General features: G+C 43.5%; 1 protein-coding gene across 7 annotated transcripts; it reads right to left on the bottom strand.

The window, feature by feature from the left end:
- Window positions 1-7,662: 7,662 nt before the first annotated feature.
- On the bottom strand, window positions 7,663-100,857 carry Arhgap17 (Rho GTPase activating protein 17). Of its 7 annotated transcripts, none has more exons than XM_074059739.1 (21): window positions 100,681-100,857; window positions 58,416-58,455; window positions 54,597-54,701; window positions 49,505-49,578; window positions 47,120-47,231; window positions 46,814-46,890; window positions 43,717-43,828; window positions 41,254-41,322; window positions 41,017-41,098; window positions 36,020-36,147; window positions 33,835-33,946; window positions 33,195-33,276; window positions 30,950-31,030; window positions 27,947-28,060; window positions 25,358-25,449; window positions 22,702-22,858; window positions 20,825-21,058; window positions 18,177-18,346; window positions 15,873-16,409; window positions 14,989-15,036; window positions 8,363-8,500 (listed from the first exon to the last, which is right to left on the bottom strand). In XM_074059739.1, exons 1-20 carry the CDS (start codon window positions 100,731-100,733, stop codon window positions 14,990-14,992), a joined length of 2,478 nt encoding a protein of 825 aa, XP_073915840.1. In that variant the 5' UTR covers window positions 100,734-100,857; the 3' UTR covers window positions 8,363-8,500; window position 14,989. The 7 variants fall into 7 exon arrangements, 6 of the variants coding, with proteins under 6 accessions (XP_073915841.1, XP_073915839.1, XP_073915843.1 ...); XR_012443213.1 differs by having other exon boundaries at window positions 8,366-8,500; window positions 14,785-15,036; XM_074059741.1 differs by lacking the exon at window positions 14,989-15,036 and adding an exon at window positions 12,921-12,969 and having other exon boundaries at window positions 8,411-8,500.
- Between the last annotated feature and the right edge of the window lie 2,247 nt (window positions 100,858-103,104).

Raw genomic sequence — 103,104 nt, 5'->3', positions numbered from 1 at the left:
GTAGAGTCAGCTACCTCTCAGTTCCTTTTTTTGGGTCCCTGATGGGGTCTGATGGAATGACCCACTGTGGTTGTGTTTGCCATGTGCACAGCTAAGGCAATCTTTGGGTAGCCCAGGGACATACGTCCATCAGTCCTGAGATAAAGGGGTGGCAAGTGAAGCTATTTATTGACCCAGCAGAGCTGGAAAATGGAGTAGTCTCTCAAGGGACTCCAATTTCCAGGAAATTCAAAGGGAAATAGACAAGAAACCCCAGGGCCAAGGAGCCACCTACTTATCCCATGATCTCTTTTGAGGCTCTAGTTGAGGCTCTCTGCACCTGGCACCAGGTGTTCACAGGTGGCTGTATTAGTTCAGTGCCTCCCTGCCCCTTAGTGCAAGGCCTGGCTTTTCCACACTAGTGCAAGTGATTGCCAAGGCCTGGACAAAAGGCACGCTCAGCCCTCCCTGGACGGGACATGTGGGGAGCTGGTTGCTAAAACTCCTATCCAGACCTACATATCTGGCTCCTGGAAAGAGCCTGAGATGGTTTTGCAGGCAGAGGGCTGAAGGACCAATTCAGGGGGAGGCTGGGCTCTCTTCTCCAAAGGTCAAAAGACCAGAGTGGGAGACACAGAACCTGAATTCCCACCAACTCTTCCCCAAACCCCAAGACCTCTGCTGCATGTGTTGGGGTGAGAAGTGCATTTCTGTGGAAGTCGTCATGATAGTCACTCAGGCCACTGCCATCTCTCCCCTGAATTGCTAGCCATTCTCTAGCCACAGGAAGAGCATAAATGTGACCAAGCCAATTCTGTCTGGAACCCTTCAGTGACTTTTCAGAACTCTCAGGTTGAAGTCCACATTCCTTGTAGGAACGGTAGAGCTAGTGACCAGGCCTCTCTTACTTTAGTTTTGACTATTCTCCCTTGGCAGTCTCAGGCCACACCATACCCACACCCAGGTGGGAAGTCAGGCCATCGATGACTGGCCCAATGTTGTTAAATATTGAATAAACAGGTCTTTGTCAGTGCCCTTCCCTCTTCCTGAACTGTCCCTCCCCTGTCTTCTGGCTAAATCCTATCCTAGACTCTGCTCAGACACCACTTCTTCAAGGAAGCTGTCCTTGATCATCCCACCCCACTGTGCACACACCTTCAAACAAATCTGGCACTTGAGTGAAAGTTCCATGAAAGCACAGTGTGCCGATGCCCAGCTCAGTGTGGGATGGATAAATGGGTGGGCAATCTTCAGAACACAAATGTCCTGAGACTCTTTGACTCACAGTCACCAGCCACACCCCATTCCCAGTCTGGCTGATACCCCTGCCCAGGTCCCTAAGTTCAAGAACACCAAGTATTTCTGTACCAACTTAGCAAACTGAGGTCAGAGCTCTCAGGAGCGAACAAGCATGGCTGATTGAGTCACTTGGCTGACAATGGTCCTGAGGATTGCTCTCAAAATCACCTCTCAAGTTTGGGAAGGGCCCATACTTGATCAACAAATCATGCTGTTCTATCCCCTAAGGTGCTCACCTGCCCATTTCAGTCCCTTACTGCCTCACCTTAATTCAAGCCAGCACCAGCTCTTTTCTATGGGGCCACTAAGCTTCTAGACTCACCTCTGTCCCAGTCCAGTCTTGGCATGGCAGTCACAGGGATCTAACATACAAATCATACTGGCACTCCCTTCTCTCCCCAGATCCCCACTGACTTTGGGAAAGCTTCCAAACACAGGCTATAAGGTCCTTCATCCTCAGCTCCTCTGGATACCAGGAGCCTCCTCCCTTGCCTTTTGCTAGCTACTGTTCTAGCCCAGCCTCCCACTCCATTTCAGTGCTGCCTCCACCCACAGTCTTGGCTCCAGACATCCCTTCTTTTTGGACTTTCCACTTGCACTTGGACTTTCCTTAGCTCTCTACCTAAGGCATAGTCACCCCCCCTTACCGCCCTATGTTTTCACAGCTCCCCCGCAGCAGTCTTTGTTTCTGTGGCTCATGCTGATTCCCCAGGGCCTATGCCAGTGTATATGTAAGAGTAAGACCTCAATATTTACCTGGAGGACCCATGAATTATAAGAGGCAGGCTTCAGTTCTAAGGGTCCAGGTGTGAAAAATGTTGTTCTTACATGAAATGACAATTTTTTTGGTCATTCAGGTATAATCTGTTGATGTGCATAAAAACTGAACTTTATTACAAATAGTAAGGATAAAAGCAGAACCTTGGTGAGGTGTTCTTTCTTGTCCTAAATATACCCTCACAAGCCAGGTGCTGTGGCTCATGCCTATAATCCTAGCTACTCAGGAGACAGAGAGCAGAAGGATCACAGTTCGAAACCAGCCCCAAGTGTAGCAGGGAGGAGGATCAGAAGAAAACAGACTAGGCCTGGGTCCTGAGAAAGTAGCAGGGAAGTAGAGATGACATAGCAGAGAGATAAAACCTGAGAAATCTGAACAGGAGGAAGGTCACATAGCACTGAGGAGGGGAAAGTCACATAGCACAAGGGTAAAGTAGCCAATAAAATTATATATAACCATATATGGATTAGACCTTGCATTTTGCTTCTGTAACCTGCTTGCAAGGGTATACAAGGTGAGACCCCTTTGCTCTCAGGGCTCAGCTGGTGGACATGAGTCTGCTGAGTCTGTGCTGGCACAATAAAATGTTACTTCCTGCTAATTGCCTCAAGAGTCCCGTATCTCAGCTAGCAACCTCCTGCAACATTTCTTGGGGGCTCATTGCCGGGATTGCAGAGATAGTAAGTTATCACTGCCCTTGTCACCAGGGTGCATCCCTCCAGACTGCCAGAAGGAGATCCCACCAGGCACCAATGGACAGCTTGATCCAGAGGAGGATTCATCTTCCTGGTGAGTCAGGGTGAGGGCCTCAGATGCACAACAAAACCCAGTGAGGTGCAGGAACCAGCAAGGGGAGGAGAGCACCACTCATCAGACTGGTAAGAACCCAGCTTCAAATTCAGGCCTGCCCCAGGAGGCAGAAGGCGAGACTGATCACCTCCCAATGAGACACCCTAGTAACCACCTTTTTTTGGGTGAAACCATGTCTCGCAGGTTCAGGGAGCAGTATGAAAATACAGTGCTGTATGAGAGTATGAAAATACAGTGCTGTATGAGAGTATGAAAATGTGAGCCAACACGCAGACCAGCTGTGAAGTGAGTGAGGAGTTCCCTCCTGCTCTGTGTCTGTCTGGCAGTCTGGCAACAGTAGGAGATGTGTGGAAATCAGAGTAAAAACACTCCCTTGGAGTGTATGATTAATAACTTTAAAAAGGGATTTAATGGAGACTATGGAGTTAAATTAACTCCTTATAAGCTAAACATCCTTTGTGAAGTAGATTGGCCTGCTTTTGGTGTAGGATGGCCTCCGGAAGGGTCACTAGATAAAACTGTGATTAATGAAGTTTACAGAGTAATTATAAAAAAAAACCCTAACACCCAAGAGAATGGAAAAGCCAAGAAGCTAAAACTGGTCTTCAAAAACCAGATTTTGTTGTTTAAGTTCATGTAGCAATTTATTGGGCAGACAGAGGCGAAATCGGAGTCTTCCAGTCTTGATGGGTAGCTTTTGTGCCCCAGTTTGTACATCTTCACCCAAAATGGGCATCCTGAAGGAGGACTGAGGCTCAGCACTAACTGATCTCTTACAAAAATTAACACATGAAGGATGGACTTGCACTGATACATAAGATATGGTCTGACTTGAAAGAAAAGGAATGTTGTAGAAGTGTTGTGAATGTAGAGAGAGAGAAATGAAGAAATGGAATCAGAACTGGGATGAGGTCTTCATGGATAAAGTGAAGAGAGAGAGAGAGAAAGGAGGGAGAGAAACAGGAAAAGAGAGAGAAAAAGTAAAATGCCATGAAATGTTTGGAGACAGAAAAGGATAAAAGGTTTAATACACGCCTTCAGTTGAGTTTTTATGTCTTAGAAATAAAAAGTAAATAGAAAACAATTTAGGATTACTAAAATATGCCAGAAATACTGAACTTGCTGGCATCTTTACTTCTAGGGAGTATAAACTGGAAGAACCTACCTTAAAAGGTGAGAAAAAAAAGGAGCAACTTTGACTGTTGCTGGTAAAAAAAAACTGTTCCAAAAGATTGGTGCAGTTAGCTTGGTCTCTTATTGAGACAGTCGTGAGATACTTATATTTCCCTTGCTAATGGCTGGTCAGATTATGCATCCATCTAATGGTATGCTCACAGCGTGTGTGTGTAAGCATCTTCAGAATGGTTCTTAAATTGCTGCTATAAGGTTAAAATGATACTTAAGGTGACAAAAAAACAAGGCATTTATTTTAAAGATCTCTGTTATAAACTGCTTAGGCTTTTTACACATAAATATGTAAACATCTTGAGAAGAGTTCTTATTATAGAGCCAATGTAAAAAAATTATTTCTCTGTTATGCTGCTACTTTTTAAGAAAAACAGGTTTTCAAACTTATTTCAATCAGGTCTCGTTAGGATGCAGGCATTCAGCTCAGACCAGAGGAGAAAAAAGATAAAAGGGGGGCAGGCCACAGCCTGCAGCAGAAATCTTAAAATTTGGGTAAAGAAATGACTTTCACATGTTTCATTCTGTCATAAATACAATCTAAAATTTAATTCTCTCTTATAATATGTGGGTCTATAAACAAATGGACTTTCTATAAATTGCTTTTATACAAAAATAATTTCAAAGTTGCTTTCTTGTTTTTTCATACAAATGTAAGGCTCCAAGTTAAAAGATTTTATGAGTTAACAAGTAACAAAAATATATAAAAGGTATTAAAGATATGGTTTTTTAAGATAAAAAATACTTAAAAAGAAAGGATAAAGACAAGCTCTACCAGGGGATACAAAATAAGTTGTCATAAAAGTACAGATTAGACCGCCCGCGTCCCAGCTCGCCTAGCATCTGCCAAGCCTCTGGGCCAAGGTTTCAACAGACCTCACATGCCTGTGACAGAAAATGTGACTTTTATAGGGGATGCATCAAGTAGGAGGTATTTGGTTGGCAGTAACAGAAACAAGCCCAGGAAAGTTTATGCGAAAAAAAAAATCCCCTTAAAACAAAACAAAACAAAAAAGCAATTTATTGAGAATACAAGATCAAGAAATGCAAAATGGCCCCAAGAATGTGGATGAGAACTAGGAGACTTTTGGAAAACAAATGTACACTCTCTCATCTCGCTTCTGACTCTGCATTTTTAAACTTCTTTCTTCAAAGACTGTTTTTCTCTGCCACACATGGTCACAGCCGATGGTCACCCAGAGCTCCTAAGTGCTGTGCTGGAAGAGGCGGGAGCTGCTTGCTGGGGGAAAGACTCATGTGCCAACTCCTGTACAAATTAACACTGGCCAGGGAGGCAGAGTCACTGGGCTGAGGTCACCTTGCTACCTGACTGCCCCAGGGTCAGTGGCTTCACCTCTGGCATATCTTTCCTCCTCCCCAGTTCCACCAATGTCCTATATAAAAAAGGAGGAGCCACTGGGATAGACACACCTGCTAACAAGGAGCTGCACATGATGTGATAACCTGAGACTGAGTCTCAGAGGCTACGTGACACCCTGGAGTGAAGAGATGGTGAAGCAGGGTTGGGGAGAAGAGGGTGGATGGAAGCTTTGGAATATGGTGGGGAGTGACGGGAGCAGACCACAGAGAAAAAACTAGAAGGGGTTTTGACTTAAGATATTCAAATATGATGCAGACAGCAGAGGCCCAAGTGAGGAAGGGGATTGGAGCCCAGGGAAGCAGAGCTATCAAGACAATCTGAGGACGGGGTCACCCTGCCACCTCTGAACTCTTGGAGTGGAAGCAGGGTGGAAGTCAGTACAAGCAGCACCACTCAGGGGCCTGCCTGCTGGAGCTCTGCAGCCTCTCACGTGCTGATCAAGAACAGGCTTCTTCCAGGATACTGGATGGGCCTGACCCACAGGGGTGGACAGAGGACAGGCCCCTGCCCCCGGTGCTATGGTGCAGACAGTAGGAGCAAGGTCAGAAGTTCTAAGCACATGGGCTTGGAATTTTCTGAGAAATTATGGAGAAGGGAAGGAAGCAAGCTGAAAGGCACATTCCAGTAGCATCTTCCTAGAGACCAGCACCTTCCTGGGTGGCCAGGGAGGCCACTGTGAATTCAGATGCAGATTTATTCACCTCTGACACTGGGCGGGGTGAAGGGCTCTAGTATGTGCAGTGTCACAGAAGGGCACTGTGGCAACTACCCTTGCTGGAGGAATCAGGTTGTGAAGAATAACAAAGAAAGAGAACTTGGTGCCTTTTCCCGTACTGCCTCTGGACCAGCCTCAGACATGATTACAGTGCCAAATGACATTGAGCCACAGGTCCCACACATGACTCACCCCTCAAAGATGATGGACAGCTGCTTCAGTTTGGTATTTACCTCTGACACACAGAGGTAATCAAATAGTTTTCATTTTTTTCTGCAGTTTGGAGCAGTTAGGGTAGGGACAGATGTTCTTAAAACTGATGCTACACTCAGGGGGAGTGTCAGTGGTCTCTTCACACTCAGGTACCAACGTGGACTCCTCGACAAGCATGTGTCCCCATGTCCTCCTGAGTACAAGCTCCAGCGTCATGATGAAGCATCTCCAAGGCACTGCAGAGACTTGGACAGTGGACAGCCACATTCCCTAGGGAAGGGCTTATCACTGAGCAGCAACCTGTCTGAAGCTCTGCCTTGTTCTGTAGCAAAAGGCAGAGATTGAAAAATAGAGAAGAGGGAGTCTTTAAGCAGACATCAATGTGAGATGTGGGGAAAACAGGTTATAGGTTCATATTCTCAGTGTCATTAAGTGTAGGGAGGGCTTTGGAGGAACAGGGACTTCGAGAAGAAAGAAAAATGTGAAATGTGGTCATCCTTGTCATTAGGTTTATGTCAGTTCATAGTAAAAAGGAGTCCCAACGTGTTTTTTTTTGTTTTTTATGAGACAGCATTTTGCCATATAGCCCAGGATGGCCTCAAACTCTCCATCCTCCTGGTATAGCTCCACCTAGTCCCAATGTCTTCTAAGCTGACTGGACAGGTCCTGGACACAGCCAGAAAACTCTAATGGATGGCTCCAGACACTCAACTGTGGCAGCATGCACTGTCTATGTTCCCAAGAGAAAACTGCTGTATGTGGGCCAGAGAGGGGCACCATTAGGACAGTTGTTCAAACCAACACCCTCACTTGGCTTTAGGTCCCCTCCTTTCTCACTCCTGGGAAAGCAGTGCCTTAGACAGGGCTTGAAAGCATTCCTGTGATGGGTAAAGGGAATTTCTGTGGAAGTCACAGCTCCTGGTGTGCACACCAGCCCTAGGGGCCTGGGTCACAGGGAATCAACCTCTCTGAGCCTAAGACTATAGATGGAAAAGAAATGGGTCTCCAGATTGGTGAGATGACAGGAGCAGCCTTAACCATGGAACACTGGCAGAGGGTCAGCCAATCTAGGAGGTCTCTGGGGCACCCGGTGGTATTTTCCAATACTGTGACTTTTCTCTCTAGTCTTTCAAACTTCAACAGTTATAGTGGGACTTCCAAGATGTCCCATCCACAGTTCTATTTGGTTAAGTGACAATATGTGCACACATACACACACACACACACACACACACACACACACACACACACACAGATACACACACACACACCCTTCACAGTTTGCCTCCAAGAATCATCAAGTTTTCATATAAACCACAGAATATATTTAATTCAAATTAAACATGAAACTAGAATAATGTTCGGTCCTTATCAAGGCAATTACGTTGTTTTAAAAATGCACAGTACATTTTTCTCTACATTCTGGCGATTCACAAGGCACAAGTCACATCCAGTTTGATGAGGCAACAGATCCAGCCGTTGCCCTCAATGCTCATGGTTGTGAGGGGCAGGGAAGACACAGACCATATTTAGTACAAAATGATTCTGCAGCAAATCTGAAGAGAGGAAGCTCTCTCCTAATATATGAGAATGAAAGTCCAGGCGGCAGGAAGTGGGTGACTTGCACAATTAATGTGTTTTATTAAATAGACAGTTAACGCGTTGCTTACTCGGTCCAAGCTGCTGTTGTTGCCACCTGAGTTAACAGCATGGAAAAAAGCTTCCTATACACTTCCCAGCAGTAACACTCTGCTCTAGGTATTCTGGTTTGATTTTTTTTGGCATGATTTCTGTCTTGGGTGAAGAAAGCCAATTTCTTCCAGACACAGGTCATTCAGCTTCAAGTGTAGGCCTCCACGCTCTCCTTGGGCCGGGTGGGGCCCAGTCTTACATGGCCAGGCCTTCCTCTTGCACTGAAAGCTTTTCACTGCTTGGTCTGCAAAGACAGAGGCTCACCTGCCCCGGTTCCATTCCCAGGGCGGAGGGCAAGAGCTGGGAGGCGGCTTTCTTCACAAGGCGGTGCTTTCTGAGTCATTGTCTATATCCAACAGGATGCGGCCAGGCATGTCTCTGCTTGCCGACTCTGAGTGCATTTCAGGAAAGATGCTGCGAAGCGGTTCTGAAACCCTAGAGTTGTTGTCTGGACAAAAACATGAAGAGACACAGTGTAAGTGAGGGCAATGCCCAAGAGGCCACCGAGGGTGCTCTGAGAAGAGTGGAAGGTCGAGTCAGCCCATGCACACACAGTCCCTTGCTAGAGGCCTCAGCAGTCCTGAGAATCAAGCCCGAGACCACAGATAGCAGCTGCATGGCACAGTGTGACTCTGCTTTGCAGTTTCTTTCTGTGAGCCTAGGCAGCCCTCAGAGATGTGGCCCTGGAAGGATTCACTTGCTTTGAGTGAAGGAAACTTTATTCTCACCAAAGCCTCTAATGCACTGGCTGAAGCCTCCTAACAATGTCTGGGCTGAGGAGAGAGCTGCGCTGGAAACAGCTCACTCCCAAGGCTGATGGGGACAAACCATTCTTCCTGGTATGAATGCTGTGACCTCAGTCTTGGTATTAACAAAAGTTTGGGTTGAATCATTCTGGGTTGTGGGGGACTGTGCTATGCACTGCAGGAGGCTGGGCAGAATTCCTGTCTTTCTCCACCAGATGCCAGTGCCATACAGCCCTTCTCCCCCAGGGTGACACCTGGCACCACAGTGCTGTTGACATAACCACAGTAGATTGCCAAATCTCCTGCAAATATTAATTTTCTCATCTCTTTCCAATTCCTTGTACTTATAAATCTCTTTCCCTTTTCATGTCTTACTATGTTGGCTGAGATGGCAAATATATGATCCTCAAGTCACTGTCCCCCATTTACATACTCATAAGACACCTTTATTCATTATAGCTCTCTTCCCAAAGAGACGAGCAGATCTTAATTTGTTCATAAACAAATATTTTCTTAGCACCAACTACATGCCAGGCTCTGTTCTGCCTGCTGAGGATACAACAGTGAACAAGACAGACCTATGGTCAAGTGGGAAGCCCAGCCTTAATCAAGACAGAAGGTTTGGCTTCCCTGGTGGATATGAGTTCTCAAAAATTACAAGAGCTTTGTTAGATATTTAGGGCTGTCATATGAGAGAAATGTTTAGGTCTGCTGTAGTTTTACTTTGTCAATCAGAGCTAATCATGGAAGGGAGCAGAGAGGAAACCAGTGGAAGGAATCTGTTTGGGGGCTCCCCAGCTATGCTAAACAGCTGCCTTTCTTATATACTGGGGAGCATGATTACACCACATCTGCCCTTGGTGGGAGCTGGTTTTGAGGTCCTCCAGCACCTCACCAAGGCAGGCACAGCTGGCAATGCTGGTGCACTTCTAAGAGGCCCGATGCTTGGAGATTGCTTCCTGCCCATGTTCCTTTCCACACTTCTGTCCCCAATGCTCTGAGTTGTGAGATCTACTTTCTCCCTGGGAGTTCCCTTTTCTCACAGTGATGGCTGTGTTGGCAGAGCTGTACCTCAAGGTTTCCTATGCACCACAGAACAGGAAATTCTCAGATTTAAGGAGGTGCAAAGGTATCAAAGAGTTTAGGTCATTTCACTCAGGTAAGACCTGAAGGTCATTTGAGGTCTTATGATAACTAGAAAACCTAATGAATGGGGCTAGACTGCACCGTTCAGTGGTGCACTCAAAGGTGGTCTGTGTGCATAGAACTGAGAATGTCTTAGATTTGTCCTCAGCAGAATGGAGGGTTTTGGGGGCCAGGGCACATCTGTCTTGTTCACAGCACATCCCAGTGTCTAGAACAGTGACTGGCAAACAGTAGAAGTTCCATAAACTTTGTGGATGGATGGATGGATGGACAGATGAAGAGTTATCTTGTGTAATCGTCTTCCCAATCCTCCCTTCTTATGTCTTTAGGAAAGAAGCAGCTGTGACTCAAAAGCAACACTGGAACAAGAAAATTGTGAATCCCATTTTTCCCTATCCCAACCCCACAAAACAGGTGGTGCCACTAGCCAGTGTCTCTTCTCAGCCCAAGGAGTTTACAAGAGACCATGGGACAGATGTGATGTGGGAGGCATACATGCTGCAAAGTCCTGAGTTTCTACTTGTTAATGTCTGTATGTACATGCAAGTAAGAACCACTAGCCACCAACCCTTCCACAGGACAATCTGGTTCTCTTTTTCTTCATAAGGTTCATATAATTAATTTCTCAATTTTTTATTGTTCCTCTGCTTATGATAACACAATTACATATTCAGGAAAAATGTGTGGTAGGGCGGAAGGGAACTTCCTTCCTTCTGCCTGCCATCTGGCTTCCACAGCCCCTCTCTCATTCTTACAGGAATCATTTCATGAAAGAAAACAATCTGTTTGCACACAAGTAGTATGAAATGCAGAGCCCATTTTCAGAAGGGGAAGCTGACATAACTGAGCAATGTCTATGGACCACAGATTCACTGAGTGCTCCACATGTCATCATGTCATCTCAGTAAGTCCTCATGAGATGACAATGCAGCACCAGCTCTGCTACAGAGGCAACAGTTCAGAGGCCACTCCCCATCCAAGGTGACAAGCCAGTCCTCAGAAGAGGAACCCAGCCAGCAATTGGACTCTGGTTCTTAATCTGCACAACTCACTGTGTAAATCTTTAGGAGGATCCTAAAGGAGATAAAGGTTTGAGTCTTAAACACTGTGATTCATGTGGTAGAAAAGGGGTGGAGGGAAACACCTATAAGAACTCTTTTTTTGGTCTGGTGGAGTGGCTCAAGAGATAAGAACACCTACTTAGCAAGCATGAGGTCCTCAATTCTGAAAAAAAAAACACCCTCTTTTTTTCTTTTAATGCCTCTAAGCCTCTCCAGCTTTGCATTTATATACTATGTGCATTCCAAAAATAGCTGGTCTTTGAGTATACTGCTTAGAGTTAAGTTTAAATGACAGATACTAAAAAATAAAGGCCCAAATCCAAAAAAAGAAACCTGGTAACCAGCCTCAGCTGGAAGGTGGACATGGATTGGGGCTCTGATCACTGTTACCCAGATTGCTTCCTGAACTGACATTACCCAGGAAGCAGCCCTCCAAGGGCCAGGACTGGCATTCTACAGTTTAAGGTATGGTTTTAGAAGAACTATACCTCAACAATTTTGAGAATGTGTTTTAGGTTGTAAACCTATCTTCAAAAAGGCTAAGATTATTCTGATAGAAACCTGGACAAGTAACAGATCCAGTCACACCCCTGAAATTAAATGCTTAAGCACAACTGTAGAATGAGCAACCCCCCCACACCTACTCCCCAGTAGCAGCCGAGGTTCCTTCTCTCTAACCTAGGATCTTGAGGGCCTGGCAGTGTTCTCACCTATGAGAGATTGAGTTAACTTTTTATTATTCTAGCCAAAGGAGAAATTCTGTTCAGGGTGTTTAACTTGACTTGATTCTGTTGCCTACTTGTTAAAATAAACTGCAAGCTGAAGGCATTAAGATCCAACTATAAGTACATCTGCTGATGAAATATTATGAAGTCACTGAAAAAGGTGGCTACAAAATACACATTCCCACATGAGAAAAAGCATGGGATGTAAAGCAAAAAAATGCAGGCTCAAAATCGATACAGGCCAAATAATTATGTTATGCACCTCCTGGCTGTCACAAAAATAAACTTAGTTTTTTTGTTTTTTGTTTTTTTTGAAAGCAGATTATAAATAGACTTCTGCAACTGTAGAAGGTTGGTTGATTTGTGATTATTTGTATTTCTCAAATTTTCTTTAATATCCATGCTTATTTTTAAAAACCGTATTACTCTCATTATATAAAAAAAAGAGTCTGATTTAAGAAAGAGAACGGGAGAGCCAGCAAACGGTCCTGTTTCATGAGTACTCTAATAGCAAGTATTCTAAGTTAAGAAATAGCTCTTCCTCTACAGCACCGTCTTCTTGACCCATGGGAAAGTAAGGGGTGCATCCAAATTAAGAAAGACACACCAAGACTTCACCCCCCTCACCTCTCAGTCCTAGGAGGCTGGGACTGGGCATGTGGGTTTTGTAAATGTTGACATAGGAATCTCATATATAACAAATTAAAATATTTTACTCTGGATAAACATAATAACTGTCCATTTAGAGTCACTGGATATTATAAACTGTAGCTGCTGCTTTTCTTGCTTGATCTAATTTAACCATTCCCCATTTCTGCCAGATATCGCCATTCTGCAGATGACCACCATTTGGCCTGTTGTTACAGAGCTGAAATTATAACCTGGGTTACTCCACCTCTATGGTATGTCCTTTCTACCCCACCTCAAGACTGCACGATAGAGAAAAGAATGGAAACTGAAGAAGTAACAAGGCCAGCCCCTGGCCCACCTGTTCCCCGCCCGTGAACACACTTAGTATTCAGAACAGTTGACAGCAAGCATGAACAAAGCCAGTCTTCCTTTAGTGCATGCACTATTAGTACGGATGCAAGCGGGCACGGTTAGAATGACGGGTTAGTGACAGGCATTAATGCACGGATATGATCATACAATAGCAAAAACGCTTGGCCAATCAGGTGCCTTTTCCTTACCATTAAATATTCCAATTTCAGTTCTTACTGAATATGGCAGGTCATACATCTAAATTATTTAATAAAATGTTTAAATTAGAACACTTTTTGCTAAAACCTATGACTTTAAAAGCAGAAAGATGTAGACTCTTACTTGGGACATTAAAACTCTTCTGCCTTCTGGAATTGTGAAGAGCTAGACAATGACAGAATCCTGCTTCACAGGGTTCAGTTCTGGCAGAGTGCAGGGAGGTGGCTACCAAACCTGCTTGACAAAAGTGATCTCCTCAAGGGTTTACCTTAATCCAGCTCTCCAAAATGAACTGCTTCAGTGAATAGCCTGTGTTCAGGAGTTTGCCCGTCTGAAGTTCTAAGTGAAAACATGATGGCATAAAAAGGGGCCACCATGTCCAAGGGAGTTAATTCTCTTCTTCTCGAAACCCCAGGGCTATATCCAAGAATAGTTAACAGCAGCACAATCAACACTAACAGATTCCTATGTTCTAAATGCTGGCTTTTTGTGCACTTGAAAGGCAGTGCAGGGGGTTTTGAGGTATTACAGGTTAGTTCTTTAATACGGAGGTAAGAATGGTGACCTGGAATTTCTCATGTTAGAATTCATAGCACAGACTGGCTTTTAAATATTTAGCTAATATCTTAAGGGAAAATATTTTTAAATGTTAAAAAAAGTTCACCTATCTAATAGTTATTGGTGCTGATCAATAAAACAACTTTCTGAAGCCAGGTGCTGATGGCTCACGCCTATAATTCTAGTTACTTGAGAGGCTGAGATCAGGAGAATCAGTGTTCAGGGCCAGCCCAGAAAAAATAAATAAATAAAATAAAATTCATGAGAACCCATCTCAATGGGAAAAAAAGATAGGCATGGGAAATGTAAAACAGGAAGACCAAGGTCCAGGCAGGCTTGGGCAAAAAGCATGATCCTATATCCAAAATAACCAAAATAAAAGGGGCTGGAGGCATGGCTCAAGCAGTAGAGAATCTGCCTCCACACACGAAGTCCTGAGTTCAAATCCCAGTACCATCAAGGTGTAAATAATAACAAAAACCATTTTTGGCATAAAGACACCTAGATCATGATGATATTATAGAACAGGCATAATTTTGGTTTACAGTCTTCCATCTAAGTAAAAGGAAAGCTCTAGGAATAAATTCTGGTGTGTCACAAGCATTAAAATGTTAAAAGGCTCAGCCTCAATTAGGATTTAATCACTTGACTGTATAAATGATCTCTATGCCTCACTGGGCACTGCCAGCCTAAGGAAGGAGGAAGGTTGAAACATGTCTGTGCCTTCTCAACATTTTCTAAGTTACACTCTGCTTTTCCTTCTGGTGTCTACATGAAGTCTTACTGAGCTGCGAGCACTCGCTATGTGCTCCACAAACGGCTGAATGCCCAGCTGAAAGCAATGGTACAGTAAGGAGAGCATTCTGCTGTGTAGCATGAGCATCAAGGCAGATTTGGAGAAGCCTCACAGCGCCTTTTAAAAAGCTCATACAGTTTAAGAAAGCAAAACTTACAATTAAGCATGCTAGACTACAAAGGGGTTTAAAGGAATTCAGGGAAGGATCATTGGGGGGGGGGGGAACCTTTTTTTGTTTTTGGTCCTGAGAATTTCACATCAATTAAAAAGCTCCATGCAGTTAACTTGCACTTAAGATACAAAAAATTAAAAATTAAAGCTCAAGACAGAAAGGACACAATTTTCTGCACTGATGACACTGAGGCCTTTCTTGTTGGATGGTGATGAGCCAATCAATGACAGGTAAATGGCACTGAGAAGAGCAGAATGCTTGTGAAAGGCTTACCAAAAAAGAAAGAAAATATCTTTCGTATCTGAGCTCTCACTCTACTGACATCTACCTCTTGGATTCGGACATTGCAGCTCAAAGTGCTTCTGACAGAAACAAAGGAACTTCCACATGCTACAGAACAGATGGCCTGCCACTGCGAGGGCATGGGGTCAGCGGCCACTCTGGAGCAGAGTCAAAAGCACGCACACGGGATGCGGCTAAGCAGGAGCAGTTGGAGCTGCGGTTCAAGCTGCTTGGGGGGGCGGTTACAGACCTTAGTCCTGGAAACCTTCCCCACCTGTGAGGGCACTAGGAAGGACATCTATTGGGAAACAAACAAGCAAACAAACCAATGTGGCTTTATGGTTTTCAAAATAAACACTCTGATGTCATAAGAAAAGTTATTAACATTTATAATGTGCAAACTGTGCATTATATTCCTGAAAAAAAAAGTTAGTGAAAGACATTGTTTATATCTAGTTAACCCTTATTACCAGGGGTACCAGCTCTGGGTGCAGTTCAGGGCCTTTCTCAAATATGCTTTCTCTCAATCTGCAGCTAGGCTGCTGTAACTAAGAGGAGGCTGTGGGGAGGAAGGATGTGGAGCTCCGAGTTCCCATTTTTAAAACACACTAACAATAGCTATTCATCTTTCAGTTAAGTAGTAATTCTGAGGATGTGGGATGGAAGTATTTATCGTAATTAAATAAAACGGTCATATTTTGGGCTGCTTATAAAAAAACATCCATTAGGGTACCACCTCCAAAATAAGCCTCCACTAGGTCACAAGAAATTCTTGACTTCTCTTCTCTCACAAACTACTTGAGCTAACCTCTGACATGCTGAGATTCTGAGATCTGCCTTCCTCAAACAGCCAACTTCGCATAAGCCAGGCTGAAGTTCTTCACTTACTCTTGGGAGGAAAATGAGCATTTCGTTTAGGCTTCACTAAGAACCGAACCTTCATGCTCATGAGGTAAGGTGTTTTCCACCTGGATAAAAAGTCCTCGTACTTTGAAATCCCTAACTGTAGATCTGTCTTAAACAGCAATGCTGAAGACCCGGGAGTAGGTACACGAGGCAACTCAGCCTCTGTGATTTTGGCGCACCCGTGCTGACGTGGGCCAGTGACGCCTGCCCGGTCCCCTCCCCACTCACCAGTGACTCTGGAGGCGGTGGGCGCTGCACTGACGCTGGCGCTGGCGAGGCCATCACCCGGGTGCCCGGGAGGGTGCGGGGGCGGGGGCACGCTGGGCCGGTTCCTGGGCTTGGGCACTGGCCTGGGCCTCGGCAGGGTCCCCGCGTGCGGCTGCAGGGACTCGGCCTGGGCCTGGGCGAGCGCAGGGCTCTGCTTTCCGAGGGGCGGAGTGCTGGGCGGTGTGGGCGTCCGCGGCGGCGAGTGCGGCGGCTGCTCTGGTCCCGGTGCCTGCGGCAGTGAGGCCTGTGTGGGGGGCTGCGGTGGCGGGTGGCTGGGTGCTTGGATGGGGTTCAGGCTCCCCGAACACCGCCGGGGCGCAGAGAGCAGCGGGGCGCCCGCCGGCTGTGCAGGCGGCGGCGATGGACTGCGGGGGCCCGGCTTCGGGGACAGGCTGGGTGTCGGCTGGGTCGCTCCAGCTCCGGGGGAGCTCTGGCCCCCGGGGTACCCAGGGGGCGGGTTTCCTGGTTTTGGGGGTGCTGGAGCGGGTTTTTTAACAGCTGCACATAGGGGGAAAAAAACCAAAAACACTGTTCAGTGAGAGCAGCAAGGTGCTAGCAGCACTACTTCAGCCAGGGTTGCAAGGCTCAGCTGAGTGGAATAAGCCATGCCGTGTCACTTGTACCCCACCACTAGGAGGAGGGGTCAGGAGGGTACCCATGGTGTCAGCCCCACCTGTCCATCTGGAAGGACCAGTGCTCCAACTGTGAAAGCCAAGTGTGAAAACCAGGGGAAGACCGAATCTGCCTTAGTGGAGTGTGGACTCCTGGGCAGGACCCCAGGAAAACACTAGGGAAATCCCAGCCCAGCGTGGAGCCTAAATGGGTGGTTATGCACCAACAGTGGTCTCTGGCTGTGGTGTGTACCATGGTGGTACCAGAGTAAAATTAACAACAGGGGAAACTGGATGGAGGGGATATGGGAGCAACTTTTCTGTAAGTCTCAGTTATTCCAAAATAGAAAGTTTATTTAAACAATCAAGTGCAAAGGGCTGGGGTGACTCAGTGTACAGCACCTGCCTCGCAAGCACCAGGCCCTGGGTCAGTACTGCCACAAAAAAAGAAAAAAAAAAGTCAAGTGCATTTGAACACCTTTGAGCCTGTCATTTGGCTGCCTCACTCATAGGAAAGCTGTCCCAGTCTCCTCGGCAGCCTCAGCCAATGATCTCTCGCAGGACCCCAGAGCATGAAACAGAGGGGACGGCATAGCACCCTTGGCCTACCTTAGCTCACAATGGCCCTCCCAAGCCATCTTCTCCTAAGGGTTTGATTTACACACACATACACACACACAAAGAAAGAAAGAAAAAAAACCCAGAAATTCTACCAATTCTAGTCCAGACTCATTTGAGTGAATAGATCTATTCTGGAAGAGTTGCCTTAGAATTATTTCTGAAAAGAATACTAAATCAGCATCCCTGTCCTCAGGCACCAGCTGAGATCCGGGGTGGGAATTTGGCATGGAGGACAGTAGGATGGAAAAGAACAGAAGGAGCAGAAAGCAGAGCACTGTTAGATTTCTGCTGAGACCCACTGATCCTCCAGAAAGGGAGAAGGAAATGAAGAAAGAAATGAGCATGTGCCACTCAACCCAGCAATCACGTGCATGCCAGGCCCACTTCAGAAAAGAGCTCATGTTCCTCTCACTAACTCACTGCATCCCTGGCCCTGTGATACGCATTTCACAGCAGAAAAAACTGAGGCTTAGAGAGGGCAAGTGTTTTGTAAGAGATTACACAGCTAGGAAATGGCAGAACAGAGATCACACCCATGTCATGTACTCTTTTTCCTCTTCCTCCTTCCCACATCACCTGGCTCCCTGTTCACAGTGCCTAGAATTCAATATTGATAAGGGTGAATGAAGTCTCTTCTGCTATGTTGGCTTAGAACTTTCGACTCCAGGAACTCAGAAGACCTTTTCCACAGAAATACCCAACTAGCTTACAAAGTAAGAGACCTTTCAGATATCACCCATACTCTGGTTGCCATAAACACCTTTTAAAAAAAAAAAAGTATTTTTGCTATGCTAAGCAATACTAACTGAAAATTCATATTGACTAAAAGATCACCCCTAACACCTCAGTGCAGAGGGAACTAGGAAAGGAAGCACAGGAGTAGCTGCACAGGCGATGGGGCCTGTGTCCCCTGCTGGGGCAAAGCTGGGAGAAAATGTAGAAAAATCTGTTCCCAGGCTTCATGACCTGGCTCCCTGCACTAACCCCAGGAGGCCTGCATACCCTCCCCAAGGGCAGGAACAGAGGTACTTACCCCGGCGCAGAGTGTGGGGGCTGGGGCCAGCAGCATTATGAGCAGGGCCTGCCGCAAGCTGGTGGGAGCCACCGCCTGCCTGGGCCTGGTTTTGGCCAGTGGTCATCTGACTGCTGTTTCTCCCAGGTGCAGCGACAGCTACAGATACAGAGTCCTTGGGTTTTGGAGGACTAAGGGGAGTATAAGGCAAGTTAGATGTCAGACATTCTCAGCTAGCAAAGCTAAACATACTACAAAATATAGCTGTCCTTTGTTATCCCAGGAGGCTTGATATGAGGACTTTCCACAGATACCAAAATGCAAGGATCCTCAAAACCCCTTATATAAAATGAGGTCATATTTGAATGACTATCAACATCCTCCTGTGTACTTTAAATCATCTCTGGATTATTTATCATACCAAATACATTGTACATGCTATGGAAATGCTGTATTGTATTTATATGGTTATACTGTATTGTTTAGGGAATAATGACAAGAACAAAGTCTGTATTCAGTAAAGACAGGATTTTAAAATATATGCACTTCTAACCAGCGGTTGGTTGAATCTGTGGATACAGGAACCCAGAGACACAGAAAGCCAACTTGAAACAGTTCACATTGGCCCATAAAGCTAGCGACTACTTAAAGACTGCATTTCTTTTTGAGATTCCCTGCATCAGACTGACTACTCTGCCACTCAAACGTCATGTTAAAGGCTATTTCAAAGGAGTCCACAATAAACCTCAAGTTCTACTTTGCTTGTACTTAAAATGGGCAATATCTTAAAAAATGAAGAGTGGTTTTATATATAGTACAAAACTAAGTAAAAAACAATTATTTGGTCTTTAGGAAAGAGAAACTCCAAGAAGCTAAGTGGTGACTCCTGGCCAGAGCTGACAGTAGCAGGGAAGGGGCCAGAACTCAAGCTTCCTACTTCCTGGACCAGAACTTTCTATGCCAAACATTACAGTGATACTCTGTTAAGGTCACCAAGGAGTGAATACCATCAGTGAAATGTACATGAAAATACTACAGAGTATTAAAAAAAAGGAACAAATTGATGACTGACATTCCATTTGTCCTCCTGCAGTGACTAAATATTTATTTTTTTAGTTAAGCTGTGGTTTAAAATATTTAGTCTTGATTAAACAAACTGAATGTCACGAGGAAAGGAAAATTTATAAATCTGCTTAAATATCTTTTTCTCAAATATCAAAAATCTAAACCCAAACAAATACATGTATGGAGCAGCAGTTATGGAGAAGCCCATGTGGAGCCAGTATGAAACCCTGTAAGTTTGGAGCCTTAATTTTTCTTAACTGGAAAATGAACTTTCCAAGATTATGTGAGTTAAAAAGGATTCAGGAATGCACAAAGCATCCAGAGTCCAGCTATGATGTCTGAACAGAGTGCTTATCTTATAAGCAACATCACATACTACAAGACTCTCTATCAACAACCAAAGAAGATAAATGAAACAGTTCTCCCAATGTGAAATCATCTCTGTGTGGGGAAAAGCAATGCATGAACAAACAGGCCATCCTCATTTTATTCACATTTACTTCACTCCATGTATGACCACTGAGTGCTTGGTAGATGGCCAACATATAGCAAGTGACAAGAATTTTAGTGCACACTGTGTGGCAGGGCTCATCTTTTATAGCAGCTGCCAGTTCTGAGCCACAAGAGAAGCCACCATGTGGCCTCTGCCAGGATCAGTGTGCAGAACTGAATCAACACAAATTAAATAAAACCCTCACATTCAGAGGTACTTTCTCTCTCTTTCTCTCTCTCTCTTTTATGGTACTAGGTTTTTAACTCAGGGCTTCATGATTACAAAGCAGGTGCTCTACCTCTTGAGCCCCATCTCCAGTCTATTTGGCTCTGGTTATTTTGGAGATGGAGTCTAGAGCTATTTGCCAGGGTTGGCCTTTAACTGCAATCCTGATCTCAGCTTCCCAAGTAGCTAGGATTATAGGTGTGAGCCATTAGCGCCCAGCAAAAGGCACCTTCTCTTAAAGTTGCTGCTATACTGTGCTATCGCCCACTCTCGATGGCTTATAAAAAGGTTACACAATCAAAAGAGCGTTTTAAGAAAAAAATGTCATCTTATTTTCAACCTTGTACCCATGTGCCAGATCCCCTACAAAACTAACAGCCCCAAAGGGAGGGGGCCTTAGGCACCTGGTGCGCCTAGTAGAGTGCCTGGCCCGTACCAGTTACTCAGTGAGTCTGTGTGACTGAGAAAGTTAGAAGGCGTGTGAATGAGTCACATGGCAGGAATTCTAGTGCTGAACTAACCTGCTACATTCAAATGCTTCCTGGCTAGCACGGTGAATGACAACAAGCACATGGCACATGGACACTGATGGCTACACAAGACAGGTACAGAGGTCGGTCACACTGTTAGACACCTCTTAGCCTCTGGTTTCAAGCACCAAAGCAGTATAGTAAAGAATGCAAACAAAAGTTGCTTTTCTGTGAAAAGAGAAAAGGAAGCAAGCGACTTGCAGTCTTTTTCTCTACTCTTTGTTAACCAGAAGAGTGAAGGCAAGTTCAATTCACTCTTCATCAGGCTGGTTCCTTGGACCTGAACGGCATACCCAAAGGCACCACCTGTGAGAAGATTCTGTGGCGTCCGCTGCCAGCAGAAGTGGGCTCCTTACCTGCTATCACCCAGGCTTGGCCCCTGCTCCAGTATGCCTGCAGTGGAGGTGACAGTCCCACCCCCTGAGCTGCTTTCAGCCCTAGAGCTCTGGGAAGGGGGCTCTGGGCTTGCTGGAGCCAAGGTGCTGCCATCCGTGGGTGGGAGTGGCGGCTGGAAAGCGGGGGATATATGCTTTCTATTTAAAGTGCCACTGCGCCGGTGGGCCTGGAAGTCCATAAGCTTCACACCAAAGCTACACAGAGAGAAGAAACAGTCAGCACACCAAGCAAGCCGACTACAGAGACAGAAGCCCGATGGTTTTCATGTGTTAAAAACATACACAAGGACAGCCACCCAAGCTGCCCAGCATGCAGAAAAGTAACAAGGACCACACTAATGGTCATACCCATTACCAAAGCAAGCACTCATCTTGGCTTCCAACCTGAGCAAAGCCAACAACCTGGTACTGATTAATATCATTGATCAGTTTGAAGTGAGCAGCTGAGAGCAAACAAGCAGGTCTTATCTTGAGTGACATCACAGTAATGTGCTTATTTCCTCATTACTTAATTCCTGCCTCCAATCCATGTCTGGGAAATGAGGTGGAAGCTGAGTCCAGAAGGCCTACTGATGGCAAGGTAAAGTCACCATGCCACATGCCTCATAAATGGACATTGAAGCATGCATGTGTACATAGGAAAAGATATATCTGAAAGATATGACAGATTGGAAAAATAGTTGTTTTGGGGAAGAACGGTGGCTGGGCATTAGGATGGAAGGAAGAAGCACTTCACTTAAGCCCATCAATGTATGAACTTGAAAACTTTCTTTTTTTCCTTCAGTTCAAAAACTAAAAAGATACACACTTCCCTGGGCTGTGTTTACTAGGTCAGTTGGCAGGGAGAATCCACTGAGGCAGATAACTGAGCATTGTGTATCATGTGCTAACCAGACTTGTAACACCAGATTTTATAGCTTAAAATACATACATGAAGTTAATTTTGTTATGGATAGAGTAATATTCAAGAGGAATGCAGCTCCTGTGTAGGTGAAACTTCTACACAGAATAAGTTTTAGAGAGAGAATAGGAAGGCAAAGCATTTTTCTTTTCTGTGAGTACCTCCCCTGCCCACCCCCCAACAAAAAAACTCCCAAACAAAAAAAAACCCATGCCTCACTATAAGATTGGGCAATTAAAATAAGAACTTGTGTAGCTTTAATGTAAACCATTCCCACTAATATTACATATATGAAGGAAAGCACATTACTTCAAACAGGCCTCTTAACTCTTAGCATTACTGGTGAACATTACAGTGGCACTTCATTACCCATACTGGATAGGCGGCATTTGAAGGCAAAAATCAAAATAGCCAATTACCCTTGAAAATCTCAGAAACTGCCCACAGAGAACAGTAAAGAGATAGACTGCCTCTTACAAAGTTCAATACAGTCATTTTTTCCTCCTGAATTAGCTAATACCGAGGTTTCTCTGGCTGAACTTCATTACAAGGACAAATAATGCTAAAAATAGACTCTTTAAATAGCAAATGACACATCTCAACTGAGATGTGAGCTGTTCTCACACACAATCCTGGAAAAATGTCCATACTAGCTGGTTCTTCTTTGCTTGTTTCCTACCAACCAAATACATTTAGGCAAGTGTGCAGTGTGTGTGATGCCCTTCCACCACTGGTGTTACGTAAAGCTTGATGCAGTTAACTGATAAGCTACAGACCTACTTCAAGGTCAGATTAATACTTGCAGTGACCTATAGCAAGCTTCCTCAATTATCTACACTCTATCAGTCAGGGGTGCATAGGGACCCACTGAGCCAGTACCAGATAGCACGGATCTAAATGTTCTACGTGATTTACAAGTGAACAGCTCTAAACACACCTCTCCTTCTTTACCAAGTCCCCTTCCATCACTGCCATGCTGGCTGGCCGCTTCCTCTCCAAGGTCCCAGAGTCAGAGTCATTTCCAGTGTGGGATGAGTGATTGGAATTCGGGGTGGTGAGAGGAACAAATGCTTCTGATACATTAAATTCCACCTCTGCAAGAAAGGACATTAACAAGTGCATGACACATGGAGCACAGGGGTACAGTCCTGGAACAGGACCCTCATTTTGTTTTTCTCTTTAAATGTGTAGTTTATTATATATCAATTATGCCTAATAAGATGCTTAGATGAATTAATCCTAGCGAAGCTAGATCTATGAATCACTCTTGTAGGAGCCTGTGGTAGAGGAGAGTCTTCGTGAATGTGGAGTCAAGATGAAGACCATTGGTCAGGGAACCCCAAAGAATGGCACAGCACGACCTCCACTGAGATTCATCCAGGGTCCCTTCTGAGTCTTCTTGTGTATAGAAGATGAGGAGAGTTGAAGGTTGCTGGCTGAACCCTCCAACAGCAAACTAAACTTGTTATTTAACTTTCCACTAATGCTCTATGAAGGTAAGAGCACATATGCTGTCTGTGAGTGTGCCATGGCACAGTCAGGGGGAGTGCAGGTGACTGTCACTGCCTTGTGAGAATATCCAGTGAGAGTAAACACTAAGAAATTATGTAGTAATTTCAAAAGGTGATTCTATATCTATTCCTTCTAATAACAAATGGAAAAAGATTGGGTTGGGGCTTTGTGTACCTTTATTTCACTTTTCTATGAAAATTTAGTATTTTATTGAAAAGGTTTCTATTATATCATTTTTCTTATACTTCTCAAAAAGAAAATGTTTCTATTCTATAATTTTTCTTATTTTATACATCTCAAAAATATCAGTCAATAATAGATGGGAAATTTTCAGAGCCGGTCTTAACTTGAGAAACTGTGGCCTCAAGTGTTCTCCTTGGGCCAGCTCTAGACACCATCAGAACACAAAATATACTTGTGTAGAGTGGAAAAAATGGTTACAATACTTATGCTGATATTATGAGAATTATTTAATGTCATGAGAAAATTATAGGGAGGGGGTGGGGGCAGGGGGGAGAAATGACCCAAGCCTTGTATGCACATATGAATTATAAATAAAAAAAAAAAGAAAATTATCATGATATATGGGGAAACAAAGCAGATTACCGAAAGCAATGTCCAGAACAAGCCTGAGTTTGACCAAATTCACCCCATCTACATTAGTCTTTTTTAACCACCCTCCCCTCTTCCCACCTCCTTTTTAACAGTTTTTGGTAGGCTTCATTGTGCTGTTTCATACAATTTATATAATGTACTTCCATAATAATCACCCCCACCACCCTCCCTCTCCTTTCCCCCTCCTCCCACCCACTAACCCCCTAACAGTCCCCCTTTTACAACCATATCATGTATTACTATTTCAGGTCTAGATTCACATATGAGTGAAAGCATGCAGTATTTCTTTCTGAGCTTGGCTTCCCTCACTTAACATGAAGATCTCCAAGTTCAGTCTGCAAGCCTCCCTATTTCACAAGGGCAGCACTGGGAATGCTCATAAGAAGAGTGGGTTATCAACCCAGTGGGATGTGAAGAGAAAGTAAGAGACAGGAGGGGGATATTATGAATGTTAGTAAGTCACACAGCAATTCTGCCTTCTCTTTTGTGAAAACCATACAAACAGAAGACCACAATGAGTGTGGATTACTTATTCGAATCATTAACAAATTGACAGTTTTGATAGAAACTGGTAATAAAAGACAATGATAATAAAAGCAATAAAAGGCATAATGCAAGAACCATTTCCTTGAAGGATACCTTAGGCAGGATGCTAATATCCACCCATTAATCCATCACATTTTTACTAGGTAGCCTATATGAAGGAGGTGCAATTCTTGAGAAAGGAAGTAGAGAACAACAGATGAGCCCAGGGTGCTCACTCTGCAGCTGGGCTGCTCTGGGGAAAGCGGGGGCGGGAGAATGTGGGCTCAATACATGCCCAACTTGGACCGTCCCCAAAGGAGCTCATGCGAACCTCTGTGGATCCAAGAACTGCAATGAATATACTTTAAAACTTGACCACTTACAGAATGAAATCCTAATTCTCTGACACAGCAACCCAGATCTTCCCAAACTGGCCCAATCAACCTCTCCTTCATTTTCCACCTTTGTGTGAACCTGACAACTACCTAGGTAGAGAAACAAAAAACCCTCTTGCACGTGGAAGCCCTGCATAATCAAATGTATATTGCTTCTGAAAAACAATCTCTGGCTTCTTTTTCCCAACACTTGAGTCTGTCAAATGTCTATATACCTAATATATAGCTATTTATATCTCTATATAAATCTTTATATCTCTAATCTGTCATGAGTAAGAATCTATTTGTTTAGGCCTTACACAGGGGCCTGAGTTCCTCCACATACTAGCAAACATATAGCACCTATTGGAGTATTCAGTATATACTTGTTGAGTATGTTTTCATGAAGCAAGTGAAATAATATGAACACAAATGAACAAAGTCTAGAAAGAAGTATGAAAAAGTGAAGGCAATTATGTAATCATGCTGTATTTTTTCTTCTTTAAAAGGCTTGCTATACTGTTACCACATTGCTTTAGCAGTCAACAAACTTGAAACAACACCTACCTCCAGGGAAGAACCAGTCTGCATGCTGGATTATGGGCTCAATCACTGCAACCACGTGGACAGATGTGGCAGCAGCCATCTCAGCCAGAGTTCTGCAAAGCAAGTTTACAAGTTAAAATGCTTCCCTGTGGCAGCCTTTAGTTTCTGCAAGTTGTGCCAGGAAAATTCAATTATTTTTAAAGGTAAATATTTAAATACAGATGTAAAACTTAACCCCATAAGTTTCTAGCCTATGAGTTTGGCAGTGATAGGCCAGGAGGAACAATTACCCTCCTGGCTCTCACTCCTTCCTCTGCAGGCACCAAACAGGTGATGTCAGAAAACTAGGGCATGTCAAAAGCTGGCTTTAAGCTAGTTAGGAATAAGGGTTGCATTTTCCTTCTGGTATAGCCTCATACCTGGAAGCTAGTGCTATAACCCAAGATCACCAAAACCACATTTGCCTACAATGACAGCACGAGTGTGCATTGTTACAGAAAACCTGAGCCCCCACACTCACACTGAAGATTGTCACATATATGCTCCGGTCCCCAGATGAGGGTCCGTAAGTTGAAAGTGTCAGGGTTCAGAAGGAAGAGAATAAATGAAAACCATTATTCCTGCCATCAAGCTCATCACCACCAAAGCAGACAACTAAGAAAACACGTTTTTCAGGATCTACCAAGCTTTAGGTTCTCACAGTAACCTTCAATGAGGCCTATTTAATGAATGGGGACACTTGACTCCCAGGACCCTGGATCTCAGGTCTGACAGCCTCAAACCCACCTTTCACCTACTATTATCATTCTGCTCCTCCACACCAGAACTTCACCTCATGTGCCAGCCAAACAAAAGGTCTAGCTTAAACTCCAGCTTGCAAACGCAAGCTCTGTGCAAATCCATCCTTCTCAACCTTCCTCCTATCTGAATTCTGATCAGCCTTCCTGTCTCAGAACCCTACTGGACTGTCTTCATGCCTAGAAAATTAACATATATTTACCTGCCATATTTATGAAATCATTTTTTAATGCTCAAGTTTTTAGTCTGTTTGGAATTTATTTGTTATATGATCTGTGTAATTAACTTTGTATATCTACTTATCTTTAACTTTACTTTATGATATTGGATCTTATAAATATTTTCCTGAAATAAGATTGGGCATACATGAATGAATGAGTTAATGAAACACCTTGATTTAAAAAGTCACACCATTTTTAATGGAAACTTGAGTAGTGCACAATCCTACAAAGTCAACCAGCAGTAATGGGAGGGAAGGAAAGGTGACAGTTAAGGACACAGGCCCTGGGATCTATCACTTCCCTGCCATGCAACCATAGCAAATTTACTGCTCCTCTCTCAAACTCAGAGTCCTCATCTGCAAAAATGAGGGTAAGTACTGCTTCAAAAGGTAACCTGTGAAGACTGAGATCATTACCATGCCAGTGACAGAGGCGATGGGCCTGGAAGCTTTCCAGTAGACCCTCCCACACACACACACTCCCCAGCCCCTCTTCTCCAAATCTACACTTCTGAATGCCAACAAAACCTTGATGGCTCCCAAAGGACCTGGAAAAATAAGTTTCAAATACGTCAGCAGCATGCATGAGTCCTTCTTATGTGTCTCTGACCTACCAAGGCACAGCTTCAGATCCCACCTTCACATTGTTCACAGCTCTCAATGCTGGAAACAAGGATCTTTCATGCCTGTGATGCCCTGGCTCACACAGGTCCACCTGCAGGAAACTACTTCACCAAGATAAAGCCAAGTGCTGCTCCTAACCAGCTTTCCCTGACCGCCCCAGCTTGCACCATGCGCCATCACCATAATACCAGTGTGTGGGAGGGTGTTAGAGCTGTTAAGAGAGTATGACACCCCAAAATATGTCCACTTTGGTATAAGGGTTACTTCAAGGTAAAGACACTTGAAAAATGGCAGATGCAAAAAGGGTGCTCCGACCTTTCTTTTTCTTCGAGAAAACTCCTATGTGAAAGGAGCCTGCTCCACAACAGAAGGGAAAGAAACATTTTTATCACCAGTGACAAGACATTGAGGCTGAAGGAAATCTATACAAACCTGTTACACTAATTCTTATCTTCCGTGTCCTGTCTCTACAGGTCACTGCCCTACCCCAACCCCTCTGTCTTGTCATACTTCTACAACTTGCTTGTTTTTTGTCTAACTTAGTGCAAACATTCGGCTGTAACTGCTCCTTTGGGGCTTTCTTTTCCTATGGGGACACCTAGGGCACACGTGAAAACCTGCATACTTTCCTCCTGTTAATCTGCTTTATGTCAAGTTCATTCTCAGGCCCAGTCAAGAACACTCAGGAAGGAAAGTTCACACACATACACACAGAAACGTGTGTCTATCTTATCACTGGTACAATGGCCATTGAGCTGCCCCAAAGCAGAGCTCCTTGAGGATGGGGACAACGTCTCATACATCTTTATGTCAACAGCATCAGGGACAGCACCCAGTTCACAGCTGTGTCCTGATTGTCAGCTGAAGTGTTTTTTAAGTTAGAATGGGTATCATGAGTTTTCTCATCCACCATTCCACTGAGTGGAAAGAAGGAATTAAAAAACATGACATGGGGACGGTTCACTTACCCTTCATTTTTGGCCCAAAGCAAGTTAGGGCCTAACACAATCGCTATGTTGCTGGGAGTCATTTTATTAACGTCACTGGTCTGAGCAAGCTTTGCAAGAAACTTGATTAAATACCTATGGAACAAAAGAGAAGGGGCAAGAGATGTCCTCTGGAATGTCTACAGGAACCAGAGTCTGGCTCAGGTGCAGCATTTTACACATTTTTTTGGTTTTTTTGGTGGGACTGGGGTTTGAATTTGGGGCTTCATGCTTGCAAAGCACACTCTACTGCTTGAGTCACACCTCAAGTTCATTTTGCTCTGGTTATTCTGGAGATGGGTCTGGAAAACTATCTGCCTGGGCTGGCCTCAAACCACTATCCTCCCTACCTCAGCCTCCCAAGTAGCTAGGATTACAGGTGTGAGCCACTGGAGCCCAGCTTACTCATTTCTTATGTACTTTCTTTCAGGAAACACATTAATGAGGATTTGGAAAGAGAAATTTCACCTTTACTTGCTGTATATAGCTAATCTACTTCCTCTTTATAGCCTATATATTTTACACATAAATTACATTGTGATTAATAGTGGCTCAATATATTTTTAACATAAATGTAGCAAAAATAAATAAAATATAAAAATAAAGGATTGGCAGAGTGCTCAAGTGAGAGGCCCTGAGTTAAGCCCCAGTACCAATAAATAAATACATATAAACAAACAAATAGGTAAATAAATAAATAAAAATAAAGAAGCCAGATTCAGTGACTCCTACCTTGTAATCCTAGCTACTTGGGAGGTGGAAATTAGGAGGATCACAGTTCAAGGCCATCCACGGAAAAACTTATGACCCCATTTCAACCAACAGCTGGGCAAGGTGGCACATACCTGTCATCCTAAGCTACAAGGGAGGCTGTGACTGGGAGGATCACAGTTCCAGGCCAGCCAGGGCAAAAAAGTTTTTGAGACCCCATCTCAATGGATTGCTGGGTTTGGTGGCACGTCTATCATCCCAGCTGTGGTAGAAGCTTAAAATAGAGGAATCTTGATCCAGGCTGACCTGGGCCAAAAGCAAGACCCTATATCCAAAATAACCAGGGCAGAAAGGGCTGGAAATGTGGCTCAAGTGATAGAGTGCCTGCCTACCAAGTAAGAAGCCCTGAGTTTAAATCTCAGTACTGCCAGAAGAAGAAGAAAGAAAGAAGGGAGAAGAAGGAAGAAAAAGAAGAAACTGTAAACATTATGTCTTAAGAGAGGAATTAGGTAGAACTAGGTGGCTGGGGGATGGAAACTGGAAAGAGATTTTTCAATGTATATCTTTTGAATTTTGAACCCTGAGAATGCATTTCATATTTTCAAAAAAGCAATTAGTAAAAATTACAGAGTAAAAAAATAAAAAACAAGAACATACTAAAAGGTCAAATCCCAGCATGCTAAGAACTATAGGTGAGTTCCCACCAGAATACACTGAACAGATTAAGTAAATTTGTAACTCCAGTAAGATATTATACACAAGTGTCAATCCACTCATAAGGCAAGGCTGATACGGTATTAAAAGGGAGTATTTAGTTATCATTCGCTGGTAAATGGATGGAATTGGAGAACATCATTCTGAGTGAGGTTAGCCTGGCCCAAAAGACCAAAAATCGTATGTTCTCCCTCATATGTGGACATTAGATCAAGGGCAAACACAACAAGGGGATTGGACTTTGAGCACGTGATAAAAGCGAGAGCACACAAGGAAGGGGTGAGGATAGGTAAGACACCTAAAAAACTAGCCAGCATTTGTGGCCCTTAACGCAGAGAAACTAAAGAAGATACCTTAAAAGCAACTGAGGCCAATAGAAAAAGGGGACCAGGAACTAGAGAAAAGGTTAGATCAAAAAGAATTAACCTAGAAGGTAACACACACGCACAGGAAATTAATGTGAGTCAACTCCCTGTATAGCTATCCTTATCTCAACCAGCAAAAACCCTTGTTCATTCCTATTATTGCTTATACTCTCTCTACAACAAAATTAGAAATAAGGGCAAAATAGTTTCTGCTGGGTATTGAGGGGGGGGAGCGGGAGGGGGTGGAGTGGGTGGTAAGGGAGGGGGTGGGGGCAGGGTGGAGAAATGAACCAAGCCTTGTATGCACATATGAATAATAAAAGGAAAAAAAAAAAAAGAGAGCATTTAGTTCAACTCATGATAAAGACCAATACTGAACTGAAGATCAGGTAACATTGCAGACACATCTATAAAGTTTGGTTTTTTTTTTTTGGTGGGACTGGAGGCTTAGTGCTTGCAAAGCAGGTGTTCTCCAGTGAGCCACACTTCAGTCCATTCACTCCATTTTGCTGTGGTTATTTTGGAGATGGGGTTTCACAGACTATTTCCCTGGATTGGCCTCAAACCTCTATCCTCTCTATCTCAGCCTCCAAAGCAGCTAGGATTACAGGTGTGAACCACTGGCTTGGCTGTAAAGTAATTTCTAAATATATCCTCTTAGAAAAGTGTCTTTGTTCGGTTTTAAATGACTTCACTTTCTGGGGCCACTTGTCCCCTTTTCTCTATGCCTCTTCAAAGTTACACATGAAGTCAAAGGGAAAACAGAACTAAATTCCAGAAGTTTGTCTCATGGCAACTTTCCTTAGAAATGTAATTATTTAGTAAAGTAATATATAATGTCCATAGTAGAATGATTCATGCTCTATTTTATATGAGGGATATTACAGGAAGCATGGCTATTGATTAATTTAGCATTTTACATACTGGACAATTTAGACTACAACCACACAAACTTTTCACAAGAATTTGCTAACAGTTGCAGTAGAAAATGATCAGATAACTTCACATGAACGCAGACATGACAATGATGCTTCAATGCATCACAACAATGTGTGTTAATCCCAATCCCAGCAGCTCCATGCTTCTCACCAAAGCTTTTCAAACATGCCAAGGACAGAGTTAATGAGCTGTGGGCTGGGATTAAACCAATCTTCACTCTACAAACACTTATTTATAGAATGCCAACTATACATACCTAAAGTTAACAAAATTTTGTGGTGGCAACTTCTGACATGTTCTCCATAAATCTTGAAGTTTTTTGTCTTGATCCTGCTCACTGAGAAAAAAATGGTATGCATTCAACTTATTAAAACACCTATTACTGACACCTGTATGAATATGCTACTAGTTTGGATCTGAAATGTCTCCCAAAGACCCACGTGTTAAAGACATGGTTCCTAGTCTGTGGTGTATTAGGAGGTGGTTAGATCATTGGGGACCCCAACACTTCCCACCTCTCTGCTTCCCAGCTGCTATGAGGTGAACAGTCCTCCTCTGCCACCATAGGCCTGAAGCAACAGGGCCAAGGGACCAAGGACTATAAACCTCTGAGTCAAAATAAACCTTTCTTCCTTTAAATTGGTTATTTCAGGTAGTCTGTCACAGCAGTGGAAAGCTGACAAAAATATACACTATATTAACAGTGATGCCTCGATCACCATTTTCCACAGTTTAAAGACAGCACAGGTTTGAGGGACTAAATAGGTTTGGAGTCAAATGCCAACTAACTCATTATATAACTAAGAGCAGGTAGTTGACTTCACTCAGACTCAATCTTCTGGCTTTGTAAAACCAGGTAAAAGTATTGATTCTCCTGAACAATTCTACTCAGAAGTAGAGCCAGATAAAACCATCCAGATCAACACTTGGCATAAGGAGACAGAATGCCACCAAACATGTGAATGTTCTAGACTGATCTAGAAAAATGTGCATCTAATGGGTGGCTTTATGGAGTCTTGGTTTCCTTATCCCAAGGGCAGTCTGGCACTCAGACCTCTGGGTTTTTCTTGCTCTTAAGCCTGCTTGAAGGCCCTAGGCCTAGAAGCCCCGTTCTGCTGTGGAGCAGTTGTTAAGAGCCCCAACACACCAATATTAGACATGACAAAGGGACAGAGCAGAGCAGGGTCAACTCTGCCACTAGGAAAGAGAATACTTAGAGGGCTTTCTGGTGTTCTAGGACAGAGGTTAAATACAATTACACTTTAGAGGACAGCCAATGTGTCACCAGGCTGGAGGACCATGCTGACAATTCTCGACTACAGAATTAATACACTAACAAATAGACACCTTCTTTACAAGGTTATTTCCCTCCTGGAAGTTGCGGTGTCTCAGGAAAGAGATGAGTTGAGGTGAGGAGGAAACAAAGAGGCTACCCAATCAAAGAAATCCCATGACTCCTACTTGACACTGACTGTTGGGTTCATTTAACTCAGTCACAGGCTAGACCCAGGCTGGGTCCTAGGATACAACAGTAACTAAGAAATTTTCTCTGAACTTAGAAATCTCTCCACCTAACAGGGACAAAAGCTCTTGTTCCACAATTACAGAGAAAAACTCCATTGAAAATATCTGGGAGAAGCAAATGGGAGGAAGTATAAATGATCAGAACAAATGGCTCAGAGATCATCATGGCCTGTGTGATGGGAGCGCAGGCAGATGGAGTTGGGGAGTGGAGGTAAGATTTATCCCCCTTCCCTTGGGGTGAATAATCAGGCACCTAGAAGAGGAAGCAGATCAGAACCATGAGGGAAGAGCAACAAGGAGGGAGGCTGGCTGGCCAAGGAGAAGATCCTACAACTTCTCAAGTAATACTGTCCTGCTTAAAACCAACTCTTCCTAGACAGGTTGAAGTTGGGGGTGGAGGAAAAGGGAAAGGGACACAGCCTTCGGGGTGGAGAGGCCTGCATCCCCCAGTGCTCATCACTGTTGTGGCCCCACTCCTTCCTAAGCCCCAGTTTCCTTGTATCTGTGAGGACAACAAGAACACCTGCCTCTTATGATGTTAAGGATTACAGGCGGCAACAGGTGCCAAGAATAGTACAGCACTAAGCAAACAGCAAATAATTAAGAAATATAGCACTGCTAATAATGTCCCCATTATATTTTTACCCAACTGAGTCTGCAAGCAGCTTAACAAGCCTGGTGCCAGTCATATAACACTTGGCCCAGTTACAGAGCTTTCTCTAATAGAAAGGGGATTTGAGATTGACCAATCGAGTCACGTGAGTGCTATTATATGTCAGCCACATAAATCTCACAAACTTAAACCAATGTATAACTCCTGCACTAATGACAACAATATTTTCACATTAAATGTAAACAGAACTGGAACACATATTATTTAATGTTAATTATGAAGCCTGGGAATAAAATGACTTATACATGGGGCACAGAATTTCATCATTTCTTTTACCTTTTAAAACTGTGTTCTTTAAACCTACCTTGCAACTTGTGTCCATTCCTCATACAGATTAAAAGTCATCAACGGTTCAGGCAATTCCCGCAAATAGGACTTCAAAGCACCTGAAACCATGAGCACTCTCTGAGTATGAGATGGGCTGAGGCCGGAAATCTTGGGGCATATTGTTTTGCAACTGCAGTTATCTCAGTTACAACCTTCCAAGGTGCAGAGAACAAATTCATAATGTAGCAATGCTGGTTAGAGGTGACATGCTCACAAAAGATATGCAGTCTTCAAAATGTATTGAAAGAGCAATAGAAAATAAAACTGGCTTTTTAAAGCCACCCTTGTAACAGAAATCATTTCTCCAGACAGATCTGGGATGTGGGAGTGAAAGGAGGGAAGAAGCACAGTGTGTCTCCAAAATATTTGCATTGTAAGATGTGTTTGCCTTTATTTAATAATGGGGAAGGGGGAGAGAAAACAAAGTAAGACAGAAGGAATAGATAGGGGTGTGTGTGTGTGTGTGTGTGTGTGTGTGTCCCTCCCGTACACATTGGGGGCTTTATCAGGAGAGCATTCTGCTTGAGTTACAATGGGGCTTTGAACTGATGAGCTCTCTGAGTAAGGGCTTGCCCACGGCGTGAGGAGTTCGATTCGCAGACGCTTCTGCAGCTCACCTGCTACAGCATGGGGGTCCGAGCAGAACTCATCCAGGTGAGAAGCAGAGCAGTCTAAAGCAGCTTTCAGCTTCTTCAACTTGGAGGCCCCAGCCCCTATTCGGAAAAGGCCCTAAAGGCAATGAAAAGCCATTACTACCAAGTGCAAGTTTTGAGTCTAGTACTGCATGGCTGAGAGGTCTGATGAAACTTTAGCACACCTCCATTTTATGACAGATGTCATACTGCCCACCTTGCAGGGCTGTTTCAAGGAATGGAGAGGCCCATGCATGTACCGAGAGCACAATGTAGTCTCTATGTTTTTGTGGTTTGGTTTTTTTTTTTTTTGAAACAAGGGTCTCACTATGTAGCCCAGGCTGACCTTGAACTCATAATCCTCTTGCCTCATCCTCTTGAGTACTGGGATTTCAGACATGTGTCACCATGCTCAGCTAGCAGTCCATTCTTAATCAATGCAAACTCCTGCCCAGACTTGTGCCCATCAGAATTCTATTTAAAGGCTGGCAGAGTGGCTCAAGTGGTATAGGGCCTACCTAGTGAGTGTGAGACCCTGAGTTCAAATCCCAGTATGATCCAAAAATAAAAAAATTTAATAGGACCCTATTTCTCTTAGGCAGCAGGGAGTGGGGGAATGACTTGGTCCATTTAAATCTTTTTTTTTACTTCCACAAGGTTTATAGTTCCAAATCATTGATTGCTATAGATTTTCTAAATTTAGGAACTTTTTTTTTTTTTTTGATTGATGTCTCAGGGTCAGGTGTGGTGGTATATGCCTGCAATCCCATCACTCTGGAGGCTGAGGTGGGAAGATCACGAGTTTCAGGTCAGCCTTGGCTACATATTGGCACTTTGACTCAAAACAAACAAAATTAAAAAACTGACATCTCAAGAAAATTGTTAGACTAGGCTGCTAATCATTTTCTCTGACCTAACTTTGACTTAGAAAATGGAGAAAAAGATAAATGAATAGTCAACCAAGAGAGGCAGCAGTATGAAGGATACTGGACCAGGAATTAGAAGATGGGTTTCAAACAAAACAAATCCAGACAGGGACCTCGACACTCCTGATTCTTCCCTATGGGGGCTGTCCTGTACATTGTGGGACGTTGAATAGCATCCCGATCTCAATCTCCAGATGCTAGTGGCAACACTTCACTCCCAGTTGTGAGGACCAAAAATATCTCCATAACCTTATCAAACAACTGCCAGTGAGCAAAACTGGCCCCAGATGAAAAGCATCATACCAGGCTATCAGAAGTAGAATCATAGTGCTGGAAACTAATGTGAAGAGGCTTCCAGGTGGCCTCCTAGGTGCACTTCATCTGTGAATATCCATTAAGCTGTTCACCTAAGATATGTACTTTTTTGTATGTATGTTATGTATCAATAAACTTTTTTAAAGGGCAGGGGGGACAGGGAAGTCTTGCATTTTGATTCTGGCTCTGTCCTGGCATGCACTCTCTGAGTGCCGACTTTCTTATCTGTACAAAAAGGAATGAGAACTGTCCTGCTTGGTTCATGAGGATTGTTTTGGTAAGGATCCCATAAAATAAAATACATAAATGCACTCCAAAATAATTTGCACAAAGCTGGGAGCTGGTGGCTCACGCCTGTAATCCTTGCTACGAAGAAGGCAAAGATCAGGAGGATCACAACTTAAAGCTGGCACTGGGCAGACAGTTCTCAAGACCCTATCATGAAGAAGCCCATCATGAAAAGGGCTGGCAGAGTGGCTCAAGCCGTAAAAGCACCTGCCTAGCAAATGTGAGGCCCTGAGTTCAAACCCCAGTGCTGCAAAAAAAATTGTGCAGCCCTACACTGATGTAAAATTCTTCCTATCAATGATTACAATTAAAAATCACAACTCATGAAAGCTCTGATCCATTAGCACAACATGAATAAAAATCATAAACAGGTCTTAAAATGAAACAGATAAGACAAAAAAATGGTCGGCACATACTTCAAGCAGGTCAAGTGCATACTGTTCTGTGAGACTCAGTTCATTTATACACAGAAAGGTATGATGCACAGGGTCCCAATTTAAAAATATGAAAGACATGGGTCCAGGGATACCCACAAGGAGAGTGTAATAAAGGTGGGGGAAGTAGGTAGGGAGAGGCTGGTGCTCTGGGCAGAGGAAAAGGGCATGAAATCCTGGCATGCGGGACCCCGAAGCACTCCTTACCTCCTCCTTCATGCCCGTCTCCAGGAGCAGCATGACACAGGCTTCAATGGGGAGTGCAATCTCACGCCCGCTGCGTTTCAGGTGTTCTTCCAGAGGTGTCCCGAATGCTGGCTTCTCCGCCCACTTATCTAGAGCAGGAAACAGTCAGTAAGACACCTGACAACCTCATATGGTCCATGCTACTTTTTCCCCCAACCACCAAAGGGTTTTCTAGCAGGCTGGTAGCTGAGGCTCTGGATAAGGGGAAACACCTGTAGAGTGTGCTGTTGTAATTTACCATTTACAGAGCACAAGCTATGTACCAGCTGAGGCAGTCACTGTGGGACAGAAATCTGAGCATGCCCAGCAGCATCCCATGTGAGCTGCCCAGTACAGGTGGCAATGGTAGCCTTGGACCTGCACCATGCACCCTCAATATTGGTCAGGCCAGCGGCCTTGTGTTAAAACGCAGGATGTGTCTGAGCATACTGTCTTCATGGAAAAGAAATTTTTCTAGCCATGCAAAGTGGCACTGACCTCTTAGCTAGAGAATGAGAAAGACTCCTTCAATCTGAAAATGGAAATAATCCCAACATTTCAAACATTTGTCATACAGGACTAGAGATGGTCAAGGGGAATGCAAGTGAGGTACATCTCCCAGATATGCAGTGCTACATCCCCAACGGAACCCAAAACCCAAGTGTGAAAAAATGCAGCATCTGCAGCTCCCAAGCAGCTCAGGCTGAAGGCTATGATGATGGCAGAAAAGCAGTGTTTTATACAACTTTTGGGTCATAGGCCCTGCTTCCTACTACCACAGGTCTGAGGCAGCTCAGCACAAACACATGTAAGGAGGCAGTCAAACAGAAAGAAGAATTGAGAACACAGGTCTGCTGAATTAGAACGATAAGTCCTTGGCTGGATTTGGCCTGCCTGTGGGAATGGCAGAGATCTAGTGTTGTCTGGGAAGCACAGAGAAGCCAAAGAAGGAAACCACTAGTGAAAATGCTCCAGGAGAGATGTGACCGTGTCCCTCTTCAGGATAGGTGCACATCCTTCTCAGGTCCTTTAGAGCCACTTGTTCCTTAGCCACTCTGCTACTAGAAGACTGGATCTACAGTAGGTGATATTGTTGACTGTAGTATATTCTCTGAACCTCTTCACTACCTCCCTGTGGGTGGGCAGGGCCCATTACAACCTGCACATAGGGGAAGGAAGAAAAACAAAATCCCACAAATCCATAGGCCTGAGAACTTGTGAAAAGTTAAAATCTGATGGGAAGGCAAGTTGGGGAAGACTGAAGAAAGGACTGAGGGAAAGGAAGGCAGGGGACAAAAATGAAGAGCACACCACCTGCCATTCTCAGAATTGCAGGGGCCTCCTTGCGTCTCATCTGGTCCCAGCCCTGGCCCAGTGGAATTTCTAACAGAAAAAGTACCCAGAGGGCCTGGTGCTTCCCAGAGGAAGGGTCTCTGTGCCAGTCTTCTTAAAGGCCAGATCTTACCTGGGATACTTTGTCCCTTTTATTCAAAGCAATGATTCTCAACACAGGCTGAAAATGGCCACATGACCTTCCCCTAGGAGATATACCAGAATTGCCCAGGGGGATTCTGCACATGACACCTGCTGTTGCCTCACTGCAGCCCTGACCCTGAAGTGCTGACAGGTGGGTATACACCAATCCTTTATTCAAACTTTTTAGTAGTAAATACACCTTGCCTTGGTGTACTGTTGGCAGAAGGTACAAATGAGAACCTGTGACCTAGAGACAATTCCAAGGGCAAACTCCACTTCAAGTGCTGTTCTTTCAAACAACAAGCCTACTATGTGCCAAGCTCTGCAATAGGCACACTCTCCACCCTCAGGATAAGAGCAACTGAATTGTGAAGAAAATACAAGACATACACATAAACACACAATAGCCACTAACAACGCAAGACATGACATGTTTGCTAAGTCATGGCAGATCAATGGTATAGACAAGGGTCGCAAACACAGTTGTCTACTGAGTCAGAGGTGGCACAGGTGCCTGGGCAGATTGGGAGCCCTTGGCAGTGGCCACACTGTGGGGCCAGATCAGTGTTCCATGGGGAAAGCGCATCAAGTGTTAACAGATCTTCTAAACTTTTAAGAGAAGACAGAAATAATGATTGTAACATGAAAGCATCTTATTTTTAAATGATGGGAACTAATTAAAAAAAATTTTAGTCAACATGGCTGTTTGCGACTTCTGGTATAGACCATCAATGCAAGAGCAATTCAGGAGATAAAACGTCACTGCTGGCTCCAGTGATCAGAGAAGACTTCTCAGAGGAAGTGAGCATGGAGGGGGTCTCAGATGGACAGGAATTAATAGGTCAAAAGCAGGCAAGCACATCTTGTGGAGAGCAACAGACTGAGAAAATACCAGGAATTGTGAGTATGAATGTTTTAAATGTCTTATCCCAGAGTTCAGGCACAAGAAGATGAGAGCACAGAGCAGAGAGGCCAGTGGGGACTGGGAAGAAGGCAAAGCACAGGGCAGAATTAACAGAACCCATCAAAGGGGTGAAAGAGCAAGGAGAACTGGCTCCAGGGTTTCAAAGCTGGTGGTTTGGAGAAAGGAGGGATCAAGGAGACAAGGAAAAGGAGGACAGCTGGAGTGTGGAGACTTGGTTTGCTGTCTGAGACTCATGGAGTGGAAGGCAAAGACCACATCTAAGGGAACTAATGCTTAAGATGTAGGTAAGAGGTAAAGCCATTGGGATGAGGGCATGTCCAGGAAGATAGAGGAGGGAGGAAGAGAGAGAACACAGGAGCGAGGATGAACCTCAGAAAAGGCTGGCTTCTAGGGTGGGGACAGAACTGGAGAAATGTGGAAAGAGAAGCCCATCATGTATAATGGGGAAGAGATGACCCAGACTGTGTCAACACTAAGATCTGGCTGGTGTTTTGAAAACTGTAATCTTTTTAAATTGAGCAGAATGGAGGCAAAAGCCAGAGAGCAAAGGGTTAAGAAGAGGAACAGTGGAAAGGAGTCATTCAAAGAGCCTACAGAAAAACGAAGGAGACAGAGATTAAACAGGCACTGAGTTCAAGCAGGTAGGGACTGAACAAACATCAACTGACTGACTGTCAATATTGGGCTCCCCCAAGAAGTATGAGGGGAGGGGCAGAAGGATAAAGTTAAACTTTTTTTTCCTATAGTAAGGACAAGCCGAACCGTTCTAAAAGCAGAGAACACAGGAGAAGTGGGAGGTATGAGGACAGGCAGAAGGAGGTAAGGGAGTGGCCTCAGAGAAAGACAGACCACCCTCCTTCCCAGCTATGCTTCCCACACACCAGCTCTCCTTGTTCCATCCCATACTACTCTCTGTTCCCCAGCATTTCCTGCTGGATTTCATTAGGGAAAATTATAGAAAGGGGCTGCCCAAGAAACCCAAACTTCTCTTGTTTGGGCTGGTTACTCAGGTCATCCCAATCAGAATTCCACTACTCCAAGGCTACAATGATGGTGTCTATTATCCTGTCCCAGGCAAGACCCAACCCACAGTGGGTATCTCATAAATACATGTGCTTGGTGTGAACTTGCCCAAGAGTCTGTCTCTTGGAAGGCTGAACACTTGCTACTGTGACCCAACATCATGGCTCGTGAACTGGGAAATCAGATCATTTAGGAAACAAGGGCAGCTTGTCCTATGAAGTAATGACACACTGCACCTGAGATTGCTCAAGACCTGGCTATGTGGTCAGTCAAGATAGACAATCTCCCTATTCCATAATCCAAACACTTTTTGAGGCACAGAGCCAGAGCCTGCTAGTACCTTTTGAAATTTAGAGGAAAAACAGCATTCTTGAGGGGGCCAGTATGTGTGCACATCCACAGAACACCACACATTTGCTCACCCTGCACAATCACATGGTCGTCATACTCAGCACCAGGCCTGATCCCCTTTTAGCTCAAGACCAATGAATCTGCAGGGTGAACCTGAGCTCCAAGTGTCAAGTCTATACCACAAACAAAATGCAGCTAACCCTCCATATCTGCAGGGTTTGTATCTGCAGATTCAATAACTACGGATAAAAAACACAAAACTGCTCTGTACTGAACATGTACACACTTCATTTTCTTGTCATTATTCCCTAAACCATGTCGTATAGCTACTATTTACACAGTACTTACATTGTACTATGTATTATAAGTAATGTAGAGATAACCTAAAGTATAGGGGGCTATGGGCAGGTTATATGTAAATCCTTCATTGATTTACATAAGGGTCTTGAGTACCCTGGGATTCTGGTGTCTTGCAGAGTCTTGGAGCTAATTCCCCCTGGACACTGAGGGGCAAATGTAGTAATCAGTAGGTATGAAGATGAAAGAACAATTTCTGCCCTGTTTGGCAAATCGGACAGAGGTGAGATGAACAGTTTAAATACACAACTTACAATTAAATGTCAAAGGAAAATTCAGTCCACTTGTGGAATAAAATCTGCCATGTGCAAAATATTAGTGCTGGTAAGAAGAGGAGCCTTGTGCAAAGGCAGAGGGTCTGAAGAGAGGCTTGTGGTCTTGAGCTCCAGCCACACTTATAAAGTGACTGATGATGTGCATCAAGGGTGGGCTTAAAGTTCTCTTTTGTAAAGTCTGAAATACTTCCTCTAGAATGGATGGATTCTCTGGGAGGCTCAAGGTCAGACTGAAGCCTAAGGAACAAATAACTGATTTGGAGAAAGATAATTAGATGCTAGACTATTTCAAGCCTTTAGAAGACAGAAAAATACACACACACTCCCTGAAGGAGTCAGTTTTCTGTTTGAGAGAAAGCTCAGAAGAACTGCCAATGTCCATTAGTGTGTTAATTTGGGTTTGGAAGAAATTAGAGAACATAGCAAGGAAGATGAGATTATACTAGGAAATAGCACCCTCCTTGGCAGAGGGGCTTCATCCAAAGGAAACGCATGCACAGGAGTCAGGGCAAAGAGCAGAGGCAGAGGGGCAGCGACAAGAAGGACATCAGCCAGCACGCACGGTACGTTACCTTGATGGGCTCGCATTTCGGGAAGGGCCTTTTCTAAGACTGCTAATGCTTTTCTATGGTAATCTGCTTGGGCTTCTAATAACTGAGAACAGACCCACATTCAAAAACAAAAGTAACGTTAGCATTGGATGGACACACACACAATGACTAAGCAAAACTAAAAATGAACTCTTGCAAATAAGTAAAAAGACTCAGTTTTTACAATGTCTTAACATTCTCTCAAGGGCAGGCACTTACCGTAACAAAGAACTTGCCGTACTCCCCTTCTTTGGCCATGAAGTTGTACATGTCTGCTGCAAGCTGGTCCTGGTACAGAAGAGAAGACACGGCATTGAAAAGATGAAAGAGAACATCCTGTGAGAATAATCCTCTGGGTCCTTAGATCAAAAAGCGACAAAACAGCCAGAGATTAACTGTCCATTTAACCGACTGGCACAACCACACACCAGACGACAGAAAGAACAGGGAGCTTATTACAGACTGACATAGGAAGATCTCCAAGGTACATTCTTAATCAACCTTGCTAGGAAGCAAAAGTATACAGCACTACAGATGATGTATTAAAAATACCCTCTCCTTTATGATAAATCTGGAAATGCTAGTTATGACTGTATTATAGGATAGCTGTGAAAGCAAGAAAATAAATTTTCTGAGTCCCTCGCATGCTTCTCCTCAAAAAAAAAAGAAAGAGAAAAGGAAGGAATGGAAACAAAAAGCCAGAACGCTAAGTGTAAGTATAAGCTGTAATGACCTGGAGCAAATCTGTGCCAATGTGGTGATCGAGGTGTTTGAGCCTGACATTCATGTGGGGTCAAGCCAGAAAATGAAGCCTTAGGCCAATGAGGCACACACGGGGTACAGATGCATCATGCATAAAGACAAAATTCCTAGAGAACTACACTCTCAATTAAAAGGCAGATTAAAATAAATTCAATGTCAGCACACGGAAACAGTAGGGAAGTATATGTGTTTTGTGTAGGGTTCTGAGTCTGGAAAAGAAAAACAATATTATGAGATTTTTAGAACCTACTTTTATGAGAGCTTCAAGTTTGAGTTTACTGTATTTATGGCCCAGGAAATGCCAGAATGAGAACGTTTAATTAAAAATGGACCTGAACTATTAACTCTCTCTGGTGACACTAACTCCTAACTGCCAGGGTTCTCACAGATAAAATCCCTCTTAAAATGAGCTCAACACAAAATTACAAAATAAAATAATCCAGCCAGACAAGCTCCCACCACTCTCAAGGAGAACTTCAGGAAATACAATTGTCAGAGACTGTCAAAATATGTATATTTAAAATGATTAAAGGCTTTAAAAAGAAACAATAGGAAGAGAATACACTATCGAAAGCAGTTTTGAAGAATTAGGACTTCAGAAATGAAAAACACAGTAAAATTCAAAACTTAATCAGATCAGATATATCTAAAGAGTGAATAACTAAAAGAGAACCTAGATGTGAGGAAATTACCAAAAAGGTAATAAAAAAAGAAAACATTTTCATAAGTTTTCATCATTTGAAATACTGGCAAGTCATGATGTGAAAGCTGAAAAGAGACATCAGCCACCATGTACCAGAATTCTCATACCGCCAGCCAAATATGTGTGCATTAGACATTCAATAGGCAAGATGCAGGTCAGGGCAGACAGGAAGAAGACTGCTGGGTGAATGACAGATATTCTGAACACAAACAGCCAGTATGACACTATTTTATTAGAAGCATTTATTTGAATATGATCTTTTTAAACACAAAGACTATGGCATGACTTTGTGAGTTCAGTCTTAATATCTACTTTTTAAAATTATTTCAAACAGTTAACCACAAGAAGGAACTATAGCATGACCTGAGTAACTAAAAAAATAACTATTTACTAGAATAAAGGGACCAGTTTGGGATTCATGGTCGCAGGCTCACTAAGAGCAGGGGAAGTCTAAGTCAATCCTAAGACTCAACAAAGATCCATTTTTTTTTTTTTTTGGTGGGACTGGGGTTTGACTCAGGGCTTTATACTGCACTGTGAAATATGACAAAGTAGCATGGAGAGTTCATGTTACTCTTGTTATTTTGGAGATGGGGGCTTTGCCCAGGCTGTCCTTGAACAATGATCATCCCTAACTCAGACTCCAAAGTAGTTAGGATTATAGGCATGATCCACCAGCACCAGGCCAGACACATTTCTTTACCACTAAAAAATAACATTCAGAATACATAGATGCATCAAGAATGAGATCACTTCACCATCTAATTAATCTGGAATTTAATTTATGAGATAAAAAGTTATATTTCAAGTTACAAACTGTTATAGCAACATTTTGAGAACAATCCTTCCTTTCCCAATGGATACATGATGACCAATTTGCTATATATTAAGTCTTACAACATTTGTTCTACAAAATCTATATTTTATACTGATCTGTTTTTATACTTACTATCATTTCAGATGCTGTAACTTTATGGTATATTTCCTCTCTCTCTTTCTCTCCTACTCTTTATTATAAATAAAGCCTAGTCAGGTTTTGATTACAAAATAATGTATAGTATTGGAAAATAAAGAAAACAAAGCTGCTTTTAATATCACCTAGAGTATTCTGAAAGGAATGATATAAAACATTAAATAATTTACAATATTTGACCTTTCATGCATCACATACAAAAAAAGATTGACGAAAGTACACATTGATTATGGAACTCCCATACCTTGCACTGTTCTACTTTATTTCCAGCTTCATCCATCTCTTCCTTTAGGGTATCTATTTTTGATGGAAGGCCCTGAAAGTTGGTACCTGAAGATTTGTGAGCCTGGTTCCACCTGCAAAGCAAAGCGATAGCCACTGTGAGAACTGGCTGCACACTCAACCTTAAAGAGTCAGGACCTAGTGAGACAGATACTTTCCCAAAAACTGACTCTACTTGGGATAGGTATCAATACCCAGGATGGATGCGTCACTTTTCTGAGTTTATCCTCTATGAACAAAAACAGACAAAAGCAGACATTAGTGTCCTGCCACAACAGGACTCGCCTACTGTTGGGGGTGACTATGCTCTGAGCATAACCAACAGGTCTTATCCCACACAAATCCCACTGCTGAAAAGCAGCCACAGAACCCTTTCCTGCAGTGCCCCGTCATAGAATCCTTGCCAAGAAGCACTCCTTTGCTCTTCTGCTCTGATCTAGAATTTTCCCTATGCTCCAAGGAACCTGCTCCTGCTCAAGGACTCCCTCATGATGTATCCTCTTGCCATCAGTGAGCTGTGATTATTTTTAGCAGTATAAGTCAGAACTTCAATAGTGTAGTGATGAAAACATTAAAAATACACATAGGGGACAGGCAGGGAATAATAATCTACAACAACTTTTATGTATTACAAATGTGCTTTGACCTTGTTTGTATACAGATGTGTATGGAAGTGTGGAAAGTTGTGACACTTTAAACTTAAACATAGATATCATACACATGCAGAAGGAAAACCCATGAGAGCACCTTATTAAACTTCCCAGACTGGCACTGCTCCCAAAATGTCATGTGCTGCCCACATCATATTCCTGAAGCACAGAAATGCTCCACCAAGTCTGCCCAAGCAAAGCTGGAAGTGCTGTTTTAGAAGAGCATGGACATCAGAGTCTGACATGCTTAAGTGCACCTAGCTTAACTAGCTGTATGACCTTATTAATGACAATCTCTCTGAGGCTCAGCTGCCCCATGTGCAAAACTAAGATGATAAGCACTGTCTGTCTTATAGAATTGTCACAAGGAGTAACAGAGAGAACAAATATGAAGAACGTGTATGTGTGCATATGATGAATTCCCACTCAACATTAGCTCTTAACCATTTTCCTACAGGGAAAAGCCAAAGAAAGAAGTAAGAAGAAAGAAGAAATAGTCAACTGTTTCAGCTTCTCCAATACCTACAATAAATAAGTCTATGAACACAAGAGCAAGATTCAGTGTTGAAATCTTCTATGGGACACACGCACTTAAAATGTAAAATTCCTGGCAGATAAACCTTTATTAGCATTGCTCAATGTGGACTGGGGTGTGGCTCAAGTGACAGAATGCCTGCCTAGCAAGGGCAAGGCCCTGAGTTCAAACCCCAGTGCTGCCAAAAACAAACACTTCCAACCAACTGCAGTGAGGAGCACTCACAGACTTGCTTAATTAACCATTTGAAAATTCTTCCTTCGCTCAAGCAAAAACATATGCTGGGGTGGCCTGCACTCTCTGGCCCTGTCACACAGAATTCTAATTACATGCATACACATGACGAGGAGATAATAAACACTGCATCAGAATCCTAGCTCTGCCATTTACTATTTCTAAGTCATGGACAATACATGCAGGTCCTTCCCTTATCTATGAAAAGGTCTCTTCTCAAAAGTAGCGGATATTACCTATTCCCTGTCCAACTGGCATTGAGGGGCCTCTGTATTCAGTGTTCACACAAAGTCTGACACACCTGATATCCATCAAAAATAAAGAGGAACAAAAGAACAGGGATCGGTGGGAGACAAACAAGCTGATACACAGTGTATGTAGATGGATACCTGGCATTGGCGAGTGAATTACTTGATATCTGCACTAAGTGTGACAGCCTAGATTGGCCTTTTATCATCTCAACATTTCCTAAACCAGGACACATCCTAAAAATTAATTTGTATATTTAATGTACTGGAACTTCTTCCTTCCTCCCAAGAAAGCAGATATTAACTCAGTGATGTACCTAACACTCAACCATACCTGAGAAATGAGAAAACGCAGCCCCATGACAGTCACTTTTTAAACCTGTGATCAAAGTACTTGACACAGCACTCCCCAACGGTGGCTGCATCACCACACACTTACTACGTAAAAAAATCACATCTCCTTCATGGAACTGTGATGGGAACTGAAGAGCTGACGGAGAGGGGGGTCGTAAAGTTTTACTGGAGCACAGCTACATTCATTCATTTATGCCCTGTCCATGGCTGCTTTTGTTCTATTTATTTTTGCTGTGCTGGGGAGGAACATAGGGCCTTGCGGGAGGTAGGCAAGTGCTCTACCAGAGTCATACCCTCAGCTCCATGGCTGCTTTTTTTGCTACCACAGCAGTTAGGTGGTTACAACACGGACATGCGAGTAACAAAGCTGGAAATACTTATTGTGTGGCTCTTGACAGAAGTAGCCCTTATCAACCATCATGATAAAGTATGAGAAAGGTGCGGTTTGTGGTGGTGCTTCCCTACATGCCCAGGAACAAAGTGTGCAAGTTAGGAGCAAAACCTCCATTGAGGCAGAACTGAGGCGGCAGTGCTGCCCAGGTCAATGCAGGTGCCATCGAAATATCAGCAGTCCTGTGGACTTGGTTACATAAAGTGACATGAGTCCCTCCCTTGTGAGTGCAGAGTTTCTTGACTGTGAGTGTTAATTATAGGCACACAAGGTTTGTGATACTGTGAGCCCCTTGGAAGTTTTTAGGGACGCAGCTCTGTTTATTCACACACTATTGTCCTGAGATCTGTGTTCCTAAGAATGTGGTTCCAACCCCTCTCCTCTCAAACACATTTAGTTAGTTTTCCTTATTTTCTTCTGTCTCCTTTCACCATTAGCTCACAGAGGACAGACATTCTAACAAAACCCCTATGGATGCTTGGGAGAAAGAGGCCTAACGGAGGGGTTGGCAGTGAATCAAGTGATGACTCTGTAACAACTTCAATTCTGTCCACTCGGCAGGCTTTCCCTTGTCCATAGTGGGGATGGGGATGGTGCTAAGGATGTGACATCATCTTACTGCATCAATCATGATTTTTACAGCTTACCTGGCTCTGACTGAATCCCAGTCCAACACCAACTTAGTGAGCTGTTTCCTCTGCTTCTGGATGTTGGGAATTTCCAGCTAGAAGGAAGAGCATACTGAATGGAATGCACTCTGATTTCAGCTTAATGCTTCCAAGACCTGTATCTATGTACAAACGTTTTTTTCTCTTAGGCAAAAAACTTCCCCCTTACTTCTAAGTAGTATACATTCAAGCCACTGATTATTGTTAAAATTTTAGACATACTTGAACTGTCCACCATTCAGCCCAAGCCACTCTATCCTTTTGTGTCACAGTGCAAGCACCCACCTCTGCAATGCCGTATAAAGGGTCCACGATCTCTTTCTCGATAAAGACTTCATGCTGAGAGAGCTCAAAAGCCAGCTGATTCTCAGCATCCCCACACGTCTCCAGCATCTTCCTTTAGAAACGAGACACCCAACAAGAATGTGCTTGTGACACCAGGCACTGATTATCACATGGCTGCAGCTCTGCTTTGCTACATGACAGAAACACAGAAGAGCACTACCCAGGAAAGCCTTTAAAATACCACACATGTAGGGATCATCTAAAACTGTGTCCACTGGACGTGGTGGTCATACCCGTAATCCCAGCACTCGGGAGGCTGAGGCAGAAGAATTGTGAGTTTGAGACCAGCCTAGGCTACATACATAGTGAAACCCTGTTTCAAGAAAAAGAAAAAAAAAAGTGAATCCAGATTTGTGTTTTCAAATGAAAATGACTGTGATGGGGGTGTGGCTCAGTGGTAGAGCACTTGCCTAGTATACATGAGTACTTGGGTTGAATCCTATGAAGGAAGAAGGGAGAGGAGGGGAAGGGGGAGGGGGAGAGAGGGAAGGAGGGAAGGAAGGAGGAAACCTCCAGCATTAATTTATATAGGTGGGATGAGGCATGAAGGGTGAGGTCACAACTTACTCAAGAATTAGAATGTCAAGTCAGGTAAGATCCAAATGATCCCAAGACACCCTGAAAATCTCCTAAAGCATCCACCTGAGAAGATGAGGTGGCTGGCTAACGTTAGGGACCACGAACGTCATCTCCACTAGCACAGCTGCTATCACACAAAGCACACATGCAAATGTGTGGCCCCACGGTCTCCTTCCCCTCTCTCCTCCTCTTCACCCCGACCCTCCAGCTCTCTGTGGATTTTTTTTTCTTTTTTTGTACCAGAAAAGTGTGTGGTGAGGTGTAAGGTGGCCATGTTATCAGAGTTAAACTGTCAGAGTTGGAACACAGGCTTTACTATTTCATAGCCATGTGGTCTCAGGCAATTTTCTTACCCTCTGTTTGCCAATGTTCTCATCGGTGAAATGGAACCATTATTATCGCCTCCCTCCTAGGCTGTTTGAACAATGTGCTATTACTTGCTGAGCACTGAGCCCAGGACTAGAACACAGCATCACTCTGGCATGAGGACGATGGCAATAGCAGAGAAAGCAAGACAGAAACACATCCCAGCTATAGGGAACAGGGATACCCGAGGCGGCCACAAGCCACACTCCAGCCTGGTCAGTGCCTTCCATTATGGGCTCGTAGACAAGACAAAGGCATGGTGAAGGGTGGGAGGAAAACATTCTCTTCAAAGAAAAAAGGAAGAATTGCAGGTCAGAAATGGGCTGAAAAGTTCAAAGGCCACGCCCAGCCGGGGAGTACAGCTCTTGTCTCAGCAGGAGAGAGCAGACCAAGCCTTGCCTCCTACAATGAAAACTGCTTCCTTCCTTCCCACACTTCTTTATTACTTAACTAGTACACACCTCCCTTGGGGAGGGAAGGGCACAGAGAATGGTTAATGGGTACAGTGCAGTTGGACAGGAGAAACAACTCCTGACGGCTATGGTTGATGACAATTAATGGCCCAATTCTAAATAGCCAGGAGAGAGAATTTTGAATGTTCCCAACATAAAGAAATGATGAATGTCTGAGGGAGTAGATATGTCAATTGCCCTGATAGGATCACTACACATTGTATGTATTGCAATGCCACACTGTACCCTGTAAATGTGTACAATTATTTATTATGTGTCAATAAAAAAAGATACATTTAAAAAGGAAAATAAACCAGGCGTAAAAATTTTAAGTTAAAACAACAATCATCACCAAGTGTGGTGGTACATGCCTGTAATCCAGCTACTTAGGAAATGGAAAGAGAGGCCACAAAACTAAAAAGCAAAAGGACTGGGGACGTGGCTCAAGTGGTAGAGCACTTGTCTAGCAAGCACACAGCCCAGAGTTCAATCTCCAGTACTGTCAAAAGAAAAATCTATATAGCTCAGAAAAATCCACTCCTTTGAGATGAGTGCCATTGACATTTGGTGGCCACCTTTAAAGGAAGTGAGTCTTAATTAAGAACAGAGAGAGACTGGTCAGTCGTAAATCTGGGTCATTCCTGACACAGGGAAGGGACTGAGTTCTTGGACAAGCTTAGGAGAATACTTATTGACCCTATCAGTCACTGCTGTTGGTGGCTCCTTCCACCATCCAATCCGGCCTGGCTCCTACTGGAAAGACCCTCCAGCAGCCTTGAGGCTAGGGCCCACTTTCCCCAGGGTCTAAGCACTCTCCTGAGGATTAGTCATGTGCTCATGCTCCCGTGCTTCAGGTCCCACCAGTAGCTGCTGTGCACACCATGACCCCCTCTTCACCTCGCTCTTGGAAAGCAGGCCCCTTACTTACCCCAGCAGGGACTCTTCCAGCTGAGCAGAGGCCTCCTGCATATTCTGAGCAAGCGCCGTCAGAGGGAGCTTTTTCTGGAAGGCAGAAGGCACATTTTTGGGTTATTCTCCTTCCAGGCAACTACACAGGTAAGAAGATGGCAGTTCCATTTCTAGCCTCACAGGTGTTAGCCATGTGACTGCATCACTATGACTCAGTCTGGGGAGGCCTGTGGACTAAAGTAGACCCTCAGTGTCAAGGACCTGCACACAGCTAAGGACTCAGCAGGCACTCAGCAAACTGCTGTCATTACTGTCATTAATTAGTCAAGAGCACATGTGAGAATCGCTTCTCTGAAATACTTGGGACCAGAAGTATTTTAAATTTTGGAGTTTTTGGAACTTTGGAATAGTTGTATAGACTTAACTGGTTGAGCATCCCAAATCCAAAACATCCAAAAATATGAAACTTTTTGAGTATAATGTCAGTACTCAGAATGGTTCAAGATTAAATGACCAGGCATGGTGGTGCACACCTGTAATTCCAGCTGCTTAGCAGGTAGAAGTAGGAAGATTGAGGTCCGAGGCCAGCCTGAAGTGTGAGACCCTATCTAAAACCAAAGGACTGGCAGGGCTCAAGTGGCAGAGCGCCTGCCTAGCAAAATCAAGGCTCTGAATTCAGTCCCCAGTACTGCCAGGCAAAAAGAAAAAGCTTCAGATTTCAGAGCATCAGGATTTCAGGTTTTTGGACTAGGGAAACTCAATCTGTACTCTGTTCCATGTACAGATCTTGCTCTCTAGATCACTATTACAAGTAAATGCAATACAGTACTCAATTTCAAAAACTTCTGCTCAAACATTCTTAAACTGAATCTTAATTTGGCTGTAATTTTATTGCTTATGTCTTCTCTTCAACAAAATTAGTGATAAGGGCAGAACAGGTTCTGCCTAGAAGCAAGAGGGGGGTGGGGGGAGAGGGAAGGAATGGGGGGACAGGAGGAAGGAATGGCCCAAACAATGTATGCACATGTGAATAAATGAATAAAAAAATTTTTTAAAAATTGGCCGTAATCCTAAAATTTAGCTTTCAGTTGCTAAAAATATCTAGCTAAACATCCAAACACCTTTTTGTAGAGTTTTTAAGCACAAAGCCCAACATTTTCCCTTTACAGATCTGTTTTTCACCAGCAATGACCATGGATCACCTGACCAAAGAACTCAAAGCCCAGAGCTGAAGTGCCCCAGAGGACAGAAGTGCAGACCTCAGTGCCTGTGGCCTGAGCCCATGAGGTGGTCTTTTCATCACTGGCTGATGGCTTATCTCAGAATACAGGTAGAAAAGCCTTGGAAAGTAACAAGCACGTTGACTGTAACACTATAGTGTTGACCAAAAAATGCTTTTACTCTACACCACATGTCAATTTGCCTTCCCAGTGGAAGGGACGCTTGTGTCAAAGACACAGGGTCCACTCTGCATGTCGTCTACTTATTTTTCCTTCAAAGGGCTCCACTTGATACACTTACATCTGTATTGGCTTGTACCATAGAGGATATTTCTGGAAGGCCATCCAAGGAACAGCTAATCCTGATGCTGTGGCAGAGGAAGCTGGGTGCCTGAGAACAGGACTAGGAGAGACTTATCTATGTTCTTTGTGTGTTCTGAACTTTAACTAGATAACTGTAAAACCTATTCAAAACAGCAAATTGAAATTTAAAATAACATTAAACATACTCGCCCATCTCCTTCCACCCCCAGCAAGCTGCTTTCAAGTAAATAAAAAAATGAATGAATGAATGAATGAATGATGGAGTCCTTCTGCCCATATGCCCACTCCTGGCTGCCATGTTTCTAAACAAGAAAGACCCAAGAAGAGAAGACAACTCAAGTGTCAGTCATGCTAACTTTCAAAAGGAAGTTCGATATAAGTAAATATGATAATCAAGAGAAATATACTTTGTATAACTCTGGAACGCCATGCCATGAGTGTGGAAACAAAATCAGCATCTATTTTTGACAAGTATCTTTCAAGGTCCCAGTTGTAAATAGCCTTGTGGTTTCCATACCCTGATTCCAAAGCCACAATTCTGCTTCCTGGTACACATAAATAAATAAATTCTGCTGAACATATGAGCTCATTAATTAAGGTGTTGTCTACCAACACTGAACTCCAGAGAGGATTTGGGCTTCCCTGGGGTGAGCAGCTTTTCTGTTGCCAGAGATGAATTTAAAAAAAAAAAAAACTCTCCCATCTTAATCTGTAACACACATGCCAATTACACAAAAAAGAGAATTCTACATCTTCCATGGCCCTCAGAGTAAGTTCTGCATTTCAGTGGAGACTCCATCTCCCTTCCCTCCAACTTTTGCCTCTCATGTGCAGAAAAGCTTCTGGCAAGATCTCTGGGGGCTCCTCATGTATGTTCTGGAGCCCTACAGATTGCTGGGTCTTTCTCCATGCTACATGAGTCCTGTGGGCACCCACTTTCTCCTGCCATTGTCATGGTGACCCTTTCTCCCTCTCCTCAGAGTCCTGTCAGGCACTTTTGTTTGAGGTTGGAAAATGAAAGCTAAGGCAGAAGGTCTTAGAAATGAAGACAGAGCACCTTTGCTCCTGCTCCTTGTGACATTCCCATCACCGCCACTAATTCACCTCCTTACAGCTGAGAAACTACCCCCTCCAAGAAGCCTCCCAGGATTCCCTCCAAAAAAAGTACCCATTCTTGGTCCTTCCATAACACCCTGACCGTATTTTATTTCACACGTTGTTTTATAACTATCTGCTTGCATGTACTACCCCATCAGGCCATGAGCACTTACATTTTATTCATGTTATATTTCTAGCACTTGGACATAGTAGGTATTTGATAAATATTCAAATTGGTTTTAATGAATGTATGTGACAGTTGGGAAGCATCTCAAAGCAGACCACAGGAAAACAGGGCATAACTGTGTGAAGGACAGGGCATATCTGGGGACTGGCAGGTACTATGTGGCTGGACTACAGTGGGAATGAGAGGAAGCAAAGGACAAAGAAGGTGATTAAACAAAATGGTTATCAGATTGCAGAGAGTGAAGTCATGCCGAAGAGCTTGGATTTTTACAGGTGATGGGAGACAGTCAGGGTCCCTCAAAAGAAGTATATGCAGCACAGCACTGTGGGGCACTTCCTTGTGTGGAACTATCTCATCAGGCACTACCGAACACTTAGCATCTTGGTTCTCACTCTCCAAATGCCCATGGTGTCTCCTAGTTCTTATGGCAACCCAAAGAACCCAGTGCATAGGCTCTGGTTCCTGTTAAGAATCATTGAGCTAAGATTTTTGACTTTTTAAAGGCGGGAGGATGACAGGATTGATTTGTACTTTAGGCATTGAAGTGGAAGACAGGTGGAAGACAGACTGGAAGGGAGAGACACCAGAGGTAGAAAATGTAGTACAGGTAAGAGTTCATCAGGTTCTGCATTAAGGCAAAGGGGGTGCAGATGGAGTGGGGGTGAGGAATTTAAGACATTCGCAGAGAGAATAGCAGGGCTTGTTAATCAGGCAGCTATGGGCAGTGGGGAAAGCTATGGAAAGGTAAAGGATAAAATAAAAGGAAGTATAAGAGAACCCCATGCTTCTCTATTTGAATAGTAGTATGAACGGAATTCAAGAGTGTCAACACAAAAGGAAGAACTGGCTGTGAGTGCTAAAATAGACTTCTAGGGTCACAACTTTTTGCTTGGTGAAAATGGCTAAGAAGTCACTGGCATAAGATATCAGATATAAGCCATGAAAACAGAGAAGATGGTCCAGAGAATATGACTCAGAAAATAAGGAGAAGCAGCACAGACTCTTGGGAAACAATAGTATGAGTGAGCAAGTAGAAGCCAGGGCAAGAGAACAAGGAAGAACAGCAGGTCAGAGTCAGTGGATTGGGGCTGGTTCTGGGTGGCGGAGCAGCAGTATGCATTCCTGCAACCGCATGCAAATGCAAAAGTGCACTCTTGATTTGCACAACTGTGGATTCCTAACTATTGTGCAATGGAGGGATAACCCTGTGGTCAAGGTGCCCTATGAACATCTGTAAGAAATACAAAAGAAGGATGACATATATATCTGCATACCAGTTCTTCCTTTTGAGGAGTCTGGTGACACGCAAATCCTAGCTTTCCAGTGTGCTGCTGAAACTGTCACTTTCATGTGGCCCAGGCTCATGCTAGCAGCTTATACAAGCAAGGGCAGAACTGCCAGATGAATGAAAGTGGCTGTGTTCCATTGGTGGCACCTGGGAACTTGAATGCTCTGAACAAACCCATTGTGCATTACAAATTGGATGGCCCTGCCAGAGTCCATCTTTCCTCTCTCCAATGGTATCTTAGGTTTCTTTTTTTAGGGATATACTCCAGTCTCAATAAAGCCTGTGAGCTGCAGGGTGGGCCCCAACCCAGGCTGTAAGGCTGGGCCCCACCAGTGTATCCCATCTTCTCACCCATCACCGTGGAACTAGACTGGAATATGAATATTCCTGAATGGGGAATGTACTGGACACAGATCAATGTGCCAAGGGCTTGAGGGGGGAAAAAAAAGTTCCTCACTCACTAAGAAATCTGCTCTGTCCTGGTGGACACATACAGGAAGCAAGAAGCCCATGGAAGTTGCCAGCAGCCAACTTATAACCATTAGGGCATCTGTCTAGGGATGAAGCAGACACAGAACAAAACAGAGGGGAGAGGAGGAAAGAATCTGGTTATAACACTGAAATGCCAGACCAAGGCTTACCAGATCCACTCCAATGTCTGGACTCTTCAGCTAAGGAGCCAATAAAGTAATTTTCCGGAAATCAATGTAAGATAGGCTACAGGTTTGTGCCAAAGGATTCCTAACTGACATGTTCATTCCCTTATCGGTGACAAATGGCTCCCGGAGGCACCTGGAGCAGAATCCTGGCAAACAGAGCTTTCAGCCCAGTGATGACTAAGGCAGGAAAGTGTTGTGGTCAGGAGGTATAAACATAAACGGTACCAATCCAAAGGCCAATCTGCTGATGCTGCTTATGAAAATCAACCACGGAAGGGGTGCAAAGCCTCAGAAAGACACAGAAAAGGTGGGCCCAGGTCGCATCTGATACTCACATGTCTCCTCTCAGCATCGGTGCCATGTTGGCCCTGGAAGCATGCCATCAGACGCTTGTGGGAATGGTGGCACATTGACCGTACTGTGTCCAGGCGCCGTTCAATCTGACAAAGTAGACACACAGAGCCATTTGCAGGGCTTAAGAATAAACTCAGCCTCTTCTATGAGTAACATTTACAAGGAGAGAGGAAAAGTCCTCTGCAGTCTAATGCTTTAGCTCTTGGGTATAAACTGAACTGGCTCCCATTCATCTACATCAGAGATTCTCATGACTGACACTGTGCATTACACAATCCTGGGCTGTCCTATGTACTGTGATGTGCTCAGCATCCCCTCTGGCTTCTGCACATCAGATGCCAGCAGCTCCCCACTCTCCGAGTCATGACAACCAAAAATGACTGCAGACATTGTTCAACACATCCAGTGGGCAAAGTCAGCCCTGGCTGGGAGCCACTGATCTTCCTTATGCAGAGGGCTTTAGATCCCTTCAAGGTGGAATCTGTGCAGGGGAAGGGGACCATCTTCACTGAACCTTTCCATCAGCCAGAGTGGTGGCCATCAGTCTGCCCACTAGAGCACCAAGAAAGCAGAAATGTCTTGAACAGTTCTGGCCCAGACCCACTGTTGATGGGAAAAAGTCACAAGCTCTCTCCAGCACATGACAGTACATCAGACTGAGGAACAGAATCAATGTCCAAAACTGAAACTCAAGATAGATGCTTAAAAATTATTCCTTAACAAGGTTGGGGGGTAGGGCATGTTTTTGTTTTTCCTAAGCATCAGAAGCAGAATGGACAGCCAGCAGTAAGCAACACTGGCTTCGGGACCCAGTGAGTAGCTTCCCAAAATACTATTGCTGGGCTATGGCTGTTTATGGCAAAGAGAGCTGCTTGTTACAGGAAGGAATGCCAAAAATGTGTATTCTGATGACTCATGAAGAATGAGAGCAAGCCCTTGGGATGTTTTCTATTTTAAAGAAAAACTAACAAATTCAAAGCAGAATACATTTTGACCCCCAAATATTTTTACTGCATGAGTTGTTTTGTGTCTCTTTTTTAAAGGACCCACAACACCAGCTGCTTTTCTTCAGATCCAAGCCTAGTCACCAGTACTCTGACCTGACAGGCAAGTTTATATCTAGGGGCAGATGCCCCATCACCTCCCCCATCAACAGTGACCAGATTTCAAACCAGCAGAAAACCAGTACATACTCTTCATTTGCCACAAGAGCAAAACAAACAAACAAAATTCCTTAATTTAATTTTCTACTGTCACAGAATCAGAAACTGTTGACTTACTATTTGTGAGCAAAGAGGACAAGTGTCTACTGAGTCTCCTATTCCAGGTACTAGAAAAACAACAGTAAATAAATTCCAGTTCCTGCCCTCCTGGGATTCCCAGTCTTCTGGGGCAACTCCACATGACTAAATGAAAGTCAGCCCTCAAAAGGCTCTAAGACAGGCCCAAGAAAGAGGTGGGAGAAAAAAGAGCAAATTAAGGGAGTTTCACCTCAGAAACAGGCCAGCAACGCACATCTCTGTGGCTTGTAGTGCTCATGAAAGTACCACCAAAATCACCACTCTAGCTTCATTATCTTCACTTCCCAGGGTTAGCTCATTAAATCCTCTAAACAACAGCCTGACATGGAGACTGCTGACACACTCACTGGAGAGGAGTGGACACTGAGGCACCAGGCGGGTTAGATAAATCACAAAAGCCTCAGAGCTGGTCAGACACAGACTGAGGTTCACACTCAGGCAGCCGGATACCAGAGTCAGCACTGGTACCATGACTACCTTTATAAAGTTAATAACAGCACGAAAGACATGGGGAAACAAAATGTGCAGCAGTCCTGGAGATGGGAGAGAGGACCTGTGTTATTAAGTCAGGAGCTTCCAGGAATTGGTAAAGCTCTTGAACTCCATGAATGTTTGAATAGAGGAACAATACAAAATACAGGGACTTGGTGATCTACAGCTCCAGCACAGGGCACGAGGAGGCACACACAAGCATGAAAACCTAGTTTGGTTAAACAGAATCTCTGAAAGTCTAAAAATGAATTTAAAACATAGACTATAAACTAAGAAATACTAAGAATATGATTCCTTAAAAATCTTAAAAAAAACCAAACTTCTACTCTTTAATTTTAAAAAAGCTTATAGTCCTGAAAGACTACAAAAAAACAAAAACAAAAACAAAGAAAACAAGAAATGCTCTTACAAGTCAATATTTCAGTGAGCACAGGCTTACTATGCACAAGTCCTGGGTTCAAGGTCCTGCAGGAGGTGGGGGGAACCAATGGGAGGTGAAAGAAGGTGGGGAAAGGGTGTGAGAGGGTGAACACGGTGCAAAATACAGTGTACACATGTATGTAAATGAGAAAATGAGACCTACTGAAACTATTCCAGAAATGGGGAGGGGAGAATGGTGGAGGGGATGAATTGACGTATGATATATTTGATATATTATAAAAACTTTTGTAAATAGTACAATGTGCCCTACCTAGCACAACAATAAAAATAAATGGAAAAAAAAAAAAAAGAAAAGAAAAGAAGCCCCACCCAAATTGGCCCTCTCTATCAGTGGGTTTTGCAACCATGGATTTAACCAACTGTGTATCAACATTTTTCAAGGAGAAAAAAAAAAACCCACAAACCCTTGTATTGAATATGTGCACTTTTTTTTTCTTGTCATTACTCCTAAACAATACAGTAGAACAACTATTTATGTGGCACTTACATCATATCAAGCCTTATAAGTCATCTAGAGATGACTGAAAGCACACAGGAGGATGTGCATAGGTTACATGCAAACACCAGGCCATTTTACATAAGGAACAAGCATCCACAAATTGTGGTATCCATGGGAGACCTGGAAACCAATCCACCCATGGATACCAAGGAATGACTGGATTCCCACCTGCAGATGGCTGATTCCTCGCTCAGAAGGGTATTTAGGCCTGGTGTGGTGGAAGCAGCATTTTTCTAAATTATGCCAGTTCCTTTTCTACAATCACCTGAGGGCACACCTCCAGTGTACAGAGACTCAGCTGAGTAGACCTGCTACATAGGTGAGAAGGCTTAACAAGTCTTCATGCAGGAGGCTTGCCATCCCCTAAGAATTTAGGTGGGGGTGTGAGCAGAAGGGGCAAACTGAAGCATATAAAGTATCCAGTGTCTTCCAAGAGAAACTCCCAGCCCCAAAGTTAGGGAAACTTGTTGACAGATGGAGTGGAGTAGCAGCAAAGAGAAGGAAGAAGGTCTGGGCCTCAGGGTGGTTCTGTCAGACCTGGGTCCTGTCATCAAAAGCCTGAGCCCCTCAAGACTCACCAGCCCAAGCTGTGAAACAATAGCATGAAAGGGGAGCAAGAGGTTAAGGCTGCAGCCAACAGGGCCTCAGTTTCAGCTGGTGGGCCTTTCTCACCAAGGGCATCTTCTGGGCAGCAGATTACAGACTTAGCCTACCCAGGACCCGTGACCAGGTCACAGTGCCAGGGCCCAACCAGGCCCTGCTCCTCCCCAACACCTGGCACTGGAAAGCAGGACAGAAGGACAGCCCCATCTGAACTTCATTAACACAACACCAGGGTTTCATATCCCCTTCCTATCACCAAGCCACTCCACTGCTTCCCTTTCCAGCTCGAAACCATTTGTCTTCTTCCAGCTTAAAAAAAAAAAGAAAAGAAAAAAAAAAAAAAACCCACAATCTCTAATTCTCACATAGGCAAGCGCTCTGCCATTGAGCTATACCCTCAGCACTGGATTTTTTTTTTTAATTTGATCATTTAAACAGATCATTTTAAGACTTTATTTTGTTACCTGCAAGAGATCTTCACTGAGGACTTCTGTTTTCTCAGCTCTGTGGGAAAAAAATTTATAATTCAGAATTAAAAATCCAGAAATGAAAAGCAGCTCATAAAAATTAAGTTATTAGCCTGGATTTTAAACAAAACAGGCAGAAATGAATGATAAGGGGGGAAATTCACCAATGTTTACACCAGAGGACAACTTAATCAAAACCAAAGAGTAACAAAAATGTGCAGAGAACAGCAATTCAACACAAGCACACATGGCCCAGGACAGTGGTTCCTGATCAGCACAGGTGCACAGTCAGAGTCAGGGCTGATTTAAACCCCATTTCCCAGGGCTCACCATGGAGGATCTTGTTCTAATTCAGTGTCTAGAGTGAGATCCTATTCCCCTCCCTGCTCAGAATCCCCTTGCAGGAGGCCCATAGACCATGCTTTGGGAAAGGACTTCTCTCTAAAAGCTTAACCTTCAGTTCTTAAAATCATCACTTGCATGTTTCACTATCTTATTGAAACAAGTTTACCACAAATCTAGAAACATTATGCAAATGCACAAGTCTAGACAATCACATGCAATTGTAACAATTGAGTATTCCTTCCTTCAACTTCAAAAAGAAACAAAGTATTTCACAACTTTCCCTTTGCTGTGTTAACAACTACTACTACCCTCACCAACCTTTCCAAAAATCCAAGATGGTACCCAGCCATCAGAAGAGGGAGGGAGGGGGGAGAAAGGACCCAAACATTGTATGCACATATGAATAAAATAAATAAAAAAATAAAAAAGAGGGAGGGACACTCTAAGCTGCTGGAGTCTCAGTTGCCAGAACACAATTTTTGAAGAAGACCACTATAGTCCGGATATGTAATGTCCCCCAAAGACCCATGTTTTGTTTTTTCAGTACTGGATCTTAAACTTAGGGGCTACACCTTGAGCCACTTCTCCATCCCTTTTTTGTGAAGGGTTTTTTTCAGTATAGGGTCTCGAGGAACTATTTGCCCGGGCTAGCTTCGAACCACAGTCCTCCTGATCTCTGCCTCCTGAGTAGCTAGGATTACAGATGTGAGCCACCAGCACCTGGCCAAGATCCATGCTTTAAAGGCTTTGACATTATCAGAAGGTAGTAGAATCTTTAGGAGGTACATCCTAGTTGGAGAAAGTTAGGTCATTGGGGGTGTGCCCTGAAGAGGATTTGGGGACCCTGGCCACTTACTGTCTGTCTCTTTGCTTCTTGACTATTATGAGGTAAACAGGTGTTCTATGCTATGTGCTCTCACCATGATCTACGGTGCTGCCACAGGCCCAAGCAACCATAGACTGAAATTTCTGGAACCTTGAGCCAAGATAAATCTTTCCTTCTTATAAGTTGATTTTCTTAGCTATTTTGTCACAGTAATGGAAAGCTAACACAAAGACTTCTCTGCAGTTCAAAAAGGCTGCCTCACTGCCATACATAATACTGAGAATTACTAGAGTATAAATTCCATTTTGGACTTCCAGCTCATTCAATGATTTGAGCCAAGTCTTTTAGCATATCTACCACATTCTTATGAAAAAGAATAAGGAAATTTTTAAAGAGAAGGTCTGAATAGCTAGGAGAGTTGAGGAAAGGCCAAAATTAACTAGAAAGTCTTTTTTATAAGATATATGGCAGAATTCAAGATGACATAACCTTGGCCATGAACCACCACAAAAGGAAAACCGGTTTGGCCCAAAAGTAAATGGGAGCCCTAGAGTGACCTCAAAACACAATAGTTCAGGCAGCAGCAGTTGTGGGCACTATAGGCAGGTGTGGGAGAAGTACCTCAGTGCCCCTCCAAGCGTCCACTTAGGGCAGTGGCATGCCAGATGAGCTGGGCACTGCCACCGAGAATTCCAGTGCCAGGTGTCACAGCACTGTCCTGAGTAACCTGGAGATGCTTAGAGGAGTTGCTCACTCACTACATTCTGTGGACACTGGAACTCTGCTCTGACTCAAATACCTCCTCAGGTTAGAGGATCAGAACCTGGAGACAAAGTCAAAGCCCAGCTCCCACAAGCAAACAGCTCTTAACTCTATGAACAAGTTCCGCTAGAGCAAGCCAAAATATGCCATCCTAGCCTATGCTAGGATGCTTTGGTAACAAGCATTGCCGAAGCACCAAACCCCAGTAGTCACACCAGTTAGGGATGTGGAGGAGGGCTCAGCTGACTAAGAGGTCAAGCAAGCAGCCTCAGAAAGAAGCCTGACAGTCAGACTGGCAGAACATACCTGGAGACCACCACATTGACCCTCTCACCAACAGCCTCACACTCTCCTCTAGCAAAATATCAAAAGTTGGGTAACTTTTGCTTTTTGTTCTCTAGCCAGGACCCAAAAATTTATACAGAATCCCACATACCTCTCTGACAGATCCCACTTCTACTCAGAAATCTTCTTCCTATAAATATGAGTACACACAAAAAAATCCCAAGGCCTATAAATATTTTCACAAGTTCAAAAGAAAAGCGTTAACCTGGCCACCAGAGCAAATATGTCCTCTTACAAAACAAACTGTTCTTTAAAAAATTAACAATCAGAGGAAAACCTGCTCTGCAATCTTACTGTGTACTACTAGCATATGTGGGAGAGTTAGAAATAGCTCAGTGCTATGTTAGAGCTGGCTGAGGAGAACCAAATGTGGCCTCACACTGGAACTTGAAATCAAAATATAAGATGTATGAGTCAGTGTCTATTGCCTGGCACGTATGGTTCCTGGGTTCAACCCCTAGCACAGCATGGCTTTTTGGGGTTTTCTTGGAGAGCTAGGTTTTAGATACTTTTGAATAATATGAACACAGTGCTACAACAGTCACAAAGAAAATAAGGCAAATGTAAACACAAAGAAAGCATTAACTTCAAGAAAAAAAATGCCATCAGGAAGATGGTCATAGTACACTACTATGCTCAGCTACAAATACTTTTTATTACCCCTAATAACAAAAATATTACATAGTAATATAACAAAACATGATAACAGAACTTTATCAAAAGAAGGGTAGGTAAGAACAGAGGAAGGTTATACAAGGGCCCTATATTCTCCTTCATCATAACAGAAAGGCAACAGACAAAACTAAGTTTGATGACCTAAAGACAGCAGTTTACACATATTATTTATAAATATGGATATGAGTAAATGTCAGAAAAAACAGCTGAAATTTTATGCTACTTGTTTCTAGGGTTGGAGGATCTTTGAAAGAGTAGGGAGAAAACATACTATGTTTTGTGCTAAGACTTACACTACTGTTTAAACTACTTTTTCAACTATGTGTATACATAGCTCCACATTTGTGAATTTGTGTATGTGGGGTGGGTACTGGGGTTTAAACTTGGGGCCTACACCTTGAGGCACTCCATTAGCCCTCTTTAAATGCTGGGTTTTTTTCAAGATCGGGTCTTGTGAACTATTTGCCCAGGCTGGCTTCGAACCACAATCCTCTTAAATAGCTAGGATTACAGGTGTGAGCCACCAGCGCCCAACTGTTACTTACATTTTTAAACAGAAGTACTTCTAACTGAAAGCAGTGGGTGCCACTGCCAATCTCTGCAAAAGCACAACAATATCCAAAATATAAAGAAAATTGGCATTTTTATTGTAGTTTTTTAAAATTAACTAGATCTTTTGCTTTAAATTTTAGAGGTACTTTACCTGACAAGGTGTTGGAGGCAGAAAATCATATTTAACACATTAAATGGAAATGTTAACATACTGCTTACTGTATTTGCCTTTGTGGACACTCAACATTGCATTCCTAAAATTCATTTTAGAAAAAGACCCAGTATCTTTCTAACCAGACTTTTGGGCTCACTGAAATTATTTTAAATGACTTCTAATCAGGAAAGGTCACTTTTTAATGGTAAGTCATGACTGCAGAACCTAACATACAAATTGGGGGCTCTCTCACACAGCGATCCCTCTGCTGACCTGTGCTCCCTCCTACCCCCTGCTGCCTCCCTTAGGTTGCTTTCTTAACTTATTAGTGCAAGGTGTGTGTGGGTAACATATTGAGCTCATCCAGGCACCCAAAGGGTAGGAAAAACAGTGGACAAAGTGCCCCAATAATAAAGATGATGCTTGCTAAATCAGATTGAGTAAGTCAGACATTTACTGCATAGACCTGAACTTTAAGCTTCGTCAGAGCCTTCTCTGTGTCCAATGTTCCGTGCTTGAAAACATGCTCGAGTGTTTCCTGTCTGTAACTGGAAAACAATACGGATCAGGAAGGAACTTCCCACCCGCCATGTTACTCTGGGCTTGTTTTTTCCTATGCAAGCCACTCTGCAATGTCACTAGTCATTCAAGAGAGGCTTACAACAGGCAAAACTTCACTTACTTTTTGTAATGATGGATGGATGATGGAGCAGAAGAAATAGGACTTCTTGTAATTCCCAAAGCCTCAAAGCAGCAATGCTGTGTGAGCCTCTCTATGCCCAGCTTTCTTTCTCTTGACTATGGGCACTCTTGGCCAGCCCTCCCACTGTGGCCAACAGAAAGTTTCATATGGCCCACTTACCAAGTAAGGAGGAAACAGAAATATCCCCAAGCTGAAGTGTTCACCTTACCAAAAAGGATGAAAATGCTCAGATCGGGATGCAGCGTCAAAGGAAAATTTCCAATTGGCCTGACACTTCCATCTCTAATCACATATTGACTTCTAGCAGCTCTACCATCACTATACCCAAATGCCAAATGCCACTGTTGTGAACTGCCTTGCTATGTCCCAGGATACTGACTACTACACACACCTTCAAAGAACAGCCATTAAGGGAGCCAGGGACTTCCAAGTAATGGACAGGAACACCAAGTTCGCACCATCACCACAGGCTGTGATCTCCCAAATAATGAGCACTCCTAACTTCCTCCTGGCGGGATGGCGAGCTCCAGATTCAGATCCTCGTCACCCCTCCCCCAGCACTTGGCTTAGCACCTACGCCACACAACAGGGGCTGAATAACTACATAGTGAGTGAATGCATAGAAGATAGTTGTCACATGGTAAGAAAGACTGGAAAAATGAACTGTTACCTCACAAGAGGTAGTAAGAAAAAATTCAATAAAACTAGGAGAAAGGAAGCCATAGGTATAAACATTTGCCTTCCACAGTAAAACCCACAATGAGTGAAACTGAAATGTGATACTGCCTTTCAAAGTTAATCTTTTTAAAAATTGAAGAAAAACACAAAAAGTAAAAACTACCTACATTACTAGATAGCTGGTAGCAGTGGGAGGAGGGAGGATATAAGGAAAGGGTGTAGGAGGGTGAATGTGGTGAACATATTATGTACTCATGTATGAAAATGGAAAAATGAGACCTGCTGAAACTATTCCAGGAATAGGAGAGAGGGGATAAAGGAGAATGATGGAGGGGGCGAATTTGACTATGATATAGTGTAAGAACTTTCCTAATTGTCACAATGTACCCCCACTACAACAATAATAAAAAAAAAATGTAAAAAAAAAAAGAGGGGGGGAGAACGTGTGGAATGAATGCTAGTTCTCCACATCTCTAATTCCATGTCCCAGAGGGAATTACTGCCATCAATTTGTGTATCCTTCCCAAAGTTTTTCTGAATTTAAACTAGTCATGCTCAACTGCAGAGGCCACTGCCCCTGCCCCTGGGGACAATGACAATGTCTGGAGACTTTTTGGGTTGTCACATGGGAGGTAGCTAGTGGTATGTGGTGAGCAGAGACAAGTGTGCTACTAAGTATCCTAAATGCACCACTTTCCCCTAATTAATATAAAGAATTACCCCACCTCATATTAGTTTTCCATTGCTGTTTTGAAAATGACCACAAGTTTAGTGGCTTCAATGGTACAAACTTGTTATCTTACAGTTCTGGGGATCAGAAGTTCAAGTAAGTCTCACTAAGCTAAAATCAAAGTGTCAGCACGCTGAATTCCCTTCTGGGCCCTGGAGAGGAGAACCCACTTCCTTCCTTTTCCAGCTTCTAGAAGCCGCCTGCATTCTTTGGCCATGTTCCTGTATCATTACAGCCAGCCAGCAGTATGCTATGCTGTTCTTTAGTCACAGCTCCTGGGAGGGACCTCTGAGTGACCTCTCTTTCACTTTCAAGCCCTTTGTGATTACATTGGATCCACCAGGTAATCCAGGATAATTGCCCTTTCTGCTGATTAGCAACTCGAATTCCACCCTAACCTTAGTTCCCCTCTGGCACGTAACCTAACACGTCACAGGGACCAGAGATTAGGACATGGATGAGGGGGAGCATCATTCTGCCTGCCACAAATCCTGGATGTCAACAGTGCAAGGCTGAGAAACCCTGACTTCAAGGACACATTTACACACATACGGATACATGCATACATCACACACAGGTGCAGACAGATGCACACGAGGGTGTCTTTACAGGTCAGAATGTAGATCCCCAGCCCAGCTCAACCTCACTGGTCAGGGCCACACAGGAATTCAAGACAGAGTTAGGTCATCACCATTGAAATGCACTAATCTTAACTGTAAAATCAAGGCTGAGTCATCCAAGTCCTGTTCAAATGGTAGGCTGAAGACAGGTCCAGAGTGTCAAGCTTCCATATCAGACAGTTCTAAGGCTGCAGGGGTCCCTCTAGAGACCTAATGATAGCCCAGGACAGTGTAGCTATACTTGCTGAGTGCAAGCTATGCCACAGGCACAGGCACCTGCGTGGAGTCTCTAACGTCAATTCTCATACCAACTCTATGAAAAAGGAGCTATCACCCCATTTTACAGATAAGGAAAGTGAGGCTCTAGGAAGTAACTTGACTAGGGCCACGCTAATAGCAAAGAGACTCCAGACTCAAAACCAAGTGCCTCACTCTCAAGTCCTGGACTCATAGTCTATTTATCCCAGGGCTCAGCAAACTACACCTGCAGGGCCATGTGTCTATGTGTTATCTATGGCTACTTTCAGGCTACCATGGCAGAGCTGAGTTAATGTAACAGTGAGCTCAGAGTATTCACTACTGGGCTAGTTACAAAAAATTTACTGACCCCAAATCTCCACCAGTGACTCTCAAAGAAAGTGACAGAAGCCTCTCCAGCTGGCTTTTTAGAATCACTTTGAGGACTGGTATATGGAACTGGTCTGAAGTGTATTTTCTCTTCCTCAATGCTCGCTCTCTGCATCATATTCAAGAAGCAGCCAAAATAAATAGGGGGTGGCTGCCCCTGATAACATAGTCACAATGTGGAGGCACAGCCCAGGGAGAGACACTGATTACTGATCTTGGTATCCTTTGCTTTTTTTTTTCATTCTAATTGGCATATCAAAGTGAATGTGTAAGTAAGAAAACCAGCAGAAATGTGATATCCTGTGTGATTCGTTAACCCCAGGCCAGCACTCTGACCTCAGGGCAGCGGAGCCTCTAAGGCTGAAATATTACACTTGCTGTTTTCTTTCTGGTCTCTACTCATAAACATATATCAGGACAAGATCTAAATAAAATTCTCTACAGAAAGGCTCAGCAAACTTTTTCTGGAAAGACCAAGGAATAAAGAGGCTTGCAAGACCATACCATACTGCTGGGCTGCAAAGGCCCAGCTTTGTCAATGTAGCACAAAGACAGTCATAGATAATATACCACACATCCCCATGAATGAGTCTGTCTAGTTGTGCTCCAATCAAACCCACGGACTCACCGGGCATCAGTGGCTCACGTCTGAAGCCCTAGCTACTTGGGAGTCTCACATCAGGAGATTCATGGTTGGAGGCCAGCCTGGGCAAATAGCTTGTGAGATTCCATTTCTAAAATAACCAGAGTAAAAAATGGAGATGTGGCTCAAAACATAGAGTGCTGCTTTGTGAGCATGAAGACCTGAGTTCAAACTCCAGTCCCATCAAAAAATAAACAAACAAAAAAAGGTTCTACAATGCAAATTGCACCTAATTTTCATGTGTCATGAAATATAACTGCTCTTTTCATTTTTTCCAACCATTTAAAAACAAACCTCACTGCTGGAGTGGCTCAAGCAGTAGCCTGCCTAGCAAGTGTTAGGCTCTGAGTTCAAGGCCCAGAACCACCAAATAAATAAAAATAAACTTGCTTTAAAAAAAAAAAACCTCAAATCCCATTCTGAGCCCATGGCAGCCAGATGTGGCCCACAGGCCAAAGTGTGCTGACCCCTGCCCTCTGTACAAGTTAAGTACATTTTCCCAAGAAATTTCAATCCTTCTTAATCACTTCCAAAATCCAAATTCTTCTTAACTGTGAAGAAGGAGGCATGAATCAAGTGGTAGAGTGCCTACACAGCAAGCACAAGGCTCTGAGTTCAAACATCAGTTCTTTGAAAGAAAAAAAAAAAGAAAGAAACTATGAAGGGGGATTTCTGCCCTTTCCCAACTGGCACTTCAGCAGTGGAGAGATGTGATGCTGGCTTTTCAAAACTTCACCCAATCGCTCCTTTCCAACCTTTCTGCCTGAGACTTCAGAGGAGGAGCCTGTTCGCAGATCTAGCACCCAGGTGCTCTCTGCCCCAGGATGGCAAACTTGTGGCTGGAGCACCAATACTGATACCAAACATCAATGGCTCCCACTGCCCTGAGATCAGAATGCTGGCCTGGAGTTGACAAATCACACAGGAGATCACATTTCTCACTTACACTTTCATTATGATATGCCAATTAAAATGAAAAAAAGAAAAGGGAATTAAGAAAATATTTAATAAACTGTTTTTAATTTTTTTTTTTATGTGGTACTGGGTTTGAACTCAGGATCTACACCTTGAGCCAATCCACCAGCCCTACTTTTGTGATAGGTTGTTTTCAAGACAGGGTCTTGAGAATTATTTGCCTGGACTGGCATCGAACCCTGATCCTCCTGATCTCTGCCTCTTGAGTACCTAGGATTACAGGCATGAGCCACTGGTGCCTGGCTGTTTTTTAAATATCTATCTGCATCTTTGAAGAATAAGACAAACCATGATTCATTAAGGAATCTGAACACTGTACACAGGTCAACATTACTGCAAAGTAATCTGTATTCATGGTGAAATTACAGTGACCAGACCCACAACTAAGGAATGTACATCAGTCCCCTGGAAATCCAATTTTGTGCAACACTGTTATCTTCTGTTGCAAATTGTTTCCAAAAATCCACTTGAGCCTTTGCTGCTGAGTTTGGGTGCAATCATCTCATTTCACACTGAGCTGGATGACTGCTGAGTGAGCTCTTACTGCTTCATTTCACCAGCTCAACTGTCTTAAATTTCTGGGAAAGAATCTGAAATCTACTTAATTAGATTTTAAAAATAAAGGACGCTCTGACACTTTATACATAAAACAATTTGTTACACATTCCACAAAGTAATTCAGAAAGTCTTGAAAGAGTTTACAGAACTCTAAATGGATGGTGTTAGAAAGAATCTGTTCCCATGCCTAACACATAGAAGAGAAAGGATACTTCTCAGGGGGAAAGTAATCAAATAGAAAACATGTTAGCAAAGGCACAAGGAGTTTATGCTAGTGGTTTACACACTGAATTATTTCCCCCAAATGATAGGATATATATATATTTACAGCTTTTTAAAGATAGGGTAATAATATTTTTTACTTCAAAAGACAATAACAAAACCCTTGTCAATCTTCATAATATTCTCTGAATCCCAATCAATGTTTAAGATGAACAGTTAAAATTTAAAAGAAGCTGAATGGAGTTTTATCATTTTCCTATACACATAAGCTTATTCACATAGCTTTTTGTTTAGTCAGTTGGCTTTTTCCCATCTGGCACATGAAATGGAAGCTATTTGCTAGCCCTGCTCCAACCACGTGGTCTAAGTCTCAAAGCCCCACCAACAATTCCTGCACATGGCAAAATCCAAGCAAACTTTCCTCAATGTTCCCTCAAAGGACTCCGACAGGCCTCATTTCCCCAGCCCACTCCAGTCATCTATGGTACCTGTATGAACCTGGAGACGCTGGCTTTGAGATGTGAATTTTTATTTAAGCAGTCAAAATTAGGTGAGAAATATTTCTGGAAGTTATTGCAATGCAGACAGGCATACAGTGCTATGACCTATGGGAAGAAGTTACAGGAAGTAACAGAGTCCAGTTTAAGGCAACAAAACAGATAGGAGGAGCTGAAAAGGCACACACAAAAAACTACAGCAAAAGTGCTAATGGAAGGCTTGGGGGTGTGGCTCAGTGGTAGAGCAAGACAAGGCCACAAAAGCCAAGTGCTCAGCTCTCCATGCCTGACTTAGTGCTGCGGTCGCTGGCCAGGGAGACACTCCAACCTGAAGATAGATTCACACATCTCGTCTTTGAGAACAGAATTCCCACAGGAAGCCAAGCTGGTGATAAATGATCCTTAAGGGGTTCTAGACTGCTCACAAGGAAACTATTTAGCTGCAGCTTATCAAGTCAGCCCTGGTAGGGGCCTATTGTTCGTTCTGAGCCATTCTGAATCTAGAGAACAGTAATGAAAACTAATCTAGGATGAAGCAGTGGCTCTCATGGCTACTCGTCACAACCTGACAGGCACTTTGACAATAATGAAGATGGCTGCATTTGTACAGAGAAGGTGATAGTTTGGAGGCACAGAGTGGATGGGTAGTCAGCTGGGGTGGGATGGAAATGGGTTTAACTGTAAAGGGGCACAAGGAATCTTATTTGGGGTGATTAAAAATGTTCTCAACTTGGACCGTGGAGCACTTCAAAGTCATGTGCTTCAGAACCAGACTTCCATCAATGATGACCACGTAAGGTTATAATGGAGCTAAGACTTCCTGTCACCTACTGACATCGTATGTGGTTGTGCAACGCATTTCTCACATATTTGTGGTGATGCTGGTGTAAACACACCTCCTGTGCTGCCCGCCACATAAAAGTTTAGCACACACAATTAAGCAAAGTACATAACTCTTCACAGTGGTAATAAACAACTGTTACTGCTTTATGTACTCACTATACTTTTAATTGTTATTTTAGAACATACTTCTACTACAGCAGCCTCACACATCACCTGTTCACTGGGTCTCTGGAGGGCATCATTTTGTCTTGTGCCTGATTCAGCCTTCATTGTTGTGCACAGTGGCCTTCGGAGCAACAGACCGTACCCATTTACACACAACATACAGCTCAGGTGTGGCATAGGCCACACCATCTGGGTTATGTAAGTACATTTCATGATGTCCACGTAAAGATGGAACCACCTACAATGCATTTGTCAGCTTGTCCCTGTCTTTAAGCAATGTATGACTCAATAAAGTTGTTAAAAAATAATGGCTGGCAGAGTGGCTCAAGTGTAGAACGCCTGCCTTACAAGTGTGAAATCTTGAGTTCAAACCCAGTATCACCAAAATAAAATAAATAATAATACCAATGCTTGGACCCCAACTCAGAACAAACGGGGGACTAGGATCTGTCATCTGGGGTAGGCCCTCCCCTGCCCCCCCCCCCTTTTTTTTTTTTTAGAAAGAAACCTCCCCAGGCAATTCACAAACACAGCTGACTCTGAGACCACTGTGGTAGGAAAGCAGCCAGTACTGGAGATGGCAGTCACCTGAGGGACAGAGCAGACAAGTCCAGCAACTGGCAGAGGCACAGCAGTGAAAGCCATAGCACACTAGGCAATATGTTGCTCTTCTCAGGTCAGTGGGGCCTGGAAGTTGGCCCCAGTGCAGGAGTCATGGCTGCACCTGCTCTCTTGCCACTGGCCTTCGCAGCAGAATGACTGAGTGGTAAGAAACTGGTGGATGCCTGACTATAAGTTTCATGTCAGGGCAAAGGAGAAGGACACAGGACACAACAGGAGCTACTAGCCAGGGTTCTGGAGCCTGGAAGACCTGCCTCTGAAGCCCAGGGGCATGACTTAGTGAACTACAACAATGAGGGGCATTTGCTCCACTGTAAAATGAGAGAAATCCTAACTATAAAGTACAAATAACACCACTGCCACAGTAGTTGTTTAGAAACATCATCTTATTTATTATTTACCTTATTTATTGTGATCTCTGGCACCTAGTGAGGGCTCATGGGATATAAGTTGCCCTGAGCAACAAGAAATGATAACATCCTGCAGATAAATCCCAGGTCTCATCTAAGAATGACCTTTCCCAAGTGATCAAGCTGTTGTAACTCTAGAGGAAGTTACTGATGGGCGCAGACCACACAAAAACAAAAAGCTGTGTCCGCCATACAGCAAGTGCAGGCAGCCTGCTCAAGTCAAACAATGAGTGTGATGAACAATGAGTGTGATGGAGGCCACCAAAGAGAATCACAGATACACAATAAACAGAAAATGAGAGAAAATGTGTGATGCGGTAGCAAACCTCCCATCAAGGGATCACGACTTAAGCTGCTGAGCATCCTGTGCTGGTGAGGGAGCCCTAAAAGCCTGCCTCAGCAGTTCCCAGTTCACACAGGGCCAGTGCCAGGCTCTGACTATACAACACACATCCCAGGACAAACTTGCTGCAAGGTATTTAGCGGTCTTAGCTCTTCATTCATTCACCCCATATATACGGTGTTCTCACTAAATGTCAACAACTGGGAGTGAAAAAAGAGAGAAGTGAGTCAGACTCCCCACACACACACACCTTGAGAAACTCCTGGGAAAGACAGAAATGTAAACAATCAACCTGTTCATGACATGGGATACAGGCAGACTTGACCAAGACAAGCTTCCCGCAGTGACAGACAGGACAGAGGTAGGGGACCATTTTAGGCCTCTGCAGCTATGGGGCAGAGAAAAGGACACAAGACCCAGAGCCTTCCGTACCTGATCCTGGCCATGGATGCACAGCAGCTGTTCTAACAGAACTAGTACAGCCCAGTCATGGACTGTCAACTACCAACTTGAAAATGCTTCAGAAAGCAGGAGGAAAATTGATACAAAGTCAAAACACTAATCAAACCCAGACTGTAATGTACTTCATCAAGAGACCTTACCACTTAACACCAGATTCCCTGTACTAACATTAAAAAGGGTTTTAGGGCTGGAGATGTAGCTCAGTAGTAAAATACTTGCCTAGTAATCCACAGCACCACACACACAAAAAAATACCCTTGTAGAGCAATTTCTGTTTTCCCTATTTCTGGGTGTGGAAACTAAGGCAGACACCCATTAATGAATGACATAATTTAACAAGTCTTTGAAAGAAAGAGAGTAATTTTAGCATCATGAACTAACATTAGGTTTCTCTTAAATTTTCAGGCTAGATTCTGCCCCTAGCTTCACCACAAAAAAGCCATATGATCTAAAAATAAGTCCCTTCACCTTCCTGCCCCTCACTTCTCACACAACTTTTAAGAGACTACAACTTAACAGCAGAAGAGAGGACATTCTACAATAGTCAAAGCTGGTTTGCAAATGTAGGACTGTGCCTATATACAACCAATGTTGCATATTTTAAAACAGCATATATAGTACTGAGAATTTGGGTACCTGGGGCCCCTCTAGATTTCTACAATGAATACACATCATAGATGCATCCCAGAAAGTTCCATGATTACATAAAATGAAAGGAAAAGCTATTCAACCTGGAAAATCAGGGTGAGGCAGCTTTTGAGGGATGAAGGGCAGATTCTGGGTGGGGAACACCATAAATCTTTACTTGCCCTTCTCTAAAAGTCAAAGAAAAGAGTGCTTGGTGGAAAGAACACTGGACAACTGAAAACAGCAACTCCCTTTTAAAAATGAGACTTTTTCTCCGAAGGATACACAGAATAGTTCATGGTACACTGAGTGGAGCTCTATGTGCAGCACTGAATTCCACTCCAGCTGCTGTCATGCAGACTTTGCCACCAACCCTCTCATGCTTTACTCACTGAACAAATATTTGTTTGGTTCTCTTCCATAAGCCATCATAAGCAAGAGATATGGCCCCTGCCCTGACAGGGCCCCAGGGCTATTGAGGAAAATCATGCTTATCCTCCAGTGCAAGGAACACTCCAAAGGCGGAAGATCAGGGTCCCCTGCGATTGTCCACATCATCACAGCTAGCATCTACTGAGCGCACATCCTGGGCTTGGCACTCTTCCAGGTGCTCCATGCACAGGAAGCAATTCCATTAAACTCCACAGCAACACCAGGAGGTGAGTAGTAGTATTCACATGGTGCAGGTGAGAGGTTACATGGCCTGCCCAAGGTTTCTCAGGTAGGCTCTGATCTGGACAGTACTACCACAGAGGCCCTGTGCTCACCTGTCCAACACATGCTTTACACCTTTTAACCCATTTCACCCTCAAGATAACCATGAAATTGATGCTATTATCATGCCCACTTTGGAGATTACAGAGAAGGTAATGAACTTACAGAAGGTCACAATGATGTCAGGAGGGACCCTATAACACAGAACTAGGACAGTAGACAGGTTTTCTGAAACTGGGGCTGGCTTCTGAGGCTTAACAAATGAGCTGATAGTACAAGAGCATACAAGGACAGGGAGGAGTGAGTGAGAGAGCACAAGAGGAACAGACACCATCACTTAAGCTCAGGTGCATGGGGCCTGAAGTCTAAGGAGAAGGTAGGAAAATGGGAGAAACCTACTGGTACTCTGGGCTAGACTGCTGAGACCAACCGCCGGGGGAGGGGCAGAGCTGAGAGACAGCTGTTCCTCTAAGGCCAACTTAGGCAAAGGAATGCAGATCCTGCTGAAGGGCAATGGGGAAACATAGGGACTTTGAGCCCGAGCATGAGTATCAGCAATGGTCCTTCTACTTTGCAGAAGGGAAAAAGAGCTGAGAAAAGGTCTCTGCAGGCAGGCATCCACAGCCTGCTAAATTCAATCCCAGGGCAAGGCAAGAGAAATGGGATAAACAAGATATGCCCACAGGAAAATGCCAGCCCCTTGTGTGGTAAACTGAGGACATCCATAGCAACAGCAAAGCCCAGATTCATACCATTCTCACTTTCCACACACAGCTGACATCTGATCACAAATTAGCACATGAAGAAAACAAAATACAAGGTGTTATTAAGACGGTCTATAGCCAATGGAACTAGGCCCACAGAAATAGCCAAAGTACTCGTGTTGTCTTGCAGGGACTTTAAAAACAATTAGGATAAATGCATGAAAGGATTTAGTAGGAGAGGTAGACAAAATGCATGACCAGGTGAGGGTTTGGGAAATTAAAGGAATTATCCCAATGAAAACACAAGGAGCACAACAATGGAGTCAACTGGAATGAAGTGTCCACAATCTATGGAGCAGTATCAAGCAGTGTATCACACCATAACTAGTCCTACCGGGAAAGGGAGAGAACATGGGGCAGAAGAAATATTTGTAGTCAACTTTATACGTAAGAATTTTCTAAGATTGATGAAAGATACTAACCCATAAATCCAAGACATTCAGAGAACCTCAAGCTGAACATATATGAAAAAAAAAACACAAGTAAAAATATTAAAGCTGAACTACTGAAAAAGATAGGAGTCAATTTATCTCTTTGCATGGCACTAGGCAAATGCTCTAATACTTGAGCCATGTGCCAGGCCCTTTTGGCTTTATTTATCTTTCAGACAGGGTTTCGGGATTTTTGGTCGAGTGCTGGTCTTGGGCTAAAATCCTCCTACCTACACCTTGTGTAGCTAGCATCACAAACATGCACCACCACACCTAGCTTATTTGTTGAAATGAAGTCTCACTAACTTTTGCCTGAGCTGACCTCAAACCATAATCCTCCCTATCTCTGCCTCTTAAGTAGCTGACATTAGAGGCATGAGCCACTGTGCCTGATAGGAGTAAATCTTAAAAGTGGGGGGGGGGTTACTTGATATATAACAATCAACAATAAGAATGACAGTCAACTTGTCATCAGAAACACTAGACCAAATGGCACTGGACACCTTTAAAGTGCTGAAAAGAACAAACTGTCAACCTACAATTCTACAAATAAAAACATTCCTTAAAAATAAAGGCAAAATAAAGACTTTTAGAGAGAAAAAGGCTAATTAAGAATTGGTCTCCTGAAGGCCTGACTATACTCTTGTGGTGGAGAGGGAAAGGGAGAGGAACAGAAGTCAGACACACAGATGACATTTATGCTGAACCAGGTTGAGTGAAGAACCCTCTTCCCCCAGGCCAACAAAAATTAGCCATAGTCTCCTGCAGTCGTGCTCCAAGGAAAACTGAGGCTGCATCTGACACCCTGAGCCAGAGGACCAGACAGGAAGACAAGCAAGTGGAACATGAGGTACCTGTCATTCTAACCATGGACATGTCTGCCCCAGGCTGAGTGTCATTCTTGACATCACAACTTCAAGATGACTTTAGGCAGGCAGATTGAATAGGGAAGATTTTTATCTACTTTCTAGGAAAGTATCAGGACAGCAATGGCTTTAAAAACTGCCAATTTTCAACTATCAAGACTTCAACTTCTATGGTCCTCCAGGTCTTGAGACATAAAGAAAAAGTTTGGGCTGCAAGTCTGCTACACTTTGTAGAATGTATTGCTTCTCAAACTTGGCACTGTCAGCATTATGGTCTAGATAATTTCTTCCTGGGAGGGGCTGACCTGAGCACTGTGGACTATTTAACAGTATCCTGGCCTCTACCCATGTGGAACTGAGTGACAATGTGTTCTATTCATTTCTTCCCCCACAGCAGTGACAACAAAAAATGCCTGCAGACATTATCAAAAGTTCCAGGGGAAGGGGGGGACAGAATTGCCCCCAGTTAAGAACCATATGGTCAATAGAAAGAATCTTTAGGGTTGCTAAAAAGGAAGGGCCTCTGGACACCAGCAGGAAAATGGTAGCCATCTGTATGAGGACCAATAGAACTTACATTAATAGGACAGAAGCTTTGGAGAAAAGGAAGGGGGCTCTTCTGACTTTGAAGTGACCTGGTAAATAACTGTTCTTTGTTTCCTTAGTGCTATTCCTGATTGTGTAAATTAGGGAGTCCTAAATCCCAAAACATGAAAGAACACAGACACTTGCTTGAGGTCATTTCCACTCACAGTCTCTTCAGTTCCCTGAGATTTTTTTCTGAATGGGTAACAGCACAATCGTTTTTATTTTTCAAGATCTCTGCATTTTGTTCTTAGTTGCCTGCTTTTCTTTAAAAGCTGGATGTAATAGTTTTCATGGAGTTTTTCTAGTATCCTCCTGTCCTGACTCGGACAATGAACAAATAAAACCATCCTTGTCCACTGACCTACTTCTTAATAGGCACACATGGGACTTTTCCTAAATGGCTTTCAGTACCTTTTTGAAGAAAATTTTTAAGACTGTTTAAAAACGTCTTTTATAACATTTAATGGATTTTGATGGAGAAGAAATAAACACATGTTCAGTCAACCATCTTAAACTAAAACATATCCCATAACACCTTAAGTTCCTCCTCTCATTGGAGGATTTTCTCACCATCCAAAATTTCAGGAACCTACCAGTGGCGACGGCACACCAGTCTGTTGTGCTGTACCATGTCAGTATGATAATTACATTTCTGAGAAGTTATCAAAAATCAAATTGTAAAGTCAATTAATGCAATGGCAGGGATTGGAGTGTTCTACAACCTGGTGATGGGATTTCTCCAGCATTACTGATCAGAAGTAGCATTTCTGGCTCTTGTTCAGATAGGATACTCATCTTCTCCTGCAATCATGGGAATTCCTTCTCTTCTTTTCTTAAGACGCAGATGCTGGGGATGGTGCCTTTGTATGTGGTAGGCACAGGCTCTACCACTGAGCTCCTTCCTTCCTCAGCTCAAGAACTCTTATTAAAAGGAACATCTTACGCATGCACCTCTCCTCTGCCACCCACAACTCTGAAGGCAGAAACCAAAACCACCCATAAAATTGTGTCTGGAAGGGGGAGAAATAACCCAAACATTGCATGCACATATGAATAAAATAAAATTTATAAATAAATAAATAAATAAAATTGTGTCTGGAAAGTATGCCACCCCCATCCTGACCCCAGAAGGTGCCAGCTGCATGGGGTGGGTGCTGGTGATCAAGTCCAGCCCAGCGTCTAGCAGTGTGCAGCTAGGAGCAGCTAAGAATAGCTAGGACAGACTGCATAACATCTTCGAGGCTCTACTTCCTAGACAATTAAGATACCAAGATTATCTAAGTTATAAAGTTGAAAGGATTAAAAAAGATAACACAGGAGAAGTACTAATTTCTAAAAAGCTCAAAAACTGTGTTTTGTTCTTTTTATGACATAAATACTAGAAGACACTTATACTAGGTTTGTGACCTCAGACAAGCTGCCAAATCTCCCTGTTTCTCTGTTTTCTCACCTATCAAAGGAGATAATAGAGTAATGCTTTCACAGGGTTTGTTGGGATAAGTCAGTGCATGACTAGCACTTGGAATAGTGCTGGCACCTGGCAAACATCCACTAAATGTTAGCCTTCGTTATCACAGTTGTTCGTTGGATGGGTCTCTCTGGCAATAGTGTGGAAGATGTAGAAGCAAAGACGTATGGAGTCAGTGAGGGGAATTTCAAGAGACCTGAGAAGATGAGACCCTGAGAGAAGGGAAGAGGGACCACAAGACCAGCAGGCCCATGGAGCAGAGGACAAGTTGCTCTTCCTAAGGTCCAATAAGCAGGCCTTTGTGAGTGGGAAGTGAAAGCCTTGGATGACCACGAGGTGTATACTGAGTGCCTGGCTGGACACTTCACCCTGAAAGAAGAACTGAGGATCTGAGGATGTGGTGAATGAGGGAAACTCTGGAAATGTTGAGTTAAAGCACCTGTTGATCTGTCCATGACACATCCAGTGTGTGGTTTTGGCTATCTGGTTCTGAAGCACAGATAAGGTGCCTGGACAGGCAAGGCAAGCATGCTGTAAATAGCAACAATAAATGTGAACTCAGGGAGTTCATGCAGAATGCCACTCCTGCAGAGAAGATGAGCCTAAGGACAGAAAACTCGAGATCACAATGAAGAGCCAGAGCAGGGAACACAGAAAAGGAGTCCCTAGCTATGGGGGGTAGTGCACACCTGTGCAGGATGGGGTCTGACCTTGAGGCCAGCCTGGTCTATAAATCCTGTCAAAAGGGAAGGGGGGGAGGGGAGGAGAGGGGAGGGAATGAATGACTGCTTCAACTGTGAAGCTGGGCACTAGTAGCTCACACCAGTAATACTATCAACTTGGGAGGCTGAGATTGGGAGGATCATAGTTTGAGGCCAACCCAGGCAAAAACATCATCAGTTCCATCTCAATCAATATCTGGACACAGTGGGATGTGACTGTCATTCCAAGCTACATGGGAAGCTGGGATTAAGAGGATTGCAGTTCAAGGACAGCCTGGGCAAAAGAATTTGCAAGACCCTATCTCAATGAAAAAAAAGCCAGGCATGATAGCATGCACCTGTCATCTCAGCTACAGTGGGAATCATAAAATAGAAAGATCATGGTCCAAGCCCACCTGGGCATATCTCCAAAATAACCACAGCAAAAAAGGCTGAAGGCATAGCTCAACCACTAGGGCACCTGCCTAGCAAGCACAAAGCCCTAAGTTTAAACTCCAATACTGCCAAGATAAACAGATAGATAGATGGATAGACAGATAGACAAACAAATCAATACATACATACTGTGGCTGAGAGAAGAGGAAAGAAAAGGTGGAGACAAGAAGTGAGTGTTAGGGGTCAAGATGCAGGAATGGCCAGGCATCAGTGGCTCACGCCTGTAATCCTAGCTACTCAGGAGGCAGAGATCAAGAGGACTGTGGTTCGAAGTCAGCCCAGGCAAACAGACTCTATCTTGAAAATATTCAACACAAAAAAGGGCCCATGGAGTGGCTCAAGGTGTAGGCCCTGAGTTCAAACTCCAGTACCCCAAAAAAAAAAAAAAAAAAGCAGGTGTGGTACATGGGGGGACATGTTGGTCCTCCAATAACCATTTTCAGTTTTTTTTTTTTGTCTTAAAATGAATATTGGTATTGATTCTTTTCTAGGTTCTAGAAAAATTCATTTAAGAGTTTGATTGATTTGGGCTTCATTCATTAAAATAATATTTGGCCAGGTACTGAAGACTCAGGCCTGTAATCCCAGCTACTCAGGAGGATCGTGGTTTGAAGCCAACAAATACAGAGACCCTATCTCAAAAATATTCAGTACACAAAACGGCCAGTAGAGTGGCTCAAGTGGTAGAGCACCTGCCTAGCAAGAGCAAGGCCCTGCGTTCAAACCCCAGTAACCCCCTAAAAAAAAAAATAATAATAATTATAATGTCTACTGGGATATTAAAGTAACTGGAATGGGTGTTGGAGGCCAAGTCGCAGGGCACTGATGGGAGGGAGAAGCCAAGCCCAGAAAGGGTGAATGCTGTGAGTGACTGAGAAGATGGAGGTAAGGGAGAAAGGAGGGCAGAGAAGGCAGAGCAGAAAGGGTAGGTCAATGGGGCAGAGTCCCTGGGAAGTGATCCATGCCGAAGGGCTGACCTCAGTCGGGTGATAGGATGAAGGAGCATGCATGGATCATAATTATGAGCACAGGGTCTAGTGAACTTGACCATTAGACCACAGTGGCATATCCAGTTTTCTCTAGAAATAAGGAAGCAGGTCATTCAAGGAGAGTGGATATGTCTGGGGTAGGGTGGAGCAGCTTTGAGAAAAGTGAAAGTCTGGCAAAGGCACTCAGGAAAACGGGTGGGGAACTGAGCCAAGGATTGAAGGCAGCATTGGAAGCCTAGCTCAGCTAGGAGGCCAGGAAGTTTTGGCAGCCTTAACCTTTAAAATTGTATGATCTTTCTGGGCCACACCCCTGCATCCCAGGTATAGGACACAAGAAGCCAAAAAAATCAGGCATTATTCTGCAGAACAGGTGAAAGAAAAAGGTCAGCGGGCTGAGTTTCCAAAGTGATGTACAAGTAGAACCAACAGGGATCAGAGAAGGAAGAGGACAAGAGCACTCATGACACCACCTAGGAGAGAGGACTCTGAAAAAGTAAGACTATGGTCAGATGGTGGGGCAAGATTCTAGAAGTGGTTCTTATGACACAGCAGTGAACTGCTTTTTTGGAAAAGAGAACCAGTTGACGCTGCCATTGGCAGTGTATGACGCTGTGTCTCTCTTCTCCCAAAACAGCAGCAGGCCATCGTCTTGAACTCTGCCAACTCGGTAAGTGAGAAATGGAGTCTTGAATTTTGCATTTCTTAGATGACTTGTCATTATGAAAGTCAAGTCATATATTTCCTGGTCATCTGTATGTCATTTGGGAACTCTGCTTATGATACTTGCTCAGTAGGGAGGCAAGAACTTGAAACATTAAGGATATTTAACCCTCTGTTGTGACTACTGTCCATTTTTTCCCCATAGCATTCAACATAATTTTAATTATGATATAATACATAACAGACAGAAGTTTAAATTTTTCTTTTTTTTCAGGCCTAGGGATCAAACCTTGGGCCTCTAAGCACTAGGCAAGTGCCCTGTCACTGAGGTACACCCCTAAGCCCAGAGTTTAGTTAAATCTGTAAGTTATCTTGTATTATTCCTTCTCTGCACTTTTATGCCAAACTGTGAAGTACTTTCCATGATACACCATATTTTCTTCTATTTTTTTTTAACATGAAAAAAATGTTTTTTTCCAGTGCCAGGGATTGAACTCAGGGCCTCATGTATCATAGGCAAGTTCTCTACCACTAAGCTGCATCCAGCCTCTGCATGAAACTCTTAATCCATTTGGAATTTATTTTGGCATATGGTGGTGAGATGAGATCTAAGCTGGAAATTTCTCGCTATACTAACCTGTTGTCTCATATTTTTCCGCAGTGTCTTATGACGCCTCCATATCACATGCCAGCATACCACGGCTTGCTCCCCTATGGGGTTAGGAGCCCTACTTCACAAGCGTGAAACACAGTACAGAGGCCAACTTGGCCAAGGTCAGAGAAGGGATCTCAGCTCCTCAGGCCCACTGCACTAACGCAGTTTTCGTTTTTTTTTTAAGCCCTCATTCACTTTAAAAAATATAACTGAATAATTGCCATGAAAGCTGATTCTGAAGGAAGAGGGATCTGATGATCACAAAACCTCAAGAACCATGTTTCTACTTCTTGGGGGAAGGGAGGCTCTCATTTAGAATACGAGTGTTTTGGAGTCCAGTAGAACAGCATACACCAGTGTATGAAATGCACATTGGGAACCAGTATTTCTTTAGAAAGCAGTCCCAGCATGGAGCTATCTGAGCAGCTCTCTGATAACTAGAGCATTTCTGAGCTGCCAGCCAGCTAGATGGATTTTCCTTCATCCTGGGGTTCATGTTCATGGACATAAGGATCTCAGAAGCCCCTGATCTGTGGATGTAGATAATTTTTTTCTGGCCAGAGGGTTAGTAGAATCTCCAACTAAAGTTTCCAGTAAAGTTTCTATTCATAAAGACTGCTCTAAGATCCAGAGCCTTCAGTTAAGTCCGCTGCCTTATGACCTATTAACCACTTCCTTAGAAGTGACACTGACATGTTGCCATGGGTGCTCCATTTAAATTCCTCTCACCATTTCTCAACTTCTTCATCCAGTTCCTAAAAAGTGCACTGCAGGGGCTTGGGGGCATGGCTCAGCGGTAGAGTGCCTGCCTAGCAAGCACGAAGCCCTGAGTTCAAACCCCAGTGCCACCAAAAAAAAAGAAAAAGTGCACTGCAATTGTTATTCCCACATGGTTGGACTAGTAGAAGTACAGTTTCCTGCATTTAAAATCTGCCAGGCAACAACACAGAGCATAAGTCTGATGTAAAACTGGACTCATTCCATGTGATTCTTAGAAGGAACCCAGAGTACAGAGTTATCCTGCCTATTTAAAAAATCACTTTCCAAGTTAGCCACGAAGGAACGCTTCCCAGACAGAACTCTGTTCCCAGAGAGGCACTGGGGATACAAGAGTGACTGCAAGAGGAAAAGCCACAGGATTGGGACACAATCTATCAGCACAGCTTCAGCCTCCTTAAACAGGTCACATTGCCATGGCAGCTTCACTGCTGGCTGGGATCCCCAGTACTCAATCTCCAGCTTCTTTTGTAGCCTTTGCAAAGGATGCTCTGTCTCCTACTTTGCAGATTCCTCACTCCTGTTGGGCTCAGCCCAGACTGAGGCGGCCCCTTCTCTTTAGTCCCTTCTCAGTCCCGCACAGCATACATAACATTTCAGGACATATTTATTAGGGTCTTGCCTAGACTGTATCCCAAGTAACATCAAATTCCAAAATTATATCCTCCTGCCAAAATGTTGGGTGATGCCCACTCATATCCTTAAAGGTCAATTTACTTTCTTCTGCAAAAAGTAAAATAAAATAATGAAATCACCTGCCAGCTTTATGACTAAGACAGAGAACAAAGGCTCAAATTTCAGACACTAAAGATGTGTGGCTAAAAACAGAAGAATGAAGCTTACAGACCTTCTGCATTATAACACTTGCATTTTAGCAAAATTTAAACATTCCTTATCATGTTTCTGGTATGCCCAATGGGTGTAGTCATATTCCCTTTACACAATATTATTGCAAATACTTACACACTTACATATTATTTTGGAATCTAACCACTTAAGTAGGGATAAAAAAGAAATAATAGGAGCTAATTCCAAGATGGCGGCTAGAGGTAGGAAGCAGAAAGCGACCCTCCTATAGTGAAATCTTGGAGAGACGCTGGAGACACACTTTGCAGGCATAATCACCGAGAAAAGGCATAACTTTGACTCCTCCACATCTCCAGCCGGCGCAGAGAATCTCCACTTCACGTTAAACGGAGAACCGAGGAGGCCCCCGGGCCGCCAGTGGCCGGCGCCCATATGGCTTGGGAAGACCCGGACCAGGTGAGCTTCGCGGTACCGCGGTTCCCCTACAGACAAGCCTGGGCCAGAGCAGCATAGCCCCCTGGACAGACTGACCTCCACCCGGGAAAAAAAGAGAAACTGAGTACTAAGCAATAAGAACAGTTAAGACACGCTGGAAAGAGGGTGGGGCGCCCTGAGCGCTGAAGATTGGGGGAAGGGAATCCTTCCCGGGACTGGAAATAAACGAGCCGGGCGGGCAGGAGAGGCTCTGGCGGGAGCGGGGCGCGCCCAGCAACCAGGAGTGGGGACACTTGTGAGAGGAGGGAAGACCCACTTCCCACGTGAACTGTAAATAAACACGCAGGCCTGACAACGCGGGGCAGTGTCACCTTTCCCGGTGCTTGGAAAGGGAAAAGCCTGTAGCAGAGGCCCCCCTCCCCCGCACAGGAGAACTCTGAGCAAACAAAGCCTGTGGGACCAGGTGAGTGCTAAGCTCACCCCAGAGATCTGCATAAATAACGCCTCCAGCTACAGGCTGAGAGCAGCAGGCAGGCAAGCCACAGTTGCAGATACCACTCTCAGAACTGCCTCCAGACGCTTTTTTTTTCTTTTTCTCCCTACCTTTGATGAGAGAACAACCGAATTACACCTGCAAGCCGAAGAACTTACTGAAACTGTATTGCATTTGAACTGGGGACACTAGGTGGGGCTTTTTTTTTTTTTTTCTTCTGTGTGTGTGTGAGTGTAGTTTTGTTCTACTTTATGCATCCCATTTGATGAGACAACTACAGAACAACATCTGAGGCACCAACTCCAGGACTGGAGATTGAGACGGACATCCAAATTATTAAGACTGAAATTGCATTGCATATAAACTTGGAAGTTTTTTGGTTTTTTTTTTTTTATTTTCTATTTTCCATTTTATTTTAATTCATTTTTATATAGAGATATTACTTTCATTTACTTATTTTTTATTTTTTTTACCTTTGATTTTCAATCCTCTCTCTGTCTCTCTATTGTCTGTTCAGCTTACTGTCAATTAGCACACTAACGCTCCCTGTTTATACCTTTGAAACTCTCTTGTCTGATACCTTGTTCTGCTTTCTCCCTCTTGTCTGTATATTTGTTTTCCCCTTTTCTTTAACTTCTTGCTTTCCATCTCAGCTCACTCTTCCATTCTCAATATTACCATTGTTATTATTACAAGCTAGAAAATACTTAATTACACACAGTACAGGGGCAGTAACAACACCAAGGACAATGACAGGAAGACAGAAAAAACAAGGAAACCAGTTTCCCCACAGCAAAAAATTAGTACAGGAACCAGAGGGGAATGAAGAGAACAGAAACTCAGAGCCAGACTCCAACAAAATGAAGATAAACTATGCCAAAGGACCCAATGAAGCCTACAAGAATAATTTAAAAGAAGACATACTACAAGTACTCAATGAGAATTTTATAGAGATGAGACTGGATAGGGTCAACCAAAATGTACAGGAGACACTCAAGAAATTCCAAGACAATAAAAATAGAGAATTTGAAAAAGCAAAAGAAGAAATAAAGGAAACCATAGAAGCACTGTATAAACACCAAAATGAAAGAGAGAACACAATGAATAAATGGATAAATGAACTCAGGACAAAAATAGACAACAATAAAGAAGAAAACAGCCAGGATATGGAAAACCTCAGAAAAAAGAACGAAACAGAACTGCAAAACAAAACGGAAGGCCAATCCAGCAGAACAGAACAAACAGAAGACAGAATCTCAGAACTTGAAGATGAAATGGTAATTAAAGGAAAAACTGAAGAACTACTAATTAAACAACTCAAGACCTGTGAAAAGAAAATGCAAGAACTCACCGACTCCATCAAAAGACCAAACTTGAGAATCATGGGCATCAAAGAAGGAGAAGAGGTGCAAGCGAAGGGAATGCGTAATATATTCAACAAAATAATAACGGAAAATTTCCCAAATCTAGAGAAAGATATTCCCATACAAATGCAAGAGGCCTCCAGGACACCAAACAGACCAGATCAAAATAGAACTACTCCACAACATATCATCATTAAAACAACAGGTTCAGAAACTAAGGAAAGAATATTGAAGGCTGCAAGAGAGAAAAAACAAGTAACATACAAAGGTAAACCCATCAAAATCACAGCAGACTTCTCAACAGAAACATTAAAAGCAAGAAGAGCGTGGGGTGAGATCTTCCGGGCACTGAATGAAAATAACTTCAACCCCAGGATACTCTACCCAGCAAAGCTATCATTCAAAATAGATGGAGCAATAAAAGTCTTCCATGATAAGCAGAAACTAAAACAATATGTGACCACAAAGCCACCATTACAAAAGATTCTGCAAGGGATCCTGCACACAGAAAGTGACACCCAACTTAACCATGAAAAGGCAGGCAGCACCAAACCACAGGATAAGAAAAAGCAAGACAGTAGAGAGTAACATCAAGTTAGGTACACACAATCAAACCTTCAAACAACTAAGATAACTAAATGGCAGGAATCACCACATACCTATCAGTACTAACACTTAATGTTAATGGACTTAATTCACCCATCAAAAGACACCGTTTGACAAAATGGATTAAAAAAGAAGATCCAACAATTTGTTGCTTACAGGAGACTCATCTCACCGACAGAAATAAGCATATGCTTAGGATGAAAGGCTGGAAGAAGATTTACCAAGCCAATGGCCCCCGAAAACAAGCAGGAGTAGCAATACTTATCTCTGACAAAGTAGACTTCAAACCTACATTGATCAAACGAGATAAAGAAGGACATTCCATACTAATAAAAGGGGAAATAGACCAAAAGGAAATAATAATCATCAAGCTGTACGCACCCAATGTCAACGCACCCAATTTCATCAAACATACCCTGAAAGACCTAAAAGCATATATAAACGCCAACACAGTGGTTGTGGGAGACTTTAACACTCCGTTATCATCAATAGATAGGTCATCCAAACAAAAACTCAATAAAGAAATCCAAGATCTAAAATATGCAATAGATCAAGTGGACCTAGTAGATGTCTACAGAACATTTCATCCAACCTCTACACAATATACATTCTTCTCAGCAGCCCATGGAACCTTCTCCAAAATAGATCATATCCTAGGGCACAAAGCAAGCCTCAGCAAATATAAGAAAATAGAAATAATACCATGCATACTATCTGACCACAATGCAGTAAAAGTAGAACTCAACAACAAAAGTAAAGACAAAAAACATGCAAACAGCTGGAAACTAAATAACTCATTACTTAATGAAGAATGGATCATCGATGCAATAAAAGAGGAAATTAAAAAGTTCCTAGAAGTCAATGAAAATGAAAACACAACCTACCATAACCTATGGGACACAGCTAAGGCAGTCCTGAGAGGAAAGTTTATAGCCATGAGTGCATATATTAAAAAGATTGAAAGATCCCAAATCAATGACCTAATGATACATCTCAAACTCCTAGAAAAACAAGAACAAGCAAATCCCAAAACAAATAGAAGGACAGAAATAATAAAAATAAGAGCTGAAATCAACGAAATAGAAACCAAAAAAACCATACAAAGAATTAATGAAACAAAAAGTTGGTTCTTTGAAAAAATAAACAAGATCGATAGACCCCTGGCAAACCTGACTAAAATGAGGAGAGAAAAAACCCAAATTAGTAGAATCAGGAATGCAAAAGGGGAGATAACAACAAACACCATGGAAGTCCAGGAAATCATCAGAGACTACTTTGAGAACCTATATTCAAATAAATTTGAAAATCTAAAACAAATGGACAGATTTCTAGATACATATGATCATCCAAAACTGAACCAAGAGGAAATTAATCACCTGAATAGACCTATAACACAAAATGAAATTGAAGCAGCAATCAAGAGTCTCCCCAAAAAGAAAAGTCCAGGACCTGATGGATTCTCTGCTGAATTCTATCAGACCTTTAAAGAAGAACTGATACCAACCCTCCTTAAACTGTTCCATGAAATAGAAAGGGAAGGAAAACTGCCAAACACATTTTATGAAGCCACTATTACACTTATCCCAAAACCAGGCAAAGACACCTCCAAAAAGGAGAACTATAGGCCAATCTCCTTAATGAACATTGATGCAAAAATCCTCAACAAAATAATGGCAAATCGAATTCAGCAACACATCAAAAAGATTATTCACCACGACCAGGTAGGCTTCATCCCAGGGATGCAGGGGTGGTTCAACATACGAAAATCAATAAACGTAATAAACCACATTAACAGAAGCAAAGACAAAAACCACTTGATCATCTCAATAGATGCAGAAAAAGCCTTTGATAAGATCCAACATCATTTCATGATAAAAGCTCTAAGAAAACTAGGAATAGAAGGAAAGTTCCTCAACATTATAAAAGCTATATATGACAAACCTACAGCCAGCATTATACTTAACGGAGAAAAATTAAAACCATTCCCTCTAAAATCAGGAACCAGACAAGGATGCCCACTATCTCCACTCCTATTCAACATAGTACTGGAATTCCTAGCCAGAGCAATTAGGCAAGAAGAAGGAATAAAAGGAATACAAATAGGTAAAGAAACTGTCAAAATATCCCTATTTGCAGACGACATGATCCTATACCTTAAAGACCCAAAAAACTCTACTCAGAAGCTTCTAGACATCATCAATAGCTATAGCAAGGTAGCAGGATATAAAATCAACATAGAAAAATCATTAGCATTTCTATACACTAACAATGAGCAAACGGAAAAAGAATGTATGAAAACAATTCCATTTACAATAGCCTCAAAAAAAATCAAATACCTAGGTGTAAACCTAACAAAAGATGTGAAAGACCTCTACAAGGAAAACTATACACTTCTGAAGAAAGAGATTGAGGAAGACTATAGAAAGTGGAGAGATCTCCCATGCTCATGGATTGGTAGAATCAACATAGTAAAAATGTCTATACTCCCAAAAGTAATCTACATGTTTAATGCAATTCCCATCAAAATCCCAATGACATTCATCAAAGAGATTGAAAAATCTACTGTTAAATTTATATGGAAACACAAGAGGCCACGAATAGCCAAGGCAATACTCAGTCAAAAGAACAATGCAGGAGGTATCACAATACCTGACTTCAAACTATATTACAAAGCAATAACAATAAAAACAGCATGGTACTGGCACAAAAACAGACATGAAGACCAGTGGAACAGAATAGAGGATCCAGATATGAAGCCACACAACTATGAGCAACTTATCTTTGACAAAGGAGCTAAAAATATACGATGGAGAAATAGCAGCCTCTTCAACAAAAACTGCTGGGAAAACTGGTTAGCAGTCTGCAAAAAACTGAAACTAGATCCACGTATATCACCCTATACCAAGATTAACTCAAAATGGATCAAGGATCTGAATATCAGACCCCAAACTCTTAAGTTGATACAAGAAAGAGTAGGAAATACTCTGGAGTTAGTAGGTATAGGTAAGAACTTTCTCAATGAAACCCCAGCAGCACAGCAACTAAGAGATAGCATAGATAAATGGGACCTCATAAAACTAAAAAGCTTCTGTTCATCAAAAGAAATGGTCTCTAAACTGAAGAGAACACCCACAGAGTGGGAGAAAATATTTGCCAACTATACATCAGACAAAGGACTGATAACCAGAATATACAGGGAACTTAAAAAACTAAATTCTCCCAAAACTAATGAACCAATAAAGAAATGGGCAGGTGAACTAAACAGAACTTTCTCAAAAGAAGAAATTCAAATGGCCAGAAAACACATGAAAAAATGCTCACCATCTCTAGCAATAAAGGAAATGCAAATTAAAACCACACTAAGATTCCACCTCACCCCTGTTAGAAGAGCCATCATCAGCAACACCACCAACAACAGGTGTTGGCGAGGATGCGGGGAAAAAGGAACCGTCTTACACTGTTGGTGGGAATGTAGACTAGTACAACCACTCTGGAAAAAAATTTGGAGGCTACTTAAAAAGCTGGACATCGATCTACCATTTGATCCAGCAATACCACTCTTGGGGATATACCCAAAAGACTGTTACTCCAGAGGCACCTGCACATCCATGTTTATTGCGGCAGTATTCACAATAGCCAAGTTATGGAAACAGCCAAGATGCCCCAGCACTGACGAATGGATTAAGAAAATGTGGTATCTATACACAATGGAATTTTATGCAGCCATGAAGAAGAACGAAATGTTATCATTCGCTGGTAAATGGATGGAATTGGAGAACATCATTCTGAGTGAGGTTAGCCTGGCTCAAAAGACCAAAAATCGTATGTTCTCCCTCATATGTGGACATTAGATCAAGGGCAAACACAACAAGGGGATTGGACTATGAGCACATGATAAAAGCGAGAGCACACAAGGGAGGGGTGAGGATAGGTAAGACACCTAAAAAACTAGCTAGCATTTGTTGCCCTTAATGCAGAGAAACTAAAGCAGATACCTTAAAGCAACTGAGGCCAATAGGAAAAGGAGACCAGGAACTAGAGAAAAGGTTAGATTAAAAAGAATTAACCTAGAAGGTAACACCCACGCACAGGAAATCAATGTGAGTCAATGCCCTGTATAGCTATCCTTATCTCAACCAGCAAAACCCCTTGTTCCTTCCTATTATTGCTTATACTCTCTCTACAACAAAATTAGAGATAAGGGCAAAATAGTTTCTGCTGGGTATTGAGGGGGGGAGCGGGAGGGGGTGGAGTGGGTGGTAAGGGAGGGGGTGGGGTCAGGGGGGAGAAATAAACCAAGCCTTGTATGCACATATGAATAATAAAAGAAAAATGAAAAAAAAAATAAATAGCATGATTAAATTTAAAAAAAAAAAAAAAAGAAATAATAGGAAAAAGTTGGTCGTGGTGGCATGCTTCTATAGTCCCAGCTATTCAGAAAGCTGAGGTGTGAAAATCACTTAGGCCAGTTCAAAAAAGGACAAGTGTGCTGGCACATACCTGTGATACCAGTATTGGATCGCAGGCTAAGGCTTGAGGATCATGAGTTCTAGGACTGCTTAGGCAACATAGTGAGACCCTGTCTCTTAAAAAAAAAAAAAGAAAAAAAAAACAAAAGGGGAGGGAGGAAGGAAGGAAGGAAGGAAGATGCTTATGTTGTGAAATGTCACAACCCTCATCAATTCTCCCAAGAGTCAGTTCACAGACTTACTAGGCCATAAATGCCAAGGTCTGATTTATTTTTCTATCTTTAAGGCCTAGCCCAGAGCAGACACCCAATAAATACTGTTATGATGACTGTTACTGTTATTTCGTTTTTTTGAGACAGGGTCTCGCTATATAGTCTTGGCTGCCTCAAACTCAAGATCCTCCTGCCTCAACCTCCTGTGTGCTGCCCATACCCAGTCCAATAAGTATTATTTTAATGACTGAGTCCCAAACCAACTGAAATCTTAAAGTGAATTTTTCTAAAAACTAAAATCAATGCTAATCTTAATTTTTAGACAAGAATAGAAAAAACAAAACTATAAAAGAGAGCTAGAAGGAGACTAGCTGAACCAGATTTAGAACAGACCACAAACCAACAGTGTGGCACTAGTATCCACACACATGCACACATCACGCCATAAAGCAACGGGAGAAGAGACAAACAGAAGGTCAAAAGGAGGGGTAAACTCTTGGGGATATACCCAAAAGACTGTGACACAGGTTACTCCAGAGGCACCTGCACACCCATGTTTATTGCGGCATTATTCACAATAGCCAAGTTATGGAAACAGCCAAGATGCCCCACACTGACAAATGGATTAAGAAAATGTGGTATCTATACACAATGGAATTCTATGCAGCCATGAAGAAGAACGAAATGTTATCATTCGCTGGTAAATGAATGGAATTGGAGAACATCATTCTGAGTGAGGTTAGCCTGGCCCAAAAGACCAAAAATCGTATGTTCTCCCTCATATGTGGACATTAGATCAAGGGCAAACACAACAAGGGGATTGGACTACGAGAACATGATAAAAGCGAGAGCACACAAGGAAGGGGAGAGGATAGGTAAGACACCTAAAAAATTAGCTAGCATTTGTTGCCCTTAACGCAGAGAAACTAAAGCAGATACCTTAAAGCAACTGAGGCCAATAGGAAAAGGGGACCAGGAACTAGAGAAAAGGTGAGATCAAAAAGAATTAACCTAGAAGGTAACACCCACGCACAGGAAATCAATGTGAGTCAATGCCCTGTATAGCTATCCTTATCTCAACCAGCAAAAACCCTTGTTCCTTCCTATTATTGCTTATACTCTCTCTACAACAAAATTAGAAATAAGGGCAAAATAGTTTCTCCTGGGTATTAAGGAGGGGGAGGGAGGGGGCGGAGTGGGTGGTAAGGGAGGGGGTGGGGGCAGGGGGGAGAAATGAACCAAGCCTTGTATGCACATATGAATAATAAAAATGAAAAAAAAAAGGAGGGGTAAAACTCAGTATTTTTACAGGAGGAGGATTATAAAACAATGGAAAAGTGAAGGGTTTCAACAAACAATGCCCAGCTGTGACTTGAACTTCTCAAGTCTCCCTTTCTCTTTTCTTGAGTCTGACCAGCATGGTGTTAAGCATTTGCTCTGATCCATCCTCAGTGCCATCGTTTTAGCTGTCATCACCTCTCTTAGCCCAGTGCCACAGCTTCCTAACTAGTGTCCTTTCCCCTCGCACTCATATCCTCACCCCACCTGCTGCCAGGCTTCTCTTCCTGAAGCACCGTCTCAATCTTCTGCAATGAAATACTCCCCAAACTGGTGGTGTCTGAGGTTGGGGGAGGCTGTGTATTTTAGTCCTGCCATCTGGGCATTCTCTGGTGAATATTACTGATTCTGGCACACCCAAAAATGCAAAAGCAGTGAGATGAATAGTGTGATGAAAATTAAAGAAAATTCAAAGCTACACTGTGAGAAATACAATAGATATTCAAAGAACAACAAATCTATTTTGGGGTAAGATCGTCAAGTCTGAGAATTCTCAAGTTTTTTTTTTCTTTTATTATTCATATGTGCATACAAGGCTTGGGTCATTTCTCCCCCTGCCCCCACCCCCTCCCTTACCACCCACTCCACCCCCCCCTCTCCCCCCCACCCCCTCAGTACCCAGCAGAAACTATTTTGCCCTTATTTCTAATTTTGTTGTAGAGAGACTATAAGCAATAACAGGAAGGAACAAGGGTTTTTACTGGTTGAGATAAGGATAGCAATACAGGGCATTGACTCACATTGATTTCCTGTGTGTGGGTGTTACCTTCTAGGTTAATTCTTTTTGATCTAACCTTTTCTCTAGTTCCTGGTCCCCTTTTCCTATTGGCCTCAGTTGCTTTTAAGGTATCTGCTTTAGTTTCTCTGCGTTAAGGGCAACAAATGCTAGCTAATTTTTTAGGTGTCTTACCTATCCTCACCCCTCCCTTGTGTGCTCTCGCTTTTATCATGTGCTCAAAGTCCAATCCCATTGTTGTGTTTGCCCTTGATCAAATGTCCACATATGAGGGAGAACATACGATTTTTGGTCTTTTGGGCCAGGCTAACCTCACTCAGAATGATGTCTGAGAATTCTCAAGTTTTGAAAGTTCTACAGACCCAGTTTACACACTATCAGATGGAAATGCATTCAGAGGCTGTGAACTGAAATACCACAGTCACTTTGGACTTGAGAACAAATGGATCTACCCACAGCCATTCTCTACCCAACTGAAAATAAAAGAGATAGAGAGAGGTGTTCCCTCTCTTGCTAAGAGTCAGATAAAAGTTGTCCTTTCTGATTCATAGACAAATTAAAATAAAGGATAAAATATTCAGTGTTAGGTTTCCCCTAAGAGTTTAGAAATTCTCTATCACCTGCTAGCTCTACCTGCCTGTCATCACAATCACTCGTGTGTGTGTTGTGTATCCAGAAAAGCCCTCACTGAACACACAGGCACATGCCAGAGACCCAGTGCTATGCCCCAATCCCTCGATCGGATCAGAGTACTCACGATATCTAGTGGCAGAGAAACACTTAAACGTATTTCTCCAACATACAGCCAGGCTTGGTTTCAAGTGTCCACTCCAGCCAATGCATCTGCAAGTATCTGATGACCATGTGAAATCCAAACTGGTTGATTTATAAATGTTCACACTGACAGGTGACAGGTAGTTGGAAGAATTTCCATGCACTTCTGAACATTTATTTATATAAATATTTGTACTTATCTGAGCACATTTAGTCTACAACTTATGATTTAAACTCCTGAAGAAGAACACCTTTGATAGAGACATGTAGAACAAGGGGAAACTAAAGAAATGCTAATGAAACATTAAAGGAGAGATCAAATTGACTACTGGACCAAAGGCATCTCTGATAAGGAAGACAATGAAAAATAAAAACTGTGGGAAAGGACAGAAAAAGAAGGCAGTAACCAATGCAAGCAATCAATGAGCTGCAATGAATGTGAACTACAACACAGGAAGCCAAGACTTACAACCTTAAGGATGGAAATAAACTGAATACCCTCCCTTTTCATGGCACACATGCCTCTTGTGTCATTTGCTACAAAGCCTAATCCCTCTACCTATTCCAAAAACAGTTTCTTATATAGGCCAAAGATTTTTGGCAGGAATCTACTTTTATTTTCTGAACTCATATTAAACTTACACCTAGTCAAGAACATGCTCTTTCAAGATTCCATTACTGCACTAGTAAGTAATGTTTCTGAGAACAAGAAGGCCAGGTTTTGTACATTAAAACATGTAAATGGATAAAGAAATGGGATCACACTTCATTAACACCTAAGACCTGCTGAAAAGGCCCAACTGGTAATACTCACATTATCTCTTTGCATCTCTGTCATGTCTGTCTCTCCACTCAAGTACTTAGAGACTGGTTATTAAACAGCTGATAGCTTTGACAGGGTTTGTTTGCTATTGAATTGGCAATGAATAATGAAATTGATAACATTAATGCAACTACAATTATATAAACAAATGACACACAGAAAACTCTACAGGAATTACAAATATACTGACACATTTGATCTTAGCGGATACAAACTAAATTTAAATAAGCAGTAATTTTTTGTTTTTTCTTTCTGAACCCAAGGCGTGGCATATGCTAAGGAAGCATTCTACCACTCAGCTACATTCCAGCCCCTGAAGTAAAAATTTTAAAAGACAGTCCCTAATGCTACTAAGACGAAGGGGAAATAGGTCATTCGTCATGTCACATATATGACACATATCACTGTCTATGCTATAAACTAAATGAAAGAATTACCCCATCTTAGAAGGCAATTTGGAAACACTGTGCTATATAAATGTTAATTTCCTACAAATGTAGTGATTGTAAACTCCAGAGAAGGGAACAACTATAATCAATAGAACTGGCTCTTCCAAATGGTGAGGCTAGATGTCCAACAGAGGGGTAAAACTCAGCTCAAGCTAGCAAAGCCAGATAGAAGACAATTTTGAGTCCAGTTGAAAAATAAGGAGAGGCTGACCAAGTTAACATGAAGGGGCTGGAGGTGTAGCTCAAGTAGTTCAGCGCCTGCCTAGTAAATGTGAAGCCCTGAATTCAAACCCCAGTACTGCAAAAAAAAAAAAGTTAACATGATGGATGACCATGGGAAAGCAGAGACTAAGTCAAACAATAAGGAAGGAGGAAGAACTGGCAGGTCACAGGTGATATCCGGGTCACAAAGAGCATGGAGGAGAAATGGGAATGACAGGTGGCAGGGATGAGATGACATTTAATGCCTTTGAGAGATCAGCAACTCTGTGTGTGTGTGTGTGTGTGTGTGTGTGTGTGTGTGTGTGTGTGTGTGTGTGTTGCTAAGGATGGAGACCAGGGCCTCGTGCATGCTAGGCACTCTACCACTGAGCTACATGCCCAGCCCTGTACATATCTCATAAAGGGCCTGACAGTAAATACCATATGCTCTGCAGGGCATACAGATTGTAAAACCAATGAATGAGCCTACGTAACTCCATTTGGTAGCTAACTTTCATTTTGTTCAGGTTCCCACCTAACCTTGCTGACCTTTTTTCAACCCAGACCAAGCCAGTAACTTCTCTCTGTTCTATTCTGAGAAACCACGGTACCCAGAGACTTTAAACACATGTCTCCTGACCAAACCACACCCTAGTCAATGTGCTGATCTAATCAGTGATACCCACCCCACCATCTTTCAAGTGGGCCAAGGACCACTTGGTTCCATTCCCCACCCATGCTCCTACAACCCCTCCTCACAAAAGCCCTTAAAAGCTCATACCAACTACCCCAAGGCACAGATGCTGTCTATGGCATCTGGCCCTCTCCTCCTTTGGAAAATAAGTAAAACTTTGCCTCTGCTTTCACTTGGACCTTTGTGAAATCTGTCATGCCCTGAACCCCAGCCACATGACTGGGACCTGACACAGATCACCTCTGCAACCACTCCACTCTCTGCTGCTCTGTGTGGTTGTGCTCCAATAAACCTTTTGTACAAGACAGAGAATGGGCTGAATTCAGGCTACACACAGGATGATGACCTACAGACTAGGGAAGATAGGGAAATGAGGTGAATTTGAGGATGAAGTTCAAGATGGAGTAGGCAACATCAATCTAAGGATGGAGAGGGCCAGGGTCAGAAAACTGGGAGTCACCAATCAAGGTGAGAACTACAGGGCTGACATCACCCACAGGAATGGTCTGGGAAGAGCCAGTACACTTCCCAGTATGAATACAGTCCCGCCCCAAATCCAAGATTCAACCAACCTCAGATTGAAAATATATGGGAAAAATTCTATCTGACCCAACCTGTACAGACTTGTTTTTCTTGCCACTTAGTCCCTATTATGTACAGTATAACAATTATTTACATTGTATTAGGTATTATATGTACCCTGGAGATGATTTAAAGTATACAGAACAATGTACATAGGATATATGCAAATACCACATCATTTTATATAACGGACTTGTGCATCTGAGGTTTTTACTAACCCTGGTCCTGAACCAATTCCACAAGGATACCTAGGAGGAATGTGCAAGGAGGCTATGCAATGCTCCTAAGCCCAGCACCAGTGGCTAACGCCTGTAATCCTAGCTACTTTAGAGGGTGAGATTAGGAGGACAGCAGTTAACATTCTGTATCTCTCACTTACTCCACTGTTTCTTGTCCTCACCCTGATCTTCAATGCTGACAAAGTAAGGATCAGGCTTGTGACAGGCAAGTATAGAATGGCTGTCTCACAGAAGAGACCACAATATGACACCAGAAGACTGCTCCAAGACCAACAGGCAGACATGCACCAGGACTAATGTGAAAATCTGTGCTGCTGCTGGCACCAGTGGCTCACACCTATAATCCTAGCAACACAGGAGGCAGAGATCAGAAGGATCATGGTTCAAAGCCAGCCCAGGTAAATAGTTCACGAGACCCTATCTTGAAAAACCCTTCACAATAAAAGGCTGGTGGAGTGGCTCAAGGTGTAGGCCTCAAGTTCAAACACCAGTACTGTGCAAAAAAAAAAAAAAAAAAAAAACAGTCTGTGCTGCTGGTTATGAGCAGGGCTATGCTATGAGAAGATGAGCCCTCTCCTCCTGGAGAGGGTCCTTAGCTCCTTAGATCTCAATGATCATGAAGAGTCAGCAAGGAACACAAAGGAATAAAACAAGTCAGCTAGTGAGCACCCTGGAGAGCTGACGTCTACCCAGATGGGAAAGTTGTGACCCTGCTCCAGAACCCGTACTAGGTAGCAATGCTGGATACCGACAGAGCATCCAAGATTCTAGAAGAACCAGGAAATCCAGATTTCCATGTGACAACTACTAACTCTAAAAACGGGTAACAAATAAATAAGCACTGAATAGACACATCTATGGCCTGAAAGCATCTTTGGCATTCATTTATCCACAAGAGAGGCCTGAACCAGGATTTCTCAACTTCAATCTAATACAGTTTGTACTAGATAATTCTTTGTTGTTGGTGCTGTCCTATGCATTATAGAAGCACTCCTGTCCTGTACCTCCCAGATGCCAGCAACAACCCCCAACCTTTCCTAGTCTTGACAATGAAGAACACATACAGCAGGGCTAGGTATAGCTCAGTGGTACAGCACTCACCTAGCATGCCCAGAGCCCTGGGTTTGATCCCCAGCACCACCAATAAATAAAGACTCCACACATTGCCCAGTGCCAACAGTCGTTGACAGCCACTGGCCCACAGCAACATCCAACTCATAGCCTCTCAGATTTGATAAAAGTGTCACTAACATTCAAACAAGGGATTTCTCACCCAGGTTGGGAGTCACAGCTCTGTCACTGACTAGTTCCATGGCCTCTTTGATGTTGGCTTCCTCATCACTGAATCAGGAATAAATAACACCACTTCTGAGAACTGCTGTAAGAATGCAGTGAGATGCTTTGCGCAAAGCACCTGGCCCAGCAGCTTAATAAGCACAGAAGACATTTAATAGACACTCCTGGTGAAAAGGCAGCCCAGTTTCTGTGGCTCTGGAGGCAGAAAGCCTGTACACATGTCCTATGTCAACCACTTTGCTGTGTGAACTTGGCAAGTCATTTTTCCTTCCTTATAAAATAGAAATAAATGCCCTCAGATGAGAACCAGGCCAGGTGGTGGGGCACTGCTCTTTGTAAACTACACTTTGGAAACACTGAGGACAATTACTACCAGACTTGTCAAGATTTAAGTAAAGAAAAGGATGAGCTCTTCAATAAAATCAAAGAACTAAGTGGTATCAGGATAAGAAAGACAGAAAAAAAAAAAAAAAACAGGGACTGTTAACTTCTAGCTCCTTCTAGAAAAGCAGCTGCCAACTGGTGACCCATGGGCCACATCTGGTGGTCTCAAGTATTTTGTGAAGTCCCATGTAGCAAATGGTGACTGTTTAATTTGAATTAAATGCCATCCAATGTTCATAGAAATCCACATTTCAGGCTTGTCCTGAAAACTCCAGAGAGTGGGCCATGCCAGGCCTACCTTCCCACAGAACCTATTTCTGGGATGCCATTGGCAAGTCTTGTGCAGCCCTCACTTGGCCCAAGTCATTCATTTATTTTACTAGCCTGGGTCTCTAGGCACTTTAGGTTTATAACCTTGACTTATCTGAAGACAACTTTGTCTGGGAAAGCACTTGACCCTCCAGCGGAAACTCTGATCAGGGCAGACTCCCCCCAGGACCCAGGTAGTCTGTCCTCTTAGTTATGTCCCTCAGATTCCTCTTCTCCTTGACATCTGGATCTCATAACTTCACACTCCTCACCACCCTAGCATGCACCACTGCATCTAAAGTTTCCAAGGTCAAAACATCTTTCTCTATAGAGTGGCCACAAAAGCCAAGACAGGGTGCTTTTTGCTTGCCTGACCAGCACTTGTTCTGGTAACAGCACCCCAGAATCCTCCATTCTCAGCACACAGATTTGGGTGGGGCTGACTCTGTTCCATTTCTTGGGAAAGGCAGGCATGTGACCCAGAAACATTCACAGCCAATTCTGGGACTTTGGCCACAGTCAAAAGTATTCTTTCCCTCTGGGACTTGTACGGAGGACAATGGGAGTTTGCGGGGCGGGGGGGCTTCCCGGTGAACATAGCCTGGCTAGAGTGGAACCATGGATTCCGCCACATATAAAGCCTCATTACTCTTGGCCTCTTCTGTTGACACGAGTCAATGAATTACTCTCTTTGCTCAGGCACCTTAAATTGGGTTTTCTTACAACCAAAAGATACCTAATCATTACACAAGAAATGTCATAGTAGTGCTTGAAGATGAAGAAAAACAAAAGGCTCTGCTCACATTTTCTCCTGTTACCTCCCTCTATCCAACAGCAGCTAGGTTTCCCCCTCAGATGGTCAGCCCTCTACAAGGATATCATGGGTGTAACTGTTTTTGGTTTGCCTATCACCTCCACACATCTACTGAGCAGCTTCAGGGCAGAAACCATGTGGTATTCACTTTTGATTCTTTAATACCTTGCACAGTGGTGCAGTTTGGGCTCTACTGTTCACTGAATGACGGGGTCACCAACCAGTAGGTGGACAAAAGAACCATCCTATTTCACTGCTTTGGGACACCCACATCGTGAGACCATCTTATAAACCTTGACCCTGTTCTCATAAACTCATCACCAACTATAAACAAATGGCATCATGAGAACTCATTCTCCATACGCCAGTCCCATGGAACCCCGCCATGGGCTACTCACAGGGTCTCCATCCTACAAGATAACACCTAGCACTCTAAGAACTGACAAGCCAACACACAATGGACAAGCCATTCACATCTAGTACTTCTTTCTCCATCCAGATCACACCAGGGAAAACTTCTGTGCTTTCTAGCCTTCATCTTGACCCAATCATACCCTCAATTCTGCTTCTGATGCCCACCAACCATCTGCTTCCATTTTTCCCTGCCTAGATCTTTAAGATTAAAGGAAGAAAAAAAAATACAGCTCTTTAAGATTAAGGAGAAAAAAAAATACAGAAATAGCTGGAAATCAACAGCAAGAAAGCAACAGGTTCTCCAGTAAAAACAGATGTTCTGACTTTGGGTGCATAACTGCCACACCCTTAATAACTCTGTAATAGCTGCAGCTTCCACTGGCATCGAGCAATAAAGATTTTGAAGCAGAGTCAAAGGTCAGGCCCAGAATTACCGTCCAAGGATGAATCACCACCCTACTCTATCCAGTTCACATTTTCCCATACTTGGGCCCACAGCACCAGGCAATTCTAAAAGTTAGAATCCTGGAATTAACCAAGTTGGCTGATCACCTGCCATGTGATAGGAGCCACAGCAGATCGTGGGAATCAAAGGAGATATAGCAAGGACTCCAGGTTTTTAGACTTAATGGAGAACACAGGCAAGTAACAAGGCAATTTGATTACAGAAAAGCAGGTGGTACCTAGGACTATGACAAGGCCCAGGAGGGACATCTGGGACTCTGAGACACAGAGAACTTCCCAGGAGACCCAAGGAATGAGTAGGAGGTGCCTACAGGTTAGGTGTGGTGAAAGAGGCTCCCAAGATTTCCAGGGAGAGGCTAATAGATAAATGCATGCCTCCCCTGGAAACTAAAAGTAGACAAGTATAGCTGGAATGTAAAACTAGGAAGGGAGACTAAGAGGAAACAGGTGCCAAAGAGACCCTAAATGGCTTTCAAAACAAAACTCTGAACTTTGTATAAAAAGAGCAAATGTGTCTTGCCTGACACAATGCAAAAGCAGACCAAAATGCCAATCTAACAAACATTATCGTGGCACACACTGAATATTATTTTACACTGCATATTGCTGAGAATTCTGAGAGGTACAGAAAGTCGTAAGAATGATAATTTTCTTATAATGTTTCTTGCCTGAGGTCCCACCCATTACTACTCACATCTTCCTTCCTCTAAGCTTTATTACTTTCATTTTTTTTTATAAATAACATAAAGTGGGCACGTCTGGACTTCAGAGACAGATTAATTCTGCATATCAGATAAATGAACACCAAGATAACAGGATGGGAAATTTTTAAAGTAGAACAACAAATCTTAAGCAAAAAGTTGAGGGAAATGAAACACTGTAAAAAGCAAATTTAGAAAACTCAAGAGGAAGTAAAAGTATTTTCATAGGCACAAAAAAAGAAGTGTCCGTCTCACGTGCTTTGGCCAAACTAAACTCCCTTTAACTGTTAAAAAACGAAAAAAAAAAAAGAAAGAAGAAGAAGAAGCAAGACCTGTGAAAGAGCGTGCTTCCTTAGGAGAGAAACTGACCTCACCTTTCTTTGCAGAATAAACAGTAAATTGGTCCAGTACAGCTAACTGCCCTCGAGACCTTGAAATAGTTCTCCAGATAACAGCAACACGACAATTGCTTCGGGAAGCTCTCAAAACCACAAATCATTCCTGTCCGACAGCATGATCATCTACAATCTCTATACTTTCATGTAAAAATCAATATTTCTTTGTCAAGCATGAAAGCAACACCACAGAAACACGGGGGAGCATTTGTTTCCACACCCAAGGTGAGAAAGACTTGCTTTTCCTAGGCGCACGGTGTCCACATCCTTTCCTTGGGAGTCCAACTTTTTAAATGTCAAGAACTTGCAAAGTTCCCGTCAGCCTTGCTTCGCAGGCGGCACCATCTCTGAATTCCCTCAAAGGGCCAAACCTCCAGCTTTCATAACCTTGGGTTCGTTATAGCCATCAGCTCTTCTAGGAGGAGGGCTCCACACCTGGCCACCGGGGTATGCCGCCCCCAAAGCCCCGCGCTCAGCACAGCAGTGATGGAGGGTGAGCAGCAGGCGGCGGCCCGTGTCGGGCCGGGTCACAGGGAAGGGAGGATAAGGATAGGCTCGAGTCCCCCGAGGGCGATGCTCCACTGGGCAGGGACAATGGACAGCGGGGACCCCGAGGAGAGGCTGCCGGGCTGCAGGGCCGCCCCCAACTGGACGTCCCTGTGCAGCGTGGCGCAGCCCTGGGTCCCGCCGGCCTCGGGCGGAGCCGCGGCCCGCGGAGGAGTCTCGAGGCCCGGAGAGAAGCCGTCCCGCCCCCCGCCCCCCACCCCTCGCCCCGGCGCGACCCCCTGCAGTTCGACCCCGCGCACTCGCCTGCCTACGGTCTGGTTGGCCAGCTGCTTCATACGGTTGAACTGCTTCTTCATGGCGGCGGCGGTGACGGAGGCCCGCGGGGCTCCGGCCGGGCAGGGCGGGGAACGGCCTGGCGGCTCTACATCGCTTCCCGGCCCAAGCGGCGGTAGCGGTGGCGGTGACTACCCGGGACCGGCCCCGCCTTCGCTCGCGTCACTTCCAGCTACGCTGCCCGCCCCTCCCGCCCCACACCGGCCCGCAGGCCCGAGTCGAGCCGAGTGAAGCCGAGCGGGGCCGAGCGGAGCCAGGCCGAGCAAGCCCGAGTCGAGCCGAGTGAGGCCGAGCGGGGCCGCGCCTAGCCGAGCCTTGTGAGGCCGGGCCGAAGGGGGCCGAGCCGAGCAGAGCCGAGCGCAGCCGAACTGAGCGGAATAGAGTCGAGCGAGTTCGAGCCATCCGAGCCAAATATGATTTGGCCGAGCGGGGTTGAGCCGAGTCGAGCCAAACCGAGCGAGGTCGGGCTGAGTGGGGCCGACACGAGCGGGTTCGAGACAGGTCAACCGAACAGGGCCGGACGTGGCAGAGACAAGCGGAGCCTAGCCAAGCGAGGTCGAGCCGAGTAGAGCCGAGAGGAGTCGAGCCGAGCGAGGCCGGGCCGGGCCGAGCCGAGCCGAAAGGAGCTGGTCTGAGCAGGGAAGAACCAAGCTGGGGTCCGAATCGCCACGCAAGGAGCTCGGAGCTCACGCCGGCACTACAAGTTCTCCGCCCTGGCCACCTCCGAGACCACAGCCCGACTAGTTGACGTCAGTGCAGGCGCCTGTGCTGACCACCAACTCCACTACCCACTGGGATCTTTCCGTACTGTGACTGATGCGTGTCAATTCGGGACATATTAAAATGATCGCCCGTATGAGATCCCTAGCCCCCGTGGAAAGAAGCCAGACACAAAGTGTAGATGTCAGACATCACGTGTGGGCCATCTAGGAACCTACAAAATTCAGCTATGGGCACTGATACAAGAACAGGGGCAGGAGGGCAGAGGTTGGGCGGAACTTTTCAGCGGTGGAAACGTTCAGTAACTTCCTGAGGGTCTTGCTGATGCACGAGTGTAGACATTTGTCAAAGCGCGCTGATTTGTACTTATCAGATGAATGCGTTTCGCTGCAGGTATTTTAGCGCCATTTAAAAATAACTGTTGTGAACATCACAAGCTAGATGTTAGGATCAGATAGGTGTGTGGTACCCCACAGTACAAAGAAGGTGGAAGGCAATGGGTGTTGTCTTAGCACGCGTTTACTCGATCCCGCTCAGCATGGTATTTGGGGGTGTCCTGGTGGCCTGCATGGTTGGCACCCTGCCTTCGTGGCCTTTGAGTCCATACTACCTAGAAAGGCCTCTGGCGTTTTTTCGGTTTATTTTTATCCTTAGCTCCACATACAACGGGGCGGGGACTTGGTGTTATCATTCGATGGTACCAGACGCTTTTCTCCTATAGGACCAGGTCAGTTCTATGACCCGCAACGATGCCCTGGTTTGATGTCCTTGACTGGAACCTAGGTCATTCTCTGCTGCTTCCTTCACAGGCCTCGTCTCTAATTTGTCCATGGATGTGCTGATTGATGAAAGGCATAGAAAAGAGAAGAGTTACCTACCTCCGAGAGAAGGAAGCTGGAAGCCATTCCAGCAATCCTGAGATCAAAGAATGTGAGACTTAAAAATCTTTGTAGTGCCAGGCACTCATTGCTCACTCTTATAATCCTAGCTACTCAAGAGGCAGAGATCAGGAGGATCACAGTTAGAAGCCAGCCCAGGCAAATAGTTCAAGAGAACCTATCTGGAAATACCCAACACAAAAAAGGCTGTGGCTCAAGTGGTAGAGCACCTGCCTAGCAAACATGAGACCCTGAGTTGAAACCCCAATACCACCAGAAAAAAAAAATCTTTGTAGTGATCTGAGCAGGGTATGGTGGCCCCCACCTGTGGCCCCAGCTACTCAAGAAGCAGAGGAGGTAGGAAGATCATGGAGGAGACTGAGGCGAAAGTCAGAAACCCTATCTGGAAAACAAACAAAAAGCAAAATGACTTGGGATGGGGCTCAAGTGGGAGAGCACTTGGACTAGCAAGTGCTAGTCCTCAGTTCAGTCCCTAATATGAAAAAAAAGGAAGGGAAAGAAAAAGCTTTGAAGAAAAAGGAAAGAAAAGGAAATGCTTTGTAGTGATTTACAAAAAAGTATGAAGCCTCAAAACTGCAGATCAGGCAGCAAACCACAAGTTATGAACATGAGTTGCAACAGAAGAAGGTAAAAATAAGACTTCTTAAAGTAAGACAGACAGGGCTTGGCAGAAGCTGCAGACAGACACCAGGTCACTACATTCTGACACTGGCTGTAAACTGGGCTGTTGTAGATGTGCCTGTAATTCCAGCTGCTCAGGAGGCTGAGGGTGGAG

This window comes from Castor canadensis, chromosome 17 (assembly GCF_047511655.1).
Source record: "Castor canadensis chromosome 17, mCasCan1.hap1v2, whole genome shotgun sequence".
Taxonomy (NCBI): Eukaryota; Metazoa; Chordata; class Mammalia; order Rodentia; family Castoridae; genus Castor; species Castor canadensis.
Note: the sequence above shows the minus strand (reverse complement) of the source record. Positions and strands in the feature narration are given on the sequence as shown.

Excerpts from the sequence above, each read along its gene's own strand:
- Arhgap17 (XM_074059738.1), bottom strand. The coding sequence starts at position 100,733 with ATGAAGAAGCAGTTCAACCGTATGAAGCAGCTGGCCAACCAGACCGTA. Across the intron at positions 18,347-20,824 it reads CCAAGCCTGGGTGATAGCAG|TCCTCCAAAACCCAAGGACT; the intron begins GTAAGGAGCCCA and ends TACTCCCCTTAG. Across the intron at positions 8,501-15,872 it reads CACCGCCTCCAGAGTCACTG|ACAACAACTCTAGGGTTTCA; the intron begins GTGAGTGGGGAG and ends GTTTTTGTCCAG.